The sequence below is a fragment of the Elephas maximus genome, chromosome 9 (genome assembly GCF_024166365.1).
Source record: "Elephas maximus indicus isolate mEleMax1 chromosome 9, mEleMax1 primary haplotype, whole genome shotgun sequence".
Lineage (NCBI taxonomy): Eukaryota > Metazoa > Chordata > Mammalia > Proboscidea > Elephantidae > Elephas > Elephas maximus.
In genome coordinates, this window is record NC_064827.1 from 41,548,015 (window position 1) to 41,669,910 (window position 121,896).

Genomic DNA, 121,896 nt, shown 5'->3' on the forward strand with positions numbered 1-121,896 from the left:
ACCACAAGTGCTCTTTGATTAAGCATTAACTGGTTTATAATATGGCTGAAAAGAGTGTATCAACAACAAAACATCAATTTCATCATTCACAAACCAAGCCTTAAAGAGTTTTTTTTTTTTTTTTTAAACCTGTAAGTGAATCGAAGCAGTAGTTTTCCCTCATGGCCTAAAAGGAGTTAATGTGGAGCCTAAGACATGACTTTCAGAAGGAGAGAAGCTAGTGTGAGATACAGGGTGCAGACGGAGTTCTTTGTAGGTTCTTGATACACTGTCATTATCACTACCTTCACTTTAAAGCATGCCCATAGACTTTTGAGTGGGCCTCTGCCACTGAGCTAAGAATTCTAAAATCAGGGTTGTAGTGGAAGCAACAAATAACCCTTTACTATAACTGCCACTCCTGCTGGGATGTAACACCTCCACCAGAAAGAAAAAGGAAAAGTTAAATTGCCTAGAACTGTTTGTGAGTGTTTCAGGACTTTTCACACTTTTTTTTTCCCAATTCATTTTTGCCAAGAGTATAAGTCCCTTTCACATCATCTCTGACTACATTGGTTGCCATGGTTTTCTAGCTTTTACTACCTCTGGAAATAAACAACCCATTAGATTATGTCATTGTTAATTTGTCTCTTTGTACAACACAGATAGGTGATTCATAACCTGAAAATCAGTACTAGTGAGAAGTTAGCACTTAGAATGTTTTTAACAGTATATAATAACATGAGTTCTATTTAGGGGAACTGCCCTTATGAAAAGGTATCATTTTTAATTAACATGTTGATTTTTCTTGCTTCTAGAGTTGCTAAAAATGGCTGATTTTGATCCTTAATACATTTTCAGCATGATCTTGTGTACAGCCCCTTTTTCAGAGATGATGTAATAAATCAGAGCAGCCCATATTGTCCCCCCAAAAATCAGAAATTCAAAAGTGATAGACTGCAAATTAATAAGATTTTTTTTAAATATAGTCACTTGTCAAGGATCACAATAGAGGGTCCTGGACAGAGCTGGAGAAAAATGTAGAACAAAATTCTAACCCAAAAAGAAAGACCAGACTTGTTGGCCATACAGATACTGGAGAAATCCCTGGAGTGTGGCCTCCAGACAGCCTTTCGGCTCAGTAATGAGGTCACTCCTGAGGTTCACCCTTCAGTCAAAGATTGGACAGGCCCATAAAATAAAACTAGACTAAAGGGACACACCAGCCCAGGGGCAAGGACTAGATGCAGGAGAGAACGGAAAGCTGGTAATAGGGAACCCAAGGTTGAAAAGGGGGAGTGTTGACATGTCGTGGGGTTTTTAGCCAATGCCATAAAACAGTATGTGTTCTGTTTAATGAGACACTAGTTTGTTCTGTAAACCTTCATCTAAAGTACAATAAAAATAAAAAATAAAATGCCAAAGATGAAATATAATAAATATAATTATACAACAAAAAAATTCCATGTCTTATATATATTTAAAAAACCCACTGCCATCAAGTCGATTCCGACTCATAGAGACGCTATAGGACAGAGTAGAACTGCCCCATAGAGTTTCCAAGGTGCGCCTGGTGGTTATAGTCACTTGAAAGTATACTACAAAATTATTTGGGTGCCTGTTTTGGAGGTACATCAACTCTTTCAAGGAGCTGAGGGAACCAGTTTAAGATCTGGTGGGTGCGAGTCTCCCAGATGACCTCAGCCCCACCCAAGCTTTAACCTCTAACCTCAGCCTCTCAGTCCAGGACCCAAAGAGAATCCAGTCTGTCAGAAGATAAATAGCTTTATAACCACTCTCAAGAAGGGTTAAATAACAATTTATCATATTCCAAAGGGCCAGATCCTATTTTCTGTTTTCCTTAACTGTCTTAGAATCTCCTGGATACAAGACCACAATCCCTTTAGGTGTCATGGAGAACTGCTGCCCAAAATCTTGATGCTGGGAACTTCCATCCACCCACCACCATCTCTAGCCCAGGTGGAGTCATGGCATGAAATACTTACTAATAACCTCAGGGCAGGGGTCCTGTCTTATTCATCTTTGTATCCTTAACATCTACCACAGAGTCTCCAGTATAGGAAGTTCTCAATTGTGTTGAAATAAATAGAACTAAAATATTTGTTGAATAAATAATAATTATATATCATCCCTACTTTGCCTGTGTCTAGTAATCATAATCACAGGTTTAAAAGGTCTGAATATGCAAGGAACAAAGGAGTTGTTTTAATCTTTTAAAGTTCTATTCAATTTAATATTGGAAGGAAGAATGTGGAGGGAACCACATTAAAACTGATTCCTTCAGGATTTGCAACTAGAAATCATATAGAACATAAGAATCAGGACTTGAAGGAGAGAGGGAAAGAGAGAGAGATGGAACAAAGGCTCAAAGATGAAACCTATACTAATTCCTGGTAACTATTAAGCTGATCCATTGCCTTTAAAAAAAAAAAAAAAAAACTATGAACCAATGAGTTCAGTTAGCAGAGAACAGGAAAAAGAGAAGTAAGAAATTTTACTTTTCCTAAAGATTGTGCGTTGACCTTCAATCAGAATAACATGAATATAGCTAAAGTGAGATATTTGAGGGGACAGGGCAATGTGTGCATCCCAGGCTAAGCCCAATCAGTCTGATGGAAAGAGAGAGAGCAGATTTGAGGATCGGAGGAGAGCGGCCAAGAACCAGAACCCACAGGAAGGTCAAATACACCACCAGTGCCCAAGCCAGAGAGACTTAAGGGTCAAGACCAAACATTAAAACTAGCTGCCTTTCCAACTGGCTTTGAGACAGATTGGATTTCCGGTGTGCCCTGGACCATGTTATTCTTTGATTCAAGGAGCCCTTAGTGAGCACCTACCATGTGCAAAGCCACTATATGAGAGATAACTAAGGGATGCCCTTGGCCTTCTGGAGCCTGCAAAGAGCCTTCAGAGATGCACACACAAGTAACCATAAGAGGGAGGCAGATAAACTCTAGCTGACAAAACATCTGTTAATAACTCTCTTAGAAATTGTTTTTCATGAGCAGTTGTCACTCCTGACTTTTCCACATATAAGTAGAAGTGTTGCTCAGGCTGTTTTTCCCTCCTCCACTGCCCCCAGTCCCAACCCCACTTCTCTAGTTAACCCCACTCATCTTCAGGTTTCAACTTAGGAGTTGGGTCCTCTAGAATATCTTCCCCGATCATCCCAAGGTCCCTGCTACATGCTCCCAGGCACACAGGATTTCCCTCTCAGGGCACTTACCAGCTGTATCCTAATATTTGCTTAATTTTACATGACGGCAGAACTGCACTTCGCTGAGTCACCCTTGTATCTCTGCTCAGAGCTTAGCGCATAGGAGGCATGCAATGAATGTTGTATATGCATTTATCAATCTATGGACGCAAAGCACATTCAAAGGGTCTCAGCAAAAATCGAGCTGGAATAACATTAGGTGGCCCAACTGCTCTTCAAGCTGGGTGAAGAGGGAGTAATGAAAATTTTCCAAATCAAATGCATAATTCAAGGCTGTAGGCCCTGCCCCTCATGTATGAAAAGAGGTCCATTGGTATCAATAATAACTCACAGAAGAAATGGAGTACAGTGAGAATTTGAAACCCAAAACTATCCAACAGTCTTTATTCCTACCATTATTTTTCCTACCACCTCTAAACCTTTTAATAGAAACACTAAGAGGAGGAGGAAACCATGCCCTGAATTTCCTCTCCTCCCTCTTCTGCCTTCTCCTTCTGGGAGACTCCAGAGCGAGCAGGCAATAGCCAGGAGAAGAATGAGGAATAAAGGGCTTTCAGTTGTCATGCACTGTCAGTTTCTGACAAAGGATCAGAGTTATGCCCAAGGCTTGAACAACCTGCGGAGCCAGCATTCAGGGTTCTGTATCCCCAGTTCTGGATCTCCTGCTTAGGAAGCTTCCCCATACAGGCTGCTCTCCACCTAAGCACCAGGCTACCCTAGGATGTTGGGTCCAACACCCATCAGCATCACTGGGTGTCATACACACCTGGACAGCTACTGAGCCTGAATTGAGCACCAACATTATCCCCAGGGTGCAAAAACAACCAGTGCTGCACTTTTCAATGGAAATGCTCTCATTTGATCTGTACCAGTACAGATCGCTTTTTCTACAAGCCTGTCACTACAAGTGATGCCTCTATTATATACACAGCCTCTGGCAATATGGACGAGGCTGAATCCCTGCTCAAAATCAAAACATGCCAATGCAGATCAAAACATAAAGCAATGCTTAAGTTGAGGTGGAGAGCGATTCACAGCCACGGACATTTAACTCTTAACTCTTTCTTTGCTTCCGTCATCAATTTCCAGCTGGACTGTGGCTGTCTAACTGGATGCCACATCACCCCCACTCCTTCCTCTCAAACCCTACCCTCACCCCTGCTCCTCAAAACCATTATCACCACCAAAGCTCACCCAGATCTCACTCTGTCATACAATGCTATTCACTGGATTCTAGCAGAGAGGTTATGGAAACACAATATGACACCTTCCGCTTCCAAACAGAGCCCAGGGAAAGCAGCACTTAGCTGACAAATGCTTGTTTTCAGGCACGCCCAGGTTTCCCCAGGTGGTTCATATTACACCCAGTTGGAGGGTGGTACTTTCCAGGCTAGGGCAGCTGCTCCACTGAGCCACCCTCAGAAGGTTGCCTCCACTAAAAGCCAATTTTTTACGGCAACGCCCACAGATTAATAAAGTATGTGCAAAGAGACAGCCCTCTGTATAATGAGCCTTCTTATTGCAGCCCTAGGGATATCGTGACTGATCCAAGCCTTCTTGCAATTCTGGCTCCTTTATCCGGCATCAAGCCAAAAAAGCCAAACCCGTTGCTGTGGAGTCAATTTCGACTTACAGTAACCCTGTAGGACAGAGCAGAACTGCCTTATAGGGTTTCCAAGGAGCGGCTGACAGATTCAAAACTGCCAACCTTTTCAGTCAGCAGCCGAGCTCTTAACCACTGTGTCACCAGGGCTCCTCATCCAACACAGTTGTGAGCAAATATGGCCTTTTGTTATAAACTTCAGGTGCATTTCTTGAAGCTCAGGTGAGAAGCACAGGACAGAGTAACTTTTCCCATCTCTCACCTGTAATGCAAATGGCCTTTTCCCTGAGCTGGGTCTTCATCAAGCCTCTCAACCAGAATGAATCCACATTTGGGGAGGGAGAGGTGAGAACAAGGGCTGATGTTAGATCTTGTTGAATCTACATTTAAGGAGATGTGAGAAAGAAGACAAATATTGGACCTAGTTGGGATTGATTCTTTCCATTTTTGAAAAGAATGAAGTTTTTCTTATTACAAAAGTAATTCATGTTCACTGTGGAAAGACAGACAAGCTTAAGGAAGAAAAATAAATTAGCCATAATCTTTCTCCAGGAGTAATTACTAGGAATATTTTAGTCCAATTCCTCCTTTCTGTTCTTATATGTGTGTGTATGCATGTGTCTTTTTTGATGTTGTTGTGAGTACTATTTTGTAACTGGTGTTTTTACTTAAAAAACTGCTGTATTAATATTTTATATTATTTATATAATTTTATTAATAATATTTTTATGACATTTTTAATGACCACCTGTATGGATACTAAAAATCAAGCTTCAAACCAATTCATTCCTGCTTGGACCCTTGCTGAGAATTTGCATTTCTAACAAGTTCCCAACCAAAAAGAAAAACCCACAGCAGTCGAGTCTATTCCAACTCATAGCAACCCTATAGGACAGAGTAGAACTGCCCCAAGAGTTTCCAAGGAGCCCCATGGTGGATTTGAACTACCAGCCTTGTGGTTAGCAGCCGTGGTACTTAACCACTACACCACCAGGGTTTCCAACAAGTTCCCAGGCAATGCCAATACTGCTGATTAGGGACCAATTCTGAGAACCAGTAGGAGAGCAGTGGGTCTCAAAATTTACCACACAGAAGAAACACCTGGAGATCTTGTTAAACCGCAGATCGTGATTCAGTATATCTGTGGTGGGAATGCAAATTGTCAGCAGGGGCTCTAACCAGAACAAACTGCTTCCAAGCCCTACTGAAAATAGCTAACATTTATTGAGCAGGCATCTTGAGGCATTCTTTTAATTCTCACAAGGACTGTCTTAGTTAGACTCTATTAGACTTACCATTTTATAAGTGAGGAAACGGACATAGAAGTAAGCTCCATGATGACTGTCTTCTGTTCCTCCTTTTCTTCTCCTTTCCCCCCTCCACTATCCTCACACCCAGTAGGTGTTACCTTCTCAGCTCTCTACAAGAGGCTAGACCAGGCCCTGTGAAAACAAGTCAGCAGGCAGATGTTCCAGGATCATCTCTGCCTGGTCAGAGCAGACGTCCCTGCACCACACATTCCAGGTATCTGCCTTGCTTAAACCAGTATTGGGCCTGTTGTTGTCGTTAGTTGCTATAGAGTCAATTCCAACTCATGGCAACTCCACGAGTACAAAGTAGAACTGCTCCATAGGGTTTTTCAAGGCTGTGACCTTTTGGAATACCATCTGGATCTCCAGGCCTGTTTTCTGAGGCACCTCTGGTTACCACAACCTTTCGGCTAGTAGTGGAGTGCTTAACTGTTTATGCCACCCAGGATCTTAGTGTTGGGCCTAGACCCAGTTTTATACTAATGTGGGAAACACACAGCACTATTTCCTATGCAGTGCTCCCTGTGCATCATTTATGAGTGACAGTTCATGGCCATTACCTCAGCCTTGCCAAGACCAGAGATCACACCCACCATATTTTCTCTTTATTTGGAGATGTTTAATCTTCTTCTTAATTTTACTTGTATATGATATTAATGATATTGTTCAATAATTTCAGCATCCCACCAGATCACCTTTCTTTGGAATGGGCACAAATATGGATCTCTTCCAGTTGGTTAGCCAGGTAAAAAAAGAAAAAAAGTAGCTGTCTTCCAAATTTCTTGACATACATGGGTGAGCGCTTCCAGTGTTGCACTGTCTGTTGAAACATCTCAATTTGTATTCTGTCAATTCCTGGAACCTTGTTTTTTGCCAATGCCTTCAGTGCAGCTTGGGCTTCTTCCTTCAGTACCATTGGTTCTGGATCATATGCTACCTCCTGAAATGGCTGAATATTGACCAATTATTTTTGGTATAGTGACTCTGTATTCTTTCCATCTTCTTTCAATGTTTCCTGCATTGTTCAATTTTTGCCCATAGAATCCTTCAATACTGCAACTAGAGGCTTGAATTTTTTCATTAGCTCTTTCAGCTTGAGAAATGCCGAGCATGTTCTTCCCTTTTGGTTTTATAAATTCAAATCTTTGCACATTTCATCATAATATTTTGTCTTCTCAAGCTGCCCTTTGAAATTTTCTGTTCAGCTCTTTTATTTCATTATTTCTTCAGTTTGCTTTAGCTACTCTATGTTCAAGAGCAAGTTTCAGAGTCTCTTCTGACATCCATTCTGGTCTTTCCTTTCTTTCTTGTCTTTTTAATGACCTCTTGCTTTCTTCATGTATGATGTCAACATACAACTCATTTGGTCTTCAGTCATTAGTGTTCAATGCATCAAATCTATTCTTGAGATCGCCTCTAAATTCAAGTGGGGTATACTCAAGGTTGTATTTTGGCTCTCATGACAGAAGAAGGGATAAATCTATCTTGGAAGAAGTACAGCCAGAATACTCCTTATAAGAAAGGATCTTGAGACTTCATTTTACATGCTTTGGACATGTTATCAGGAGGGACCAGTCCCTGGAGAAGGACACCATGCTTGGTAAAGTAGAGGGTCAGCAAAAAAGAGGAAGGCCCTCAACAAGGTGGATTGACACTGTGGCTACAACAATGGGCTCAAACATAGTAATGATTGTGAGGATGGCACAGGACTGGGCAGTGTTTTGTTCTGTTGTACACAGGGTCACTACAAGTCAGAACTGGCTCAACAGCACCTTGTTCCTCCCTATTTTTTACCTCTTGTTTTGAATTCTTTTTCTTCCATTTCCCTTCTCTCTGACTCTATTTTCATTTCTTCTCATGTCTTTGTAAGACACTATTTGTTCTCCATCTAATGATTTCACAGCTTCACTTGCTATAGACATCACTCTAATATAATAGGTGTCTTTCTTCCCTTGGTTTAACATGCCCGTTCAAAGCTGTTCCTAGCATATGGAAGAGCAGATGACATCAGTATTGACAAATCTCCATTCCATATAATGAAGGGACGGTGGAAAATTATCCCATCCAGAAGAGTCTGCTAGCTCCTCCTTCACACAAGCACACATTCCCCCTGTCCAAGTTAAAGCTGTTTTCCTGACTTTCAATCTGTCTGCATTCTTGCTTGATGACTTCCAGGCAGGGGCAGATGACCCAAAAACTAGGTAATCACGGGCTTACTTATGCTTACTTCCTAACCTGTAGTGAACAATGTCACATGAGTGTTTTACTCCAACATGTGACATTGTTCACTACAGATTAGGAAGTAAGCAAAAGTAAGGCCATGTTTACCTTGTTCACTGGGTAATCCATCCCTGTCAGGGATTGTAAATTTGAAAAGAGGCTTTGATTGTGTAGGAAGGTGCTGTGTGGATGGGAAAGAGACAGATGCCAGCCATACCTAGAAGCAGATATTTGATGTGGCAAAAAAAATGGTGAAATTATTCACAACAGATAATCTGGTAAGAAAGGTAAGCATCATGCTTACCTTACCTATTGGATAATCTGCCCCTGCTTTCAGGTCTCATTTGTTCCTGATACAACCAAAACCAATGTGATGTTGCTATGCCAATGGGTCTTTCCTGTAGGCTCTCAGTCAGCATTTTGCTCTACCACGGATTATACCCCATAAATGCAAATACAGGTAATGTGTGCAGAAAGAATACAATGCACCCTACAGGTACCATCTGGAGTCAGCTCTGCTTAGCTCTTTCTGACAAAGGTCAAGGTATTCCTGAGACATTTCACTGCAGTCCAACCTGCTACCTAGAAACCAGACTTCTCATTTCACTTGTCACCAATAACTCAGGCTTAGGAGTCAGACATTGCAAGTAGTTTATAGAGTGAGGGGGGTGCAGTCTGAAATACAATTCATTTTGATATTCAGGCTGACTCTCCAGCAAAGCCTCAGGGAACACTTGTTTTTCAGTTTGATTATATTTCCTTCCCACTCCAGTGTTTCCAACATCTCTTGTCTCTCCCCTGTGCCCTGCCTACTCCCAACTCACACGCACACACCACATAAACACACACATGCGTGCACATGCATACACACAGGCACACAAGAAAATAAGGGCCAAGACTCCAAGGTTCTTCAAAGTGTACTCACTGATAGGAACAAATCTTTTTTAAAAATGGGTCTTTTTAAGCATTTATCAATAGTAAAAGATACAGGATGCAGCTAAAGATAGAGTTTATAATGAGAACCAATACCAGACAGTATCTGCTAAGACCTGATCACTGAAAATCTCAGAGGCTTGGATAGCCATGAGGGGACTTGTCTCAACAAACTTGCTTGTCCTGAGTTGTTGGCAGCATCACCAGAAAATGATAAATGAGCCAAGACTGCATGTTTGTGGCTCCTCGCTAGTTTGCTTTCTAGGAGCATATCCAATCCTAGGCTGTCGTCTTACAGTAACACTGGGGAGCTATTCCACGTGCATTGGTGTTGCAGTGAACAGTACAGAGGAGCCCTTTTGGATACTACAGATCAAACATGTTGCTGCACTACCTCAACACTGTCTAACTCAAGGCTAAATGATAATAGCACAACTCTGCTTTGCACTGAGCTGGGAAAGAATTTACATGATTTTCTCAAGGATGACAGAAACATGCAAAATACATCAGGATACAAATATCTCACTTAAGACTGGGCCCACAGGATTGAGACAAAGAAATCAGAAGAATCACTGATTTGGGAAGATATCAAACAGGTAGGAGTGAAAGGCAAGGGTTTAAACACCTACTGACAGCTATAAAAACAAGTGAACTGTAAAATCTTCTGAATGTAGCTTTCCTAAAACAGCAGAGATGGAAATATTCCTAAAATCCTAATACAGGGAGAGTCACTCAAATAAATACTTCTGGAGGGAATCAATGCATTAAGAGAAAGCATTTGCAGACTAAAAGCCACATAATACACAGAGGTTGCATCCTGACAGAAGACTTGTTAAAAGAATCCATTTGCAGCTCCAATATTCAGGGTCAGTAATTTCTCAGAAAAAAAGGTTAATGGAAACAAAACAGAATTCAGGTCACCGTCTCTCAACCAGTGTACAGAAACATAGGCAAAAATCCACCCTTGGCATATCCTCATGCTATAGAATGCAAAATTATTGCAACATTCTATTTGGTAGGGTTTGTGATCAATGCAATGGAGAAATGAGGGAAGCTAGATGGAGAGGCATTTGTGCGTGTGGCTGGGCAGGTGGACTCACTGATCTCTGATATGTCCAGCCTGGGGCTGCAACGATCTCATGTTTGAAGGCAGGGAGCATGGATGTGCATCACTCAGATGCACAGAGCAGGAGAAATTTTCTTAAATCAGCTTCCTGCCCCAAATGCTGCTCTGAAACCTTTATAAATATGTCACAGGCTCACACAGATGAAGGAAAGTTGATTGAGAATGAAACCATAAAACTTAGTGGCTGTGGTCTGATCTCCACAGGTTGAGACAGTGGGTACTTGGTTTGGGTTTTAGACCCTACAACAACAGCATTCTATGGAACATCATAGGCAGTGAAGCTCCTTACAACACAAGAGAAGAACCAAGCAAGAGAAGGGGTCAAGAGGATTCAGAAGCATCAATAGGACATGGGAGCCTTGTGCACAGAGGTCTGGAATGGGATGAAGGAACAAACATGAGGCTTGGAGGGAATCCTTCCAGAAAGGGATGTCAAGGCTCTCCCAGTCCAAATGGCTTTTTCAAAATACATCTCTGCACTTAACAGGCAGCAGAGAGTTCCACATGGGTCAGCCACAGTAGATATTATATTTCCTTTGGCTGAGGGCTGAGGGTGGGTTGTGGATGGTTTTTATCATAGTCTCACGATCTGCCAGGCACAATGCCTGTTCAGCATGCAACATGCCACTTAGTCTTCACAACAACCCTCCATCCTTATCAAACCCTCAGTTATATAACTAATGTTTATGGAGAATTGATGGATTCTAAATTGTATCCTTTAATTAAACTAGACAATCAGAAAACTACACTTCAAAAAAGTATGTTGGGGTACATGGTGCCCATTCCCACCCTGAACTCCTTTACTTGAATAGCACTGTGGTGTTACCCACTAGCTGACACTATAAGAAGCAGCCGTGTGAAAAGTATAATTGTGCTTAATGTAAGTATAGTATATATTGCATTACGTAGTTTCTTATTTATGAGTCACCAAGGGAGCTAATTCCTGGTGTTAGTACTAAAAATTATTGTACCTCTCCTAGCATGTGGAGTTTTTTTATAATGTTATAGACACTGGATCATGCAATTGATCCTGCTTCCCTACTTGCATGGGCTGTTAGGAAGCTCAGGGCAGATTAGTCACCCAACTCAAGGCATGCCATTACCCTAGCTAGATTCCATTTATTATTTCACTTCTTTTATTTAATTTTGTTTAATCTTTCTTTACCCTATGAATTTATGCACATCATTTAAAACTCTTTTAGTACAAGGCCAGGTATAAATATATATACACATATATTCATGTGCACATATGTACAGATCTAAAAGTACTATGGCCAAATATCAAACAAAACAGACAATAAGGATTTCGTGTACATGGAAGTTAAATTAGTGAAATTCTTGTCCCCTGTTAACATTATTTCTTGTTAAAATTTATAAGTAACCCAGTTTTCCTGCTTCCCATTTTTATTAAGGAAATCCATTTTCAACGTGCCAGAAACCTGCATTTCTTTATTCCTCATAGAGGAGCCAAGCTTTCTGAGTAATATGGAACAACTTCTCCATCTATTGGCACAATTTAATATTGCAAATAATAACTCAAAACCAAATTCTCCCTTGTTCACTCTATTTAGTTTGTTGTTGTTATTGTTTCGTTTCATTTTGTTTTTTCCTTTATGTCTTTCTTTCCATTAAGTGTCTCAAAAATATCCAGTGTTAATTAATACATCTCACATGCATTAAGCTCTCTGCCTTCTGGAGTTAATAAACCTATAGAAATTAATTTCATGGCACTAGCACTGGGCTGAGGAACTGCCTAGATCACAACCTCTACCTCCTAAAGGAAGCCAAGACAAAGTTTCTAAAATAAGATATAAAGGAATGAAACAGTATTATGCATACACTTAACAGTTTAAGCCAGCTTAGGATGTGATAATCATTTTAAATCATGTTTAAGAGCTGGGTGACATGTTGGAAATGCCAACATCTCAATCCTCATTTTGGAATAGCTTATAAGTCACAAAATATATGGGTACCCAAAAGGGCCAATCAATTTTATAGGTATCATATACTAATGCCGAATAGAAAGACCAAACTATTCTCATCATTCCTCATCCACCAACAAATCTGTACCTTTGTTAAGCAATTCCCTTCATATTCCCAGTGGCAAGGCAATCACACTTTCTCTTAAACAAAATATATCACCCTTGGATTTTTTTTAATCATAAAATGTTCTATAAATCCCTGTGATGTTATGATCTCTATAGGATTGTATATATTTGTAGTGGATGCGTTTATATGTACTTCTCTTGTGTTACTACCTTACAGATCTGGAACTTAAACCCAACTCTTCCACTTATACAAAGTGTGCAGCCTAGAACAAGTTACTTTTACCTTTGCGAGTTTCTTTCTTCATCTGTAAAATGAAAACAATAGTAATTACTCTGTAGGGTTGTTGCAAGAATTAAATACCTATCACCTAAAACCGTTGCTGCTGAGTCAATTCGGACTCATAGAGACCCTATAAGACACAGTAGAACTGCACCATAGGGTTTCCAAAGAGTAGCTGGTAGATTTGAACTGCTGGCCTGTTTTGGTTAGCAACCAAGCTCTTAACCACTGTGCCACCAGGGCTCTATTTGGCACCTAGTAAACAAGAAGTGGTAGATTTTAACAGCAGTCATAGGAGTAATAGTGGGAAGAAGAAGAAGGACAAGGAGGAAGAGGAAAGGCTTTGTCATCCTTTCCCCAGAAGTCACTTGGCCTCTCAGTCCTTTAACAGCATAATGAATCTCTGGCCTGAAAATACAGGAGGTTCCTTGAGGACCTGGAAACAGGGAGGTTGACAAGCAGAAAAAAATAATAAGGGTTTTAATGCAAATGGAGTCTCTGGGTAGTATAAACGATTAACACGCTCAGCTGCTAATAGAAAGGCTGGAGATTCATGTCTACCCAGAGAGACCTCAGAAAAAAAGCCTGGCGATCTACTACCCAAGAATCAGTCAAAACCCTGTGGAGCACAGTTTTACCCTGATACACAAGGGGTCGCCATGAGTCAGAGTCGACTCAATGGCAACTGCTTTGTTTGTTTTAATGAAGACATTAAAGTTTCAGACAGGAACAAGACGCAAATGGAAACGAGCAGGTCTCTTCTTCCCCCTCCAGCCTCACAGTCTCCCTCCCGTGTCCCCACTGGTGGATCCTTACAGAGAATGGCCAGCAAAGGAGAAATGGGATGTTCTGGGACTCAGCCACATCTTTGCAAGGCAGAGGGTAGGAGGTCTTGGAGCTGAGAGATAATAGCTCTTCACTGAATAGAAAGACAAATAGAAAAAGTTCCTGTTAGTTTCTCTGAAAGGAAGGTTTGATATAACAACAGAGAAATTTTCAGGTGACTAAAATCAAACATAAAAAAGAAAAAAAGACAAATTCAACACCACGTGTAGTTTAACTCTGACATTCACTTATAAATGGGGACAAGTGGAAAGGAACAAAGCCCAAGCAAGATATCGTTTACTCCCTGGGCCTTTAAACTTATTTAACACATAGTCGAAAGACAGTGACTCATATGTGCTGGTCAAAGTGCAAATAGATTCAGTCTTTTTGGAGAAAAATTTAACAATACCTATCAAAAGTTAAATGTACAGTTCTACTTAGAGTCCCTAGTCTATACAAATGCTTGCTTAAGTACACAAAAACATGTCGAAATATATTTAGCACAACATTATTTGTAAGGGCAAAAAAAAAAAACGAAGCAAACGAAACATCCATCAACAAATGAATAATTAAATAAATTCTGGTATATCCATATAATGAGATGCTATGGAGTCATTAAAACAAAGAAACAGGTCTATATGACCTCACATAGAAAATGTGTAGGATGTGTATAATTCTTTTATTTTTAATAGCGTAATAATAGATACAGTAAGAGCCTATTGTGTTCTTGTTCGGTACTGTTGAGTTGGTTCCAACTCGTAACAACCCTATGTACAACAGAATGAAACACTGCCTGGTCCTGCATCATCCTCACAATCGTTGCTATGTTTAAGTCCATTGTCGCAGTCACTGTGTCAATTCATCTCATTGAGGGTCTTCCTCTCTTTTGCTGACCCTCTACTCTACCAAGAATGATGTCCTTCTCCAGGGACTGGTCCCTCCTGACAACATGTCTAAAGTACCTGAGACAAAGTCTCACCATCCTCACTTCTAACTAAGGAGCATTCTAGCTGTACTTCTTCCAAGACTGATTTGTTCATTCTTCTGGCAGTCTGTGGTATACTCAATATTCTTCACCAACACCATAATTCAAATGCTTCAGTTCTTCTCTGGTCTTCCTTATTCATTGTCCAGCTTTGACATACACATGAGGTGATTGAAAATACCATGCTTGGCTCTATTGTGTACATTATTTTTTTACTCAAGTATTTATATTTTCCTCCTCCCTTGACCCAATTAAAATAATAATAAAGGAAATTAAAAAGACATAAGCACAACACAACTATGTAAATTATCTACTGCTGCAAAGGAAAACCCTGGTGGCATAGTGGTTAAGAGGTCAGCAGTTCAAATCCGCCAGGCGCTCCTTGGAAACTCTATGGAGCAGTTTTACTCTGTCCTGTAGGGTCACCATGAGACAGAATTGACTCAACGGCAGTGGGTTTTTTGTTTTTTACTCTGCAAAACCAACTACCCCAAAATTTAGCACCTTAAAACAACAAACATTACTCTTCCTGGAAGTGGCCTAAGGTAATCTCTCGAAATGGTTCACTACTCACTTCACCCAGAAAATCCCACAAAAGCATGCAAATCAAGAGGTTCAAATCTTCGGGTCCTTTTTGAGAACACCCATGAAACCGCCCAGGCCATCAAGAATATGCATATCCAAAAAGCCATCTAGTATCTGAAAGATGTCACTTTATACAAGTATGTGTGCTGTTCCAACATTACAATAGTAGAGTTGATAGGTGTGCACAGGCCTAACAGTGGGGCCAGATATAGTGTTGATGGCCCAAAAAAAGTGCCAAATTTTTGCTGCACATGCTTAAAAATGCAGAGTAATGTTAAACTTAAGGGTTTGGGTGTAGATTCTCTGGTCATTGAGCACATCTATGTGAACAAAGCCCCCAAGATGTGCCACCGTATTTACAGAGCTCATGATCATATTAACCCATACATGAGCTTCCCTGCCACATTGAGATGATCCTTGCTGAAAAAGAACAATTGTTCCTAAACCAGAAGAGGAGGTTGCACAAAAGAAAAAGATATCCAAGAAGAAACTGAAGAAACAAACATATGGCTCAGGAGTAAATTCAGCATAAAGTAAAATGCAAATAAAAGTAACAGCAAAGAAACAAACATTTGTCTCAATGTTTCTGGGGCTCAGGAATCATGTGCAGCTTAGCTGGGTATCTTTGCCTCAGAATATCTCACAAGGCTACAATCAAAACATAAGCAGGGCTGCCATCATCTCAAGGCTCAACTAGGAGAGGATCCACTTCCAAGCTCACTCCGGTGGCTGTTGACAGGCCTCAGATTCTCAATGGTTGTTGGCTAGAGACATCTTTTCCTTGCAACGTGAGCCTTTCCATAGGGCAGGTCACAATATGGTAGCTGGCTTTCCTAAGAGTGAATGAGAGAGCAAAGAAGGACATGCAAGATAGAAGCCACAGTTCTTTTTTTTTTTTTTTTTTTTACCTCATCTTGGAAGTGACATTACATCCCTTCTTCCATATTCTACTAGTTGGAAGTTAGTAAATCCAACCCAGATGAAAGGAGAGGGGATTACACAAATATGTGATACCAGTAGGTAGAGAGCATGAGGGGTGATCTTAGAGACTGCCTACCACACCAACAAATAAAATAGGAAGGGCATGTCACTGAATAAGAGATTTCAACACATTTCTGAAAGATAAAGTGTTAAAACTGATGACTCAACATCGAGAAAACCACAGCCCAGAGTGTGGGAAAGGATGACACAGCTAAGAACATTGTTGATATACCCTGCAAAATCATCAGGAGGGCAGAATACTAAGCAGTGCTCGATGATACATGAAATTGAAACCACAGGAATTAGTTTAAAGCTTGTATCCATCCCTCTGCCATCCTCGCTCACAGAAAACCAAGTAAAGTCCACTAGTAGATCAACCTTGGCCAATGATTTGTAAGATATTGATTGAGAACCTACTATGTGTCAGATACCACATGGGGCACTAGGGGTACAGTATGAATAAGAGACATAAGGTCTGTGCCCGCATGGATTTACAATCTAATGAGGTAAAACAGACAACAAACAAATAAATATAAAAGGTATTTTCATATAGTAATATGTACTGTTAAGTAAATTACAGTTAAGTGATTCACAGAGGGTGACTGGGGGAGTCTCTTCTACTTTAGAAGGGTAATAAAGAAAAGCCTTTCTGAAGAGATAGCATTTAAGCTGTGATCAGAAAGATGGGAGGAGGCTGCCATGTGAGAAAAAGCAAAAGCCTCCAGATGGGGAGAAACCTGGTGAGAGTGACATTAGAAAGACTAGATAAGCCTGAGCACAGTGAGCAAGCAGGATATAGTCTGAGATGAAATCAGAAGCACGATCCCAAACAACATAAGAGCTTGTTGATGAAGACAGGGCATTTCAAAATGCTATGTGTAGCCACGGGTGAAGTTTAGTGATAGAGTGGTGTGATCTGATTCACATTTTAAAAAGAAAACTCTGGGAGCTTTGTGAATAATGGATTGTAGTGGGATGTAACTGGAAGCAGGGAGCTTTGCTAGATTATTGAGTAGGCTAGGAGAGTAACAGTGGATTGGCTTGAGGTGGTTGTGAAGACGGAGAAAAATAGACAGATGGAGGGATGCTTTGGTGACAAAACTGGCAGTACTCATACTGACGGGAAGGAGTCCTGGTGGCACAGAGGTTATGCGCTCAGCTGCTAACCGAAAGGCTGGCGGTTCGAACTCACCAGTGGCTCCATGGGAGAAAGATGAGAGAAAGATTACAGCCTTGGAAACCCTATGGGGCAGTACTACTCTGTCCTATAGGGTCGCTATGAGTTGCAATTGACTCCATGGCAACAGGTATATACTAATGGGATGTGGTATGTGAAGAACAGAGGTGAATCAAGAACGACTCCTAGGTTTTCAGATTAAGCAACTAGGTGGAAGATGTGCTATTTCCTGAGATAGGGAAGGCTGAGGAGAAGCAGAATAGGAATCAGGTTCAATTTGGGGCCCATTAAATTTGGGATGCAGTTTGAATATCGGGGTAAAGATTTTAGGAAAGGAATAGGTTGCGAGAGTGTGGAATTTAGGAGAGAGTTCAGAATTGGAGACATAATTGTGGAAGTGATCAGTAGATATTACTGGATGAGATCATCAAGGGAAAGGCAATAAATGGAGAAGAAAACCCAGAACAAAGCCCATGTGCTCAGCAACATTTAGGTCAGCAAAAGGATGAGAATCCAGGAAACGGAACCGATTAAGCATGGCCAAAGAGGTAAATGAAAACTCTGGAGAGCACAGTGTCACTGACATAAAGAAAAGAAAGTGTAATTAGAAGTCAAATGGGACTGATGTGTCTAATGCTGGCAAGGGGCCAAAGGAGATGACTTTTGATTGGCAACACAGAGATCCTTTGTGACCTTGACAACAGTAATTTCTAGTAAATGGTAACAACGGCAGTCAAACTGGAATTTTTGAATGGTAAATGAGAGCTGCTGTCAAAATGATGAAGTAGGAAGACCGAAGCCCTCCTACCACGAACCTGTAGATATACCAAACAAACATATTTAAAACTTTAATCCACGGCTGAATTAGTAAAAGAGAAATCCTCAAGAGGCCAGAAGAAAAGAAAGAATTGAGAACCAGAGTATTCTAGGCACCCAGATTAAATTAACAGCAATCCCATGAGAAAGTAAAGCCCTCCCTACGCATGCACTTTGGGTGAGTTTGTACTCCAAATGTAGTGTACTCGTAGTGTGGGAAATCTCCATAATCAGCAATCTGAGCAATCGGTCCATAGATAACCCTGGAGCACCTGTCAAATGCAAACCCACACTGTAGAAACACTTTAAAAGTTAAGCCACATGGAAGTTCCAACAGGGGTAGAAGAGGGTAGGGTGTCTGCTCAAGTTATCAAAAACTATTAAATAAATGATCAAAAATATCTTCCAAAGACTAGCTATCCAAGACAGAAATGTACTACAGTAAAACCTGCAAAAACTAGAACCTGTGTAAGGAGGAAACTTGTCAGAGAAGGACAATGCAAATATTTTCCACTAATAGAGAGCGATAGAAAAGTGGTAAAACTGCGCCCTGTCAAAGGCAGTAAAACTTGCAAGACCCAGAAAAACAAGGCAGTCCCATTGAGTTATAGCTCTCACAGGTTTCACTGTATAATAGAAACTATAAAATACATAAATTTAAATTTATTAGATATAAAAAGAAAGTAATAAACTCTATATGTTTGCTATTACTAATATTAGTATTAATATTTTCACGATTAATAACCATTTTGTGGAGGTAATTCCTTTCTCTCTGGTGTCTTGCAAGACTGTCTTATTACAATACACAATACAGGAGAAGTCAGCATAGCTGGACTAAACCAAAAGCTAAGAAGTTTCCTGAACACAACCAAACACTTCGAGGGACAGAGGAGCAGGGGCAGGAGCTTGGGGACCATGGTTTCAGGGAACAACTGGCATAGGTCAATTGGCATAACAAAGTTTATTAAGAAAATGTTCTGCATCCCACTTTGGTGAGTGGTGTCTGGGGTCTTAAAATCTAGCGAGCAGCCATCTACAATGCATCAATTGGTCCCAACCCACCTGGAGCAAAGGAGAATGAAGAACACCAAAGACACAAGGAAAATATTAGCCCACGAGACAAAATCAGCCACATAAACCAGAGACTCAATCAGCCTGAGACCAGAAGAACTAGGTGGCGCTTGGCTACCACCAATGACCGCCCTGACCGGGAACACAACAGAGAGCCCCTCAGGGAGCAGGAGAAAAGTGGGATGCAGAACTCAAATTCACATAAAAAGAGCAGACTTAATGGTCTGACTGTGACTAGAGGAACCCCAGAAGACATGGCCCCTGGACTCTCGGTTAACTCAGAATTAAAACCATTCCTGAAGCCAACTCTTCAAACAAAGATTGGACTGGGCTATAAAACATAAAATAATACTCTTGAGGAGTGTGCTTCTTAATTCAAGTAGATACACAAGACTAATTGGGCAGCTCCTGTCCGGGGGCAAGATGAGAAGGCAGAAAGGGATAGGAGCTGGTTGAATGGACATAGAAAATCTGGGGTGGAAACAGGGCGTGTGCTGTTACATTGTATGGATATCAGCTAGGGTCACATAACCATATGTGTATAAATTTTGTGTAAGAAACTACCTTGAGCTATAAACTTTCACCTAAAGCACAATTAAAAAAAAAAAAAAAAGTCTTATTATCCTCCATAGCATAGCAGATGTGATCTACCAAGCCCCCAGAGTTGTTCTGCTTCAGTGTGCCTGGACCAGACGTGCAACATAAGCCTCAAGAGAGAGAGACAGCCTCACCCCACACCTTGCTCTATATGTGTGGGTTAGACTGAGAGGGAGTAAGAACACTCAGTAACAGGAAATGTGCGCTATCATTTCTTTGCTTTTACATTACCATCCCTAATAAACTTTCTTGCTACTATCAGGGGAAGCTGTGTAAAGTCACCAAGCATCTTGCCCAACAAATAAGAAGAATAATAAGACATTCTTAAAAATTATCAATGAGAAAGGATAAGATACCTACAGAGAAATGGCAAGTAATATGGTAATACTAATAATAATGTTAATAGTAGCAAATCTTTACATGGAGTTTAAGTGTCAGGCATTATTCTAAATATTTTATAAGCATTAACTCAAATTTTAAATACCCCTATGAGCTACCATACAAGGTATGTATTATTATTACTGAAGGAGCCCTGGTGGTGCAGTGGTTAAGCACTTGGCTGCTAACCGGAAGGTCGGCAGTTTGAACCCACCAGGTGCTCTGTGAAGAAAGATGTGGCAGTCTGCTTCTGTAAAGATCTATAGCCTTGGAAACTCTATGGGGCAGTTCTACCCTGTGCTGTAAGGCTGTATGAGTCAGAATCGACTTGACGGCAGTGGGTTCCGGGTTTTTTTATTAGTGTTATCCCCCATTTTAAAGAAGAGAACACTGAGAACAGAGAGGTTAAGTAATGTAGCCAAGGTCATTACTTAACAGGTGGCAGACAACAGGTTTTTTTCTCAGCAAGATAGATGCCAGAATAATATGGAGTAATATCATCAAAGTAATGAACAACAGTATCTGTCAAACAGAAATTTTTATACCTACTCAAACTATTATTTGAGCATGAGCATGAAATAAAGATATTTTTGTAGCCACAAAAATCAGGAGAATTTTCCACCCTCACTAAAAGAACAATTGAGTGATTATTTCAGCAAGAAGAAGTGTGAACCTACAAAAAGAAATCCTGAAGCACAAGAAACAATGTTGAGAATCTGATATACTGTACTGTTTGGTAAGTTTAATCAAGTATTGACTAGAAGGGAGAAAATACTTTTTAGTGTAACCATATTAAGAGTCTGTGTTTAGAGAAAGGTGGCAATAATAACCATGGATTTTTTAAAAATTTTGTATTATGGTGTGTATATATACATATATATATAAAACGCTTGCCATTTCAAAATTTTTTACATGTATAATCTGGTGATATTAATTATATTCACCATGTTTTGCATCCATCACCACTATCCATTTCCAAATTTTGCATCATCCTTAACAGAAAGTATTGTTACATATGGATACATAAAGAACTGTAAAATTTCCTGTTCCGAACTCACAAAGACCCCCTTGCTCCCTACCTGCACCTGTTGCCATCAAGTCAATTCCGACTCATAGTGACCCTATAGGACAAAGTAGCACTGCCCCACAGAGTTTCCAAGGAGTGCCTGGTGGATTCAAACTGCTGACCTTTTGGTGAGCAGCCACAAGTCTTAACCAGTACACCACCAAGGTTTCCCCTCGCTCCCTGGTGCCAAATTAAAGCGGTAATTCTGAGAACAGAACATCATGGACTAAGGTCGGGCAAAATCACCAAAGTCCTTTCTGCAAAACTGCAACACCTTCCAGACCAAAGGCCGTCAGAATTGCAGCTGGCCCTCTGTCACTTTTGTTTATTTCCATACAAAACCCTTCTCATTACCCATATTTGGAGAGGCACTCTCTTTGAGTGTTTTCCATGTTGCAACAACTTGAATAGATATCCACTACTTTTCTTTTAAGTCTTGAGGAATTTTGAAAGTTTGATATATGTTAATACTTAAAAGTAATAAAAAACAGGATAAATATAGAATTTATAGCCTCCAACCCGGAAATTTTTTTTTTCTTAACCTGGAAAGGAAGGAAAAGGAGAGCACAGAATATTTTATTAAACAAGTAAAGCCAACAAATGGGAGATAAAGAAGTGAAGAAAAAGGACAATAAAAAAAAAAAATCACAAAATAGCCTTTAGTATTACAAATATATGAGTAACTATTTTAAATGTAAAATAATTATATTTACCTACTAATAGAAATTTTCAGACTGGAAGAGGTAAAAAGTCAACAGAATCCAGCTATATCCTATTTACAAAACATCTAAAACAAAATTACTCAAATCCATAAACACTGTATAACTCTCCATTTATTTAGGCGTTCTTTGATTTTTTTACATCAGCGTTTTGAAGTTTCCAGCATACAGATCCCAATCATATTTTTTGGAGATTTATATATAAGTCCACCTGACCCAAGCCATGGTGTTTTCAGTCACCTCACATGCATGTGAAAGCTGGACCATGAATAAGGAAGACTGAAGAATTGATGCCTTTGAATTATGGTGTTGGTGAAGAACACTGGATATACCATGGACTGCCAAAAGAATGAACAAATCTGTCTTGAAGCAGTACAGCCAGAATGCTTATTAGAAGCATAGATGGTGAGACTTCATCTTACATACTTTGGACATGTTTTTAGGCTTGACCAGTCCCTGGAGAGGGTCACCATGCTTGGTAAAACACAGGGTCAGCAAAAAAGAGGAAGACCCTCAACAAGATGGATTGACACGGTGGCTACAACAATGGACTTAAGCGTAATAACGATTATGAGGATGGAGCAGGGCTGGGTAGTATCTCCTTCTGTTTTACACAGGGTGGTTATGAGTCAGAACCAGCTCAATGGCACCTAACAATAATAACATTGTATAATTTTTGTGTTACTGTAAAAGGTACTCTTTTTTACTTAAACTTCCGATTGTTTATTGCTGATATATAAAAATATACTTGCATTTTATATATTGACCTTGTATCCTAAAACTCTGATAAGCTCACTTAATAGTTATATAGTAAACTTTTTGTAGATTCTTTGGTATTTCCTACGTAGACAATCATGTCATCTGCAAATATAACACAGTTTTCTTTCTGTCCAATTTGCATGCCTTTTATTTCTTTTTCTGGGCTTATTGCACTGGCTTAAACCCATTAAGAGTGGTGACAGTTGACTCCTTGACTTGTGCCTGCTTTTATAGGGAAAGCATTCAGTCTTTTACCTTTAAGTATAATGTTAGCTGTAGGTTTATTGTAGATGTCCTTTATTGGGTTAAGGAAGTTCCTTTCTCCTCCTAGTTTGCTATAAGTTTTCATTATTAATGGATATCGAATTTTGTCCAATGCTTTTTCTGCATTTTGAGTTGATTATACTTTTTCTTTATTAGTCTGTTGATCAAACAAATTACATTAGTTGATTTTCAAATGTTGAAGCAGCCGTGCCTTCCTGAGAAGAACTCAGTCTGTTTATGATGTATCATCCTTTTTATATATTGCTAGATTAGATTGGCTAATATTTTGTTGAAGATTCTTGTGTCTCTGTTCTTGAAGAACATGTGTTCCTAAGGAATCCTGGCATCATATAGCAAGTTGGGAAATGTACGCTCATCTATTCTCTGGAAGAGTTTTATAAAATCGGGATTATTTTTCCCAAATATTTGGTAGGTTTCACCAGTGAAGTCATCTGGGCCCGGAATTCTCTTTGTAGGAATGTTCAATTTCTTTAAGGTTTTTCTTTGCTGGGAGTTTTCAAATACCAGTGCAATTTATTTAATTAAAGACAATTCAGGTTATCTATTTCTTCTTGAGTGAGATATGATAATTTGTTTATTTTAAGAATTTTTCCATTTCATCTCAGTTGTCAAATTTATGGGCATAAAGTTATTCATAATATACCCTTATTATCCTTTTAATTTCTTCCACCAAATTAACAAAAAAGCTAATGACAGCACCCAATGTTGTGAAGATTCCTCAAAGAATCTGCCCCAGCTGACGGAAATTTATACTTACAAAAGTTTTCTGGAGGACAATTTAGAAACACATTTCAAAAGCTTTAAGAATGTGCAAACCCTTTGACCCAGAATTCCTCTTCTAGAAATTTATGATAAGGAAATAATTATAAATATGGTCAATGTTTTATGCATAAAAATTATAATCTTCATAATGAATAAAGAGGGAAATCTTTAAACCGCTAAAAATGGGGGGTGGTCAATGATTAAATAAATGTGTGTAATGCAATATCATCCAACAATACAAAAATCATGTTTTCAGTTAACTTTCAGTTGCTTGAGAAAAGTTTCTGATATTATGCTTTGAAGAAAATGTAACATAAGAAACTACCTACTGTGTGCTCCCATTTTTTTGAGTTAGAACAGAGACCATGGGTAGTAGTCATCCATGGGTGGTAGAATGAAGGGTAGATTTAATGGTGTTTGTGTGTGTGTTTGAAGCTTTTTTGCAGTGAACATGTTTTACTTTTATAATCAGAATAAAAGTGATGTACAGAAATGTTCTTAATTTCAGCTCTGTTTTAAAACCACTGTTATATTTTACTACCCTGCAATAAACATCTCCTTCAAGAATACCTCATTTTGCTTTCTCCAAAAGTTGCAAAACAACTTAGATAATGAGCAGTTTATCTGCAGTAATAACGTATTGGCTCTACTTAAGGAACTAGCTCACAGAGCTTTTCCCTGTGGCAAAACAAAAATGTCATACATAGAGGCATTACAGTGTTTATGCTAACTATGGCATTTGATACACTTGTGCTCTTTATTATTCTCATTAATTTTGTGATTGTTAATAGTGTTGCTATTTATATGACGACTTAACCTTTCAGGTTTCAATCAAAGATTTCAAGACTCAATGGAGAATGTGTCTAGAATGTAAGCAAATATGTTTCTGAGTGATTTTTCCCAGCAGAGAACATATTTTGAAACTCAATATATTTAAACTACTTTGATACCTAGCTAACATTTTTGTTTATATATGATTTTTATCATCTTATAGAAAGTCTGACACAATGTTTCAGTTTCTAAAAATAAGTGATGTTTCCTAAAGGGATAGCAGATTCAGGAAACTAGAGAAGGTCAGGAAACAATTATTTCATTAATAAATGTTTAAAAATGTTAAATGACTTCCATAAAAATGTGTATGAATGTCAAAAATAGATATACAATGAAAATTTAACCTACTGGGATATTTTCTAGGTGTTCCCTTTTGTGTAGACAATCATAAAATAAGCAAGAATAACTTTTTAACAAAAAGCCTTATTTTTATAGTTAAGAACTGTTTTGGGTTTAAATCTAAGCAGGATAAACTACAAACATTCAAAAGAATAAAAATATAGAAGCTTCTACTCAACATTGTAAAAATGTCCATTCTACCAATAGAGATCTATAGATACAATGCAATCCTGATCCAAATTCCAATGACATTTTTTAATGAGATGGAGAAACAAATGACCAACTTCTTATGGAAGGGAAAGAGGCCCCAGATAAGTAAAGCATTACTGAAAAAGAAGAACAAAGCAAGAGGCCTCACACTACCTGATTTTAGAACATATTATACTGCCACAGTAGTCAAAGCAGCCTGGTACTGGTACAACAACAGATACATAGACCAATGGAACAGAATTGGGAATCCAAACATAAATCCATCCACATATGAGCAGCTGATATTTGACAAAAGCCCAAAGTCAGTTAAATGGGAAAAGACAGTCTCTTTAACAAATGGTGCTGGCATAACTGGATATCCATCTGGAAAAAAATGTAACAAGGCCCATACCTCACACCATGCACAAAAACGAACTAAAAATGGATCAAAGATCTAAATATAAAATCTAAATCGATAAAGATCATGGAAAAAAATAGGGACAATGCTAAGAACCCTAATACGTGGCATAAACAGTATACAAAACATTACTAACAACAAATACACACCAGAAAAGACACTAGATAACTGGCAACTCCTAAAAATCAAACACTTATGTTCATCCAAAGACTTCACCAAAAGAGTAAAAAGATTACCTACACACTGGGACAAAGTTTTTGGGTACAACAAATCCAACCAGCATCTGATCTCTAAAAGCTACATGATACTGCAAAAACTCAACAACATAAAAGACAAATAACCCAATTGAAAAATAGGCAATAAATATAAACAGGCACTTCACTAAAGAAGACATTCAGGCAGCTAACAGATACATGAAGAAATGTTCACGATCATTAGCCATTAGAGAAATCCAAATCAAAACTACAATGAGATACCATCTCACTCCAACAAAAAAAAATAAGGCTACCATTAATCCAAAAAGCACAAAATAATAAATGTTGGAGAGGTTGTGGAGAGACTGGAACACTTACACACTGCTGATGGGAATGTAAAATGGTACAACCACTTTGGAAATCAATTTGGCGCTTCCTTTAAAAGCTAGAACTACCATACAATCCAGCAATCCCCCTCCTGGGAATATATCCTAGAGAACAGATATATACACACCCTTGTTCACTGCAGCACTGTTTACAATAGCAAACAGATGGAAGCAACCAAGGTGCCCATCAACAGGTGAATGGACAAACAAATTATGGTATATTCACTTAATGGAATACTATGCAATGATTAAGAACAATGATGAATCCATGATACATAACATGGGGGAATCTGGAAGGCATTATGCTGAGTGAAATTGGCCAGTTGCAAAAGGACAAATATTGTTTGAGACCACTTTTATAAGAACTCAAGAAAAAGTTTGAACAGAGAAGAAAATATTCTTTGATGGTTACGAGAGGAGGGGAGAGGGGTATTCCCTAATTAGTAGACAAGAACTATTTTAGGTGAAGGGAAAGACAACACACAATACAGGAGAGGTCTGCACAACTGGATTAAACCAAAAGCAAAGAAGTTTCCTGAAAACGAGTGAACGCTTCAAAGGCCAGAATAGCAGGGATGAGGGTCTGGGGACCATAGTTTCAGGGGACATCTAGGTCAACTGGCATAACAAAAAGTATTAAGAAAACATTCTGCATCCCACTTTGGTGAGTAGCGTCTGGGGTCCTGAACACTAGCAAGCAGCCACCTAAGATGCATCAATTGGTCTCAACCCACCTACAACAAAGGAGAATGAAGAACACCAAAGACACAAGGTAAATATGAACCCAAGAGACAGAAAGGGCCACATAAACCACAGGCTACATCAGCCTGAAACTGGAAGAAATAGATGGTGCCTGGCTGCAACTGATGACAGCCCTTACAGGGAACACACCAGAGAGTCCCTGATGGAGCAGGAAACAGTGGGATGCAAACCTCAAATTCTCGTAAAAAAAACAGACTTAATAGTCTGACTGAGACTAGAGGGACCCCGGAGGTCATGGTCTCCGGATCTTCTGTTAGCCCAAGATTGGAACCATTCCTGAAGTCAACTCTTCAGACAGGGACTGGACTAGACTATAAGACAGAAAATGATACTTCTAAGGAGTGAGCTTCTTGCCTCAAGTAGACACATGAGGCTATGTGGGCAGCTCCTGCCTGGAGGCAAGATGAGAAGGCAGATGGGACAGGAACTGGTTGAATGGACATGGGGAATACAGGGTGGAGAGGAGGAGTATACTGTCTTATTGAGGGGAGAGCAGCTAGGAGTACATGGCAAGGTATATATAAGTTTTTGTACAACTGACTTGATTTGTGAACTTTCACTTAAAGTACAATAAAAATATATATATACATGTATAGAAGCTTCTCTACTTTAACTGTTAGGAACAGTTGAGGTCCCCAGTGGAAGCTTATTACTTTTGCCATTAGATGGTTTATGCCATCTTGTACAGTCATTTTAACCTCAGCCATGCAGTTGTTCATTAGTCTCTTCTGCTGTGTTTTTGAATCATTTTGAGGTATTTTACCTGCATAGTTAATGCCACTATATATGATAAGCATAAAGCAATGAGAATGTTGAACTATTATATTTTCTATACTTTAGAACAGTTTACAAAGCATTATGGTTGCCATCTAATGGGAAAAAAATGTTTAAAAGAACCCTCTAATGGCAAAAACTCTAAAAGTTTAACAAAACAGTCTGTTGCCAAGGCCGAAGTGAAAACAGGCCCTCTCATACTTGGTGTTGAAAATGCATAATAGTACCACTACACCTATGGAGACTGTACCTATGGACATTATTAAATTATTGCCATTTAGCTCCAAAACTACCCTTTTATATTCTGCTTTTTGACCTTGGGGTCAGGACTCTCAAATCACCTTTCTACTTTGTCAGCTGGCTCTAAGTCAACCTGTTGCCATTGAGTCAATTCTGACTCACAGCGACCCTATGGGACAGAGTAGAGCCGCTCCATAGGGTATGCAAGGAGCAGCCAGTGGGTCCGAACTACCCGCCTTTTAGTGAGAAGCCGATCTCTTCACCACTACACCACTAGGGCTCCAGCTCTAAGTTTTTGCTGTTGTTGTCGTTGTTAGGTGCTGTCAAGTTGGTTCTGACTCATAGTGACCTAGGCTCTGTGAATAGTGGGCGCCAGAGGGAGCCTGGGACACTAGAGGAGAAAGAAGGGAGTTGCTCCTTCCTGTTTCTAGCTGGGTGTTGCAGTGCTTAAGAGCTTGGCTGCTAATCATAAAGGTTGGCAGTTTGAGTCCACCAGGTGGTCCTGGGAAACCCCATGGGACAGTTCTACCCTGTCCTGTTGGGTTGCTATGAGTCAGAATCAACTGGACGACAATGGATTTGGCTTCTTTTGGTTTCCTGTGGGCTTCTTTTCTGCTGGCAATGCCAATGAGTCAGCCCCGCAGTGTTTCTTCACCCTGACAGCAACAGTACAGTCCCATAAAAAAAAAAAAAAAAATTTTTTTTTTTTAAACCATTGGCATCGAGTTAATTCTGACCCATGGTGACCTCATGTGTTACCAGAGAGAACTGGTCCATAGGGTTTTCTTGCCTGTAATCTTTATGGAAACAGATCACCAGCCCTTTCTTCCTTGGCTCCACTGGGTGGGTTCAAACCGCCAACATTTCAGTTAGCAACTAGTCATAAACTACTTATGCCACCCAGGAACCTCACTGTTGTTGTGTGCCTTCGAATCGATTCCAACTCAGCAGCACCTAAATCCAGTCTTCAGTTTTCCCCACACTTGCAAACCTCTTCTCCCTACAGAGACATCAGAATCAGCTGGCTACCATCCTGTTTCAAGGCCTGGGTCTTAGGTCCACCGGGCTTCTCTTTCACGCTCAGAAACACCAGCATGAGTCAAGCAGTACCATCTGCTTAGAGGGCTGAGTTTCAGCTCCTGGGACTACTCCTCTATATTTTTTCAGTCCTCAGGGCTGGTAGCTGCTTCCTACAGCTGCTATCTTTTTGATACCTTAGAGTTTAATCAAGCATTTATCTTGCTTGTCCTATATGAATTGTACCTCAAGGTAACCAAGTAGTTACTGAAGAAAAGCTTTTCAATCATAGAAGTAATAAGTGAGAAAGACATTATAAAATTAGAATATCTTCATCTGCAACCCCTAATGAATTACCTGTTCACATTTCCTAACAAAGAGACGATCAGATATTATGTGCCTCCTGTGAAAGTATACCACATCATCTATTAAGTATTCTTGCAAATAAATAAAACCAGAATCTAATCAAGCCTCAAGATACAAGTACCTATTTACAAGAGACAGAAGAGCATATTAAATGACATCATGGGTATGCAAACAGCAAAACCCAAGTGGTAGAAACCTACAGGACAAACAATCTAATTTCTTCAACAAGTAAACTGTAAGAATAAAGAGATCGCAAATCTATAAATTAAAAAAGAGAGAGAGAAAAAGTTACAGACCTTTTAAAATACAGATTAAAACAAATTGTTAAAAAAAATCATAAGACAATTAGGGAAACTTGAACACAGATGGGATACTTGATGATATTTTGGAATTATTTTTAACTTTGTTAATGTGATAACAATATTCTGGTTATGTTTTTAAAACAAAATATATTATAAATTAAATCATAAAAAGTCAGGTATTTGCTTCAAAATTATCAGGTGGGAGGATAAGAATTGAGTGAGGGAATAAATGAAACAATATTGTCCAAGAATTCACAATTGTTGAATCTGGGTCATGGGTAGGAGCCCTAGTGGTACAGTGGTTAAAGCTACTGACTGCTAACCGAAAGGTCAGCAGTTTAAAATCACCAGCGGCTCCACGGAGATTTATAGCCTTGGAAACCCCATGGGGTCACTGAGTCAGAATCCACTCAACAGCAGCAGGTTATTGGGGGCAGGAAGGGGTCATGGGTAAATGGGAATTGATTGCATAATTCTTTTGACTTTTTTACATGTTTCCCATAATAAAAAGTCAATTTAAAAAACAATCATCTGAGTTTAGAACATTTTCGGCTATAACTCTTTGATAACTTGCAATTTCTTGCATGATTATTACAAGGTTTTCCATTTCTTCTAGAGTCACCTTTTGGTGATTTATACATAATACTATGAAGGAAAATGTATTCATCAGAATATCTGTTACAGAGAATAAAAGAAATTCTTTGATAACTACACTTTGTGTAGGATGCAAGGCTGTAAGTAAGCCTGACTATGAGAAGAAAAATTATGCCTGATAAAAAAAGCAAGTTATTTCTTGGTTGTGCCTGAAAGAAAATGAGGAGAAAGAGAAGAAAAAAGAAAGTAGAGGTGAAAAGAGCAAGATGGCTAAGCAGTGTATGATTAAGTACTTCCTTATTATTCCTGAAATGAGTAGAAATAGTCTATAAGAAATAAAAGTCGAGAGGCGGGGCCAAGATGGCGGACTAGGGAGACACTACCTCAGATCCCTCTTGCAACAAAGACTCGGAAAAACAAGTGAATCGATCAAGTACATAACAATCTACGAACCCTGAACAACAAACACAGATTTAGAGACGGAAAACGAACAAATACAGGGAAGCAGTGATTGTTTTTGGAGCCTGGAGCCAGCGTCCCAGTCAGGTAACCTTTGGCGCCCGATTTAGGGCACAGCCCAGGGGAGCTGAGGGTGCAAACAAGGGGCGTGACGACGTAGCCGGTGGGATAAGTCCCCGGGAGGCAGTGACTGGTCTTGGAGCGGGGAGAGCAGCGTCCCAGCTGGGGAACCGTCCCGCCGGGATTTTGACTGGGCGCTGGCACGGCACAAGCACGGAGAGCTGCGCCACTCCCCTGAACTAACCCCGGGAGGGGGCCCAGCAGGTCCGCGGGGGCGGCACGGCGACGGCTGGCCGGACGAGAAGTCCCCGAGAGGCAGCGACTGATTTTGGACCCGGGAGTAAAGCGTCCCAGCAGGGGAACCTTCATGCTAGGATTTAGACTGGCAGCGGGTGGTTTCAGAGGGCCAGACCCCCTGGGGCAATCTCCACACAGCCAGCACACATAGGCAACAAGCCCCTCAGGAATCTCAGATATAATAGTCATTCCAAGCAAGACAAGCAACTCCGGCTATATTCTGAGGTGCTACTCTCCTATCTCTCTGATCCCTCCCCCACCCTTCCCAGGTGGCTTTATTAACATTAGAATTGCCTGAGCCAGAGGGAGAATGGTTCCGCACGGCTTTGCTTTCCCCCCCTTTTTTTTTCTCTTTTGGTCTTTTCCTAACCCACGCTTTTGGCCTGAGAGAAGGAACAAAAAAAAAAAAAAAAAAACCCAGGGACAAAAAATCCACCCCTAATTGGACTAAAAACACAGAACCAGCTACAGCCAAGCATATATAACCCAAATCTCAGACTTTCATCCTTACAGGGAACAAGGTGGCAGTTATAACCAACCCAAAGGCAATTCTGATAGGGATCTGACTGCATTTTTTTTAGCAGATTTTCTGGAAAAACTAGTTTCCCAGTGATGGCTCGGAGACAGCAGTCCATATCAAACCACATAAACAGACCATGACAGCTTCTCCAACCCCCCAAACAAAAGAATCAAAATCTTTCCCAAATGAAGATACAATCCTGGAATTATCAGATACAGAATATAATAAACTAATTTACAGAATGCTTCAAGACATCAGAAATGAAATAAGGCAAACTGCAGAAAAAGTCAAGGAACACCCTGATAAAACTGTTGAAGAACTCAAAAAGATTATTCAAGAACATAGTGGAAAAATTAATAAGTTGCAAGAATCCATAGAGAGACAGCATGTAGAAATCCAAAAGATTAACAATAAAATTACAGAACTTGACAACGCAATAGGAAGTCAGAGGAGCAGACTCAAGCAATTAGAATGCAGACTGGGACATCTGGAAGACCAGGGAATTAACACCAATATAACTGAAAAAAAATCAGATAAAAGAATTAAAAAAAATGAAGAAACCCTAAGAATCATGTGGGACTCTATCAAGAAGGATAACTTGCGTGTGATTGGAGTCCCAGAACAGGGAGGGAGGACAGAAAACACAGAGAAAATAGTTGAAGAACTCCTGACAGAAAACTTCCCTGACATCATGAAAGACGAAAGGATATCTATCCAAGATGCTCATCGAACCCCATTTAAGATTGATCCAAAAAGAAAGACACCAAGACATATTATCATCAAACTCGCCAAAACCAAAGATAAACAGAAAATTTTAAAAGCAGCCAGGGAGAAAAGAAAGGTTTCCTTCAAGGGAGAATCAATAAGAATAAGTTCAGACTACTCAGCAGAAACCATGCAGGCAAGAAGGGAATGGGACGACATATACAAAGCACTGAAGGAGAAAAACTGCCACCCAAGGATCATATATCGAGCAAAACTCTGTCTGAAATATGAAGGCAAAATTAAGATATTTACAGATAAACACAAGTTTAGAGAATTTGCAAAAACAAAACCAAAGCTACAAGAAATACTAAAGGATATTGTTTGGTCAGAAAACCAATAATATCAGATACCAGCACAACACAAGGTCACAAAACAGAACATCCTGATATCAACTCAAATAGGGAAATCACAAAAACAAATTCAGATTAATTAAAAAAAAATACTCATAACAGGGAATCACGGAAGTCAATATGTAAAAAATCACAATAATCAAAAAGAGGGACTAAATACAGGAGGCATAGAACTGCCATATGGAGAGTGATACAAGGCGATATAGAACAAGTTAGGTTTTTACTTAGAAAAATAGGAGTAAATAATAAGGTAACCACAAAGAGGTATAACAACTCCATAACTCAAGATAAAAGCCAAGAAAAACATAACGACTCAACAAACATAAAGTCAAACACTACGAAAATAAGGATCTCACAATTTAATAAGAAAAACGTCTCAGCACAAAAAAGTATGTGGAAAAATGAAATTGTCAACAACACACATAAAAAGGCATCAAAATGACAACACTAAACACTTATTTATCTATAATTACGCTGAATGTAAATGGACTAAATGCACCCATTAAGAGACAGAGAGTCTCGGACTGGATAAAGAAACATGATCCGTCTATATGCTGCCTTCAAGAGACACACCTTAGACTTAGAGACACAAACAAACTAAAACTCAAAGGATGGAAAAAAATATATCAAGCAAACAATAAGCAAAAACGAAGAGGAGTAGCAATATTAATTTCTGACAAAATAGACTTTAGACTTAAATCTACCACAAAGGATAAAGAAGGACACTACATAATGATAAAAGGGACAATTGATCAGGAAGACATAACCATATTAAATATTTATGCACCCAATGACAGGGCTGCAAGATACATAAATCAAATCTTAACAGAATTGAAAAGTGAGATAGACACCTCCACAATTATAGTAGGAGACTTCAACACACCACTCTCGGAGAAGGACACGACATCCAGTAAGAAGCTCAATAGAGACACGGAAGACCTACTTACAACAATCAACCAACTTGACCTCATTGACTTATACAGAACTCTCCACCCAACTGCTGCAAAGTATACTTTTTTTTCTAGCGCACATGGAACATTCTTTAGAATAGACCACATATTAGGTCATAAAACAAACCTTTGCAGAATCCAAAACATCGAAATATTACAAAGCATCTTCTCAGACCACAAGGCAATAAAACTAGAAATCAATAACAGAAAAACTAGGGAAAAGAAATCAAATACTTGGAAACTGAACAATACCCTCCTGAAAAAAGACTGGGTTACAGAAGACATCAAGGAGGGAATAAGGAAATTCATAGAATGCAACGAGAATGAAAATACTTCCTATCAAAACCTCTGGGACACAGCAAAAGCAGTGCTCAGAGGCCAATTTATATCGATAAATGCACACGTACAAAAAGAAGAAAGAGCCAAAATCAGAGAACTGTCCCTACAACTTGAACAAATAGAAACTGAGCAACAAAAGAATCCATCAGGCACCAGAAGAAAACAAATAATAAAAATTAGAGCTGAACTAAATGAATTAGAGAACAGAAAAACAATTGAAAGAATTAACAAAGCCAAAAGCTGGTTCTTTGAAAAAATTAACAAAATTGATAAACCATTGGCCAGACTGACTAAAGAAATACAAGAAAGGAAACAAATAACCCAAATAAGAAACGAAAAGGACCACATCACAACAGACCCAACTGAAATCAAAAGAATCATATCAGATTATTACGAAAAATTGTACTCTAACAAATTTGCAAACCTAGAAGAAATGGATGAATTCCTGGAAAAACACTACCTACCTAAACTAACACATTCAGAAGTAGAACAACTAAATAGACCCATAACAAACAAAGAGATTGAAACGGTAATCAAAAAACTCCCAACAAAAAAAGCCCTGACCCGGACGGCTTCACTGCAGAGTTCTACCAAACTTTCAGAGAAGAGTTAACACCACTACTACTGAAGGTATTTCAAAGCATAGAAAATGACGGAATACTACCCAACTCATTCTATGAAGCCACCATCTCCCTGATACCAAAACCAGGTAAAGACATTACAAAAAAAGAAAATTACAGACCTATATCCCTCACGAACATAGATGCAAAAATCCTCAACAAAATCCTAGCCAATAGAATACAACAACATATCAAAAAAATAATTCACCACGATCAAGTGGGATTTATACCAGGTATGCAAGGCTGGTTTAATATCAGAAAAACCATTAATGAAATCCATCACATAAATAAAACAAAAGACAAAAACCACATGATCTTATCAATTGATGCAGAAAAGGCATTTGACAAAGTCCAACACCCATTTATGATAAAAACTCTCACCAAAATAGAAACTGAAGGAAAATTCCTCAACATAATAAAGGGCATCTATGCAAAGCCAACAGCCAATATCACTCTAAATGGAGAGACCCTGAAAGCATTTCCCTTGAGAACGGGAACCAGACAAGGATGCCCTTTATCACCGCTCTTATTCAACATCGTGCTAGAAGTCCTAGCCAGGGCAATTAGGCTAGACAAAGAAATAAAAGGCATCCGGATTGGCAAGGAGGAAGTAAAATTATCTGTATCTGCAGCTGACATGATCTTATACACAGAAAACCCTAAGGAATCCTCCAGAAAACTACTGAAACTAATAGAAGAGTTTGGCAGAGTCTCAGGTTATAAAATAAACATACAAAAATCACTTGGATTCCTCTACATCAACAAAAAGAACACCGAAGAGGAAATAACCAAATCAATACCATTCGCAGTAGCCCCCAAGAAGATAAAATACTTAGGAATAAATCTTACCAAGGATGTAAAAGACCTATACAAGGAAAACTACAAAGCTCTACTACAAGAAATTAAAAAGGACATACTTAAGTGGAAAAACATACCTTGCTCATGGATAGGAAGACTTAACATAGTAAAAATGTCTATTCTACCAAAAGCCATCTATACATACAATGCACTTCCGATCCAAATTCCAATGTCATTTTTTAAGGTGATAGAGAAACAAATCACCAATTTCACATGGAGGGGAAAGAAGCCTCGGATAAGCAAAGCATTACTGAAAAAGAAGAAGAAAGTGGGAGGCCTCACTCTACCTGACTTCAGAAGCTATTATACAGCCACAGTAGTCAAAACAGCCTGGTACTGGTACAACAACAGGCACATAGACCAATGGAACAGAATTGAGAACCCAGATATAAATCCATCCACGTATGAGCAGCTGATATTTGACAAAGGACCAGTGTCAGTTAAGTGGGGAAAAGATAGTCTTTTTAACAAATGGTGCTGGCATAACTGGATATCCATTAGTAAAAAACTGAAACAGGACCCATACCTCACACCATGCACAAAAACTAACTCCAAGTGGATCAAAGACCTAAACATAAAGACTAAAACGATAAAGATCATGGAAGAAAAAATAGGGACAACTCTAGGAGCCCTAACACAAGGCATAAACAGAATACAAAACATTACCAAAAATTATGAAGAGAAACCAGATAACTGGGAGCTCCTAAAAATCAAACACCTATGCTCGTCTAAAGACTTCACCAAAAGAGTGAAAAGACCACCTACAGACTGGGAAAGAATTTTCAGCTATGACATCTCCGACCAGCGCCTGATCTCTAAAATATACATGATTCTGTCAAAACTCAACCACAAAAAGACAAACAACCCAATCAAGAAGTGGGCAAAGGATATGAACATACACTTCACTAAAGAAGATATTCAGGCAGCTAACAGATCCATGAGAAAATGCTCTCGATCGTTAGCCATTAGAGAAATGCAAATTAAAACTACGATGAGATTCCATCTCACTCCAACAAGGCTGGCATTAATCCAAAAAACACAAAACAATAAATGTTGGAGAGGCTGCGGAGAGATTGGAACTCTTATACACTGCTGGTGGGAATGTAAAATGGTACAACCACTTTGGAAATCTGTCTGGCGTTATCTTAAACAGTTAGAAATAGAACTACCATACAACCCAGAAATCCCACTCCTCGGAATATACCCCAGAGAAGTAAGAGCCTTCACACAAACAGATATATGCACACCCATGTTTATTGCAGCTCTGTTTACAATAGCAAAAAGCTGGAAGCAACCAAGGTGTCCATCAACGGATGAATGGGTAAATAAATTGTGGTATATTCACACAATGGAATACTATGCATCAATAAAGAACAGTGACGAATCTGTGAAACATTTCATAACATGGAGGAACCTGGAAGGCATTATGCTGAGCGAAATTAGTCAGAGGCAAAAGGACAAATATTGTATAAGACCACTATTATAAGATCTTGAGAAACAGTAAAAACTGAGAAGAACACATGCTTTTGTGGTTACAGGGGGGGAGGAAGGGAGGGAGGGAGAGGGTTTTTTATTGATTAATTAGTAGATAAGAACTGCTTTAGGTGAAGGGAAAGACAACACTCAATACATGGAAGGTAAACTCAATTGAACTGGACCAAAAGCAAAGAAGTTTCCGGGATAAAATGAATGCTTCAAAGGTCAGCGGAGCAAGGGCGGGGGTCTGGGGACCATGGTTTAAGGGGACTTCTAAGTCAATTGGCAAAATAATTCTATTATGAAAACATTCTGCATTCCACTTTGAGATGTGGCGTCTGGGTTCTTAAATGCTAACAAGCAGCCATCTAAGATGCATCAATTGGTCTCAACCCACCTGGAGCAAAGGAGAATGAAGAACACCAAGGTCACACGACAACTAAGAGCCCAAGAGACAGAAAGGGCCACATGAACCAGAGACCTACATCATCCTGAGACCAGAAGAACTAGTTGGTGCCCGGCCACAATCGATGACTGCCCTGACAGGGAGCACAGCAGAGAACCCCTGAGGGAGCAGGAGATCAGTGGGATGCAGACCCCAAATTCTCATAAAAAGACCAGACTTAATGGTCTGACTGAGACTAGAGGAATCCCAGCAGCCATGGTCCCCAGACCCTTCTATTGGCACAGGAGAGGAACCATCCCCGAAGACAACTCATCAGACATGAAAGGAACTGGACAGTGGGTGGGAGAGAGTTGCTGATGAAGAGTGAGCTAATTATATCAGGTGGACACTTGAGATTGTGTTGGCATCTCATGTCTGGAGGGGGGATGGGAGGATAGAGAGAGAGGGAAGCTGGCAAAATTGTCACAAAAGGAGAGACTGGAAGGGCTGACTCAATAGGGGGAGAGCAAGTGGGAGTGCGGAGTAAGATGTATGTAAACTTATATGTGACAGACTGACTTGATTTGTAAACGTTCACTTGAAGCTCAATAAAAGTTAATAAAAAAAAAAAAAGAAAGAAAAGTCGTGGTACCACCTCATGGGTGTTTACCATGTGTGAGTCACTTTTCTAAACAGTGTCAACTCATTCAATCCTTATTACAAATCTCTGAGGTAAGACTTATTATTATCCCTGTTTTCCAGATGATTAAACCAAGGCACAGAGTTGTTGTTGTTAGGTGCTGTCGAGTTGGTACCAACTCATAGTGACCCTATAGGACAGAGTAGAACTGCCCCATAGGGTTTCCAATTAGCAGCCAGTGAATTTGAACTGCTGACCACGTGGTTTTCAGCAGTGCTCTTAACCATTATGCCACCAGGGCTCAAGAGAGTAAGTACTTTTCCCATGTGGCACAACTAGTAAAAGGTGGAGCCTGGATTGAAACTCCGGATTCAAAGGCAATATAGCTCTTTAGCCATTGTACCCTAGTGCAGGGGTCAGAAAACTACGACCCACTACAATTAGCGGCCTGTTTTAGTACATCCTGAGAGTTAAAAAATGGTTTTTACACTTCTAAAGGGTTGTAAAAGAAGAAGAATATGCAACATGTGTGGACCAAAAAGACTAAATACAATACGTACTGTCTGGTCTATTACAACAAAGGTTGCCAACACTTGTTCTAGCATCTCACTGTGATATGAATGGTTTCCATGTGGAAACTGGCAAAGGGTTAGGCTGGCCCATGTTGGATGTTGCTGAGAAAATAAGGACAGCTCACATGGATACAGTAGCATGGATGCTTAGAAAAATCTGAAGGCAGCACAAAATCTCGAAGCATGAAGTCTTTGAATTGTCACAAGTAACAGAAGGCGCAAGTCAACTATATCAGCTGACCAAAAATCAACTAATATATGTAAATCAAACCAAACCCATTGCCATCCAGTCAATTCCAACTCAGCAATCTTATAAGACAGAGTAGAACTTCCTCATAGGGTTTCCAAGGAGTGGCTGGTGGATTTGAACTGCCGACATTTTGGTTACCAGCCGAGCTCTTAACCACTGCACCACCATAAATTGTGTTTCTTTATGAGTTTCAAAATTGCTTGTATAAAGTATTTCACAGTAATGTATTAAATTATTTTAACATCCCTGTTTGTAGATATATACCTCTATAAATATTTACAAATTTGCCTCCTTTTTATTAGATTTGTCAGAGATTCATCCATTTTCTTTATTTTTTAAAGATAGTATTCTCAGAATTAACCTAACCCTAGGGAAAAAAAAATTTTTTTTTAGCTCATTAATATTTTTGTTACTTACTAATTTTTACTTTCTTTTACTAACTTCATTAATTTCTTCCCTTTTTAATTAACTATATATTTACCACTAGGAACAGCTTAAAAACCAAACCAAACCTGTTGCCGTCGAGTCGATTCCAACTCATCATGACCCTATAGGACAGAGCAGGACTACCCCAGAGTTTCCAAGTAGCACCTGGTATATTCAAACTGCCAGCCTTTTGGTTAACAGCTGTAGCACTTAACCACTGCGCCACCAGGGTTTCCATGTACACCTTAAACCAAACCAAATGTACAGCTCAGTTACCTCAGAATATTTGGGGGTTATAATTGCAGTGCTTTTTTGATATAATTAATAAAGTAATATATCCTAGGTTTACAAACAGCTCTTGAAAAAATAGAGGGAATACAGATTCTGTAACACAAAGCAAATTTCAATGTTTTAAAAACAAAATATATTATAAATGAAATGATATGGTGTTATCAATTTGCTTCAAAATAATCAGGGGGGGTCAGATATAGAAGTAACAATATTGGCCATAAGTTGATAATTGTTGGAGCCGGGTGATGTGTATATGGGAGATCATTATACTATTCTCTCTACTTTTGTAAATGGTTGAGATTACGCATAATAAAGGAAAATTTTAATAAGCAAAAAAAAAGTTTTTAGGTGGAAAAGTTCCAAATTTCCTGCTTGACAATTATAAAAATAATTTTAATTTTTTTAGCTTTTAATTAAATAATAATTACATGAAAAGTTTAATAAACTGAACCTTTTTTCCTCAAAATGACATACATAAATTTGTTCCCGATGATTTCAATCAAACACCATACCAAAAAGAAAAAACACAGATGCCTGTCAGAGTTACTATTTTATGGACATTGGCAGGAGATAAGAGATTCCTGGGTCATAGACAAAGGACTTTATTACTCACGGCCCAGCAGGCAGCATAAACATCGTGTCGTATCATTCCACTCACCTCAGGTACCCTGGGGATAACAGGGAGAGGCCAAAGAGGATGTCACACATGCAATGGGTTTGTGTTGCAGCTAGAGAATGCTAAGTTTGGAGAATTTACACTCTTACAGTAAGTGGTAGGCGAGTCTCTTTGAACCCACATGTATCCTTAGCCCAGGTCCAACGTTATAAACTCTTGGACAGTATTGTTTCATCTATACCTTCACTCAATTCTTCCCCTGGCCCAATCATATTGAAGCAAATACCTGTCTTTATAAAATTTCAGACCTTAAAATTGTGAGCCACATATGTTGCATATTCAAAGTGTGTGGACCAGGAGCATATTAGGGAGGTACAGTCAAAAATCCTTTTGAGGAGGCCATTCTAACACTTGACAATACTAGATGCTTAGAAACATGGAATATCCATTGAGTATTGACTACTGGCCCATTTTTGGACAACCTTTGCTACAAAAAGGGTGCCATTGTTAGACTGCAAATGCTCCAGAAAGTAAAAATACAACATGGATTTGTCTCAAGAGCACAATGGCATGGTCAGGAGTTGACTGATTGAACAGGAATGGCAGCACACAACCTGAAAAAGTGTTAAGAATAGTGAGACACCACCAGTGGCCCCAAGAGGGGATCAAAGGTCTGATGTAGTCAATATGACAAGAGTGGGACGATTAATGCCTCAGACAATGTCACCTTCACCACAAGACAAACAAGCCAACCTTTGGCAAGGGTCACAAGTCTGGCTTCTGCATTAGAAACATATAATCCTTTGTCTTGTGCCCTAGACAATGATGGTAGACGTGTTGCCATGTCTGGTACCATGATAGATGCAGGTGGCAATGGCAGAGATCTGGACACTGCAAGCTTGATCAGCAACTTGATTTCAGTCAGTCTCATTAGAGAAAGGGCCTATAATATAGACATCTAACATGAATGACCTCAATGGTTTAATAAGCACCCATGGTTTCTTTCCACAATTCAAAGCCCCAAGGTGGTTGTCTTTAATCTGCCAGTCTATAGTCTTCCACGTGGTAGACCAAACAGCAGACCATTGGCAATATTCCAAGAGGTAGTAAAAATATAACAAGGTTTATTATTCAAAGTATTATACAGAGTTACAAAAATGGCCTTGAATTCTGCCCAGTGAGTGGACAACGATGCCAGTTTTCAGGATGACATAACTAGAGCTGAGGTTCAATAGCTGCAGTAGTCCAGAGGAAGTGGACACTAACAGGTTTCAGCTTATCCGAACCATCAGTGAAAATTTGAAGATACTACATTGCTGGCTTTGAAGATGGAGGAAGGGGCCATGAGCCAGTAGCTTTGTGAACTGAGGCCCCATTGAGTCAAGGGCTTTACATCTGGCAGCATAATGGGGAATAAAATTTCTCCCAAAGGAACATCTGCCAGTTTTTCATGTAAAGCTGAGATGTTACTGAGGCCAGGCCAACTGTGTCCTCGAATATACAATTTACATTTGACAAATGAAGTATCTTGGGCTTTCTCCTTACTAGTTGTCAAGTCTGAGTTGATCTGCTCCAAAACGGGACATTGGGCCACAGAGTCACAACACCTCTGTGGGTCAGGTATTCAGCTTCAACAAGAGCTCAGCATCAGTCCAATAGCTAGCTCCCTTTTTTAAAGGGGCATACTTTTAAAGTCAGGCAGGTGGCAATGCTGTACTAAGAAATTGCCTCTCTGCATACTCCTGTAGCCATTAAGTCTTTAAAGCTGATGTTTCCATTTCTTCTCCTCAGGTGTTATTTTCTCTTTAATAGATGATCCCTTGAGAAGAACATTATGCTTGGTAAAGTAGAGGGTCAGTGAAAAAGAGGAAGACCCTCAATAAGATGGACTGACACAGTGGCTGCAACAGTGGGCTCAAGCATAACAATGATTGTGAGGATGGCGCAGGACCAGGCAGTCTTTCATTCTGTTGTACACAGGGTCATTATGAATCAGAACCGACTTGATGGCACCTAACAACAACAACAACACCACTACAAGATGATCCAAGAGGGGACAAGGATTATCTCTCCACATGCCATACTCACTGAATAGAAGAACCCCCTCCGGACTTAATGAACATTCAAATACAAGCTTGTAATGCTTAAATACCAACTATATATTCAGCACTGGAAGACACAACAATAGTACGTTGAATCAGCCCAAAGTGTCCTACCTACAAGGTCACTCTAATTTATTTTCTTCACAGCAAGTATTGCTCAAACCCCATTAGTTTAATTGAAGTGTTTTTACATCCCTACAGCAGGGTCTCTCAGCCTTGGCATTATTGACATTTGGGGCTGGATAATTATTTGTTCGGGGGGAGCTGTCCTGTGCATTTTAGGATGTTTAGCATCATCCCTGGAATATAATGGGTTTGCACTGAATATGAGGAAAAGTGAGCTTGGGTAATCTATTGCTTTTATAGTAGCTGGAAGACCGGTCAGAAAGAAATACTCAGAATGAAAGACAAAGACTAAAAGATGTAAGACAATGAAGAGAACCTAAGAGATATAGAAGCTATAGTAAGACAGAATGTTGTTGTTAGGTGCCATTGAGTTGGTTCTGACTCATAGTGACCTTATGTACAACAGAACGAAAGGCTGCCTAGTCTGCATCATCCTCACGATCATTGCTGTGTTTGAGCTCATTGTTACAGCCCCTGAGTCAATCCATTTCACTGACTGCCTTCCTCTTTTTCACTGACCCTCTATTTTACCAAGCATGATGTCCTTCTCCAGGGACTGGTCCCTTCTAATAACATATCCAAATGTTCTTCTCTATGGACTGGTCCCCCCTGATGATATCTCCAAAGTACATGAGAGGAAATCTTGCCATCCTCACTTCTAAGGATCATTTGTACATTCTTCTGGCAGTCCATGGTATATTCAACATTCTTTGCCAACACCATCATTCAAAGGCATAAATTCTTCGGTCTTCCTTATTCACTGTCCATGTTTCACATGCATGTGAGAAGATTGAAAAGACGAAGGCTTACGTCAGGCACACCTTAGTCCTCCAAGTGACGTCTTTGTTTCTTAACACTTTAAAGAGATCTTTTGCAGCAAACTTGCCCAATGTAATACGTCACTTGATTTCTTGACTGCTACTTCTGTGGGTGTTGATTGTGAATTCAAGTAAAATGAAATCCTTGACAACTTCAATATTTTTTCCATTTATGTGGTGTGGCTTATTGGTCCAGTTGTAATGCTTTTTATTCTATGTTGAGGTGCAATCCATACTGAACGCTGTAGTCTCTGATCTGCATCAGTAAGTGCTTCAAGTCCTCTTCACTTTCAAGTCCTTGTCACCACTTGTCTGTCAGTTTGTCATACAGTGGTGGTGCTATGTCACTGGTATTTTAAATACCAGCAGGGTGACACATGGGGACAGGTTAAAGCAGAGATTCCAGACTAAGACAGACTAGGAAGAAGGACCTGGAAGCCTGCTTCCAAAGAAAAAAAAAAAAAAGACAGTGAAAACCTCATGGAGAGCAACAGAACATTGTCCCATATAGTGCCCTCAGGTTGGAAGGCATTCAAAATGAGGAGGAGCTGTTGTTGTTGTTGTTGTTAGGTGCCATCGAGTTGGTTCCAACTCATAGTGACCCTACATACCACAGAATGAAACACCTCCCCGTCCTGTGCCATGGTTTCAATCCTTGTTATGCTTGAGCCCATTGTTGCAGCCACTGTATTGATTCCATCTCATTGAGGGACATTCTCTTTTCTGATGACCCTGTACTTTACCAAACATGTTGTCCTTCTCCAGGGACTGATCCTTGTTGACAACATGTCCAAAGTATGTAAGATGCAGTCTTGCCATCCTTGCTTCTAAGGAGCATTCTGGTTGTATTTCTTCCAACACAGATTTGTTTGTTCTTTTGGCAGTCCATGGTATATTCAATATTCTTTGCCAGCACCACAATTCAAAGGCATCAATTCTTCTTTGGTCTTCCTTATTCATTGTCCAGTTTTCACATGCATATGATGCAATTGAAAATACCATGACTTAGGTCAAGTGCACCTTAGTCTTCAAGGTGACATCTTTGCTTTTCAACACGTTAAAGAGGTCCTTTGCAGCAGATATGCCCAGTGCAATGGGTCTTTTGATTTCTTTTGACTACTGCTTCCACGGTGTTGATTGTGGATCCAAGTAAAATGAAATTCTTGACAATCTTTTCTCGGTTTATCATGATGTTCCTTACTGGTCCAGTTGTGAGGATTTTTGTTTTCTTTATGGTGAGGTGTAATCCATGCTGAAGACTGTGGTCTTTGACTTTCATTAGTAAGTGCTTCAAGTCTTCTTCACTTTCAGCAAGGAAGGTTGTATCATCTGCATAACACAGTTTGTTAATGAGTCTTCCTCCAATCCTGATGCCCTGTCCCTCTTCATATAGTCCAGTTTCTCAGATTATTTGCTCAGCATACAGATTGAATAGGTATGGTGAAAGAATACAACCCTGATGCACACGTTTCCTGACTTTAAACCACTCAGTATCCCCTTGTTCTGTTTGAACAACTACCTCTTGATCTGTGTACAGGTTCCTCATGAGCACAATTAAGTGTTCTGGAATTCCCATCTTCACAATGTTACCCATAATTTGTTATGAGCCACACAGTTGAATGCCTTTGCATAGTTAATAAAACACAGGTAAACATCCTTCTGGTATTCTCTGCTTTCAGCCAGGACCCATTTGACATCAGCAGTGATATCCCTGGTTCCACATCCTCTTCTGAATCTGGCCTGAATTTCTGGTATTTACCTGTCAATATACTACTGCAGCCACTTTTGAATGATCTTTAGAAAAATTTTGCTTGTGTGTGAGATTAATGCTATTGTTCAATAATTTCCACATTCGGTTGGATCACCTTTCTTGGGAATTATGCATAAATTTGGATCTCTTCCAGTCAGTTGGCCAGGTAGCTGTCTTCCATATTTCCTGGCATAGATGAGTGAGCACTTCCAGTGCTGCCTCTGTTTGTTGAAACATCTCAACTGATATTCTGTCAATTCCTGGAGTCTTGTTTTTTGCCAGTGCCTTCAGTGCAGCTTGGACTTCTTCCCTCATTACCATTGGTTCCTTATCATATGCTACCTCTTGAAATGGTTCAATGTCAAGTAATTCTTTTTGGTATAATGACTCTGTGTATTCCTTCCATCTCCAGCTACCTCCTCAAAATAGAATCAACCTTAATGATGAGGACGGAATAAAGACAGTCTAACATATGTTAAATTGGAATCTCAGACAGAAAAGAGAGAATGGAACAGAGGCAATATTTGAAGAGACAATAGTTTAAAAATTTCTAACAGTGCTGAAAGACATTAAGCCATAAATTCCAAAAGTCCTAGGGACCCCAAACAAAAAAGAAAGAAAAAGAAATTTATAGAAAATGAAAACCAGTAAAAACCAAAGACAATAGGAGATTGTAAAAGTAGCCAGAGAAAAAGGCAGATTACCCTCGGAAGAAGGAGATTTAGGCTGATGATGGACTTCTCAGCAAAAGCAATCGAAGCCAGAAGACAATGGTTTGATATCTTTAAATATCAAACGGGGGGGGGGGGGACAGGGTACTGCCAAGCTAGAATTTAAAATTCAGCAAAAGTATCCTTCAAGAAAGACAGTGAGAGAAGGGCATTTCTCAACCAATGAAATCTGAGAAAACGTGTCACCAACAGACCTATACTAGAAGATGTACAAAGGGGTATTATTCAAATAAGGAGTCCTGGTGGTGCAGTGGTTAAGCACTCAGATGCTAGCTGAAAGATTCAAACCTGCCAGCTGCTCCGGAGGAGAAAGATGTGGCAGTCAGCTTCCATAAAAATTGACAGCCTTGTAAACTCTATGGGGAAGTTTTACTCTGTCCTATAGGGTCACCATGAGTCAGAATTGACTTGACAGCAATGGGTTTTGTTTTTGTTTTATTCAAACAGGATAAAATGATCCCAGAAGGAAAGTTGGACATGCAGGATGGAATGAAGAGAAACAAAAATGGTAAATGATACTTTAATAGAAATTAATATCAAATACATAAAATAATAAAGCCTTAAGCAGTTAGAATTTGTAGGTATAAAATACAAGATAACAATGGCATAGAAATCAAAAGGAGGGTAAAAGAAGTTAGACTGTTCTAAGAACCCGGCATTATCCAGGAAAAGGTAAAAGTAACGATTAACATTAGATTTTGATATGTCAAAGATACACGCTGTAATATCTTGAGTAAACATTAAAAGAATAGCAAAAGATCTCTAGGGAAAATAATAATAACAATTCTTCAGGGCCCTGAGGATAGCATTTATCCTCACTTTTGGATTTGGCATATCAAGTTCCTCACAGGACTTATTTGTTGACCAAATAAGTTTCTGCGCTCTACTCTAACTTCTGGGTGTTCAGTGACTATGAAATTAAGGGACGAAGGTTAACTTTCCTAAACCATTAACTTTTTTTTCCCCTTAATATTTATTCTCTTAATGCTAACCAACCGCTCAGCTTTTCACGGAGAACGTTTACACAATTTTCATATTCCATCAACAGAGGGCAGTAGCTGACCATCATTTTGTTAATGTAATCTTCAAGGATGAACTTGGAAAAGACAAACTACCTTTTTGTGTTGTTACTGTTGTTTCCTCCCACACAGCATCAAAGGAAGAGAAAGCACATGGGGAGTTTCCATTTTAGAAAGTATTTAAACTGATACTCGAAAGCAGTCTCTTGGTAAACTGAAAATGGAAATGAACCCAATTAGTGACAAACTTGCTACTTTTTAAACTTTCATTTGCCAATGTTACCAAATCATTTTCTTTAAAATAATTTTTAAATAAACCAGCAGCAGCCTCAGAACATGACTTTATGTACCTGAATAGATTTAATAGACCAATCCTACAGAATATTTCCCTCTCTACCCTGAAAAAAAGCTAAGGCATTCAAAAAGTACTCAGTAAATAACATATGTGAAAGATGGTATTGGGCACAATAGGAATTATGTATCAATCCTCAAAATCTCACTAAAGCTACCCCTGATTTCCAACACCTCCACCCGCTGGGATGAGGGCTATCTTTTCATGGGTGCCCCTAAATTATTGGGCTGCAGCAGGGATCTCCGTACTATTGTTAGGAAGAATAAGCTCTAAAAAATGAATAAGAAATTTTAGACAGTGAAACCCCAAAACTAATGGCCAGAACGAATCTTTAAACCTTGACCTGAAACTACCCCATGAAGCCATAGTAAAACTAAACAACAGTTTTAAAAAGTTTAGTCCAATAAATAAGAAACGTTGCCTTGAGCATAGTGCTCTTAGAAAGAATTGTCTGCATGAGCTTAATCTGACAATGGCTAAAAGCACAGATGAGAACTTTAAGGGGCAGAGTCTACAATTAATGGCGATGAAACAACATGGGTAACAAGAGTGAGAATGGTGACACAATGTGAAGTATGTAACCAATGTCATTAAACTGTTCACGAAGAAATTGTGAACGGGTGTATGTTTGGTTGTGTATACCGCCACCAAAAATAAATTAAAAAATTTTTTTAAAGAAACAAAAAGAAATTCTAGGCTATATTTTGATGGAACGAACTTCCCTCCTAGAATATTTAAGTGCCTCTTCTGCAAAGAACAAATAATTTATAACCTAAAGGCATCTGATGATTTCACTTAAATAAAATTACATTTGATTGCATAAAGGCTCAAAGTACAAGCTCTGGCGTTAGGTCAGCCTCAGTTAAAACCCTAACATCACCATTTACGAGTTACGTGACCTGAACCAAGTTATATAATCACTCCGAATCTGTTTTCTCGTCTGTAAAATGGCAACAGTAATGTGACCACTTCAAAGGGTTGTCGTGAAGATTTAATAGGGCATTTAATGATGTTGTAGGAGTCAGCTCCAACTCCTGATGACCCTGTATGTAACGGAATGAAAGGTCGCCTGGCTCTGCGGCATTCTCACAATTGTTACTATGTTTGAGATCACTGTTGCAGCCACTGTGTCAAGCCATCTCATTAAGGGTCTCCCTCTTTTCCGCTGACCCTTTATCAAGCATGATGTCCCTTAGTGATATTTGGCTTTTATTACTAGCTACGCTGAGGGAAATGACGCTTAATTGTAATCAGCTTCCCAGACGATGGTTCCCTGGGATGGCAACTCATGGATTCAGGCAAAAATTAAGTGTTGACAGGTATGCGATGACAGTTGGATATTTGTAGGCAGTCAATATGAGGCTAAGACTGTCTCTCCTTATTATGGATATAGCATTTTTATGGGAACAGAAAACATTTATTTCAAACTCTCAGGCCTTTTCTCAAAATGAGAAAGACATGTATTCAGTGACAAAGTTAGGTGTTCTAGAGCGTTCTCAAACCAGAATTTCAGGAGGGCCACCTTATACTTTGTTCACTGCCAACAAACCAATGTTTCTTCTCTGTGCCATGCTAGAGAACCCTGAACAGGACATAGGACAGACAGACAGAGAGAGAATGAGTAGGCAGAAGAAGGAAAGTAAGAGTAACTCAGAGTCAACAAGCTTGTATGGAGTACCTATACTATGCACCAGTATAAGGTTAGTGGTGATGAACAAGCTTACATGGTCCCCTGTCCTCATGTACCATATATTACTAGGTAACAGTTCCCAGGTGTCAATCTGTGGACAGGCTAGAGAAGAATAACCTGTAGTAAAAGTTCAGATTCCTCTGAATCTGGGCACAGATCCCACCCTGACCTAATGAATCAGACATTATAGAATGTAGGACACAGGAAGCTATGTTTTTATTAAGTGGCCTCTGGTGATTCTGAGAAACACCCAGTTTAGGAACCCCCACCAGTGCTTCTTAAAGCATGATCTTCTGACCACCTGCATCAAATTCACCCTCCTTGGGAGTGCAGCATGGGATGTGTTGTCAACGCGCTCCAAGGTTGGAGAACCATTATGCTGGTCTGTTCTCTCATACTGCTTCCTTTCTATTAAATAATACAATGTTACATGAAAGTGCATTATAAATTGCAAAGCACGACACGAAATCAGCTGAGTATAATTTTTAGGATCTTTCATTTCTTCCCCATGAAGATCAGATCCACTGCAGGATGGATCCTCAATAAACTGAGAAAGTCCGGCCTATATAACTAACTCAAGTCAGTGTGAAGTACAGTGAGGCATTGCTCAGGGCTTAACAGATCTCTGACAGAATCCTCAAGGTTCTTATAGTAGCAGAACCTTTTGGCAAATGAGGCTGCTCGAACAGTACTGTACCTCCACTTCTGCCTCGGATACCTCAAATTCTGCCTTTTGCCTCTGACCCTGGGAGCAAAGCTGCGGTGCCTGAGCAATTACCACCACCACCACCCCCACCACCCCCCAATGGCTCCCTCTCATGAAGTCCAGAAAGTATATACACTCCTCTAGGACACTAGTGGGAGCCCCAGGGTGGCGCAAATGGTTAACACACTCGGCTGCAAACCCAAAGGTTGGAGGTTTCAGTTCACCCAGAGGTACCTTGGAAGAAATGCTTGGCAATCTACTTCCAAAAAAGCAGTCATTGAAAACCTTATGGAGCACAGTTCTACTCTGACACACATGGGTTTGCCATGAGTCAGAATCAACTCAACAGAACTGGTAACAGGCCACTAGCAGAATCTTTAGCAGCATGACAAATATTTATTAGGAGCACCCTGTGTACGCGTAGTAGTACGGTTCTAAACCTCTTTAATGTTTAGCTTCCTCAACAGACCATAAGATCCAAATTCAAGGTGAGGAATCAGGATGAGGGAGAAACTGAATTGGTAGGAGTGGATAGACAATGGTTAGAGAAGATACTGAATTCCCATCTTAGATGTGATGAATGACAGGTGTCTTTGGAATATCCAGATAATGATGCCCCAGAAATGTCCAGAAATAAAGAGTGTGGAGGCCAGAAGAGGGTTAAGACCAATGACAGAGACATAGCAGGCTTCAGCTAGAGGTGGCAGGGAGTTTGCTTTGAAAGAAAATAAAGAACAACTCATCAATGTGTAGAGTTACACGTAAAGAAAGAGAAGAAAGAGTGCAGTCAAAGAGCCTAAGAAAAAGGGACCAAAGAGAAGAGGTGGATCGCAAAAGCAGAGGGCTGCAAAGCAAAGGGAGGTTAAATTTTCAAGGAAAAGCTAGTCTCTAGTGTCAAATCCCACAGAGCAGTCAGCAAGGGAAAGAGCTTGAGAGGCCACTGGATTTGCAATCAGGATGTCCCTGGTGACACTTAAAAGAGCAATGGAGCAGAGTGATATGGAAACTATTTCCTTCATTTTTTGGCCAGCATGTTTACTAATAAATCTCACTTCCCTTTGTAGTTCTGCTTTAATTGTTTTCTGTCAAGAATTATCAGTCATATTATTATGTGTGTTATCACTGGAAAAATTATGAAATTTTGCTGAGCTGCCTCTGTAGGAATTGGTATTTGGCTGGACTTGTTCTGTCCCTACCCCCCAGCCTTCTATCTACCACAGCCTTCCCCCATACTCTCCCTGAGTTCCAAGTGGACTCTAGTATTATTTTTCAAGGTTTGTGGTGAACCCCTGTCATATGGTAGAAAGTTTGTTGAATGAATGTGAATTGGGAGGAATTTAGGAAGAAGATGGGAAGAAAGTCTTCTCTCATATTGGAAATACAGTAAATATGTCCTCTTTCGAATGTAAATATAGCTATTTATGTTTCAAAATTAAATATAACTAGTGGATAGCTGTACATAATGGGAAGTATTAGTGTAGCATAATGGGAAAAGTATGGGCTTGGGAGTCAGACAGGCCTTACAACTGAATCCCAGCTGTGGGCCATTTCATGACTGCAAAATGGGTAATATTCCTCTTTGTAGGGTTTTGGGAAGAGTTGAATTAAATAACATGTAATGATCTAATCACAGGGCTCTGCAAAGAGTAGGAGCATAGTAAATGGTAGCAATCAGTACTAGTCTAAGTCCTAAACCTGTTGCTGTTGTGGAGTCGATTTCAACTCATAGTGACCCTATAGGACAAAGTAGAACTGCTCCATAGGGTTGTCAAGACTGTAATCTTTGGAGAAGATTGTCACAATCTTCTCACCCTGAGCAGCTGGTGCGTTCCAACCCTCAACCTTTCAGTTAACAGTCAAGCTCTTAACCAGTGACGCCACCAGGTCTCCTCAGTCTTAACTAAAACCATCACCTAGAGTGGAGTCCCCCCATGTGTCTGTCAGTGTGTCACCTGCTGCAAAGGATCTCTTTAAAGTTTGAAAAGCAAAGACATCACCTTGAAGACTAAGGTGCACGTGAACCTTGAAGACTAAGGTGCGCATAATCCAAACCATGGTATTTTCAATCACATCATATGCATGTGAAAGCTGGACAATGAATAAAAAAGACCGAAGAAGAACTGATGCCTTTGAATTGTGGTGTTGGCAAAGAACATTGAATATGCCACGGACTGCCAAAAGAACGAACAAATTTGTCTCAGAAGTACAACCAGAATGCTCCTTAGAAGCAAGGATGGTGAGACTGCATCTTACATACTTTGGACACATTGTCAGGAAGAGTCAGTCCCTGGAGAAAGACATTATGCTCGGCAAAGTACAGGGTGAGCGGAAAAGTGGAAGACCCTCACCGAGGTGGATTGACACATGGCTGCAACAATGAGCTCAAGCATAACAATGATTGTAAGGATGGTGCAGGACCGGGCAGTGTTTCCTTCTGTTGTGCATAGGGTCGCTGTGAGTCGGAACCGACTTGACGGCACCTAACAACAACAACAAGAGAGGAGATGGACTCATAGTGACCGCATAGGACAGAGTAGGGCTGCCCCATTGGGTTTCCAAGGAGCAGCTGATGGATTCGAACTGCCGATCTTTTTCAGTTAGCAGCAGAGCTTTTAACCACTGCACCACCAGGGCTCCAATCTTAGTAATAAGATCTTAGTAATAGCTATTAGTTATTCGTCCCATAAGCTGTTTATCCAGATACTCAAGGTTAAAAAAGAAAAAACTACAATAACTTTCTAAATCTGTCCAGGAAAACCTCACCACCTTTCATCTACAAAGATCTGATCACTTCTTTGGACTGAAATGTCTGAACGTTTGCCTGAGAGGGTGCAACTCCAACCAACTTGACTATCAAAAGCAGGTTCTGTGAAGAAAGTCCACTCAATGTCATTTCTCAGCGAGTGAAGAGAATGCATTAAAAAGTGTTGTTACGCGTTAAAAAAATAACAATCACACACAGAAACTTTGCCTTTGCAAGCCATGGGAATGCTGAAGTCCTACTCTGTCAGCATGTCGCCGGTACCGCTTGGCGCGCTTTGTGCAAGAAATCAAAGCGGCGGGTGGATGGGGGACAAAATGACCCCACGTACCGGTGCAGCCGAATAATCAGGCCGCTGCCCTTATGGCAAATCGTTAAAAACACAAAAACAAACAAAAAAAGCCAGGCAGCACTTCATCTTTTCGGCTCGCTTCCTAGAACGAGCTGGACAGTTAAACTCTAAGCCCAAAGAAAGCAGAAAGTCACCCTCATCCCAGGCTCTGGGCCGCAGAGCCGCCCTGTCCCGGCGAGGCGCCCCTCCTCTTCCTGCCGCGGAGCCCTCGGCCGTCCCACCACGCGCGGAGGTGGAAGCCGCCTCTCCAGCCCGCCTGGGGGCGGGGCCGCCGGCCAAGAGGCCCCGGCTGCTTCCGACGGAGGGGCGGGGCCTGCTCGCGCCCCGCCCCCGCCCCGCCCCCGGCCGGCTGCCCTGGAAGGCGCAGGAGGAGGAGCGCCGAGGCGACGGCGGCGGCCGAACCGCGCTGCGCACGGGATCGGGCTTCGCAACTTGCTCCGGGCTCGCCAGTCGCGGGAGCACCACGGTGCAATCCATTGTGAGTACCAACGCGGTCAGACAGATGTCCGAGAGGGAGCACGGCCGCCTGCCCCCGCAGACTAGTCGGTGCGATCCTTGCCCACCGCGCCCGCTGCACCTTTCCCGAGCCGGACTGAGACCGCCGAGCGGCCAGGGTGGGGGGAGGGGGACGAGTCTGGGGAGGGAGCGAAGGGAAGCAGGACAGGCCCCTGGGGACTGACTTCTCCGTGCTGCCTCGGCCGGCGCCGCGCCGGGAGGCAGTATGGGGCACTGGAAATGGCTCTTGCCCGTCTTTGCCGAGGCTGTGCGGCCCGCACAGGTAGTCCTTGCCCCGAGGGTGTGCCTGTCGCACTGGGAGTCCTCACCCCGAGGCTGTGCGGCCAGCACAGGGAGCCCTCATCCCAGGTGTGTGCCTGGCGCACTGGGAGTCCTCACCCCGAGGCTGTGCGGCCAGCACAGGGAGCCCTCGTCCCAAGTGTGTGCCTGGCGCACTGGGAGTGCTCACCGAGGCCGTGCGGGCCGCACAGAGAGTCCTCCCCGCGAGGGTGTGCCGGCCGTCCGGGGCGTCTTCACTGACAGTGTGCGCGCTGCCAGGGGAGTCCTCACCCTGAGGGTGTACGGGCAGTCCAGCGAGTCCTTCCCGAGCCTGTGCGGGCCGCACAGAGGGTCCTCCCCGCGAGGCTGTGCGGGCCGCCCGGGGAGTCTTCACCCCGAGGGTGTGCGGGCCCCCGGGGAGTCTTCACCCCAAGGCTGTGCGGGCCGTCCGGGGAATCCTCACCCCGAGGCTGTGCGGGCCCCCGGGGAGTCTTCACTGACAGTGTGCGCGCTGCCAGGGGGGTCCTCACCGCGGGTGCTCGGGCTGCTCCGGGAGCCTTCACCCTGAGAATGCGCGGGCCGCCCGGGGAGTCTTCACTCCGCGGGTGTTGCGGGCCGCCCGGGGAGTCCTGGTCCCGAGGGTGTGGGGCCAGCTGGGGAGTCCTCACGCCCCAGGGTGTGGGGACTGCTGGGGTGTCCTGACCCTGAGGGTGTACAGGGGGAGTTCTCACCCCCAGGTCGTGAGGGCAAATCGGGGAATCCACACCAATGGGTAAGGGGAAATGGGCACAAGGGGAAGGCGCCTTTGGGTGGAAGAGTTGGGCAGAGCCTAGTCTGATAGATTCAGGGATCCAGGAAGGGAGTGTGGGCCGCTCTCTGGTGGGGCTCTCCTTCCCAATTCAGCCAGCACATCGGAGTGGCACCTCTCCCCACCTCCCGCTCTTGCGAGGAGAGACCCACGTAACCCTCCTGACAAGGAAGCAACCTCTAAAACAGTAGTTATCTAACATTTTGGACTCAGTACTGCTTTATACTTTTAAAAATTAGTGACCTTTTGTTTATGTGAGTTACAAGGAGCCCTGGCGGCACAGTGGTTAAGCACTTTGCTGCTAACGCAAAGGTCAGTGTTTCAAAACCTACCATTCCCTCCATGGGAGAGAGATGTGGCAGTCTACTTCCATAAAGATTACGGCCTTGGAAACCCTGTGGGGCAGTTCTGCTCTGCCCTGTAGGGTCGCTATGAGTAGAGTAGAATCTTCTCAGCAGTGGGTTGCGTTTTGGCGGTTTGTTTATAATCACCATAGTAAAAATAAAGCCAAGGAATTGTTACTATGTTTAATAATTTATTTAAAAAACAATAATGGACCTGTATATGTTAGCATAAGATATTTTTATGAAAAATCACTATTTCCCAAAACAAGTTACTCTGGTAAGTATGGCACTGTTTAACCTGTTTGTAAATCTCTTAAATGTCAGACTTAATAGAAGTCAGCTGGATTCTTATCACTTGCAAGATCACACATCATGTAGCCTCTAGAAACTCCACTGTATGCTCTGGAAAACGTAAGAATGTAAAGGCAAATAACTTTTTAGTATTATGAAAATGATTTTGATCTTGCAGACCCCTAGAAGTCCCCTGAACCACACTTTAAGAACTACTGGTATAGGAAATACTTCAGAGGCTTAATTCATTGTGCCTACTTCTTGTTTGTGACCCTTCCTGTGAATGAAGATGCATGCCATGGACATTATTAACCTCTGGTATTTGAGACCAAGGAGTCTCTGGACTGTGTAAATGGTTAATGTGATCAGCTGCTAACCAAAAGATTGAAGGTTCAAGTCCACCCAGGTGTGCCTTGGAAGAAAGGCCTGGCAATCTACTTCTAAAAAATCAGCCATTAGAAACTTTATGGGACACAGTTCTACTCTTACACATGTGGGTTACTGATGAGTCAGAATCAACTCAATGGTAACTGTTTTTTGTTTTGTTGAGAACAAACTTGCTTTGGAAACTGTGTACTGGGTCCCTGTATAAATGATGATTGGGGTCCTTCTGGCCTCCTGAAAACTAGGCAAGGCTTACACATGCCTTAGTGGTTTCTGCGCCTGCAGAACTGACTTGTCTGTGTAGCTGGATTACCACAATGAGTTGGCAGATAGAACCAGTGGGTTCAGAGAAGTGCCAGCAGGGAAACTGTGCCAAGTGTGTAGGGGTTTGTGTGAGAGTTACCAAGTAGTCAAGACGTGATTTCTGAAAGAACAGGGAGGCATGCACTTTCACCTTCCTTTTCTCATGTTCATTTCTGTGTGGTTATGTGGTTGTTAGCCTTGAGTCTATTGGAATATGTTTCCCCGTTCTTAGTGCTCTTTCAATTTCCGTTTTCAGCGGCCCTTGATCAGCCCCTTGCAGGAAGCAATGTCCAGCATCCTGGTGGTGTGTGGTAGGTGGGATCCCTCACCAGATTCTTTCCAAAGCTTCATACTCTTAGCGCAAGGTCAAGATAGAAGTTACATGCATACATAGAACCAAATCAGAGTCAATTCTGACTCATAGTGATCCTGTGGGTGGTGCAAACAGTTAATGCACTCAGCTGCTAACTGAAAGGCTAGATGTTCGAGTCCACTCAGAGGCAACTCGGAAGAAAGGCCTGGCAATCTACTTATGAAAAATCAGCCATTGAAAACCCTATGAAACATAGTTCTATTCTGATACATAATCTACACGTCTCTCTCGCTCGCTCTCTCCCCCCCCCCGCCACATATATATACATACATCAAGAAGTCCCTGAGTGGCACAGATGGTTAAATGCTTAACTACTAACCGAAAGGTTGATGGTTTGAACCCACCTAAAGGTACCTTGGAAGAAAGGCTTGGCAGTCTGCCTCCAAACGGTCACAGTCTTGAAAACCCTGTGGAGCACAGTTCTACTCTGTACGCATAGAGTCGCCATGAGTCAGAATTGACTAGACAGCGACTGGTGATTTTTTTTTTTTTCTTAATATGTCAAAGGAAAAAAATTCTCCAATTCTTTTCTCCCTTTTGTGCCTCCAGAGAGTGTCTCACAGTGTAATGGAGCAGCTTGGATGCTGTGGCTGATGCTTTAGAAATATTGCAAGCATCTGTGTCTGTTGTTGCTCAGTCCACAGATGGGAGAAGGGAACGGGACCTAACTTCTAAGCACCTGCTGTGTTCCAGGCCATGCTTGCTCTTCACATACTTAAAGCATGTGCCCAGTCTGTGCAGGACACGGGGGAAAGTAGTTAGTACAAAGAGGTGCAACCCCTGTCTCCCTGAAACTCATAATCTAGAAGCTTGGATAACTTGGTTAATTGAGACAGTCCACTGTCAGAATGTTCACATGAGAACATAAGACGTTGCTGTGTGTACAACAATACCCCCAGCAGCAGTGTACTTCAGAAGCATGTACTTAAACAGCCAGAGTCCCAAGCCGTGAAGATAATGATAAAAACCAACATTTATTTGGTGCTTACCATGTGCCCAGCAAAGAACTTCCTTTGTCTTCTTTCCCCCAGTCCTCCTTTTATAGAGGAAGTAACCCCTGTGAGGCAGCTGGACTCTGTACTGGGAAATGAACCCTGGCCTGGTTCCAGTGTCTGGGATAGCCTTGAGCAAGATACTTTCTCCCTCTGGGCCTTAGTGTCCTGTCTTTAAAGTGAGGGGATGGGCTGTTTGTTGTCGATGTCCCAAGGAGCCAGTGGTTTGGTGGAGCTCATTCACACAGGCATTTGTGTGCATCTCTTCCTAGCTCCACATTCAGCGGCATCACATTTTTTAGCTTGAAGTAAGCCATTGTGGAAGTATTTATACCATGGAAATCGGCAAATGCTACAAATGAAGGCTTTTTCTCCCCTGAGAGCAAGTTGTTAAATATTTGCCAGCACAACATCACTGCTGTCAGAGACAAGGTGTTTTTTGTTTGTTTGTGTTTTAATGGAAAAAGGACTCAAGCTTGAATGAAGACACTGGATATGGGGTGTGTTATGAATTAAATTTTGTCACCTCAGAATATGTGTTGGAATCCTAACCCCTACACCTGTAGATGTAATCCCATTTAGGAATAGGGGTTTCTTTGTTACGTTAATGAGGTCCTATCCATGTAGGGTGTGTCCTAAACCTAACACTTCTGAGTTATAAAAAAAAGCAGATTAGACACAGAGACAAGCAGGCACAAATGGGACTAGGATAGATGCCATGTGGAGATTTCCTAAGAACCAAGGAATGTCGGGATTGCAGAAGCTGAAAAAGACAAGGTTCTTCCCCCAGAGCCGACACAGAGCCTTCCCCTGTATCCCATACCCTGAATTTGGACTTCCAGCCCCCTAAACTTTAAATCCACCCACATGTGGCACCTGAGTCAGAATCGACTTGACGGCACTGGGTTTTTTTTTTTTTTTTTTTGGTTTGGTGGCACCTGTGTTGTGTTGTAGCAGCACTAGGAAGCTAAGGGTGTGTTATTTGAAAAAAAAAAAAAAACCGGACCCGTCGCTGTCAATACCAACTCACAGAGACCGTATATGACAGAGTCGAACTGCCCCGATAGGGTTTCCGAGGAGCGGCTAGTGGATTCAAACTGTAGACCTTTTTGGTTAGCAGCCGAGCTTTTAACCACTAGGCCACCAGGGCTTTGATAGGGAGAAAGTGGCCTATTTTCGCTGTGCCCTGAAACATGGGTCAGCAGACTTTTTTATATAAAGGGCCAGATAGTAAATATTTTAGGGTTTGCAGGCCACACAGTCTGTGTTGCAACTACTTGGATATGCCGTTGCAGCAAGAAAGCAAACAATATGCAAATGACAGACCTGACTTTGTCCTAGTAAAACTTTATCCATAAAACCAGGCATTAGGCAGTAGTTTGCAGACCCCTGTCCTAGAATAGAAACCCTGGTGGCATAGCGATTAATCCACCAGGTGCACCTTGGAAACTCTGGGGGGGAGGGGAGTTCTCCTCTGTCCAATAGGGTTGCTATGAGTTGGACTCGACTCATCAGCAGTGAGTTTGGTTTTTTGTTTTTTTTGGTCCTAGAATATCAGAACAGGAGCTTCAAGGAAGTAGTTTCATAGTAAAGTAAATTCTTAAGGATTTTATGCATGAACCCCAGGAACTGTGTATCCAAGAGCGATACAGCTAGAAGCAACTTCAAAGGATTTGGAATCAATTGCAGAAGGACCTATAGTCAGTTGCTTAAAGGAAGGCCAGGTATGTTCAGGTTTTGAGGACACAGACATGGAGGGTGAGTGGGAGTCTTTATTCTCAGCTCCCTTTCTGCAGCCACCTCAGACATTATACTGGACCTGCAATTTAATCCCCTGTGTGAATTTTGGATGTTTTTATGCAAAAACCCGTAATGTTTCTAACAGCTGTCCTGATTCTAAGGACAGGGATAAAGGAATTTTTTTTTTCTTTTTTAAAGGGAGAAAAATCATCACAATATGTGTGTATATTATACATGCGTGTAAGTAGAGAAAAAAGGAAACCTAGGCCACTGCCATCAAGTTGATTCTGATTCATAGCAACCCTATAGGACAGAGTGGAACTGCCCCATAGGGTTTCCAAGGCTATAAATCTTTATGGAAACGGACTGCCATATCTTTCTCCCGTGGAGCAGCTGGTAGATTCTCACCACTGATCTTTTGGTTAGCAGCTAAGTGCTTTAACCACTGCACTACCAGGGATACATATGTGTATGTGCATATTTGTTTATATATATATATATGTTGTGTACATGTGTGGTGACACAGTCTATGAGTGCTAGAATACCCTTATAAATGTTTGGAAGTCAGACATCCCAAAATGTTAATAGCAGCCACCTCTTGCCAGTGGAAGGAAGGCAGGGAACCTTTACCTGTTATTTTTTGTAATACTATATGTCTTCATGTCCTACGGCATTCATGTGTTGCTTTTACAATTTAAGAACAAAGAAAACCAAAGAGTAAAAACTGACAACCTACACTTTTGAAAGGAAGATAGAGTTGATTTCTTACTAAGAATGTTGTGCCTCCCCCACCCCGCCCCAGTAAAACAAATTCTGCCCCAATAAAACAAATTTTCCTGGCACAGTTCTGAACTAGTGTATATGATACTCCAACCAGTTGCCATCATTGAGTGGATTCTGACTCTTGGCAACCCTACATATGTCAGAGTAGAACTGTGCTCCCTAGGGTTTTCAATGGCTGATTTTTCATATGTAGATTGCCAGGTCTTTCTTCCAAGGTGCTTCTCAGTGAACTGAAACCTCCACCCTTTCAGTCAGCAGCCGAGCACATTAACCATTTGCACCCTTTAGGCACTCCATCAGTATATATTAACTTGAAATAATGTTGAGAAACAGAGCCCTCTCGAGTCAAAACATTTTGTTCAACACTATTAATGTTTGTCTTAAGCTCTGAGGAAGGTTAGAAGTACCAGATCAAATTGTTTTTTAGTGGACTATTATGCAGCCCGTAAGCTGTTACTGTAAAACACTGTTTCATGATATGTCATAAAGTACTGTTTTAAAATTAAAATACATGTTACATGTGAGTATTTCCCTAAGATCTGTTTTTATGAGGAGAAAGCATGTGTGTGTGTATATATATTTGTACTGCCTTGACTTCCTCTCCATATGAAAGATCTGTGACTACATTTTTTAGTCCTACTTTATTGATTTCATGTTGTCATCTTTTACATAAAGACATCGCTGTTTTCCTGTTTTGACCTTTTTTTATCTTGATTTATTTTTGTGATTTCCCTATCTGGATTGATATCTGGTTGTTCTGTCCTGTGTTCTAGTCTTGGTGGTTATCTGATGTTACTGATTTTCTAACCAGAGAACTCCCTTATAGTATTTCTTGTACCTTTGGTTTGGTTTTTGCAAGTTCCCTAAACTTCTGTTTTTCTGGAAATATCTTAATTTCACCTTCATATTTGAGAGACAGTTTTGCTGGATATATGATTCTTGGCTGGCAATTTTTTTCTTTCAGTGCTTTATATATGTCATCCCATTGCCTTCTTGCCTGCATGGTTTCTGCCAAATAGTCTGAGCTTATTCTTATTGACTCTCCTTTGTAGGTGACTTTTCATTTATCCCTAGAGCCTCTTAAAATTCTCTCTTTATCTTTGGTTTTGGCAAGTTTGATTATAATATGTCTTGGTGACTTTCTTTTGGGTTCTACCTTATGTGAGTTTTGAAGAGCATCTTGGATAGGTATCTTCTCATCATTCACGACGTCATGGAAGTTTTCTGCCAACAAATCTTCAACAATTCTGTCTGTATTTTCTGTTCCCTCTCCCAGTTCTGGTACTTGAATCACTCACAGGTTATTTCTCTTAATAGAGTCCCATGTAATTCTTAGGGTTTCTTCATTATTATTATTTTTTAATTCTTTTATCTGATTTTTCTTCTGATATATTGGTACCAAGTGTTTTATCTTCACTGTCACTAATTATGACTTCCATTTCCTCAATTCTGTAGTCTGACTTCCTGTTCAGTTGTCTAATTCTGAAATTTTATTGTTAGTTTTCTAACTTTCTGATTGCTGTCTCTCTGTGGATTCTTGCAGCCTATTAAATTTGTTATTATGGTCTTGAATAACCTTCTTAATTTCCTTGGCTGCTTTATCTGTGTGTTCCTTGGCTTATTCTGCATTTTGCCTGATCTGCTTCCTGATCTCTTAGAGAGTTACGTACATTAATCTTTTGTATTCTACCTCTGGTAATTCCAGGAGTATATCTTTATCTGGAAGATTCTTTGTTTGGAGAGCTTGTTGAAGCAACCGTGGTCTGTTTCATTATGGGATTTGATATTGACTGTTGTCTCTAAGCCAAATATGAGTTACTGTATTAACTTATTTTATGTCTGCTTACTGTGTCCTAGCTTCTTGCTTTCTTTTGTTTTGATATGCCCAGATAGAATTACCATTAATTTATAAGGGAAAACTTTTTAAGCATTCCCAAACCCAAAAAATAACCTACTGAATAATATACAAAGCCTGAAATAACATTAACATATAGTAAAAGCAGAAATACTCAAAATAAATTGAGATAAAGCACAGATGCTCCCAGACACATTTCAAGCTATGGGCCACTTGACGCTGAGATGCTGAGTGCAGTTGCTGGGGACGGAGCTTGGCAATGCCACTCTCACTGCTCAGGGTACATGCTGCCTGTTCAATGGCTCTCTGCAAAACAAATGCTGAACGCTGTTTCTGCTTTATGCCTTTATTTGTAAAAGTGAAAATCCTCTTCGAATTTCTTTCAATTACCAAAAACAGTTACTAACGTAGGTCTTTAGTAAAAGCCAAGAGGCGTAAAGAGAACTTTCAAAAAGTGGGCTTACCTATATGCTGAAACATTGAGTGATTTTCCCTTGGTGGTAGGATACAGTTAACTTTTAAATTTTCTTCATTTTTTATCAGTATTTTCTACCATGAACAAATGTTACATTTGATCTGACCAAAAATAACCCCTGCAGTTATTTTTTACACATAATACATTAAAGAGATATTTACATGTAATTAAGGATGCATTGGTAAAAAAACGGTCTCTAGGAATTGATGGAATACCAATAAAATGTTTCAACAAATGGATGCAATGCTGGAAGTACCCACTCATCTGTGCTAAGAAATTTGGAAGACAGCTACCTAGCCAGCCAACTTGAAAGAGATTTATATCTGTGCCCATTCCAACGAAAGGTGATCCAACGGAATGTGGAAATTATCAAACAGTATCATTAACAGGGTCGCTATGAGTTGGAATTGACTCGATGGCAACGAGTTTGGTTTTCTTTTGTCATTAACGTTACACACAAGTAGAATTTTGCTGAAGAGCATTCAAAAATGGTTGCAGCTGTACATTGATAGGGAACTGCCAGAAATGCAAGCCAGATTCAGGAAAGGATGTTGAGCAAGCAATATCATTGCTGATGTCAGATGGATCTTGGCTAAAAGCAGAGAATATCAGAAAGATGTTTACCTGTGTTTTATTGACTCTGCAAAGGCATTCAACTGTGCGGATCATAACAAACTATGGACAGCATTACGAAGATTAGGAATTTCAGAATCCTTAACTGTACTTATGGGGAACCTGTACATAGACCAAGAAGCAGTTGTTCAACCAGAGCAAGATTTTAAATCTACGGGGTTTAAATCAGGAAAGGTGTGCATCAGGATTGTACTTATTCAGTCTGCTTGCTGAGCAAATAATCTGAGAAGCCGGACTATATGAAAAAGAACGTGGCATCAGAATTGGAGGAAGACTCATTAACAACCTGCGATATGCAGATGACACAACCTTGCTTGTGGAAAGTGAAGAGAATTTGAAGCATTTACTGATGAAGATCCAAAACTACAGCCTTCAGTATGGATTACGCCTCTACATAAAGAAGCAAAAATCCTTGACCACTGGACCAAAAAAAAAAAAAAAAAAAAGATGATAAATGGAGAAAAGATTAAAATTGTCAAGGATTTCGTTTTACTTGGATCCACAGTCAAAGCCCATGGAAGCAGCACTCAGAAAATCAAAGGATGCATTACACTGGGCAAATCTGCTGCAAAAGACCTCTTTAAAGTGTTAAATGCAAATATGTCACCTTGAGCACTAAGGTGTGCCTGACCCAAGCCATGGTATTTTCAATTGCCTCATATGCATGTGAAAGCTGGGCAATGAATAAGGAAGACCTAAGAAGAATTGATGTCTTTGAATTATGGTATTGGCGAAGAATGTACCATGAACTGCCAGAAGAACAAACAAATCTGTCTTGGAGGAAGTACAGCCAAAATGCTCCTTAGAAATGAGGATGGGGAGACTCGAGTCACGTACTTTGGACGTGTTATCAGGAGAGACCAGTCCCTGGAGAAGGACATCATGCTTGGTAAAGTAGAGAATCAGCAAAAGAGAGGAAGACCTTCAATGAGATGGATTGACACAGTGGCGCAGGACTGGGCAATGTTTTGTTCTGTTGTGCATAGGATCGCCATGAGTCAAAACCAGCTCGATGGGACCTAACAACAACATCATTAAGGACAGAGTTGCCATCATTTGCCTTTGACCAGTTTACCACCAACTTGCCAGTACCTGAGCCCTGTTACTTGAGAGACAAGTGAAGAGTGTGAGGCACAGGGGAGCTGATAACAGCATGCCCACGGAGTTTTAGCCACATTGTGCTGAGCCTGTTTCCCCTGTGGAGCCTGTTCCGACCTATTACCCTTCTCTCTCCCTCCGGTTGACCCAGGGGTTAGAAAGTTCTTCAAGGAATTAATTAACACTGTCACCTGAGAAGCTATCAGCTGACTAGCTCCCTAGATCAATCAGCCTTCATTTCTTTTTTAGCTATTTTTAATGGAAAATTTCAAACATATGAAGAAGTGGAGGAATATATACTTCCAGCTTCAACAATTATGAACATTTGGTCCATCTTGTTTCATATATACCTTTTCTCCACTCCACTTTTTTCCCCCTCTGCCAGGAGTTGGTATCTTCATTTTCAACTGTATGAATTAGCTAAGAACTATTCTTTGTTGTGTCTTTTTAGTAACAAGCACATGCTGTCTGCTGTAGCAAAAATCTTTAAACTCTTGTACCCTCCTGTCATGGGGCGGTGGTGGTTCGGCGGTAGAACTCTCGCCCTCTCTGTTTGTGTGACCTGGCGTCGATTCCCAGCCAGTGCTTGTCATGCATAGCCACCACCTGGCCGTCGGTGGAGGTTTATGCATTGCTGCAATGCTGAACAGGTTTCAGCGGAGATTCCAGACGAAGACAGACTGCGAAGAAAAGCCTGGGGATCTACTTTGAAAATCAGCCATTGAAAACCCAGTGGATCACAATGGTGTGATCTGCAACCGATCATGGGGATGGCGCAGAACCAAGCATAGTTTTGATCTGCTGTGCACGGGATCCCCGGGATCCCCGTGAGCCAAGGGCCAACTCAGTGGCAGCTACCAACAACAACCTTCAGGGCCAACTCAGTGGCAGCTACCAACAACAACCTTCACGTCAGCCAAACTGAATTGCTGAATGGCTGCTGAGCACTTCCTGGTTATCCTGCTGCTTTACTTTTTTTTGCTTGTGCTCAGGTTTACCTCTACCTGAGAGACTAAATTGTTTCCCTCTATCCTTTTCTCATTTTACCTCTCTGTAAGATCTTTCTTAGTTCCTTCAGTTGTAGGTGTCTCTTCCTTTTGACCTTTCTTATGAGCCTTATCACGTTACAGTAACTTGTGTGCCTATCTCAGCCTTGTTAGACTGTAATCTTCCTATAAACAAAGAATGTTTTCCTTATCTTCCTTTGTCCTATGGCACTTAGCTTTGGTTAATGGGAAGATGCTCAAGAAATAAATGCTAAATTAATGTGAATTGATCAAGTTCATTGAACAAAATTTCTTTAAAAAATCCATCACATTAAAAGAAAAAAAAGTGCATATTATCTAGGAATTAGAACATTTACTCTCATCTGCATGAGATTAGAAAGATTTTAAAGAACTGACTACAAAAAGTCTTCAATTTGAGCCAATATAAATAGGTGACTTTTTTTTTTTTGAGAAATACGTTTCTTTATAATCTTTTTTTTTTTTTTTCATTTTTCACATATATGTCTGGAGCGTGTAAGTCTTCTCTGATTTTAGGATTTTTTTTTTTCTTTTAGGAAAAAGACCAGTGAAAAAAAAAAACAAAAACAAACTGTATTGGATCACTTTTATTGAATAAGAGTGATTTTGACTGTATTTTTAAATGTTCATTGTGTTTTAAAATGTATATTTAAATCCTCAGTTAAAGAAATAGACTGCATCTAGAGCCAACCATGTCCCCTTAATGAGATTTGATACCAGTCTCATGAAGGTAGCTCAGAGGTATAGTTTCCAGTGTACACTGTGCTCTCCTGTATTACCCCATTTAATTATCATAGCAGCCATCATGAGCTGGGCAGAGCAGTGTTGTGCAGGTATTGTTGCCTTAAATCTACAATGCATGCAACTGAAGTTTAGGAAGATAGAATCTTATGTATGGGAGTAGTGGCAGAGTCTGGTCTTAAGTGTAGATTGGAAACCAAAGGGCTTTGGAATTAGATGTGAAGAACCTGCAAGACATGAAACCACCTTTCTAAGCAGTATGTGTCTTTGGCAGACAAAATAGGCCCTTGAGGTAAGTAAGTACTCCTTAATGCCATTGAACTACTAAAACGGTATCACATTCCAAAGCCATTGTTTCTCTCATACACGTTCTGCTTTAGTCTTTGTTGTCAAAAGTTAATCCGCCTTCTGATGAACCAGCAAGGTTGTGCATGAGTGCTGGTGTTTTCTCTCTCATTCTCTTTTCTTGACCTAAGGAAAACTCTGGGCAAGCCCGTATTTGGTTAGTGTGACTTGTCTGGGCCATTGCTCAAAACAGACGTGCATAGAGCACTTAATTATTCGTTATTCTCGTCATCCTTTTTATGAACGCTATTGTAAAATTACAAAGCAAGGTACAGGCTGTACCATAGTTCATGGAGAAGCTGCGTCAGTCTGGGAAGGTGTCCTCCTACATGATCACCAGGTTTCAAGTTTTGGCTGAGAAGAGGAGAGGTGAATAAACCGTTGCCAACAGCTGGCTATGTGCAAGAGCTATGCTAAGGCAGGCATAACTGAAGGCACAGCCCTGTATTAATGGTGGGATCAAGACCAGCCTCAGGATTGGCTTTAAGGATGCTATATTTCATAAAACCCTTATTTTCTCAGATCAAGAATCAATCACATCTTAAGTACTGTTGATGCCTACATTATTCACATCAACCCTTCCTTTAAAAGTTGCCTATCATTCAGATTTTCCCAACATCCAGGATACTTTAGTGAAATTGGAGCTGACTATCTAGTCTTCAATGGGCCCTGGTGGCATAGTGGGTAAGCACTCAGTTGCTAACTGAAAAGTCAGCAGTTAGAAGCCACCAGCTGCTCTGCGAGGGGTGGGGGAGGGGGAGAGGGAGGGTGGGAGTAAGGGGAGGGAACAATCTGCTTCTGTAAAGATTACAGCCTTGGGAAGGCGAGTCTGCTTCTGTAAAGATTACAGCCTTGGGAACCCTATGGGACAGTTCTACTTGTCCTGTAGGGTTGCTATGAGTCGGAATTGACTTGATGGCACACAACCACCACCACCACCTAGTCCTTATGTGTACCTTGGAGCTTGAAGACTATTTTAAAGTGAGATTTGTTTTTTTTAAGTCCACTTGATTAATTTGGATCTTTGTATATGGAGTGACTATAAAATGATACCACTTATGCAGCTTGGTGCAAAAGAGTCAGCTCTAGCATTAGGAGGCCTGGGTTTGACTCTTGACTTGTCCACTTACCAACCTGAGACCCTCTGATCCTCAGTCTTCTCACCTGTAAAATGGGATGATGATGGCTTTGTCACAGAGTTGCAGAGGCATCATATTAGACAACATGAGTGAGGTGCCTGGCACCCACCTCCGCCCCCACAGGCCTCCCTACACACTTAGTACATTTCTCTGGACTATGATGCTTATAGAATGATATAGCACTCGGGACATAATGCCTGCTGCTGTTCTTTTGAACTTCTGTCCCAGCTCAGACATCCTAAGCTCCAGGCTGTCCACTGGACATCTTCATCCCAAATTCAACATGTCTGAAAACTGATGTTCCGGTTCCCATTTTAGCAAATGGCTCTGCCATTCTGCCCAAATGAGAAACCTAGGGGCTATCCTAGACCTCTGTTTCTTCCTTACCCACCCCCTGTCTTATGCAGTATTTAACTTTTCCAAACCTAGTCCATTTTTTCTTAAGTCTCCCCAGGGATCTTTGTCCTCCTGTACCTTCTCCTTGCCGTTGCCCTTTTTCTTACTTGATATTGTAAAAGCCCCTCACCTGCCTCCCTGACATCAGTCTAGCCTCCTTCCCTCCAGTCAGTCCTCCACACCACTACCAGAGTGATCTCTGAGAATCAAAGCTGGCCCTGAAGATCCCAGACTGGAATCCTTTAATGGTGCTTCCTTGTCTTCAGGATAAATGTAAAGCTGTCAGTGAGCTTTGTAGTGATCTAGACCCTATCCCATCCCTTTTTCTCTCCTCTTACCCCTCCCCAACATGCACCCTGTGCTTCATCCACATGAGACAACTTGTAGTAGTAGTCCACAGTGTCAGAATTCTTGCCTTTCCATGTGCTGGCTTCTCTTCCCAGAACAGTCTTTCACTAACTCCCTCCCTGTGTAATTCTGAAAGGTTTGTCTCTGGAGGCTTCCCTGACCCTTCCCGTGCTCGCTTAGGTGTCCTGCCTTGATGCTTCTCTGTCACACTCCATCCACTGCTGCTGTAGCACGGATTACATGGTATTGCAATTCTCTCCTGACCACTCTCCGTTTCCAGTCTGTAAGTAACTGGAGGAGGATGGAAACTTTTATCCCTTTATCCCCGTGGTACATAAATGTCAGATGTATGAAGTGAATCCATGTCAGTCCTTTCTCTTAGATAATCCAGAGAGGCGCAGGTACCAGATGTGTCATAGTCTAATGCTACAATACTACTTGTCACATCTTTGACCCAATGAAATGGCAGTAGCATATAGAAGCCATACTATTGTGTGGGTCACTGAGGTGGGACTAGAGCATAGTTGCTTAAGAGCTGGGCTTTAGAGGCTAACAGACTCGAGTTTGTCAGTTCCCCTCAACGCCTTTAGTCTGGCTTCCTAAATCTAGCTGCTAAACACCCTGATACACTGCTCTGGGAAAAGAGCGTGCTGGTCAGAAAACAGGAGCATTCGGTCCTCCTGGCTGCTCCATTTCTTGAGAAAAATCAGTAACTATGTGGGCTTCTTTGTCAAGCTTCTGGGAACTTTATTAGCATGAGTCACTCTGAATCCAAGCAGCTCTGAGGCCCGGTGAGATCAAGTCTGTGAGGTGGGTGGGAGTCGATGGCCTTAAAAACTTGGTGAATTCATAAATGGTGCACTATAAGACCTCTTGCAGCCATGCATCTGGCCTTTGTTTGTAACATCCCTTCTGTCTAATTCCTGACGTTTGAGCTAGCTACAGGTTCGTTACCACAGATCTACAAAGTGAGAGCTTGAGGAAATAATGCAGCTTTGTTTTTTTTGTTGTTGTTGTTCAAGAAGGGACGGCAAGCAGAGCTGCTCTGTAACACTTCTTAAAAATGCGTGTACCTGCCCTCTCCTCATTCACCTTCCTCCCAAGACTTAGATGAAGTAGGACTTCTTTGCGGTCTCTGCGGGTGTCATTTTTGAAGCCCTACTGGTGAGCCTGCGGAGCCGCAGGGCAAGGGACCCAAAGGGTTGAGGACTGACCGTAATGAGGGAAGACGAGGTCAGGACTGGAGGACTGCTCAGGATGCCTGGTTCTGAGGGGTGCCTGGCCTTGCTTCTTTCTTTACTTTCTAGAAAAATGTTTTTTGACCCCACAGTGACTTCTTTTCTCAGCTGACCTCGGTATTGTAAATTATGAAGTTCACCAAGACTTTATGAAACTCTGCTTATGTTAGCCCACAGTGACACCAAAAAAATGAGCACTATATTTCTGTGTTTTTGAATTTTCGCACTGCTGTTAGTTTAAAATGAACTTGAAGGATGTGTCAGGTGAGTTTTTGTCTTTCAGGAATAGCCGGTGACTTTGAGCTCAGTTTTGACCAGTGAGCCTAGAGTTGGGGGAGCTTAAAGATCAAGGGTGGCTCAGTTGCACTTTGCTGCAGCCTAGCCCTAGCCCCCAGATCCTCACTGGGCTTTCAGCAGTGGTACACGTCTGCCAAGTGAGTCATGAACATTTTTATGATACGTACTGAAAATTCTAGTGTTACTTAATAATGAAGTTCAGGGAAATAGAAGGGTTAGATTTCAGGAAGTAGGCACTTTTTAAATGAATCTAATATTTTCATATAATGAGTTAATTTTGTATCAAACTTTAACAATTTCTGACATTGGAAATCTATCATTTAAGCCAGGTATAGAGGTAGGCGAATACCTTTAGTTTGTCTTTATTCAGAACCCCCAGGAGTTCCTGGGTAGCACAAACAAGCGCTCGACTACTAACTGAAAGGTTGCCATTTTAAACCCAACCAAAGGTGCTTCAGGAGAACGACCTGGTGATCTGCTTCCAGAAGGTCACAGCCGTGAAAACCGAGTGGAGCACAGTCCTACTCTGCAACTCATGGGGCCACCATGAGGTGAAATCGAGTCAGTGGCAACTAGTTTAATGTTTTATTTGTTTTTTTTTTTTATCCAAAGCCTATGGTAGCCTACAAAGCCCCCACGGGGTCTGGCCTCTGCCGCTCCCCCACGCCTCTCCTCATTTTCTGCCCTTACTCACCCTGTTATGGTGTCCCTGCCCTTCCTCAGACCTAACTAATGTGCCCCTACGTCAGGGCCTTTGCAGCTGTTCTTACCACTCCCCTAGATGACACACAGCTTGTTCCATCCCTTCCTCCAAGGCTGTGCTCAAGCACCATGTTAATAAGTTCTTCCCTGACCGCCCTACACTCCGCACAGCCCCCGCACGCCCTACCACCCTCACCCCGGCTCAACCACAGAGCTGATCACCGTCTGACGTTCTGTTTGTGTATGTAGTTGTTCAGAGTCTGTCTCCCTCCACTAGAATGGAAGCACCTTGAGGACAGGGGTTTTGACAGTTCTGGGCACTGCAGTATCCCCAGTGCCTAAAAGAGTTCCTTATGCTTATTAGACTGAAAATATTTGTCAAATGAATGAATGAATCAGAATTTTTCACTTAAGTCGGACTTTTGAGACCATCGGCCAGCCTTATTTTACTGTTTGAAAAACTGAGGCATAGAAAGGTGCTGGGCTTACTCAGAATGAAACTTATTTAAAAATAACTGTTACAGCTTTTTAAAAAATCTAACAGTATATGTGGAACATTCTTGTCAGCTGTCTCAGAATGGGACAGAAGAACTAGTGAAAACAGACTGATAATTTAAAATTTTAACTGCAGTAGACTTTGTTTTTTTACACTTTTGCAAGTTACTCCGTGATGGCAAAGCCTTCTCATATAGAAGGCAGAGTCTCACTCATCTTTGTAGCTTGCGCTGCACCTTCCATATAATTAGTAATCAAGAAAAATGTGTTAGTGGCTTTGATTATATTGTTATAAAACCATTTCTTCCTCCACCATCCACCTTCAGCACCAATATTTTGTTTTTATTATTTCATTTTCTCCCAAAATGGGCAATTGGTTTGTGCTTCTTTAAATTACAAGTGTCACATTTAAGAGTTTTATTCTTTTAAAATAACTTTTATGAATAGCTAGGAGGATCAAATAGGTGACCTGAGCCTGGGGAGAATTTAGAGATATTTAGTTAGTCCAGATGTAGCCACATCAAATAAAGCAAAGAACTAATATTCTAGCTCTCTGCTTTGTGAAAGAGCCGAGTTGACATACCATGGTGATTTTGCTGCCTGAATGGTTCTGACCTCAGGGTCGTTTATACATACGTAGGCATCCTTGGAACCTCACTTTCGACAAAAAGTTGCTTATAAGCAGTATGATGTTTAGATACACAACCATCAGTTTTGGTGTGGGACCAATTAATTTCTCTTGAAATGGAAAAAAAATGAAACCTAGCTAATCTTACTTTTTTTTTTTTTTTTTGTACTTTAAGTGAAAGTTTACAAATCAAGTTGGTCTCTCATACAAAAATTTATACACACCTTGCTATATACTCCTAATTGCTCTGACCCTAATGGGACAGCACACTCCTTCCCTCGACTCTCTATTTTCCTATCCATTTGGCCAGCTTCTGACCCCCTCTGCTCTCTCATCTCCCCTCCAGACAGGAGAAGCCAACATAGTCTCATGTGTCTACTTCATCCAAGAAGCTCGTTCTTTACCGGCATCATTTTCTATCCCATAGCCCAGTCCAATCCCTTTCTGAAGAGTTGGCTTTGGCAATGGCTCCTGTCTTGGGCTAACAGAAGGTCTGGGTACTATAACTTCTGGGGTCCTTCTACTCTCAGTCAGACCATTAAATCTGGTCTGTTTACAAGAATTTGAGGTGTGCATCCCACTGCTCTCCTGCTCCTCCCTCAGAGGCTCTCCATTGCGCTCCCTGTCAGAGTAGTCATTGGTTGTAGCCAGGCACCATCTAGCTCTTCTGGTCTGGGTCCAATGCAGTCTCTGGTTTATGTGGTCCTTTCTGTCCCTTGGGCTCGTTATTACCTTGTATCTTTGGTGTTCTTCATTCTCCTTTGCTCCAGGTGGTTTGAGATCCATTGATGCGTCTTAGATGGCCGCTTGCTTGTGTTTAAGACTCCAGAAGCCACTCTCCAAAGTGGGATGCAGAATGTTTTCTTAATAGATTTTATTATGCCAATTGACTTAGATGTCCCCTGAAACCATGGTCTCCAAATCCCCGCCTCTGCTATGCTGGTCTTTGAAGCGTTCAGTTTATTCAGGGAACTTCTTTGCTTTTAGTTTAGTTGTGCTGACCTCGGCTGTATTGTGTGTTGTCTGTCCCGTCACCTGAAGTAGTTCTTATCTACTATCTAATTAGTGAATACCCCTCTCCCACCCTCCCTCCCTCCCTCCTCTTGTAACCATCAAAGAATATTTTCTTCTCTGTTTAAACCATTTCTCAAGTTCTTATAATAGTAGTCTTATACAATATTTGTCCTTTTGCAACTGACAAATTTCACTCAGCATAATGCCTTCCAGATTCCTCCATGTTATGAAATGTTTCACGGATTCATCATTGTTCTTTATCGATGCGTAGTATTCCATTGTGTGAATGTACCATAATTTATTTATCCATTCATCTGTTGATGGGCACCTTGGTTGCTTCCAACTTTTTGCTGTTGTAAACAGTGCTGCAGTGAACATGGGTGTGCATCTCTCTGTTCATGTAAAGGCTCGTAATTCTCTAGGATATATTCCAAGGAGTGGGATTGCTGGATCCTATGGTAGTTCTGGAAACCCTGGTGGTGTAGTGGTTAAGCGCTACGGCTGCTAACCAAAGGGTGGGCAGTTCGAATCTGTTGGGCACTCCTTGGAAACTCTCTGGGGCAGTTCTACTCTGTCCTATAGGATCGCTGTGAGTCGGAATTGACTCGACGGCACTGGGTATTTGGTATGGTAATTCTATTTCTAGTTTTTTGAGGAAGTGCCAAATCGATTTCCAAAGTGCTTGTACTATTTTACATTCCCACCAGCAGTGTATAAGTGTTCCAGTCTCTCCACAACATCTCCAACATTTATTATTTTGTGTTTTTTGGATTAATAACAGCCTTGTTGGAGTGAGATAGAATCTTATTGTAGTTTTGATTTGGATTTCTCTTTTTTTTTTTTAATGGCTAATGATCGTGAGCATTTCCTCATATATGTTAGCTACCTGAATGCCTTCTTTAGTGAAGTGCCTGTTCATATCCTTTGCCCGTTTTTTAGTTGGGTTATTTGTCTTTTTGTAGTTGAGTTTTTGCAATTTCGTGTAGATTTTAGAGATCAGGCGCTGATCAGGAGTGTCATAGCTAAAAACTTCTTCCCAGTCTATAAATAATCTTTCTACTCTTTTGGTGAAGTCTTTGGGTGAGCATAGGTGTTTGATTTTTAGGAGCTCCCAGTTATCTAGTTTTTCTTCTGCGTTGTTAGTAATGTTTTATATACTGTTTATGCCATGTATTAGGGCTTCTAACGTTGTCCCTATTTTTTCTTCCATGATCTTTATCATTTTAGATTTTATATTTAGGTCTTTGATCCATCTTGAGTTAGTTTTTGTGCACGGTGTGAGGTATGGGTCTTGTTTCATTTTTTTGCAGATGGATATCCAGATATGCCAGCACCATTTGTTAAAGAGACTGTCTTTTCCCCATTTAATTGACTTTGGGCTTTTGTCAAATATCAGCTGCTCATATGTGGGTGGATTTATATCTGGATTCCCAATTCTGTTCTTTTGGTCTGTGTATCTATTGTTTTACCAGTACCAGGCTGTTTTGACTACTATGGCAGTGTAATAGGTTCTAAAATCAGGTAGAGTGAAGCCTCCCACTTTGTTCTTCTTTTTTAGTAATGCTTTACTTAACTGGGGCCTCTTTCCCTTCCATATGAAGTGGGTGATTTGTTTCTCCATCTCATTAAAAAATGTCGTTGGAATTTGGATCGGAATTGCATTAAATCTATAGATGGCTTTTTGTAGAATAGACATTTTTACATTGTTAAGCCTTCCTATCCATGACCAAGTATGTTTTTCCACTTAACGTAGGTCTCTTTTGGTTTCTTGCAGTAGTGTCTTGTTTTCTTTGTATATATCTTTTACATCTCTGATAAGATTTCTTCCTAAGTATTTTATCTCCTTGGGGACTATTGTAAATGATATTGATTTGGTGATCTCCTCCTCGATGTTCTTTTTGTTGATGTAGAGTAATCCAACTGATTTTTGTATGTTTATCTTGTATCCTGATTCTCTGCTGAGCTCTTCTATTTGTTTCTTTAGGGTTTTCTGTGTATAAGATCATGTCATCTGCAAATAGAGATATTTTTACTTCTTCCTTACCAGTCTAGATGCCCTTTATTTCTTTATCTAGCCTAATTGCTCTGGCTAGGACCTCCAGCACAGTGTTGAATTAGAGTGGTGATAAAGAGCATCCTTGTCTGGTTCCCTATCTCAAACGTGATACTTTCAAACTCTCTCCATTTAGGATGATGTTGGCTGTTGGCTTTGTACAAATGCCCTTTATTGTGTTGAGGAGTTTTCCTTCTATTCCTATTTTGCTGAGAGTTTTTATCATGAATGGGTGTTGAACTTTGTCAAATGCCTTTTCTGCATCAATTGATGAAATCATGTGGTTCTTGTCTTTTATTTATATGATGGATTCCATTAATTGTTTTTCTTATGTTGAACTATCCCTGCATACCTGGTATGAGTCCCACTTGGTCATGGTGAATTATTTTTTTCATGTGTTGTTGAATTCTATTGGCTAGAATTTTGTTGAGGATTTTTGCATCTAAGCTCATGAGGGATATAGGTTTGTAATTTTCTTCTTTTGTGGTGTCTTTGGTTTTGGTATCAGGGATATACTGGCTTCATAGAATGAGTTTGGGAGTGTTCCATCCTTTTCTTTGCTCTGAAATACCTTTAGTAGTAGTGGTGTTAACTGTTCTCTGATAGTTTGGTAGAACTCTGCAGTGAAGCTGTCCGGACCGGGGCTTTTTTTTTTTGTTGGGAGTTTTTTTGATTACCTTTTCAATCTCTTCCTTTGTTATGGGTCTATTTAGTTGTTCTACCTCTGTTTGTGTTAGTTTGGGTAGGTAGTATGTTTCTAGAAATTCATCAGTTTCTTTTAGGTTTTCAAATTTGTTAAGAGTACAGTTTTTTGTAATACTCTCATATGATTCTTTTAATTTCAGTTGGGTCTGTTTTAATATCATTCATTTCATTTCTTATTCAGGTTACTTCCTCTCCTGTTTTTCTTTTGTCAATTTGGCCAATGATTTATCAATTTTGTTGGTTTTTTCAAAAAACCAGCTTTTGGTCTTGTTAACTCTTTCAGTTGTTTTTCTGTTTTCTATTTCATTTAATTTTGCTCTAGTTTTCATTATTTGCTTTCTTCTGGTACCTGCGGGTTTCTTTTGCTGCTCTCTATTTGTTCAGGTTGTAGGGATAATTCTTTGATTTGGGCCCTTCTTTTTGTATGTGTGCGTTTATTGATATAAATTGACCTCTGAGCACTGCTTTAGTTGTTCCCAAAAGTTCTGATAGGAAGTGTTTTCGTTCTCACTGGATTACAGGAATTCCTGTATGCCATCCTTAGTGTCTTCTATAACCCAGTTGGTTTTGAGCCAGATATTGTTCAGTTTCCAAGTGTTTGATTTCTTTTCTCTGCTTCCTCTGTTGTTGACTTCTACTTTTATGGCCTCATGGTTAGAGGAGATGCTTTATAATATTTCAGTGTTTTGGATTCTGCTAAGGCTTGCTTTATGACCTAATATGTGGTCTATTCTAGAGAATGTTCCATGTGCACTAGAAAAGAAAGTATACTTGGCTACTGTTGGGTGGAGCATTCTGTATATGTCTGTGAGGTCAAATTGGTTGATTGTACCATTTAGATCTTCCGTGTATTTATTGAGCTTCTTTCTGGATGTCCTGTCCTTTACCCAAAGTGGTATGTTGAAGTCTCCTCCTATAATTGTGGAGGTGTCTATCTCACTTTTCAGTGCTGTCAGAGTTTGTTTTTATGTGTCTTGCAGCCCTGTCATTGGGTGCATAAATATTTAATATGGTTGTATCCTCCTGGTATATTGTCCCTTTAATCATTATGTAGTGTCTGTCCTTGTACTTTGTGGTAGATTTAACTTTAAAGTCTATTTTGTCGGAAGTTAATACAGCCACTCCTGCTCTTTTTTGATTGTGGTTTGCTCGATACATTTTTTTTCCATCCCAATTGGGTCGCTTGAGTGAGCTAGCTTTGAGTTTTAGTTTGTGTCTCTAAGTCTAAGGTGTGTCTCTTGTAGGCAGCATATAGACGGATCGTGTTTTTTTTATCCATTCGGCCACTCTCTGTCTGTTTATTGGTGCATTTAGTCCATTTAGATTCAGTGTAATTATAGACAGGTATGAGTTTAGTGCTGTCATTTTGATGTCTTTTTTTGTGTGTTGTTGAAAGTTTCTTTTTCCCACTTAATTTTTTGTGCTGAGTAGTTTATCTTTATATGTTGTCTTTTCCTCTTATTCGTTGTTGATTTTGTATCTTCTGAGTCTCTACTTTTTTCTTGTATTTTATTTTGATGAGTAGGATTGTTAGTCTCCTTTGTGGTTACCTTAATATTTACCCCTGTTTTTCTAAGTTCAAACCTAACTTTTATTTCTTTATATTGCCTTGTATTCCTCCTCATATGAAAAATCTATGACTACATTTTTTAATCCCTCTTGTTTTAATGTTGTCTCCTTTTACAGAATAACATCGCTGTTTCCCTGTTTTAGCGTTTTTTTATTTTGATTTGTTTTTGTGATTTTCCTGTCTGCGTTATCTGATTGCTCTGTCTAGTGTTCTGGTCTTGGGTTGATACTTGATATTACTGATCTTTTAACCAAAGAACTCCCTTTAGTATTTCTTTTAATTTTGTTTTGGTTTTTATGAATTCTCTAAACTTCTGTTTATCTGGAAATGTCCTAATTTCACCTTCATATTTGAGAGACAGTTTTGCTAGATATATGAGTCTTGGCTGGCAATTTTTTTCCTTCAGTGCTTTATATAAGTCATCCCATTGCCTTCTTGCATGCATGGTTTCTGCCAAGTAGTCCAAGCTTATTCTTATTGACTCTCCTTTGTAGGTGAGTTTTCATTTATCCCTAAAAACTAGCTGCTCTTAATTTGGTTTTGGCAAGTTCGATTATGATATGTCTTGGTGACTTTCTTTTAAAATCTACCTTCCGTGGATTTCGATAAGCATCTTGGATAGATATCTTCTCATCTTTCACAATATCAGGGAAGTTTTCTGCCAGCAAATCTTCAACAATTTTCTCTGTATTTTATGTTATCCCTCCCTGTTCTGGTACTCCAATCACTTGTAGGTTATTTCTCTTGATAGAGTCTCACATGATTCTTAAGGTTTCTTCATTTTTTTTAATTCTTTTATATGATTTTTCTTCAAATATATGGGTGCCAAGTGCTTTATCTTCAAGCTCACCAGTTCTGCCTTCTACTTGCTCAGTTCTACTCCTCTGACTTTGTATTGAGTTGTCTAGTTCTGTAATATTATTACTAATATTCTGAATTTCTCATTGCTGTCTTTCTGTGGATGCTTACAGCTTATTAAATTTTTCATTATGTTCTTGAATAAATTTTTTAATTTCTTCAGCTGCTTAATCTGTGTGTTCCTTGGCTTGTTCTGCGTATTGCCTGATCTCCTTCCTAATCTCATTCCTGATGTCTTCAAGAGTTCTATATATTAATATTTTGAACTCTGCATCCGGTAGTTCCAGGATTGCACTTTCATCCAGAAGATCCCTTGCTTCTTTGTTTTGAGAGCTTGTTGAGGCAATTATTGTCTGTTTCTTTATGTGACTTGATATTGATTGTTGTCTCCAAGCCATCTATAAGTTATTGCATTAGTTTATTTTATGTTTGCTTACTGTATCCTAGCTTATTGCTTTGTTTTGTTTTGATATGCTCAAACGGGTTGCTTGAGTTAGCTAGCTTGATTATTTTTGTCTTTGAAGCTCTCACATCCCGTCACCAGATGGCTAGAGCTGTTATCAGGTGTATCAGTCTAGAAGTCCATTCACTTTTCTTGTATGAATTCACCTCAGTTGTCCAGGTAGCTCATCATCAAGTGTAGGGTACAGGCTCTGTCCTTACAATCTTAGGGGGGCAGGGATGATTGGTGTAGGTACAGGTATCTGGTTGCAGCAGGGGTCATGTTCTCAACAAGCGAGGGGGCTGAGAACCGTCCCCCAAGTATTTGAGAGGAAAGTGTGTCCCTGTTCTCTAGAGTGTAAACATGGATGGGGTCTGCAGATGGACCATGGGCATCCAGTGCTTTTGGTTGTAAGTACCGGGAGGTATCACTTATCCTGGGACCCCTGTCGCAGGCGGCTGTGTGACCTGAGTGGAGCCACCAGTCCTTGGGCCCCTGATGTGGGTAGGTGAGGACTCTGTTTAATAGTCAAAGTGGTGTCAAATGTCAAACACTCGCCCCTTCACCGCACAGCTGAAATGGTTGCAGTCTGTCAGCAAGGGCCTATTCTGAACTAGGCCCACACAGGAAAGGTATTCAACGTCCATGGACCATTTATACCTGGGCAGGAGTCGCTTCTGTCCTGAGCTCCCTGGGTTAGTGGAGCTGGCAAGTTATCTTTTCCTCCAGTTGTGAATTTATTCCTATGTCAAGGCTGGGAGGATGGCTCAGGGCGCTGAACAGGGCTTATCTCAGGCCCAGGGAAATCAACAGCCTCTGAAGCCAGCTTGGGGGTATGGGGGTGTGGTAAAATATATGTGAGTGAGACTCAGCTTTTGCAGAGATTGCCATTCTTCTCTGGTTCCCGAGGTGTGAGTGGCCTGTGCTCTGGCTGCTTCTCCCTGAGGAAAGGGCAGCTGGCCAGACAGAATGCTACTACCAGCCCGCCTTGCCGCTCCTGGTAATGGTGCCTGAGGGATCCCAGAGATTCAGGTCTGATCAATTCCTCTCCACTTCCGAACCATCTTTCCCTCCCCCTGCCACTGTGTCCATTTTCTAACCTTGCCTTTGATGTTCATCACTCCTAGCTTGTCATAAAGATAATCATTTCACTTGTGTTTTGGGGTCTTTGTTTTAAGAGGGATCTCAGGAAGCGTCTGGCTATTCCTCCATCTTGACCCCACCTCCAAGCCTAGCATTAATAATCTTAATAGTGAACTGAAATAAACCCTAGAAACGTATGACTTTTTACGCTGGAGTTGAAAGCCATGGAAACTCAGGATGAGTGTATTTAGGAAGGTATGAGAATGGAGGTAGAACGGTGGATGCAAACCACATGAAAATAGAGAAGAAAGCCCTTTCTGTTGCTTGCACAGATTAAAAAAAATCCACTCACATGTGTCTTTAGATATCCCAGATAAATGATTGGGAGGATGTATTGTGTGTACTTCAGACCATACAGCAACGATTCTCAACTGATCACCGGGAAGCTCTTTCAAACAATATAAGCTCCCCTGGAAACTGATATCCCTCCACTCCACCAAAGGGAGTGAGAACCACCACCTAGACTGTATTCTCTCCACCCCATTCCTGGCTGCATAGGGTTACTCTTCTCCATCTGTGCCCCGTCCTGTTGGTGTGTGGAAGTCCCATGTTTGCTTGTAGTGCTCATTAATATCTATGGCTCTGCCGCTCTTGTAAGGCAACCCAAGAGGTTTCAACTCTAACAGGAGAAACCGCTAAGTCATACATTTATATACTCCAGAGGCTAGAAAGACTCATAAGAGGGGAATCTTAGTTTATCTGATCATTGACATTTAACTAAGGATAGCTGTCTGTTCCAAGCATCTCTACAAGTCTGGCAGTGATGATAAGCATACCATGTGCTTTTCCCCTTGGATGCCAGTGTTGAATCATTTGCTGTTAGCTGACTTATGTCTGAGATGGTTTTCCAGAAAGAGTAAATGGCTTAGCAGTGCACTACCCATACACTCTGCTCATGCTCACCCATGAAACCCATTGGCAGGATTGCTCCCTGGGCTTGCAGGTTCAGTCTAAGGTTACAGATAGCAAAGTTCACTGCGCTACTTACTTACTGTAACCAACTGGGCTTACAGTGCACCCAAGCATGGGGTCAGCTTGCACAACCGATTTTAAGGCTGCCTGTCATTTGACAACAACTGATTTGGGGTTTTTTTTGTCATCCATATAAAGGGTAATCTTATAGAATGCAAGTCTCAAGACCAGATTGGGGCCAAGGGCAGCTCCAGCCTCTCCAGGGTTAAAGGGCTGAGTCTCATTCACAGTCATAGCTCAGTCAAGTCCCTACAGAGATGAGAACATTTGGTCACCAAAGGCTATCTTAGTGTCATTTAATTCGACCTGTCTGGCAGATAGGCAGTTTACAAAAGAGGAAATTCAGGTGGCTGAAAATAGATGGAAAAATATTTAACTTCACTATCTATTAAAGAAATGCCAACATTGGTTTTTTATCTCTGAACTTGGCAAAAGGTTAAAAAAAAATGGATGGGTGGGCAGGCAGGTGGACGGATGGATGTTTTTAAATCCAAATGTATTTAAATGTGGTGTTAAACGAAACTTCAGACCATGATATTACAGATGACTTATGCTGCTGCTTTTTGTTAACCTGCATTTTCTTTTATTTTTCTACAATGAGCATCAATTTCACAGTGTAATATTTTTAAGGTTATCACTACCCAAGAAAGTAGTTTCAGCAACTAGTTGAGTATCCTACTGGCATTAGAGGGGGAGGAAAAGGAGCTGGGGTGGCCTGCGAGGGGATCCACCCAGGTTGGACTAGTATTCTTGACCTGTAAGAAGTATGGGGTTGTTTATCTAAAGATAAATACAAACCATTCAGGAGTTCTCCTCAGAACCATTTCACTCCATTGGTGGGTAATGGAGGACATACTTTGGAGAGCAGAGTGGGCTTATCTAAAGTAATTGTCACAAATTTGCTTATAAATCAGTCCTCATCAGAAATTATTAAAGAACTATTTATTGGCAGTCCTAGGAACGTTATGAACTGTTCTGTATTCCTTTCAAAGGGCATTGCTGAAGATGTCTATCAAGTTCTTATTTTATAGAGATGCTGTCTCTTCCTATATGAAATATCCTCCATAGGTATTTATGTACAAATTTAAAATAACTGCTCCAGTTTTTTTAAAAAGCAAACAGTATATGAACACATGCTTATTGAAAATAGAATTGGATAATACAGAGGTATATAACATGAAAAGATAAAGCTCTCCTTTATACAACTTATTCTTCTGCTTAGAGATAACTTTATTCTAGATCTTTCTGTTTATACAGTTGTGTGTGTGTGTTTATGAATGAATGTATACTCAGTCTTGAAGCTTTTTCAACTTAAATGGGATTATAGCATACATATTATTCTGTAACTTTTTAATTTCACTTAAATCACTTAAGTTGAGTCTTGTGTTCACATTTCTTACATTGAACCTGAGTAAAGAATTGGATATTTCATATTTATAGTGATAAAATTGATTTACCCTTACACCTCTGCCTCTCTTAGAATAAACAGATTGTTAACCTTAAGTTGTTTCCCCAAAGTTTAGCTGTAACCCAGCTGTCTGGAATTCTGAACCACATGGGAAGGTCAGCTAAGTTATTATAGAACTACACAACGGTAACCAAAGATTGTGATATGAAAAGTAGACTTTTTTCAGCTCTACTTAAGAAGAATTTTAGACTCCATACCACCTCTCCCCTTCCCATGGGAGATTTGCTTTTCATTTGGGGAAAAATCGGTCATATTTTCTTCCAGGTTCTACCACTGACAAGTCATGTGACCCCAGGCAAGTTGCTTTCTTTTCAGGGCCCTTTATTTCCTCATCAGGGGAATGCTCAACCCATTCCAACTCATAGTGAGCCTAAATGACAGAGTAGAGCTGCCCCATAGGGTTTCCAAGATTGTAATCTTTACGGAAGCAGACTGCCACATCTTTCTCCAGCAGAGCAGCTGGTGGGTTCAAACCGCTGACCTTACAATTAGCAGCTGAGCACTTAACCACTGTGCCACCAGGGCTCCTTTAGGGGAATGCTACAGTTTCTCTAAGGTTCTGTACAGAAAGCACCACTTTCTGTGATCAATCCCACTGCCTCCTTGGCATCTAAGACCAACGTGTCCCTAGGGGAGGGTGTGGTGATGGGTTATTGGCAGTGTATACAGGTGAAGGTACCACTCCAAGTCACTTGCACATGTCCTGAATGAAAGCCAAAGGTAAGTTGGCAGCAAGGCTGGATGTAGTTGGGTAGAATCCCAGCTCTGCCCCTCCTCCCCACCTTCTCACCAGAAGCATGACTCATTGTTAGATGTCTTACCTCAGATCTACCTGCCTGTGCCTAATACAGCATTTTTTAGTGATTCGCTTTAAAAATCTGGTGTTTGGGACTCCTCTCCCACCTCCCCGTCCACAAAATGTATTTTGAGAATCATGGCATTATACAAGTCACCCAGCTGGTATTTCGGGGTGGACAGCTTTGGAAGCAGTTAGCTTTGAAAGACATTTTTCTCCACCAAACACTAATCTTGACATGCAGACCATAAGCTAGGGGTGGTGAGAAGGGTTTCAGACACAGTGCAGGTGTCTGTTTTTTGATTTCTGTGTGAGAACTGTTCATATGTCCTACTTGATCCAGTGGCCAGGGGCAGATGTTCAGCAGTCCTAAGTTGCCTGAAAGCAAGGGCCTAGGAAGGACAAATAAAGTTCTGAATGATTACCCCAACATTGCTGCTTAAAAGCCATCGTTGCCTATTCCTTCCTCTCTCCCTTTTTCTTGTTTTCTTTTCCTTTCCCCCTTCTGCCCTCCCCCCTTTTTTTCTTTTTGTTTTTTTCCTGTGCCTCCACTGCAGTATCATCTTATTCTGTGAAACAGAAAAGGCAGGAACATATTACCATCTAGGTTTACATTTTCCTCTTCTAAGAAAGACAAAAAGTATGATAACATTCCACCCCCTCCCCCCCCCCCGCCAAATCCACCTTTACTCTCTGTGTTTGTTCATCCTTCTTTTTGATTAGTATTGCATGAAGATAAAATAAAGCAGAGGGAAAAGGGGCAAGAACAGAAGCAGCTGAGTGGGGGGTGGGAGATAAGAAAAGAAAGGAATTGAAACAGTGGGGTCTGTGATTTTTCTTGCTGTCAGAAGTAGGCAGGGCTCCTTGGCCAGTTGCTGGAGTTCCTAGAAGAAACCCCAGTACTGGGGTAGTACTGGAGTCCACAGGACTGGTAGTAATTCTCGGGGTTTGGGGATGGGGTGGGACTCTGGCCAGAGTAAAGCAGATCAGGTAGCATTCACAGTTTCTAGATTCTCCTGTGAATATGGACCCTTTCCCAAGCCAAGATCTTGCCTCTCACACCCTCTTTGGAATGTGGTTGCTTTGGCCTTCTCTTGGGGTTACTAACACTTGAGACTTCTCTGAGGAGACTTGGGAGAAGAGTGATAGTGTGGGTGGAACCACTGGAGTGGCTCTGACTTCCAGAGCCCCCAGGCATGTGTGGAGGGACGGTTTCCCAAATTTCCAAGCCAAACCAGTTTGTGTTGTGAACACATACTGCTGTTGGTATCTGCTGACCTATGGCTTGGTAAAGAGTGGCAGGGAGCATGGGACATTGCCTGGCTCAAGTCTAGTTGCTGGGTGACCCCAGAAAGAAATAGCAACAGCTCCAGCGCTCAAGAACTGAGTCTCTTGTGGGAGGCGTTCAGGCCCAGGACTCTTCCTGTGGCTCTCCCCAGCTCTTGGGAGTTGGTGGACTCCAGCCAGCCTCAGCTTCAGAGTGAGAGTCGCTGCACCTGGAGAGGCAAAGGCTGTGTGGGTGGTAGAAAGAGCCAGGGTTCAAAACCTAGCTCTGCCTTTTACTGGATTTTGCCCTTGGGCAAGTTTTTCCATCCCTCTGAGCTATAGTTTGCTCACTCGCAAAATTGGAGTAATGATATGCTTTATTTTTGGAGGTGTTGCAGGGTTTAAAGAAAGTGCTGCTACTTCTGAAGTAGTAACTGCTTCCTTTCTCTCCTAACTTCTGCAAGTACAATTTGCGTCTCCTCCTACATACAAACTACCATGTTTCTTACTCTACAGTGCATTTATAGGTTTTTCCTCTTTAACAGATGCATCCTGACTTTCCTCCTGATTTAGTGGGAATTCGTTACAAATCCCTTGAATTTGTGTGGCACTTCATCTTCTATACACTCCACCTCCATCCGCTCAGAAACCAAAGCTGTAGTCGTCCCTCCCCAAGCAGTCCTAACACTTTTCAGCCATCCTTACCTGGAATTAAGTTCGATTTCTTCTTCCCTTTTGTTATTCCCCATTCACTTAGTAACTATTTTCTCTAAATTTTGCCTCTTCAGCTTTTAATCCATCCACCCCTTGCATTTCCATTTCTATCCATCTGCCTACCCAGGCTGTTTCTCATCCCCATCATTTTGGTGGCATCCTTACTGGAGCTCGCTCCCTCCAGTCTGACACATCTGCCAGTTAGAGTCACAGCACAAGTTGCAGACTGGTGGCCTGCTAGTCAGATAGGGCCCACAGGCATGTTTGCTTTGTCCGTCATGCTGCAGATCCACACAGTAGTTTAGAAAATTAGATCAGTTGCCAACATTTGTAAATTAAGAGATTTCATATAAACACCCAGATTATTAGCCTCACTTGAAAAATTGGATGAGCTGTCAACAATGGGCCAGTGTTTCTGCATGCAGCTCGCGGTCACTGCCCCCTTAGATGGGCAGGTATTCCCCGGCTGCCTGTAAAGCCTGCTTCATCTGTAGGTTCCCTTCTTGAGCCCTGAAGGCAATTAGCCTGTGATCTCACTTTAAAACACGCCCCTCCTTTTTCACATGCCTTACATGCTGCCTCCTGGATTAAGTGTCAGCTGCTCGCCTGGCATTGCACAGTGTCCAGCAATGACTGTTCAACTGAGCATGTGTTAGAACCACCGAGGAGGTTAATGATGGTGATTCCTCTACCCTGCCCCCCACCCTAGTCTATTCTGATGGAGTAGTTCAGGGGTAGGAACACAGGAATGTGTGTTTAGCAAAATCCCCAGGTAATTCTAATGCAGATGGTCTACCGTAGGTACTTTTATAAACACAGTTACAGTATGTTTCAGCGTCCTTTCTAGTCTTTCCTTAGTTTCAGCTCCAGAATTTCTAGAGAAGGAGTTTGATTGGTCCAGATCGGATCAGATACCTTCACACCGCCACCATCACCACCAAATGGCAACTCCTAAAAAAATCATGTGAGACTAAGACAGAGAGGCGGTTCCTAGCAAAGAGGTGCTGAGTAGGCCACTTCTCTTGTCCCTACCCTCTCCTGTGCCTGTTATCGGTGTCTGTGGCTTGTCCTGTCACCTCCTGCGCTGGTAACTCCAGGAAGGCTGGGCTGCTTGTCAACCAGCTGCCTCTCCCCAAAACTAGTACTGGACTTTGGACAGAATAGATGTACAATTATCTTGTTTTTTTTAAGGTTTTAACTAGTTTTTTTAAAGTTATATGTGTACACAGTTAAAAATGCAAACAACTCTAAAGGGTATACGGTGAAAACTTAAGTCTTCTTTCCAGTTTCAAATTCTAGGGTCCTGTCCCTCTTAAAGGAACTACAAAGGAACGACTGCTAGTCCCCTTTGTATCCTTGATGAAGATAAGGACCTGTCTATAGAGATAAGGCTATATGGTGCCTTTTTTCTTTTTACAGTAATATTTTGATCATTCCATATCATCCCATAAATACATTGAATAAATATTATTTACTCATAAAAACCTTTGGATTAAGCAGAAAAAAATTTTACTTTCTTAACATGTTTATATTTTTAACATATTTATCTTAAAATTAAGAATATTGGGGAATTGATTGAATAAAGGGTTTTTGCCCAAGAGGTAAGACCAGCAACTAATCCCTCTGACTCTCATCCAGTGTGTTTTGCTGTAAGTGATATAGTTATTTAGAAATCACTATTTATCTGTGTGGTGAAGGCCAGGGATATTATCTGTTATTCACTACATGTAATCCATGAAAATAAGGAGCTCTGATGGCCCAGTAGTTAAGAGCTCGGCTGCTAACCAAAAGGTCAACAGTTCGAACCCACCAGCCACTCCATGGGAGAAAGATGTGGCAGTCTGCTTCCATAAAGATAACAGCCTTAGAGATCCAATGGAGCAGTTCTGCTCTATGAGTCAGAATCAACTCAACTGCAGGGTTTTTTGTTTTTGTTTTTACTCTGTGAAAGGTTACATAAGAAGTCTTTCTCAGAGTGGGGTGGAAGGTACCCTCCAAACGTGTCTGGGGAGTTTGGGCTTTTATGCCACCACAATGTACTTTAAAGATTCCCCGTGGTCAACACTCTGTTGCCACTGTATGCAAAAATGAACCAGGAAGGTGTCTGGTGTACAAGTTTATTAAAAATGTCACAGAGACTCTTAAAACAGGAAATTCATAGGGTACCAGAAAATGGCTGCTCTAAAGAGTCCCCACTTCCAAAGTTCAAGTTTTGTATAATTGCGCAATGTCACCTGCTATGGACTCCTTATCTCCTGCCAAGCAAGACATGAGTCCAGCTCAGAGGTCTTTTCATATATTCAAGATATACCATGCGATACGTTCTTTGTTTCTCTTCTTCGTCCAAATTGGCCAGTGAAAAACCTGTGAATCACAACAGTCCAATCCACAAACCATCATGGGGATGGCACAGAACAGGGCAGCTTTTTGTTCTGTTGTGTATGGGGCTTCCATGAGTCATGGTCGACTCGACGGCCACTAACAACAACAGTAACATCTTAACAGTGGCAAGATGTTGGGAAGTTGTAGAAACAAGGCAAAAGAAGTTAGGGGTTTTATACTCTCTTAAGAGGCAGGCAAATAAGGTTTTCACAGTAGCTTCACAGAAGCTCATTTTGTTTGCCAAGAATATCAATCTTGTGTTCATTTGTCCCCTCCCTCCCCCCTGCTTTGGGACGATAACAAGTGATTTCTTTAAGTGAATGTTTAAGTGAATAAATTTATACCCAGACACAAGATTTAAGTGAATAATTGCTAAAGAGGGCAAGTGCTCACCACTATAAATGAGGTCCAGCTTTGAAAGTAGAAATTAAATTTCTTCTTTCCTCTTTAGGGACACGTGACCATCAGTAATCATGAGCAACCCATTCATACACATTGCTGAGCCATTGGATCCTGCACAACCAGGAAAGAAGTTCTTCAATTTGAATAAATTGAAGGATTCAAGATATGGTAGGTGCATGACTCTGTGATGTAATTGTCCCTGACATCACTTAGAATCTCGTTTACATTGTAATTAAGCAATGTAATTAATTAGCCTCTAGGGGAGATGGAAGAGAGTAAGTAGAAACACAGAATTTTTATATGAAGACTGAGCACAGGCTTCGAAATCAGGAGACCTGGTTTTTGAGCTATGCCAGAGAACAGCTGTATGTTTATGGATTAAGCAAACAAACACAGATTCACACACATACCTTTCTTACACTGCTCATTTTTAAGTAGATAATATTGATTATATATATATTCAATATTTATATAATACTCAACAGTATATAAAGTGTTTGCATTTATAGATTATGTTATTTAATCTAAGTAACCATATGTAGTCTTGATATAAAATGTAAGAATTCCTGAGGAAGCTGAGGCCCAGAGAGGGTCAATGATGCGTTCAGATAACAAGCATACGGGTAGTGGAAGAGGATAAGGACACAAGTCTTATGATTCCAAATCCTGTGCTTTTTCTACCTTTGTACGCTGTCTTTTCCAGTTAATATTTCTGGATAATACTAGTGAATATTTTCTTTACATCATAATGGAACTTTTATTTTATAAACAAGTCAATCAATTTTCTTATGAATTACCATTGTTTTACCCTGAAAAGTCTGCCCATCAGTTACTGTGGCCATGCTACATGATGTTTAGGGTCTTATTTCCTTTGAAAGATATATGTACCTATACTTTGATCTTAATTAAAATAACTGTGAAGAGGTTATTTTCTCATTTCTTGAAGACTAGTTTTCATAAGAGATGTAAGGGGGTGTGTGTGTGTGTCTGTGTTTGCTAACTCAATACAGTAAAAATCCAGACAGACTTAAGGGAAATTTTCAGTTTTGGGAATCAAAGGCAAGGCAATCATGTAATGTGAAAGAATAAAATGGAATGTTATATTTTTTCTGGTCTGTGGGTATTTTCTATTACTGAACATCTCTTAAGCCTATTCAATAGCCATATATCCTGTTGATCACTTTAAACTTTACCCTCTTTCCCTGTTGAAACAAGAACCTGATGCCTTGCATCAAGTTTATACAGAGATTGGCTTTAAAGAGACCTCTTATAATAACGTTTCTTATGATGTTTGTTTTGTTACGTTTTCTCTTTTACTCCTAGGACGCTTACCATTTTCTATCAGAGTTCTCCTGGAAGCAGCTATTCGGAACTGTGATGAGTTTTTGGTGAAGAAAAATGACATTGAAAATATCCTAAATTGGAATGTCATGCAGCATAAAAACATAGAAGTGCCATTTAAGCCAGCCCGTGTCATCCTGCAGGACTTTACGTGAGTCTTATGTCACTTCACTTTCCTCTTGTCTGCCTCCTTCAGAATACCTTTAAAGAAAGTTTTTTATTTATTTTTTTAAACCAGGTTGAACATATAATTTATTATCCAATATCCAGACACAAAAACAAAACGGGGTCATTACGTGTGGGCAGAAGAAGTAAACCAAGGTTGTCTCAGGCAAACTGAGATGTACGCTGAACCCTCTTTTCCATTGGCAAGGGTCATTATCTTTGGTCTTGAAGATCCTCATCGTGAATATCCTAGGGAAAGGTGAAGGAGATAGCATAAAGTGGCACAATCTTGGAATCTTTTCTCCCCATGCTCTGTCACCCATGGAACCAGGTATCGAGCAGCTGTCCTTGGAACACTGAACACGCAGTTCACATGGTCTAACCTGTTACGGTTAAGCCTCAGCACGCTGCCTCCTGTTCTCAGGAATCCTTCTCCCCATCGTGGCCTCTGTTTTGAGACACAACTTTTCGATTTTTAAATGATGTTATTGCATTTCTTCTAGACACCAAATTTTATTTTTCTGGAGTAAGATCACCCAAATTATGTACTCAAAGAAAAAAGGATTGCTTTAATATAAATTTGATTCACAGCCTACTTTTTGAATTATAATCATTCCTTTAAGTTTGGTCTGAAGTTGAAGTTGTGACCCATGTATATCTTCTCCAGGTCTTTGTCAATCCACCTTATGAATGGAAAGCAATCACATCAGTAAAATTTCCAGAGTGCCAGCTTTCCCATAGTTTGTCTGTTTGAAGTATAAAAACCAAACTTGTTGCCGTCAAGTCAATTCCGACTCACAGCAACCCTACAGGACAGAGTAGAACTGCCCCATAGGGTTTCCATGGAGCAGCTGGTGAATTCGAACTGCCAACCTTTTGATTACCAGCCAAGCTCTTAATCACTGCACCACCAGGGTTCTATTCAGACTATAGTCGTTGTTAAATTTAATACAGTTGACAGAATTACATATAAAGATACCACTGTGTCAGGGTTCTTTCCATCGATGTGATTTCTGTTCAAGGAAATGTGTTTAAATACTTTCCTCTTTTAAGCCACCCATTGCCAACATGATCAGTGGAGGCAAAAACTAAAAAATCCAATGACGAGATTTATTTTCTGCCTCATTCTTTCTGTCTTTTCGTAGGGGTGTACCAGCTGTGGTTGACTTTGCTGCAATGCGTAATGCTGTGAAAAAGTTAGGAGGAGATCCAGAGAAAATAAACCCCATCTGTCCTGCTGATCTTGTAATTGATCATTCCATCCAGGTTGATTTCAACAGAAGGTGAGAGATTAAGAGTAAATACCCGGGTTTTCTGCTTAGTGCACAACTTGGCCTACAAGTCTTTTTTTACTTGTGTATACAGTTTAATAAAAGAATAAACTCTTTAAAAGGTATGTTAAGTAAAAATAAAATTATTTAGATTTTCCACTGAAGACATATTTTGGGGGAAGGTTTTTTTTTTTTCCCCCCCTATTCTTGGGTGGGAGCAGCCTGTGTTTAAATCCAGCTTAAAGTCTGGTTGAAAAACTCACACATGAAGTTCTGGCATGAGAGCTTGTGAACACAAGTATGTGTTTGACTTTAAGGAGCTTGTGTTTTTTTCCTCCATTAGAACCTCTTTCCTTATTTTGATCCCAAGTAACTGCTTCATATTTGGCTATCTCTACCTCTCCATATAGGTTTCCATAATGCCTATCACTTCTTTTTCTTTTGTTCCTTCTCCTTCTATTGCTTGGGATGTCCTCTTCTCTTTTCTTGTCAAAATCCTTCATGTCCTTCAAGGCCAGCTTAAATTCTCTTCTGTTAGGACTCCCTCCCTCCAGCCTGCATCAAGCTCCCTGTTTTCTGATATGCTGGAAGACCCAGTGTCTATAGCAGGCCTGTAGTCCTTGAAGGGAAGTTATCACCTGAGTTTCCTTGGTAAGTCAAATCCCTGAATGGAAGAGCTAAGTATATAGCAAATAGTGTACTAGATCGGGTAACCTTGAATTTATCCTTGGGTTAAGTGAGAATTTTGATAGCTACGTTAAGGTGGCTCTAGTACCTTTAGAAGGGGAAAAATTATATCTCTATGGCTCTGAGGAGAGTTGAGTTTTTCTTTTTTTCTGTCCTCTCACCCTTGGCACCCAAAGACTTGGGTATTAGAATATCTTAGTCATGAAAACCTTTTAGAAAGAAGAAAATTAAACATGTGACTGTGTCATTGAGAACTAGCAGTGTAGGCCTGACTTTTTAACAAACTTTAACAGTAAGTACTTAAACAAAACATAGGTAGCATTTGTAATCCTAGTCCATTGAAGAGATGACTATCTAAATTCTTAGAGGCTGAGTTGAGCAGTGATGGCCAATTTTCCTGACTCAGCTTTTTTTTTTTAATGAGCTTTTATCCCTAAATATCATTCTCCAAAAGTCTTTGCTTTAAATTGGTAGTATTGGGATGTTTCTTTGGGTTAAAATGGATATTTTAATATTTTAAATGGATATCAGGATATTAAACATTGTAATGCATTCCCCATCCATTTTAAGATACACAAAAAAGGCATAGAAAACATTAAAAATTTTTAACAATGGAATCCAAGTGAAGCACTCGGCAATTTGGTGTAGAGCCTGGAAGAGGAGCTAGTGAGGATGAAGTTGAGAAAAAGAAATTAGTAGCCTTTGCCCTCAAATCAAAATGGCATAGGTGGGAATGAGGTAGAAGAAACTCTACCATTTGTCCTTCTCTCCTAAAAGCAGGGTTTGCACCAGCCAAAATAACAAGATTTCAATGTAAAGATCAGTATAAAAACCAGCAATTGCTATATAACAAACAACCCTAAAACTTCAGTAGCAATCAACAGGAAGAACTTGTTTCTTAAGCACCTGCACGTTGATCAGGAAGGTCAGCTGATCTTGGATGAGGGCAGCCAGGCAACTCTGTTTTATGCTGCAGTGGCTGGGTCAACTTTCCATCATGCTGCCCCACACATCTACAGGTCAGCTGGGGCAGATCTGTTCTATTTGTGTTTATTTTAGGGCCCAGGCTGAAAGAGAAAGCAGTTATCTGGTGATTAAAGAGGTGTAAGAGAGTCAGTGGAAACATGCAGTATCTCTACGGCCTAGCTCAGGACTGGCACAGGGTCACTTACGCCATTCACCAAAACAAGTCACATGGCCGAGCCCAGAGTCTAAGAGTGGGGAAGGACACTCCATCTTTTCTGGAAGTAACTACAAGATTGTACAGCAAGCATTTGGATACAGGGAGGCTGATCAGGAACTCCTACGAGGCTGGTGTCTTTGCCTGGAAGTACGACTTGGTAAAGTTGTTATCAACCATCAGTTGCGAATGAAATAACTATTCCGCGTACAAGGCTGGAAAAGTAAATTTTTTGGTAGAAGAGGCAGTTCATATGAATTAAAGCATTTATGTTAGAAAAATTAAATCATGAAAAAAATTAGAAGAAAATAGAAGTATATATGTGTCAATTGACATGATGGGAAAGAACTCTCTAAAAACAGTGAGTGAAACCAAAAAGGAAAAAAAATCTAGAAATGTAATGATCTCAAAGAGGAAATAGCTAAAAAAAAATTGTAATAAATATGAGAAAGAGTTCACATCCTTAATATGCAAAGAATATGTGTAATTCATTTAGAAAAATGGTATGACCCAACAGATAAATGTGCAAAGGAAAATAAACATTTTGCAATAAAGGGAAATGCACATGGTATACTGTATATAAAATCTTTTCACTCTTACAAGTAATGAAAATAAATTAAATCTCTGAAATACCATTTTCTTTATCAATGTAGCTTAGAAAATAAACATAATTATAAAGGTGTCATGAGGGAGACTTTTTTTTACACTGCTATAGCACTATAAGTTAGAAATAATAAAAGCAATATGTATTAAGAAACTTAGAATTTTTCCTACCCTTTGACCTGGGATTTCCACTTCCAAGAATACCTTTAATAGACACCTGAAAATCAGAAAAAAAAAAAAAAAACTTTATAGTGATTAACGTTTAGTATTTATAGCCCTGGTGGGGAAGCAGATAAGAGTTTGGCTGCTAATCAGAAGGTCAGCAGTTTGAATCCACCAGGCGTTCCTTGGAAACCCTACAGGGCAGTTCTCGTCTGTCCTATAGGGTCGCCGAGTCAGAATCAACTCAATGGCAATGAGTTTGGTTTTCTTTCTAATAACAGTAAAAGCTAGAAGCATTCTAAATGTCCAACACAAGAGAATTATTTATTAAGTCATGGCACATCCTTAAAATGAATTGACCTGTACAATTACATTTATAAAGTGCTTGATAACACTTAGAACATGTTCATGCCTTAGCTCAATGAGCTAGAAACTAAATTCCAAGTGTAGAATGATCTCAGCTAGATGAAAAGCTAGGTTATAAGATTGGAAAGAGAGGTGCCAAACTGCTTAGCGATTATCTCAGGGGTTTTAACTGATCTTTATTGTTACAATAAGAAGCTATTGTTTTAAATAATAAAAAGTCATTTAAGAAAATGAAAGAAACCACTCCAAGAAAAAAAAAAAAACCTTTGCTTCCATGGGGATTTAAAGTGGGTTCCATACAGCCTCAAGAGGAATGTAAAGACTGGTTGTTCTCAAATTAATGTTGCTGATATCCAAACCAGATAAATTCAAGATAAAGAGAAATTTGCTTTGTGCCCTGAATTGGTTGTATTCTTAGAACGAACAGACTAGATATTTGCCAGCTCTTCCCTTCCCTTTGGACTCTAAACTCACCCTTAGGCAGCATGTCCTTTTTTTTTTTTTCCCCCTTTATATCACATGAGCTCAAGTAAATGTTTTGGTTGCACACAGAAGAATTAAACACACACACACACACAAATATTATCCTACTTGAAGGTAAGAACGTTTCCTAAAGTCTCACTTCAGAAGTTAAAAGAATAGCCTCACAGAATCATAATCAGCTTTATCTTTCTTGACAACTCTCATTGTTGATGGGTTTACCTTCATTTTGCTGACCTGGAAGGTAAGAGTACTGCTGGAGACAGATTGTAGTTGTTTTAATATCTAAAGTCTGCTGACTCAAAATTCCATGAACTCTTGGCTATTAAACAGTAAATAAATCTGGATCATCACCAAGTTCACTGTGATTTTTTTCTCCTTCAGACCTTGACTTCCATCAACTCTGGCTTCAGTTTTTGGTGGAGCTTTTTCATTGGCACTGTAAAATTATTATTATGAAAGTGCTTTTATGAAAACAGCAAAGCCTAGGGGTGAACTTCGACCCAGATTGATATCCAAATCTAGGAAACTAATTTTTTTTTTCTTCTTCTTCTTTCTCTCTCTAATTAGAGAGAACATTTCTGTTAGAAGTGTTTTCATTGATGGTGTTTTGTTTTTATTTCTTGAGTTTTGGTTTTGCAATCTGACCTCCTGGTCTCTTTCCTCATTTTTGTAAGGAATTAATGTGATATGTCTCAACCCTTGTGGAACTGTGTGCTGTGGACTTGTTTCCAGGAATAAGCCAGAAAAACTGGGTAAATTTTCTCAGTTAAATACTTGTAAGATCTTTGCCTGGTTTTAATAATATCAGTTGGGCTCATACCATCTTTAGGAATGGAGGGTATAACTAACACATTAATTTAATGGTTCACAAAGTTATCTTAAAAATAACCTTTAATTTTTTTTATCCCAATAAGAATATCCTAGCCATTTCTGACCAGATTTCATGAGTGTGAAAAATGTCTCCTCTGTAAGTACTCTTGGTGAATTTCTGGAGCACCATTAAATGTAGTTCCCAGAAAATTTGAACTGTGTCCAAATCTGAATTTAAGTTATGTAACTAAGAAGAAATTTCCTCTTTAGTCTGTAAGACTGTTCACATTCGGAGACCTTATGAAAAGCTCACTAGATTGGGCTAATTTAGGAAAGTTCTGAGTGGTGGAAAAATCTGAATTTTACGTCTGTTTATTCATGCCAATAACTAGAAGTAGGCTAATTGAGCCAAGTTTAGCATACTAGATATTTTGTTTTCATGAGTAAATAGGTTTTTACCTGGAGTTACCGTATCATAAAATAGCCTAAACATTTCTGGCTTTTGCTTGTCCTTTGAATGTGTTGTTTATTTCAAACTGATGTTCGCAGCATTCTCTGGGGTAAACTTTCCCCTTCCAACCCTGCCTCTGCTGTGAGCAGCTCTGACATCCTCCTTGGTGTGGGAAGGAAGAAAACAAGGGACAATGTCTAGGAGGCCAGAAGTGCTCCAAATATAGTGAGAAATGGGGGCATCAGGGGCAGAGGCTACATACAATTAAGAATCTCACCTGTACTGGTGGAAATAATGGTCAGAGGTGCCTTCAGTTTCTTTTCTTTTCTTTTTAATTACATCTAATTAATACTATGTTTCAGTATTTATTCAAGAAACATTAGAAGAGTAGAGAGATTACTGAATATATAATTTAATACAGTTGGTAAGTGTCATAACCACAGACCAGTTACCTTGTTAATAAGAACGCTTGGAAGAAAAGGCTGGTGAACTACTTCTGAAAAATCAGCCATTGAAAACCCTATGGAGCACAGTTCTACTGTGACACATGGGGACACCATGAGTAGGAATTGAATAGTAACTACATGAGGAGTTATGATAGAATGAGCTCTTGTGTGTAGGGCACTTCGAGCCTGTGATGTAGTGTACTTTAGCTGCTGTTACTATCGCTGTTATTACCACCGCCATCATTTCTGTAACTACTGCTCCATGGAGGCAGTGTGGGACAGGGATTAAGGGTACCAACTATGGAGTCAGACTGCTTGGGTTTGAATTTCAGTTCTGCCACTTACTAGCTATGTGATCCTGAGCAAATTTCTTAACCTCACTGAGCCTGTTTCATTTGTAAAATGTGAATATTAGTTGCACCTAACTCATAAGGCTGTTATGGAGACTAAATGAGAAAATAAATGGAAAGTATTTAGAATAGTGGCTGGTTCATAGCAATGGCAGTAAACATTGACGATTATATCAATTAATGCAGTCTGACTTAGATCTTAGTTGTTAATTTTACCATCCTTTTCTGTGTTCACTCTATGGTTTACAATTTATGAGTACGCTGTATGTGCTGGACCTGCAAAGTTGTGACTGTGACTTTTTATGTGTTGACTCAAAACAATTTAAGTTTTATTATAAAAACCCTGAAAACAGCTTCTTGATGCCCTTCATTGCCATTGTTCCTCCTTATGGACTTACTGACCTTGAATAAACCTTAGCATATAACCCGGGATTTACAGATATTTGGGGGCAGAACCACCCTCCTCATAACCTCTGACCCTAGAGGTAAGAGATAGTGATTTTATAAATGACTGGTTCCCTGTCTCCCAACATAAACAGATTAAAATGCCAACTTAGATACAGCCCAACTCAGAAAGGTGTTCTAATGAGGCCATAGATGAGAAAGGGGTTCAGAAACAAGAGTTTTTGTTTTTTAATAGGGTTTTTTTAAGCTGCTATTGTCATCATATGTCTTGAGTTTGTTCACAAGAGACAGACTTTATGATTAGATTAGTTTTAAGTTCAGTTCATGTTTTTCTGCCTACCATGTTTAAAGGTTTAAAGGCATTGTAGGAATCACTGGAACCAGATAATAATTATTCTTTTTACTCTCTCCAGTTACCTCTCCTTTGTCATATTGAAGAATGGGTTTTCCCACATTCATGAATGAAATACGTACTACCACCCAGCAAGGCTAGAGATGCAATTGCTATTTGTGTATTCATCGCCAATGAATTTGACCAGTAACATTTTAAGCCTTCAAATTTATGCATTTAGTTTTTCTCTCTGACAGGACAGACAGTTTACAGAAGAATCAAGACCTGGAATTTGAAAGAAATAGAGAACGGTTTGAATTTTTAAAGGTATGGGCAGAACTTGGTTTTAGTGGTTGGTTATGTATGCAGGGCACAAGGGAGAGGTGCCAAGGAGATGGGCTGGGTAGAAGTGCATCAGGTGTTCATAGTTTTCTTTCCATTTTTCAAATCTAGTGGGGTTCTCAGGCTTTTCGCAACATGCGGATTATCCCCCCTGGCTCAGGAATCATCCACCAGGTGAATTTGGAGTACTTGGCAAGAGTGGTGTTTGATCAGGATGGATATTATTACCCAGACAGCCTCGTGGGCACAGATTCACACACTACCATGATCGATGGCCTGGGCATTCTCGGTTGGGGTGAGTGTTCTTCCAGGTTCCTATTCCATACCTGCTGATCTGGGGCGTGTACCTTAACTCACTTGGATTCCATTCCATCCATTAGCATGAATTTGCATGCTTATGCTAATCGGAGAGGTGTTTTTTGTCTGTTTTGTTCACTGCTGTATTTCCAGTAGCTGGAAAAGTGCCTCACACCTAGGTACTCAATAATTACGTTTTGAAAAATGAATTGGAATAATGGGCTGGGGAAGTTTAGAGTAAATGAGAATCACCTGGAGATGTTTGTTAAAAATGGAGACTCCTGAACCTCACGCTTCATTTCGTATGGCACTGAGGGGATTCTGATGCACGTGTTTGGGGGAACCATACTTTGGGAAATACTTGTTAAAAATTCTGTCTAGGGAAATAAAGATAACTGCTCTTTATAGAAACAGAACTCTATGTTATTAAGACATGGTAGCTGGGCCAATTACCTGTGATGGCGCTGGATTTATGCCTGAGGGACATAGAGAGGAATAATGAAAGCATTGTTCTGGCCTGCTGTTCACTGCAGGTGTGGGTGGTATCGAAGCTGAAGCTGTCATGCTGGGTCAGCCAATCAGCATGGTGCTTCCCCAGGTGATTGGCTACAAGCTGATGGGCAGTCCCCACCCGCTGGTAACATCCACTGACATCGTGCTCACCATTACCAAGGTAACGACATGCTGCCTCCTCTGTGGCCTTGGGAAGTCAAATGACAAAGAGAGAGGAAATGCATGATGGAGCCTCTCTTGGTTTCTGTGTGCTCTAGAAATGCCAGGAGACCGTGTGATGATTATTTTTAAAGAAGAATAAGATAAGAGGAATATATTCTGTGGTTAAGTTTTACATGATTATGTTCGTTTTTACTCTTCTGCTGCTACATGGATGTTTTTCTTTGAAAAAAATTTTAATTGTGAAATAATTCAAATATACAAAAATTTTAAAATTAAAGTATACTTAAATTTAACAGATATTAACATTTTGTCGTATTTACTTTAGAGCTCTGTATGTTTGGTTTTTTAAGAAATAAAATATAATATTTAAGGCAAAAACCATGCTTTCTATTCCTAGAAATAATCACTATTCTGAGGTTGTGAGAATCATTCCAAAGCATGTGTTTATACTTTTACATTTTTCCACACGGTTCTTCCTTATATGTAAGTAGCAAATTAGTTCCTTGAATAATGTTTGGGTTTTTTTTGTTGTTTTGTTTTGTCTTTTTTTTTTTTTTTTAGCCTCTCCTCTGTATTATGTTACATTATTATAACAGATGTTTCTCCAAGCTGGAATTTTTTTTTTTTCTTTAAGTCTTATAGGAAACAGTCATTTTTTTATGATTTGATTGCTTTGCAAAAAAGAAGGCAGTTTCATTTTTGAAAACTATTGGAAAAGCAATGGTTTTTTATTATCACAGACATAATTTTTCCTGGGTTATATATTTTGGAGACCTGAGTTCTTTTGGATGGATGGTATAATGTTAAAGGACAAAAAAGGTTTCTTTTTTATTTAATCTCTGTGGAATTCAGAATTAGATTTATTTGAACACTATAGCTCATCACAAATGTGTATGCACTGTCCTTCAAAAGTGGAATAACATAAGACTTGCCCACAAAATTTGGCAGAATCCAACATAAGCAAAAGAGCCTGTCCATTTGGTTGTCTACACTTCATTAGGCTGGCTTCATGCCAAGCCAGGTCAGTCATTTAAGCCACAGCCCTGCCTAATGGCTTGTATGGAAAAGCTGCAGGGAGTTAGACTGTCTGGGTCTTTTGGCCACATTTGACTTGTACCAAAAAACTGCATGTACACACAACAAAACCAGCGGCTGTCAAGTTGATTACAACTCATGGCAACCCCATGTGTGTCAGAGTAGACCTGTGCCCCAGAGGGTTTTCAATGACTAATTTTTGGAAGTGAATCACCAGGCCTTTCTTCTGAGAAGTCTCTGGGTGGACTTGAAACACTAGCTTTTCAGTTAGCAGTGAGCATATTAACGAATTGCATACCCAGGAACTCCAAATTGTACCTAGATTGAAGAAAATTATTCATTCCACCCTTGAAAACAAGCTATGTACTTATTCAACTAGTTCGAGTAATTTATTTAGGTTGAAAGAATTTGATTTTGAGCACTTCTGGGAGATTTCAATGATCTCATTAAACCAAACCAAACCCATTGCCTTTGAGTCAATTCTGACTCATAGCAACCCTCTAGGACAGAGTAGAACTGCCCTCAGGGAGTGCCTGGTGGGTTTGAACTGCTGACCTTTTGGTTAGCAGCCATAGCTCTTAATCGCTATACCACCAAGGTTTCCAATGATCTCATTAGAGAGAGAAAAACAGATGTTTATCATTTTGAGAAACTTGTATTAATGTTATTTATTACTTTTTCTGTTTTTATAAAAACTATGTTGACATAATTTTATATTTACAGAAGTGTTGGTGTAAATAGTAGCACAGAGAGTTCCTATATTTCTTTCCTCTAGCTTCCTCTGATTTTAACATCTTACAATACCATGGTACATTATCAGAACTAACAAATTAATGACACTACAGACTTCACCAATCTTTTTTTCAGTGATATTCCTTTTCTTCCCAAGATCTAATCCAGGATACCGCATTGCATTTAGTTGATGTTATTTTTTTTTTAGGTATTATTTTTAAAAGTACTAAAAAAAATGCATTAGGCTAATTTATTGTGTTTACTCACGGGGCTAATTTGTAACTATTGCAAGGTTCTGCAATTTGAATATTGGCTCTTAAGTGTCTCCAACTTTTATGTTGTTTCTCTGCTTAGCATCTCCGCCAGGTTGGGGTAGTGGGCAAATTTGTCGAGTTCTTTGGACCAGGAGTAGCCCAGTTGTCCATCGCTGACCGAGCTACAATTGCCAATATGTGTCCAGAGTATGGAGCAACTGCTGCCTTTTTCCCAGTTGACAAAGTTAGTATCAAGTACCTCGTGCAGACAGGTAAGTACAGGACCCTAAAACAGAAGACCCTTTGTAAAAGATTCATAGAATGCTGAAAACTAGAGCATTGCCTTCTGCCTCTGCCCCTCAGAGTACCCTGGGTCACATCCTTTTTTCTCTCTGTGGAGTCAGAATAGTTGATGGGATTTAAGTTTTATGAGGTAGAGACAATATGGCCAATAGAAAGATCCCAGATCCTCCAGAAGCCTGGATATTTACACTGGTGTCTTTGTACTAGTTAGCTACGAGTTGGCATTAAACAAGTGATATTAATAAAATGCCTGTGGAGCACCCATTGTGTACCAGGCATATGATGTGCGTTTGCTCCCATCCTCTGCATAGATCTATAGAGTAGACTGATTGATTGATTGATTAATAGGAAAGAAAACTGAGGATCTGAGAGGTGAAGTAAATTACCCACAGTTAATAAGTAGTGGAGCTAGAATCCAAATCCACAGTCATCTGACTGCAAGTAAGTACTGCATTCGGTGACGCCCTGCTCAGGCCTGCACCAAAGGTAAAATGAGATACTGCATATAAAGGCATTTTAAAATGTCCATGGTTCTTTAACTCTATGTATGTGTTTAGAAATTTCACTGTAACTTTGAGAAAAAAAAAATTTTTTTTTAATTTCTCAACTTTATCTTAAAAACATCAAATATTCCAGAAGAACTAGGAGGTACCCGGCTACCACTACCGACTGTTCTGATCAAGGTCACGATAGATGGACCCTGATAGAATGGGAAAAAAATGTGGAACAGAACCTCAAATTTCTAACAACAAAAAAAAAAAAAACAGAGTCATTGGGCTAATTAAGACTAGATGATTCCCCGAGACTGTTGCCCTGAGATACTCTTTAAACTAGCCCCTGAGGTCACCTTTTACCTAAATAACAGATTGGCACACAGAATGAAGAATATCACCCCTGAGTACTGTACTCCTTTAAAAAACCATCTGTTTGAGATCAAATGATCAACAGTTACTTTAAAACAAAGATGAGAATGTATAGGGGCAGGGAAAGTAGATTAATGGAAATGGAACAACCAGAAAGGAAATACTGAGAATGTTCACACATTATGAAGAATGTAACCAATGTCACTGAACAATTTGTGTAGAAATTGTTGAATGGAAACCTAAACTGCTGTGTAAACCTTCACCAAAAACACAATAAAATATTGTTTAAAAAACAACAAAACATCAAATATTCAGATATCTAGTCATTTATTTTAACAAAATATTGATATCTTGTCCAGGTCCCAGAGAAAGAGCAGTGAACAAGATAAAGTCTCTGCTCTCATGCAGCTTACATTCCAGTGAGGGAGGCAGACAGTGAGCAAGTGAACAAGTAAATATATAAGTGTGATAATGAAAAAAGAAAGGAAGGTAGTTGAGGTAGTCTGAGAGTATTAATTTATATGTTGGAAGGTCAGCAAAGGACTCTTGGAGACAGTGAAATGCTAACAGATATTTGAATTGAGAGGACAAGTCATGGGAAGTGGTGAAAGAGCTATTTTCCAGGCAGAGAAACCACAAGTCCAAAAACCCAAGACAAGGATAGGCTTGGTATGGCTGGAGCCTGGGGATGAGGAAAGGTGATAGGAAGTGAGGTCAGGGAGGTAGGCAGGGGCTGGATCATACAGGGGCTCATAGGCTATGGTTGGCAGTTTGTATTTTATTCTAAGTTGGGAAGCTACAAGGTTATTTTGAGCAAGAAGATGACATGAAATAATTTTTATTTTTAGTACCTCATTCTATGTGACATAGATGGGAGGGGGCTCTTATTTTCCAAAAGACTTTTTAAAATTACAACCACATAATTAGGGAGAAAAGAACATATCAACTCGGGCCTTCTCATTTATATCCAGTGTTTACTGTTGAAAGGTTCCAGGGGCAGTGCTTTTATCTCGATAATGTTTCATGAGAAAAATGCAAGCCTTCTCCCAGAGCTGGGGAAAATCCCCTGGAAGCAGTGAATATTGTGATTTTAAAAAAAAAAAAAAGGTATTTAAAAAGATATTCATATTGAATATAACCACTTTGGGATTAATTAATTGATACCTTCATCATTTCCCGGGGGATTTGAAGTGAAAAGATGTGAAAACAGAAAAACAGAATAAATAGTTGAGGGAATCAGCCTAAAGAAGAGGGAAGGGATGGTGGGCGGGGAATGTTGGCGGGCGGGGGAGTCCACAGAATAAATTCAGAAGTAAGATTAGTTTTTGTGACATTGGAGGTGGCCAATAAATGTGATTCTAAGCTTCTTAACGGTCTGGCACCAAATTGCTTCAGAAGAGTACAACTCTTTCTCACAGTGAGACTTAAGAGAAATTTCTCTTGTGCATCTTCATGGTGAATATGACATGGAGTGTAAAGAGGGATGGACTCAACTCTACATCATGATAAATACATTAATGAAGCTCATACCGGTGTCTTTTATGAGGCCCATGCTGAAAGCTTTACGATTCCATTCAAACAAACAAAAATGCTTATTTATTGTGGGCAGGAATCAAGCTCTCAGTCTCATTTAACTGTCAGGAAAATGGGGGACTGCCTGTCTGTCAGGCATACATCGTGAATATTATCACCTACAACTAGGGTCTTGATAAGAATTAAACAGCACCTACAACCAGGGTCTTGATAAAAAGTAAACATCATGGTTACATTCCTGGTGATACAACATTGTGACTTAAGTCTTTGGACTTTACAGTCAAACTCAGGTATAGACGCTGGTTCTGCCATTAACTAGCTCTGTTCCATGGGAAGGTTATTTAATCTTCTTGAGTCACGATCTCCTTATCTATAAGTGAGGATAATAACAGTACTTGTCTCCAAGTTTGCTATAAGGATTGGTTGAAATAATGCATTTAAAATGTGTAGCATACTGTGCTGGCTACGTAGGAAGTGTTCTATAGCTGGTGGTTTGGGGTGGGGGTGGATTATCATTTTAAGAATAATAACTTGGAATAATAACATCAGGGCCAGTTGAAGGCGGATACAAAAATGTGCTAAGATTTAGGATTCTCCTCATTAAGGGCCTTCCCCCAAAAGAGGGAGAGTACCTGTAGATAGAAGCACATGGTCTTCTTAGACAGTAGTCACTTGGGTGGGAACAACATATCAGTTAATAGCCCCCAGTAAACAGCAGCGACAGCGAGGGAGTCAAACCCTTAGCCTGAAAGCTGAAATATCAGCAAAGCTGTTAGCATGTGTGTAAGGGAAACACATATTACTTATATAATTACTGGTAGAGGCATTAGTTTATAGTCTCTGGAGAATACTAACGTTCGCTACTCCTAACCCTTTAAAATACCCATTTAGGTCGTGATGAAGCAAAAATAAAGCATATTAAAAAGTATCTTCAGGCTGTAGGAATGTTCCGGGATTTCAGTGACTCCTCTCAGGACCCAGACTTCGCCCAGGTATGAGACCACCTTCTACCGAACATGTGTTTCCTCTTCCTGAAGGCTGTGATTTTAGTCGTGTGTGTTTTTTCTTGGGGAGTATACTTGCAGGAAATTAGCCACTGCCAAGTCAAGATGTTAAACAGGAGGTCACGGTGTTAAAAGGATAAAAAATCAAAAGGATGAGGGAATTATAAACATAACAAAATAATGTAACTTCTTATATTCCTAATGGTTTAGTCATTGTAAATCGTGTGTGCTTCCCCTTTTTGAACTACTGATTCTCTCCTGTTATGTGGAAGACAGTGGAAGAAGGACTTTACCAGAGGAAATGTTGTTAGGTGCCATCAAGTTGGTTCCAGCTCATCCAGCCCTGTGTTCAACAGAATGAAACAGTGCCCGGTCCTGTGCCACCCTCACAGTCATTGCTCTGCTTGAGTCCATCATTGCAGCCACCCTGTCAATCTGTCTCGTTGAAAATCTTCCTCTCTTTCGCTGACCCTCTACTTTACCAGGCATGAGATCCTTCTCCAGGGACTGGTCCCTCCTGATAACATGTCCAAAGTACATGACATGAAGTCTCATCATCCTTCCTTCTAAGGAGCATTCTAGCTGTACTTCTGCCAAGACAGATTTGTTCTTTCTTCTGACAGTCCGTGGTATATTCAGTGGTTTTTGCCAACACTGTAATTCAAAGGCATCAGTTCTTCTTGGGTCTTCCTAATTCATTGTCCAGCTTTTTACATACCTATGAAAAAAATATGAGCCGATTGAAAATACCATCGCTTGAGGCAGGTGCACCTTAGTCCTCAAAGTGACGTCTTTGCTTTTTAACACTTTAAAGAGGTCTTTTGCAGCAGATGTAGAGAAGATTAGAGGAGCTAGAGCGATTTAAAGGCTAAGCCCATCATTATCATAGAGGAAGAAAGAAGTTGGAGTGTGAACATATTGATTAGTTCTGTTTAGCCAGTGATAAGACAGGCTCCCCCTTTTTCCTTGCCTCTGTTTTTTAGGGTGCAAACTGAATTCACATTTTTGTCTTCAGCCAGGGCTGAAGGGTCAACTAGATGTGGGACCCTTGTTTTGTTTCATACTGTATTTAGGGAAGGAACTAGTCAATTAGACTAAGGCCCATTTCCTGGCATTGATGGCATAATGGCTGCACCCCTCACAGTCACCATAGAAGAAATATAATGGTTTATGTATCATTTCAATAGAAATCCAACTCAAACTAACTTAAATGATTAAAAAGAATGCATGAGCTGCTATACAAGGCCGAAAGAGTGGAGGACGCTGGGCAGCACCTACATCATCCACCGTGGTCTTTCTAAGAGGTGGCAGGCATCCTGCCTGTTCTGTGCAATTTAAATGCTCATCTTGATCTTGGGAAATCAATCACTTAAGCGTTAAGATGGGCATAGGCTTCCTTGTTTTGAATATTTTTATTTTATTTGTTTTTGTTGTGGTGCTGTAAATTCTCTGACGTGGTTTGTGTTTCTTCTTTGTGGGTATAATGTGAGTTCTACAGTTTGTTTTCTTTTGGGTAAACAGGTTGTGGAATTAGATTTGAAAACAGTAGTGCCTTGCTGCAGTGGACCCAAAAGGCCTCAGGATAAAGTTGCAGTGTCTGACATGAAAAAGGATTTTGAGAGTTGCCTTGGAGCCAAGGTAGGGGCCTGGGAAAGGCAGGCTGAAACTCTCCCTGACCCCACCCTATGCCTAGTTTCTATATGCCCAGCCTTCCTTTCACACCACTTGCTGATGAATCTTCCTGAAACCTGGCACCGAGGATGTGACTTCTTCCTTCTCCTTAATAACTCCCCGTTAGCAAAAAGCCAAGCAGCTTCTTTGAAGCACATGACCACCTGTAAACACAACTCAACCACCTTTTTAACCATATCCGCTTTTCACATGATTCTCGCCACATTGTTCACTGGGCAGCCAAGCTTTCCTGGCCATCGTTCTTTTGTTCATGCCACTCCCGCTCGCTGCCTGAATGTCTGTTCCCCATCAGTGCATGCTTAATCTGTCAGCCCCTTAAGACTCGCTCCACATACCAGCTGCTCTACAGTGTGGCCTCAGTCTCACCCAGAAAGTCACCTGTCCCTCTTTTGAGCCTTCATGACACTTGATCTGAAACCCTTTGGTGGCATTTCATCTTCTCTAACGTAACGTTGTTGGTACTTTGTTATTTGTGTGTCCGATTTCTCTTACAGGACTGTAGGTTTAAGGATAGGATTTGTGCTGGAATCACCTATGTATCCAGGTACCTTGTGTGCAGTAGATTCTCAATGAACATTGCCAGAAGAAGTGGATAAGATCTGTGATGGATTTTATCCATTGGGCATCAGCATTATATCAAATGTCCAGCTGCGCTTTGTTTACATTATTTATCACGATTAGTTGAATCTGGCCAAAATGGCACCTTCTCCTAAATTTCCACAGTGTTAGTTAGAATCAGTAACCTCAGTCTGTACAATAATGTCATTGTGCTCCATTTAGGCAACTTTGAACTAAATTTGTAATTGTAGCATTTCCATTTTTGAAGGCAGAGGAAGAAATTGTTAATCATTTCAAAACAGAATAAGATTCAGATACCGTGACTGCCTTTTGTAGAGATTTAAAAATAGTAAACAGAACTTCACTTTAATTTTTCTGCAACATCTCAGAGCGTACTGGCCAAAATATTTGTTTTGTTAGAATTGGCCTTTAAAATTATAGTTATCAAAATATTTCTTCTTCCAAAATGAGAACTTTTGCCCATATATATTTTTTTCTTCCTATAGCAAGGGTTTAAAGGTTTCCAGATAGCTCCGGACCATCATAACGACCACAAGACATTTATCTATGATAATAGTGAATTCACACTTGCCCACGGTTCTGTGGTAATCGCTGCCATTACAAGCTGCACAAACACCAGTAACCCCTCTGTGATGTTAGGAGCAGGTAAGTGCATTTGAATCCATCCCCAGATTCATGTGGACATGTAGGTGGAAACCTTCTCAAGCGATGACTCAGGGGCTTAACCATGTTATTATACATGTACTACCCTGAACCTTGTCTTTTCTAGATGCAGAGATTTACTGGCCCAGAAAGATCTACACAATAAATGTTGTCCAGTGAAAATATTTAAAATAAAATACATAACACATAATATTCTTTCTCTGTGGAATTAACATAGAAAATCAAGTAGAGGAAACCAGAGGAAGCCAATTTCCTGGTAGAGCGTAGAACCTTGTATCAGACTTTGGAAAGAAAATAAAGCTGTTTTCATCTCACAGGCTCTGTTCTCTGTAGAAACCCCATATAGGACTTGTTTTTATAGTGGAATTTAGTACTAGCTTTGCACTGGCAAGTGATATCTGAATTAGAGCACAGGGCACTGGTTGATAAAACTCAATGAACCTGACCTGTTGTGCAATTCTAGTTAAGTAGTTAATATTTACTTATGCAGGCTTTCACTAACATAATGTCTGTTCAGTTTCCAAATTTTCAGTCACTGCCAAAAGTTTCTCTTGAGTCCACAGACCCGACAGTGTTTACAGTTCTTTCTCTGTAAAGTGCATGAGTATATAAGGGAAACTTTCTTAGTCCAAGCGTTCATCTGTTGCTACCTAAGCTTTCTGTCTCTGCAGCAAACCAGTTTTCTTAAGGCAAGTCTCCAGCATGTCTGTAGCTTTTTGTCCCCTTATGCCCCCACTCACCCCTCATTTCTTTCCTACTTCTGTGATATGTCTTAAACGTTAACACCCAGTATCCCAGTAACAGCTTCTGTATTTGCTGAAAGATCAATGGCTCTTGATCTTCTGCTTTAGGAATTACCTGTGGACTAGATTTTTACTTCTGGGATGACTGTATTCCTCATCAACTAGTATGCACGAATATATTCCCGGAAAGGACCTCTTCAATTATGGCTTTTATCCAAATAAAACATAACTAGAAAGATCAATTTCCCTCAAAAATTAAAACCTCATTCTGTAACCTAAATGGTCTTAGATTTATCTCTTAAAAAAAAAAAAAAGTAAACACATCTCTTTCTTCATTCTCATGACAGATTTTGAGTTTACTGCATACATACAAATGACACGGGGCCAGTGAGCTTTTGATTTCTGTCAGGCAACAGAAAGAGCATAAAGCGCCAGTGTGAAGGGACTTTGTCAGGCGGTGGCAGGAAATGCAGACTGAAAAGTTCAGCCTCTTTCTTGGACTGCCCCTGGCATTCAGAGCAGGCAGCCACCCACACTGTGTTTACCATTTCACAGGGTTGTTAGCAAAGAAAGCTGTGGACGCTGGCCTGAGCGTGAAACCTTACGTCAAAACTAGCCTGTCCCCTGGAAGTGGTGTGGTCACCTACTATCTGCGAGAAAGTGGAGTCATGCCTTATCTGTCTCAGCTGGGGTGAGGGAGACTTTTCTTTTACACCATTGCTTTTGTTGCCTCTTTCCCCACGTGTATCTTGCCATATCACCTTGTAACAGAGTCAGGTTATCTGGTGGTATCTAATTGCACAGTCGTTTGCAGATGGTAAGTAGACTTAAAGGAGTCCCTGGGTGGTGCAGTCAAGCGCTTGACTACTAACCAGAAGGTTGGTAGTTCAAACCCACCCAGAGACACCTCAGAAGAAACCCTGACAACCCTGCGGAGTGCATTTCTACTCTACAACATACAGGGTCGCCATGAGTCAGAATCAACTTGATGGCAACTGGTTTGGTGGGATTTTTTTGTTTGTTTTTTTTAAGTAGACTTAAGCCTTTATATTGCGACTGAGCAGGGCCCCCCTGTACAGTTGTGCTGGTTGTTGATCACACAAGGTGCCTGGTGGAAGGGAGACTGGGGGCTGAAGTCGAGCCTGTGCTCTGGTGTGTGCTGCAGCCTCCTGGAAGGGGGCGGGGGGAATCTTCTCTTGTTTGCACAAAGGTATGCTATAGGCTGGCAGTAGTTCTGCAACTAACAGTCTACCCTTTGGTGTAAAGATATTTACCATGGCCAAAAGTATTCTAATTTCTTGAGGTAAATTAATTAGTTATTTGTTGGCACGTAGGTTCGATGTGGTGGGCTACGGCTGCATGACCTGCATTGGCAACAGTGGGCCTTTACCGGAACCTGTGGTAGAAGCCATCACACAGGTATTTATAGAGGAGCCTGTGGGTCTTTAGAGCGTTTTTTTGTTTTGTTTTGTTTTTTAAATAATGTGTCATTAAAAATGACGATAATTTCAAGGAAGTCCAGGGAAGCAGCAGATGTGGTTAAAAATATATCGTCTTTGGAGTCAAGCTAAACTTATTAGCTCTATAACCCTGGGCAAGCTAATTAGCCTTTTCGTGCCTCAGTTTCCACATCTGTTATATAGAGATGATACTATTACCTGTCTCAGAGTGGTGAGAATATTGTGTTAATGGACTGAAAACACATAGCGCAGTGCCTAGTACACAAGTAAGTCCTCAGTAAATTCTGGTTTTGGCTACAAGGGACTCCAAAATTGTTTGTTTGTGGTAACTTCAAAATCTATTCAAAGTCAGACAGGTCTCCACACAAATAAATCTAAATTGTGTTGTCATGATTTGGGTCCCATAAAATTGGTAGCCTTGAGAAATAATATTTAGTTTATTTTGTCATTGTGGCTTCCTTTACCCATCAACTTTTAGCCTCTCCCACCAGTTCTTAGGCCTTAGGCAGCAATAGCCAGGATATTTCCTTCTGACCAGTAACCTGGTATTTCTCATGAGCAGAAGCCACTGCACCTGTGTCTTGGCTTCTTTTGACCCAGAGTCCCTCACAGGGATGCCCCTGTGTATTCTTCTTTGCCGCCGTAGGAGAGGATCAGATGAAAGGGCAGCTTAAATAGTTCCATCCACGTGATGTGAAAACTTTTGCAAATGACCTAAGACAAGAAGATGGCGCTGTCTTCTCTTGGTGACTTGATTTTTCTCTTGGCTTCCACAGGGAGACCTTGTAGCTGTTGGGGTGCTATCAGGGAATAGGAATTTTGAAGGCCGAGTCCATCCCAACACCCGAGCCAACTACTTAGCCTCCCCACCCTTAGTAATAGCATATGCAATTGCTGGGACCATCAGGATCGACTTTGAGAAAGAGCCATTGGGTAAGATTTTTATTTGTGTGGTTGGATTTTTTTTTTTTTTTCCCCAGTGAATTTAAAAATATTACTGGAAGAAAGTTGCTGTTTTTCTTAATTAAAAATAAAGCTTAGAACCTCCCAAGATAAAATGGGATACAGAATCTTTTCTTTATTCCCCAATACATAGCTAAGACCTAAACAAACATTTGCTAAAAGGTAAGGGAAATAAATACCGAAAGTAATAGAGGTCTTGCTATTCTGGCTCCTTTTCCAGGGTTTCTGTCTTTCCAGTTACTGCTTTAAACTAATGATCGGTATTGCTTTAATACATACTCTGTAGGAACACACCCCAGATATTTAAAGTTCTTAAAATTCAGGGGGAAATGATGCCTTGCCTCCTTTTCTTTAGTCTTCTTGCTTGCTACACCCTCCTCAAGCCACTCTAGGCAGGTTAGATCACAGGAAAATTATGCCCCTTAAATTTACTTGTAGGAAATAAAAACTTTAGAGAAATGTAACAATGAAAATGGGGTATTAGATGAAGTATTTCTCATTAATAAACACTTTTTCCCCAGGGGTAAATGCAAAGGGACAGCAGGTGTTTCTGAAAGACATCTGGCCAAGCAGAGATGAGATCCAGGCAGTGGAGCGTCAGTATGTCATCCCTGGCATGTTTAAGGAGGTCTATCAGAAGATAGAGGTGAGGTCCCTCACTACCCCTCCCCCAAGTATATAAGAGAGAAAGTTGCTCCTTTATGTCGTATCTGCAGACCTTGAGGATAATGGCATGTAAGCTATGGTACACTATAGAAAGTAACATTCATTTCTTCAGATAGATAACTAGGGAAATGGTTCTCAGTCATTTTTCTACTGTGTCTTACATTTTCACAAACCTCATAATCCCCAGATCTTCCCGGTTTTGGACAAGTGAATGGCAGCCTCGTAAAGAAAGGCCTCAAGTTATGTATAATTCCTGGCCAGCCCTCCATAACCCCACACCTTTCTCAAGAGACATCCTGGGGCACTGTGTCACTGAGGTTGAGGGCCCCTGATGTCACTGTGTTGTGTTACTGAGGTTGAGTCAGTTGGCCAAATTCACCTCTCAGAATGCATTATTTGGATACTATTTAAAAAATGGAAGGGGGTAAAAAAAAAAAAAATGAAAGAAGCCACTCAGGAGGAAATGCCAAACTGCTGAAATAAATAAAACTTTCTGTGCATTTGTCAGATAGGGAGAAAAATATATAGGACTCTGTCATTTTCTGAGACTCTTGGTTCTTAGTCATTTTGCTGCTTTCTATGTTGCGCTGACCCAGGGGCCTCTGGTTGGGGCTAGTGGTTTGAAATGAGAGAGCAGAGGTATCTAGGCAGAGGGTAAAACAAGGATCATAGTCAAGCTCCATGCTCTCCCACAAGCCACTCATTGGGAAATGGTGTGAGGAAGTTTGGCAGGCATTGAGCTAAATGCATTTCTCCAGAGGTTGAGTTAATGGGCCTAAGGGGAGAATGCAAGCTGATTTTAATACACAGCAGCTGTCATTTGCTATTTAGTGCCCATGGGATCTGGAATCCACTTCCCAAAATGTCCAGAGGGCAAATAATTTCCCTCTTGGTACAATCTCACAAGCTATATATAAGTGTAAATGTTAGTCATCTATCACTGTGCAACAAATTATCCTAAAACTTAATTTATTATCTCACAGTTTGTGTGGTTCAGGATACCAGGTATGGCTTAATTGAGTGCCTCTACCTTCGCAAGGCTCCAAGCAAGGTGTCATCCAGGGCTGCAGTCTCATCTGAAGGCTCAACTGGGGCAGGATCTACTTGTAAGCTCAGTTATTGGCAGGATGATTGGACTGAGGGCCTCAGTTTCTCACGGGCTGTTAGCTAGAAGCCTCACACTTTACAGGACGGCTCACAACATGGTAGCCAGCTTCCATCAGAACAAGCAAGGGAGGATGAGAGAAACTGAAGCTAGAGTGTCTTTATAACTTAATCTTGAAAATGAATCATTAAGTTCAGCCCACACTCAACAGGAGGGAACACATAAGGGTAAGAATACCAGGAGGCAGGATCTCTGGAGGCCGTCTTAGTGGCTGCCTGCCATATTTTTAAGTCATGTACATGGCATTATCTTGGGATAAAAAAACTCTTGTGTCTGACGATTTAGAATAAAAATAGTTTTTATTGTACTCTCAACTTGAATATATTTTGTGTTTGTATGTTAAATTTTCCCTAAAAGGGAATGTGATTATATCTGCCTGTTTGTTTGTTTAAGACCGTGAATGAAAGCTGGAATGCCTTAACAGTCTCATCGGAAAAGCTGTATTGCTGGAATCCCAAATCCACATACATTAAATCACCACCATTCTTTGAAAACCTGGTATGACTTTTTTTTCCTCCTCTAAACAAAATGAGCCCTTCAAAAGGTTTCTTTCCTTATAAAAACTACTTTGTTACCCCTATGTCCTTGCTTTGACTACCCATTTAATTAAAACCCTTGCAAATCCAAGCAGATGATGCTGAGGGCATTTTAGGAAGCTGAGATAATTGGGCGATAGTGGACCTAAAATTTCTCTGTCCAGTGGTTCTGTGTGGCTGTGTAGAAACACTCTGGTGATCAAGTACCTCCTACGCATAGACTCAGTAAGCCTGAGGGACTGCAATATTCAAGTCTTAGACCCATAGAAACAAGGAAAATCTTCCCTGAAAATGACGATCAAGGAGCTCCTGGTCCCTGGCCAAATCTCTGTGGAAGGGGAGCATGAAAGGCAGGATTCTAGTTGTCCTCAGCATCTGAGAAGTTCTGTGAGTGCGACAAGAGACAGCGTCATTTTCAACTGCATCCCTGTTCTTTTGAGGGGATCGTGCCAATACTTCGCCTTCCCTTCATGGGTGAGATACGAATATTTTAAATAAATCCTCCTTACTTTTCTAAGTGTCCCTAATAAAAACCAGAAAACTAGAATTTTCTGTGCTTTGATGCAGGACTGTCGTCTGGTTCAGGCCCAACGGCCCGCTACTGTTGAGGCTCACCTGGTGACTTGTTGGAGAAAACCTGGGCAAACGCTGACTTATTGTATTCTTTTCTAGACTTTGGATCTTCAGTCCCCTAAATCTGTAGTGGACGCCTATGTGCTATTAAATTTGGGAGATTCAGTAACAACTGACCACATCTCTCCAGCTGGAAATATTGCAAGAAACAGCCCTGCTGCTCGCTACTTAACTAACAGAGGGTAAGTGTGAGGGAGGGAGGCAGAGACTAATGGCAAAAATAAGGATAAATGGGGCCAGTATTTTTCTTTTCCCATGTGCATCTCTGTGGAATCAGATTCTTGGTTTTCACTGAACCATGGAGCTTGAAAACCATCTGCTTTTTCTGTATCTGCTTAGCAGCTTTCATGGGAAAATCCATCAGCACAGGAATCCCTCAGGAAGAGGAAGAGGAGGGTGACCTTCTTTTTGAGCATTGGACTCAACTGATACCGCTGCCCCTAGTTTGGCAGATTGTTAAAGTAAAGGGCTCTGCCCTTAATCTGTGGTGATAAGCCTAGTTACATTTCAGGCACACAGCAATGATATAATCTGAACTTCATTACTATGTCTAGGTTGAAAAACCTAACGTTTACGGAGGGCTGCTTCAAGGATTTTCAGTTCATATATACATTCCTCAATCCTTTGGTCATATATCGATATTAACAGTTATTATACCAGTATTATCTACTATGATGTGATATACCAATATTTATCAATGTTAGTGGTTCCCAAATATGACTTTACACAAGAATTACCTGAGGAGACGAAAATTCCTTGTTCTCATACCAACCTCTTAAATCAACTTCTTCAGGGTAGTGGCCCAAGTAATAAGCTTCCAGACAATCCCAGTACAAATTTGAGGAACAGAATCCAGACGCCTCTACTTTAGATTGGTGATTCTTGACCTCTTTTAAGATGTGGACTCTTTAGGAACATGAATGGAAGTAAATATAATTCCCCCTCAGAAAAATGCACATACCCACAACATTTAGATACAAATTCAGGATTTGTTGACATACACACCTGCTCCTGAAGCCCATTCGTAGACTGTCTTAATCCTCAAACTGGATCCAACCATTAAATCACATTGACACTCACACCTTACTGCCAGCATTCTAAGCAACAGCCCAGTGAACTGGTCATTCTGTTAACTATGGGGTGTTTTTCCTGATATCACACAGTTGCCTTTCATTGGGACCCATAGGCAGGGTTTTTCTCTGGCTTCCGGACAAAGAGTAGCCCTGCTGCTTCTGTGGCACTCTTTGTTCTTAATCTTATGAAAATGGTCAGTGATGTTGCAAGTTGAGTGTCTTACCTTTTCATTGAGTTCCTGATAACTTGGGGACAAATTTGAACCTATCTCTGATTAGTTTATGGAACATACTTTGTGTTTTCCAACACTCTTAACTGCATCTGGCCTGTCTACCCTGATTCTTCTCTTTACTTCCATTTTCTCAATTCTTCTTCATTTATTTTTATTTCTATTTTATATGAAGTTTTACAAGACTACCTTGCTGAATAAATAAAATAAATACCCTTATTAGAATTCTCCTGATTTTTTTACCCAGATTTGTAAGAGTGTAAGTTGACCCTGGGAGAGTATTGGTTTCTGTCTTTCACCACCCCACAGTTCCCCTTTCATGCTCCCTCAGTTGAAGCAATGGGAATAGCTTTTCTGCCTTGGAGAAGTGATTAACAGATTTAGAGAAATAACTAGGTTGATGAATTTTTTTCTTTTTTTGGTGTAAGCTAAGTTTAATCTTCACTCGGTTCACCAAACTAGCTCCTCTTCTGCTTTGCCTTATTAGCCTGACTCCACGAGAGTTCAACTCCTACGGCTCCCGCCGAGGTAATGACGCCATCATGGTGCGGGGGACATTTGCCAACATTCGCTTGTTAAACAAATTTTTGAACAAGCAGGCACCACAGACTATACATCTGCCTTCTGGAGAAATTGTGAGTATTGTCTCTTTGCTACTTGAGAAACCAGCATTCGTCTGGGTGGTTGGATATTTGCATGGTTATTTTCCTTTTGGCCTCAATTTTTCTTCAAAGCCCTATCTATCTTTAGCTTCCTATAGTCCCTCTTACCAGGTGTCCATGTGTGTAGGATTTATCACTGATGGAAATGCCCTTTAACCTACAAAATCTCCTCTTTCTGCTTCATAGTTTAACTAAATCTAACTTCCTGGGTGTTGTACTTAAAAAGCCTCTGAGTAAAATTTCATTAGTTCAAAGAATTTGGGAGGAATGTTCCAGGCTAAAAAGTAGAAGATATTTATCAATAAATGCTATTGTGGGAAGTCATCATAACTTGACCAAGGCAAAGTTATAGAAGGTTCACAGACACATCCAAACTCACCGAGGGACCGAGCTACTGGGCTGAGGGCTGGGAACCATGGTCTTAAGGAACATTTAGCTCAATTGGCATAACATGGTTTATAAAGAAAATGTTCTACATCCGACTGTGGTGAGTAGCATCTGGGGTCTTGAAAGCCTGCGAACAGCCATAGAGAATACATATGCTGGTCCCATCCCAGCTAGAACAAAGGAGAATAAAGAAAACCAAAGACATAAGGGAAAGATTAGTCTAAAGGACTAATGGACCACAACCTCTGAGCCCAGAACAACTAGATGGTACCCACCTACTACCACTGACTGCTTTGGCAGGGATCACAATAGAGGATCCTGGAAAGAGCAGGAGAAAAATGTAGAACAAAATGCAAATTCACCAAAAAAAACAAAAAAGGGCCAGACTTGCTGGTCAGACAGACCGAAGAAACCCCAAGAATGTGACCCCCCAGACACCCTTTTAACTCTGCACCCTTTTAAGTCACTCCCAAAATTCACCCTTCAGCCAAAGATTAGACAGATTTATAGGGCAAACAATAACACATGTGAGGAACGTACTTCGTAATTCAGTCATGTATACAAGAGTAAATGGGCACACCAGCCCAAAAGCAAAGATAAGAAGGCAGGAAGGGACGGGAAAACTGGACAAATGGAAACAGGGAACCCAGGGTGGAGAGAGAGTATTGATACAGGGTTAGCAGCCAGTGTCACCAAGCAATTTGTATATTGTTTAATGAGAAACTAATTTGCGCTGTAAACCTTCACCTAAAGCACAACTTAAATAAAAAAAAAAAAAAGAAATGCTGTTCTGTGGCTTTGTTAGCGTAATTTAGTTATGTAGAGGCCCTTGCAGGCCTGCCTGGATCCCAGCTGGAGTCAGCTGGAGTTGGAATGTTGTAGCTGGAATATTTGTTTACAAATTGCAGATATGTGAGAGGTGAGGAAAGCCAGCACTTTGAGTCAGACAAACCTGGGTTCAAATCCCAGCTCCACCTCATACCAGCTGAGGAATCTTCAGCAAGTTATTTCCCTCTCCAAACCTCATTTTTCTTTGCTGTGAAATAGAAGTGATACCAACCTCCTAAGACTCTGAGGGTTAAAGTAAATGGAATGACAGGTAAAATACCTACCACATGTCTGGCACATGTAGTAGGTCTTCAGTGTCAGTTCTCTTCCCAGCGAATGCTGCAAAGCTGCTTATTTAAAAATAATACTTACGCTTTTAATAATATAAGTATTAATATAATAAATATTAATAATATTTATGTAGAATTTACTGCAATCCTGGTACTGTTCTAAGTATTTAGTCCTCGTAACGACACTTTGATGTAGTTTCATAATTATGCACATTTTAAATTTAGAACCTGAAGCACAGTCCCCTAAAATCACAGAGTGGAGAGGCTTCGAGTAGAACTCAAGGACTCTGGCTTCAAAGTCCATGCTCTTTACCACCACGCATACTGCCTCACTCATAACTGAGATTACTTTTTTGCAACTCTTTCTTCAAGATAATCATTGATCAGTGAACCTCACATGTTTACAAGCCCTACCATGACAGAGACCTTCTAGTTAGATGTTTATTGCCTCATGTAAAATAAGAAGGCAGAGTCAAGGATGAATAGACCGTTGAGCCAAGTCTTGAAGTTGAAAGACAGGCCTAGTCAAAGAACAGGGAAGGGAAAAAAAGGAAAGAAGGCAGAGACAAGGCAAGAGAGAGATAAGAAATGATTTTCTGTTGCTAATAGAGGATAAGAAAAAGCTATTTAAATTAAAAAGAGGAAAAAAGTAGTCAAAAAAAATCAAAGGAAAAGCTGATTAGTTGAGAGAATCTTCCAGAATGTCTAACAAAAAGACAAAGATATGGAAAATTAGAAAATGTATGAAGAGTAAAGACTGAACCACACACAGAAGGCCCAACATCTGACTAAATAAAAAAAAAAAAAGATGCTAAAAAGAGAACAGAGAAAATGGAGGAGAGGAATAATAAGAAAAATTCCCCAAATTAAAAGGATCCAAAACCCCAGACTGAAAAGGCCCAGTGAATGCTTAGTCAAATGAATAAAAAGACCCACTCCAAGTCACAGCTTGGTGAAATTAAGAACACAGGGATAAAGAGAAGATCTAGAAACTTCCGAGGGTGGGGGGAAGCAGCTTACATGCAATGACTGGGGATCAGAAGTGCACAAGACTTCTCAACAGCAGTACTGGAAACTTAGACTGAGGAAAATGATTTGTAGCCTAGAATTTTATGCCCATTATGCTACCAGTCAAGTGAAAGTAATGACACATTCAGATCTTCAAAAGCTTTGAACATATCTCTTGGTCACTCTCTGAGAAAGCTACTTGGTGAATGTTTCACCAAAATGAGGGAGTAAATCAAAAAAAGGGAAAACATGGGATCCAGGAAATGGAAATGAAGGGAATCCCCAGGATGTGGTGAGGGAAGATTTTTCTATAACAGCACTGCACTCTCTAGAGAGCAGTCAGTCTAAATTGGAATATGACCAAGGGCTCTAGGAGTGATAGCTCCATGAGAAGGATTTTAAAATAACAGATTACCTGAAAAATTTGAAGGTATTTGGAGAAGATTTGTACTTCAGGCAGAGCATTTGGGGATTAATGAATGGATAAAGACATAGAAACAGGTGAGCACACCCACAAAAAAGATAATTATTAATTCCAGGGAAAAATTTTTTTAATTGCCAAGAAAGGAAATCAGTATATTACATGGCTCAGGTGTAAAGAGTATTTACTTAATCGTAGAAATGTAAACACCAAATACTGACTTACCAAAAATTATGACATAATTTTATTGGGAGATTGAGGAGAGGGGAAGTCTGTGCTTGGGGGTGGGGATGGGAGATAAAGATTAAGAGAACTAAATCCTTGTCATAGTAGGAAATTGGTAACAAAAAATGGAGAAATGAAGAACAGTATAAACATAACACCTAGATATAGAGGCAAAATAGCAGAAGAAACAGCTATAATTTTTGTTCTCTTCTGTAGAGAGTACAGGGAGCTGTTGCTTTATAAGGCATTTGGTACCCTCAGTATTGCTCATGTAATAGAAAAGTCAGGAGATCAGAATTCCCAACCTGGGCTTAGTCCGTCTGGCCTTAGGTAACATGACCAACTTTGCCATGGGATTATCAGGGCTTTTAAAACACACAGTCCCACATTGTTGATAACCAAGCGAGTAATAGATATCTCTGAAAATATCAGGGAGGTTCTTTCTTTCTGGTTTTTGAAAGGATTGGACAATTTCTGTGGATAGAAGAAGGCTTTTACTGTTTCCTGTAACAATTTCTATATTCATGAGTTCTTCCAGCTGAAAACATACAGAATATCTACCTGGATTTAAGTAATGTCACGTGAAGTTAATCAAGGCTCCATCAGTCTAGCAAAATACTAATTTATGAAAACCTACTTAAGAAGAGCATGATTAAATACCCTTCTTGAGCTCCTTTCAAATGAAAATCCCTCTCTCTTTTGAGGGATTTTATTTTCTGACTTAACGTAGTCAGGAAAAGTAACTTTTATTATTCAGTCACTGGCAATGGTATCAGGTATTTTTGTGAAGTTTCAGCTCAGCAGAATATTCGATGTTTCTCTAAGAAACGAATCTTATCTGCGTAAGATGTTTCTCATACATTAAAATATTAATCTTTTCTTGTTCTTTATTGATTTATGTTTCCTTCCATCTGTGTTTCTATTGTCTCTACCTTTGACCTCCATGTAAAAGGGTGACTAAAAAAAAGTTTTTATTTTCAGTTTTAGAATAGTGTGATCAATGGAAAGGAAAAAAATTCAAATCTAGTTTCCTTTTCCCCCTAATGCCTTAGGATTTGAATGTTTTATAATACCAGGAAAAAAATTAGGTGCTTCAGTTCAGAGAAAATTCCATTTCGTGGAAGTAAATGGATCGAGATAATTGGGGGTTTGTAGACCAGAGAACTGGTTGGTTTTCTGTTGTCCCTGTGATGACTTGGCCATCTGCAGACCCTTCTGACCCTGCACTTCCCACCAGATCTCACTGGGACTGTGTCTATACTTGGACTATGTCTATACTCTTAGTCTCTACCATGTCTATAAAACCTTCATTTTTTTTCCCTCAGCTTGATGTGTTTGATGCTGCTGAGCGATACCAGCAGGCCGGGCTTCCCCTGATCATTCTGGCTGGCAAAGAGTATGGCTCCGGAAGCTCCCGAGACTGGGCAGCCAAGGGCCCCTTCCTTTTGGTGAGTATGAAGTAGAGAGATCCTAGCAGACTCTGCCCCTCTAAAAAGGAAGGGAAGCTGGGAAGGTTCCCAGAAACAAATCCATCTGTTACTTTACTTTCCAAGAAGATGTCATGGAAGAGAAAGCTCAGAAAAGCATGTAATGTTTATTTATCTCCAGCTTCTTGGTAGGTCTGGATTTATTCCACTTGCTGAAGGGTAATCTGGAGTTGAACTTGTTCCCTTAGATCAGACATTCTTATCCTGGAAACCATGAATCTTAGTGGGGCTGGGAGAAGGGCTTTGGGGAAGGGTCTGTGAACTTTCTATATCTATGTTCAGAGGTGTACATTTTTGCCCTTTTTTATGGGGAAAAGGTCCATGGTTTTCATAACATTCTCAGAGGTTGAGGACCCAAAATTTATTTAAGGCCATTGTCCCAGGCCAGCGGTGAGGTAGAGCCCTGGTGGCACAGTAGTTAAAAGCTAAGCTTCTATGCAAAAGACCGGCAGTTCAAATCTACCAGCTGCTCCTTGGAAACCCTATGGGGCAGTTCTGCTCTGTCCTGAAGGGTCACTATGAGTCAGAATCGACTCAACGGCAACAGGTTTGGTTTGATTTGGCACTGTTACTGTGGAGCCCTGGGTGGTGCAGTGGTTAAGCGCTCAGCTGCTAACCAAAAGGTTGGTGGTTTGAACCCACCAGCTAATCCACAGGAGAAAGATGTGGCAGTCTGGTTCCATAAAGATTACAGCCTTGGAAACCCTATCGGGTAGTTCTACTCTGTCCTTTAGGGTCACCAATTCTAACTCATGGTGACCCCATGTGTGTCAGAGTAGAACTATGGGCCATAAAGTATTCACTGGGTGATTTTTGGGGAATAGATCACCAGGCCTTTCTTCCTAGTCTACTTCTGATCCACATTGTAGGCTGAAAGCTCCACTGAAACCTGTTCAACATCATAGCCACACACAAGCCACCGCTAACATATGGCTGTGCATGAGGCACACTGGCTTAGAATCAGACCCGGGTCTCCTGCCTGGAAGGCCAGAATTCTACCACTGAAAGGCCAGTGCCTTGGTACATGGTACACAGTCAGACTTTGTGGGCTCAAATACCAGAGCTGGCTACCTGGGTAAAGGGGGGACAATAACAGCATCTACCTCCTAGGACTGGCAGAGAATGGAATAACTCACCTAAGTGCTTAAACAGTACCTGTTCATTGTACTCAATCAATGAAAACTAGCTATTGTATTATAATTGTATTATATTTAGAGGATTGTATTGTATTGTATTATAATTAGAGTATGGTACATATTTTAGATAAAGATTAATTAGTACTTACCAAGAATTTAGGTGTGAGAACAATTGTGACTAAAGAAACCCTTTGTGTTTCTGTGTACGTAAAGAAAAGATTGGAACTGTGTCCGACTACTCATTTGTTCCATCAGGGAATCAAAGCTGTCCTGGCAGAGAGTTATGAACGCATTCATCGCAGTAACCTGGTTGGGATGGGGGTGATCCCCCTTGAATACCTGCCTGGGGAGAATGCAAATACCCTGGGACTCACGGGGCTGGAGCGATACACTATCATCATTCCAGAAGACCTGAAACCACGAATGAAAGTCCAGGTGAAGGTAAGCAGGACCTCTCCCTGGCCAGACCCAGTTAAAATAGGCCCTGTGTTTGTAATCAGTCTTATTAGGAGAAAATTAGTGGAATTTAGAAGGTTATTATAAAAAAAAAAAAAAGTCATTCAATAGGACCGCATAAGACTTAGGAGTTCTACTAACACCTTTTCTTCCGCCTTCTCAACATGGTAGTGAGGATGATGACTATTGGCTTATTTCTCTGTTTATTCATAGAGTTATCATCAGTTTCAGTCTCACCTCAAAACCCCAACCTGCTTCATTTCTCCTATTCCTCCCAGTCTTACTCAGACAGAGCATAGTGACCAGAGCTCTGAGATGCGACATTTTCACATTACCTAAAAACCACTTGATTATAAAAATGTGACCCACAGACACATTCACCCTATCCTTGAGCCTACCCTTAAGGCTTTGATTAGCCCAAGGGTGAAAATGCAGATTCCTAGGCAAGGTAGGGATGAATTGACCAGCAGCAATGCCCCAGGGGTGATTTAGCCACCAAGGCAGTGGCACATGCTGAGGTCTGTGTCCCAGGATATGTGCCTGGGACAAACATTGAAATTTTTTGACCATCTACCTTTGATAGAGCAACATAAAAACAATATTAATGAAACCTCTGCTGATCGGAGACGCTTCTGTCCACAGGAAACCCCTAGAGAGAGTTTAAAAAATAGCATGCCAGTTGTCACTAGCAGCTGCTGCCCTGAGAAGCTCTTGCCAGTTCTCAACATCGCCTCCATCACTTGTACTCAGCAGTGCTTCTCAAATGTTAACATGCACATACATCTCCTGGGGATCCTGTTAACGTGGAGATTCTGACTGAGCAGGTGTGGGCTGGGCCACAGACAGTCATGTCCCTGGGTGTAGCTGTTGTGCAGACTTCACTTGGAGTGGCTGTAGACAGGATGGGCAGAGTCTCCTCCTGCCAGTGCTCTTGCCTTCTCCCTCAGTGATTCTTCTCTGCCTCTTTGTCGTCATAGCTGGACACCGGGAAGACCTTCCAGACTGTCATGAGGTTTGACACAGATGTGGAACTCACTTATTTCCACAATGGGGGCATCCTCAACTACATGATCCGCAAGATGGCCAAACAGGCCCTCGTTGCCTAGAAACCTGCACTCCGTGCTGCACCGTGGAGGAAGCAGTGGCCCAGCCAGCTGAGCCCCTGCAGGAGAAGCCCCCTCACTGCCTCTGAGGAGGGTGCTGACTTGCAGACAGAACGAACACAGGGGTTTTGTTGCCGTTCCTCCAGGCACAAAATCAAGAAGTTTCTGCATTCTCTGTTTGTTAATCTTCTTATCTTTTTCTAGAATTTGGGGGCTAGAATGGTGGGAATGCCTGTAGTAGCAGAAATAGAGAAGTGAGTGTGTCTTTAAAGTTCCTGATCATGGGATGTTGATTTCTCACTCTTGGCCTTTAGTGTCCAGTTGAATGCAAACCAGCCTTCTCAGAAGGCTTTTTTCTACCCTTATTGTTATTCTCTGTTCTCCTCTGCTCAGTGAAACCTTTGCCTTGGAAGGTCATTTTTCTTTGCATATTACACCAGTGTTAACTGACATGGGTAGATGAGAACCCTTTCACACTTCAAATCATCATAGTGATTCTGATTTTCCACCTTCTCCACCTTCCCTCCAACTGAATGATCTGAACACCTCATGGACTGGTCATACATTGAAATTTTTTCATCATGTACCTTTTGATAGATCAACATGGGAAGAAATGTGAAATTTTCTTTTACTCTCTTCAAAAACTTTCCTCAGAAGATTTTTCATTTGTCAAGAGGAGACCTTTGGAGGTGGGTTGGGAGGGAGACACAGAACATTTCTAATTTGAATAAGATTAAATCTATTTTCAACGAAAACTTGTTGGCTTTGGAATTGACTTCTACTGTGTGTGTGGCTATACTTTTGGGATATTTAGAGCTTACTTTTTTTTTTTTTTTTTTTGGATACATCATCAGGAAGGACCAATTGCTGGAGGAGAGGACATCATGTTTGGCAAAGGAGAGGGTCAACAAAAGAGGGAAACTCTCAATGAGATGAACTGACAAAGTGACTGCAACAATGGGTTCAAATATAG

The 121,896-nt window shown here is 40.5% G+C and overlaps 1 protein-coding gene and 1 pseudogene across 1 annotated transcript; both read left to right on the forward strand.

Annotated features, from left to right (window-relative positions):
• The first annotated feature begins 15,105 nt into the window (after positions 1-15,105).
• Positions 15,106-15,664, forward strand: LOC126082410 (60S ribosomal protein L17-like; annotated as a pseudogene).
• Positions 15,665-52,796: 37,132 nt separating this feature from the next.
• Positions 52,797-121,666, forward strand: ACO1 (aconitase 1). The gene is made up of 21 exons (XM_049896818.1): positions 52,797-52,914; positions 86,478-86,596; positions 87,752-87,920; positions 89,080-89,217; positions 95,737-95,806; positions 95,933-96,116; positions 96,652-96,791; positions 98,915-99,086; positions 102,405-102,505; positions 104,039-104,155; positions 105,274-105,433; positions 106,750-106,885; positions 107,529-107,613; positions 108,431-108,587; positions 109,139-109,263; positions 110,842-110,946; positions 111,657-111,799; positions 113,408-113,555; positions 118,067-118,189; positions 119,620-119,805; positions 120,798-121,666. Exons 2-21 carry the CDS (start codon positions 86,500-86,502, stop codon positions 120,924-120,926), a joined length of 2,685 nt encoding a protein of 894 aa, XP_049752775.1. The 5' UTR covers positions 52,797-52,914; positions 86,478-86,499; the 3' UTR covers positions 120,927-121,666.
• The last annotated feature ends 230 nt before the right edge of the window (positions 121,667-121,896 follow it).

Coding starts and splice junctions, on each gene's coding strand:
- ACO1 (XM_049896818.1), top strand. CDS start 86,500: ATGAGCAACCCATTCATACACATTGCTGAGCCATTGGATCCTGCACAA. Junction 89,218..95,736: donor CAGGTTGATTTCAACAGAAG/GTGAGAGATTAA, acceptor TCTCTCTGACAG/GACAGACAGTTTACAGAAGA. Junction 95,807..95,932: donor AACGGTTTGAATTTTTAAAG/GTATGGGCAGAA, acceptor TTTCAAATCTAG/TGGGGTTCTCAGGCTTTTCG.